Source organism: Piliocolobus tephrosceles, chromosome X (assembly GCF_002776525.5).
Source record: "Piliocolobus tephrosceles isolate RC106 chromosome X, ASM277652v3, whole genome shotgun sequence".
NCBI classification, from domain to species: domain Eukaryota; kingdom Metazoa; phylum Chordata; class Mammalia; order Primates; family Cercopithecidae; genus Piliocolobus; species Piliocolobus tephrosceles.
In genome coordinates, this window is record NC_045455.1 from 92,658,148 (window position 1) to 92,771,883 (window position 113,736).

The 113,736-nt window shown below is 42.0% G+C and overlaps 1 long non-coding RNA gene across 1 annotated transcript; it reads right to left on the reverse strand.

Annotated features, from left to right (window-relative positions):
• Window positions 1-40,302: 40,302 nt before the first annotated feature.
• Window positions 40,303-105,316, reverse strand: LOC111524982. Its single transcript, XR_002725920.3, has 2 exons — window positions 105,172-105,316; window positions 40,303-42,295 (listed from the first exon to the last, which is right to left on the reverse strand). It is a non-coding gene; the product is annotated as an uncharacterized LOC111524982 (long non-coding RNA).
• Between the last annotated feature and the right edge of the window lie 8,420 nt (window positions 105,317-113,736).

Below are 113,736 nucleotides of genomic sequence, written 5' to 3' on the forward strand. Positions count from 1 at the left end.
AAAAAAAAAAAAAAAAAAAAAAAAGAAACAATGCTAATGACTGGTTTGCTGTTAATAAATATGTGGGTAAATCTCTGCTCGGGGTTCTCAGCTCTGAAGGCTGTGAGACCCCTGATTCCCCACTTCACACCTCTATATTTCTGTGTGTGTGTCTTTAATTCCTCTAGCGCCTCTGGGTTAGGGTCTCCCCAACTGAGCTGGTCTTGGCACGATTACAGTTGTCGATTTTTCTATTTCTGTTGGCAGTTCGATCAATTTTTAGCCTTGCGGGTTTGCACTGTATGCATACAAAGATTCATATTCAGTCAAAGACTAATAGGGATCCCTACACAGATTTCCCTTTCTTCTCTCAGGTGCTCTTCTCCTATGTTCTACGTGCCTTAGCCTCTCCCAACTCCCCATTCTGTCTCCTGTACTCCAGACATCACTGGGCACTCTGGGATGCCCTTCCCAGGGCTGCAGTCTGAAAACTGCTTCCAGGCAGAAAGCATGGCAAATTTTAAATTCTTCCCTTATTTGATGTTCTCCTCAGGGATCATAGCTCTACACTGCCTATAGGCTGATGCCTGAAAATAGTTTTTTATTTCTATACTTCATACAGTTTTCTCATTTTCTTGCTTGTCATAGCAGGAGTTTAGTTACAAGTGGTTGTTACTATCAGTGATCTGAAAAGATTGATCTTTACTGCTTCTATGTAATGCCCATCTCTCTCTCTCTCTCTCTCTCTTCATTTATTTGAGGTGGAGTCTGTCTCTGTCGCCCAGGCTGAAGTGCACTGGCGCAATCTCAGCTCACTACAACCTCCACCTCCCGAGTTCAAGTGATTCTCCTGTCTCAGTCTCCTGCATAGCTGGGATTACAGGCACGCGCCAACACGCTTGGCTAATTTTTTATAATTTTAGTAGAGACAGGATTTCACCATGTTGGCCAGGCTGGTCTTGCACTCTTGACCTCAGGTGATGCACCCGCCTCGGCCTCCCAAAGTGTGTCTCTCTCTTTAAACAATGGTGGCTACTCTGAGGTCACCTGGAGGTTGGGGCAACCTTCCTAGTATGATCTATGCTAGTGCATTGCTTCCAATTGTTTGCAAGGAGGCCTCAATATGATGCCCTTGAGAAGAGCTCAGAGCTCAGGGCCAAAATCTTATCTATGGTAAGGAGGCTTTATTATAAAAGGTCAACATCCTGAGCTAATTTCTCGCAGGGAATTTCGCTAAAAATTTTAAGTAGCAACTTATATCTACCAACATGCTTTGATTTTCCAACCAGTTACATGAAACTGAAAGGTATTCTCAATACATTTCATCTCTCCTTCAAGGCGCAATTCTCACCAAATATTTTGCCACAGTAACATGTGTCTTCTCTGCCTGTACCCAACCATTGAGTTAATCGGTTAGCTGTTAAGGCAGTATTCCTCTTCCATTACCAAATGGTGATCAAGTTACTATGACAAAGCCCAAGGTAATAAAAACTGTTAAAAGACAGACACTCCTCCCTCATATAAAGACCAGGACTGATACTGCAGTTCTACACTGTTGGCATTATAGACTCTACCTTGTTGCTCCGGTTTCTGCAATCTAGGATTTCGTCTCACAGTATAAAATTGCTGCTTCACTTGTGACAACTGTGTCCGCATCCTAGCAACTGAGGACAAGATAAGGAAGAAAAGAAGAGCACATTCCCTTACATTTAAAAACACATGCTAAAAGTTCTACGTATTAGAGTAACTCACGTCCCATTCACCAGAATCTATTACATAGTACACCTAGCTGAAATAATAACTGGGAATTTTTGTTTTCAGTTGAGCAACTCTGTAACCAGATAAAATTTCTACAAATGAAGACATTAGAAATAACAGATTCTTGGTGTGGGAGAAAGAGTGGTCAACGAGCTGTCTTGGCATCATATCTTACTTTCTTATTTTGTTGTCTCTAATCCTTGAAGGTATGATTAAAAAAACACCTCAAAGATGGTGTCTAGAGCATGGTGTCTTTTGGAGTGGAGACTTTGATAATTGATTCAATGTTTTAATGGTTATTGATTTTGTAAGGCTTTGTATTTCTTCTTAAGTGTATGTAAGCAAAAATGATTGGAAAAAAAATTCCACTTTCATTCTTTAATTATTATTGTTAAAAGAATATTTATATTTTTCTTCAAAGCACAGATTTTCGCTGTTTTTCTTTATTGCTTTCAACTATGGTTTCTAAAATTTTTCTTATTACTTGTGTCATTTAATCTCTCCTTCACCTTGATCATCATTATTACTTTGCCTTCTCCAGATTTACTCTATTCTCTTTATATTCTTAAGTTCAAAATCTAACTCATTATGTTCATCCTGATATGTAACATCAATTAACTTCAAGTTACAACTTTTCTTCTAAGGAGCACTTGATACCTTTCCTCCCTCTGGCTTGCAGCCTGCAGATTGATCTGAACAGATGACTTCAAACAACTCTTTGCTTTATGGATTCCAGTTGAGCTGGCCAATGTCAGGCTTTGGAGGAGACCAGAGGCAGGGCAGGAAGGAGAGTAAGTTCAGGAGATTTACACCTGGTTCCTTTCTTGCAAGATCCCGTTAGGCTGGTGTGTCTCCCCATTGAACACATGGACCTCCCAAAGCAGTCTTTTCAATGATTTCCTCTCAACAGAGTCTAGCAATTGCTCTCTCTCCTGGTCCCTTGTGTTCTAGGCATGGTGACAAGTTTACTGCTCTTAGCTTGGGGTATGTCCAAGGATCCCTGAAGATTTCACATAAACCCACCCCTTTATAAATAGTGCCTTTGTAAATTGCCATCCTCAGATCATCCAATTGTATTCTGACATTTGTTTTCTGTGAGAACTCGAAGCTATATTCCACTATTTTTAAAAATTTTTGTTCAAACTAAACATATAGAAATAGTCATGATGATTTCTCCATTAAGCATTAGATACACATATCCGTTTTCTGATAGACATGCGATGTGTAGATCTGATAGTTTCTCCTGATAATTCTGTGAACTTTGAATACTAGATGCTTTCTACCAGAATATAAGATCCACAAGGGCAGGGAGCTTTCTCTCTTTTGATTATTTCTATTTTTCTAGCCTAGCACATAGCAGTATATAAATATTTGTTAAACAAGTAATTTTTATAACTTATCAGTGATTTGGGCTTTTCTATTATTAGATATTTTACCTTTCCTTTATTTTCAATCTTTATGGTTTTTTTTTTCTTTATTGTAAGACTGTCTCTTATAAACAGCATATACCTGTATTTTATTTTCTTCAATTGTATAATCTTATTCATTTTACTCATATCGGTGTTTTTGATATAATTTATACTATTATTTTTTCTCGGCCAGTTTATAGTAGTCTTCTTCTATTTTTCTCCTTTACTGGCTTTTTATTCCATTATAATTTCTTATCATTTAGATGATAAATTTTGCCCTTTAAAAATCACAGTAAATAATGTATCTTATAGAAAATAGTTGACTATAATCTCTTGTTTACCATAGGTTTCATTTGGACCTTCTTCCTGCTGAAGTAGTCCTTCATATCTTAAAATATAAAAGTTTTTCTCACTACAGAATGAGTTGTTTTATTCATTCTAATTTGCAGTTTAGCCTCTGTACTTTTCAATTTGATTTTTACTGAAACATCTGTTATTTACCCGATTATTTTTTCTTTGTAAATAACATCTATTTTCTGATAACTATTAAGCATTTTCCCAGAATGTTGATATTCTGGGAGTTCACTGTGATGAAACTATATATTGCGGTATCTTTATCTATTCTACTTGTGAATTAGCATGGGCTTTTGATCTGAGCATTCTTTCTTTCCTCATTTCTGCAAAATACTGAGTATTAATCATTCGAATTTTAAATATTTTTCAGTCTTCATTCACATTTTTTCATCACATGGCTTCCAGGGATTTTTTCGGCAACGTTAACAATGTCTTCTTCATAATCACTATTATGATCACCTTGGACTCAGATTTCAGCTGTTTCACCATTTGTTCATGAGTGAACATACAGAATTTCTATTTGGTTATAAAAGAATGTTTTAATCCATTCCCTTTGTCTACTACTGTTTCTTTAAAAAAAAAAAAAAAAATGCTTGTGTTGTTTTCCTGTGCTGAATTTGAGTGAAATACTTCACAATCTCTTTCAGTTCATTAACTCTGTTTTCTAAAGTATAGATAAAGTATAGCTTGGGATCAGAAATGTCTCAGATTTTAGATTTGTTTGGGTTTTGGAATATTTGCATAGACATAATGAGGTATCTTGAGGATAGGACTCGTCTAAACATAAAATTATTTATGTGTTATATACATGTTATCCATATAGCCTGAAGGAACTTTTGTCTGACATTTTTAATGTGGGTTTTCACCTTTTGTTGAAGTCTGAAGATGAAGCATTATTGGAGAGTGTGTTGAGGACAGCGTGGGTATGACAGACAGGAAATTCAGGGGAAAAATGTAATCTTGGGGTGGCCTTGAGAGCCTTTCACATTTATCAGCAGTTCTGGAGGAAACCTACAACAACAGTTTACCATTGCATTGATTTTAGTTGTACCACAGGCACAATAAACTCCTCCAAATGTGGATAACTTCTAGGAAAAACGTGTCCAATCTGCACCCTGGGAAGGCTTTGAATGCGGCCCAACATAAATTCATAAACTTTCTTAAAACATTGTGAGTTTCTTTCTGATTTTTTTTAGCTCTTTGGCTATCATTACTGTTAGTGTATTTTATGTGTGGCCCAAGACAATTTTTTTTCTTCCAATGTGGCCCAGGGAAGCCACAGGATTGGACACCCCTGTCCTAAAACTCACGTTCAGCCAAGAATTTTAAAAGGGTTTCATGCATTTTTTATTTTATTTTATTTTATTTTTTTGACAGAGTTTCACTCTTGTTGCCCAGGTTGGAGTGCAGTGGTGCAATCTTGGCTCACTGCAACCTCTGCCTCCCGGGTTCAAGCAATTCTCCTGCCTCAGCCTCCCAAGCAGCTGGGATTACAGGTGCTCGCCACCACGCCCAGCTAATTTTTTGTTTTTAGTAGAGACGGGGTTTCAACATGTTGGCCAGGCTGGTCTTGAACTCCTGACCTCAAGTGATCCACCTGCCTCGGCCTCCCAAAGTGTTGGGATTACAGGCATGAGCCACCGCACCCAGCCGAGTTTCATACTTCTTAATGAACCAATTATGAAATATATATGGCAGGTCTCTCAAGTCTTATATTAAGGAACCATAATAACTTGCACTATAAAATGTTCCTGTACAGGAAAGAAACAATTATTTTTGAAAGTTTTAATGACATTATGAGGAACATAGTTTAATTCATATCAAATTACATTTTCCTGTAACACCTTTCTGGAAAAAGACATGGTAGAAAGATATTTTAAGTATTATTAATTTAATCATTCTAAAAACAGTTGGAGGTAGAGAATTTGTCACCAACTGGCTTCTAACTTTGGTTATAAAACACCTCAGTGAATACCTTGAATCTCAGGAGCTCATCTACTAAACACTGGATAACATAGAGGAAAAGTAAAGCCGGTCTGATCTTCAATGAAGGCATCAAAAAAAGTCATCTTTGCTCTGCATCAAGGAGTCTGAGTGGGCAGACGTGCAGATGTTACTGATTTAGAGTCCAGTGGTCTAGACTTCTGCTCCTCCATTCCCACAGGCTGGAGGAGGCCTGCCCTCCGGAGAGTCAGGGCGAGTTTTGCGTTTCTGACAAGGGCCACTCACATGTAAGACTGAGGAAGCAGAAGCCCTGCCTTACACAGCCTGGTGTGAAGCCATCTAGAACACTTTTGGCAGTTCTAATCCCCACTGGATAAAACGGATATGGGAAAATCTAAAAAATAGTCAAGTAGAATTTTAAAAAGTGACATAGAGCTTAGAATATTAGAGCTATAAGATGGTTAATATGGAAATTAATAGCATATTGGTAGGGGAACAAATTCTAAAAAGTGTTTTCAGGCTCCTGTGCCTTCAAATGGAAAGCAAATGGTGCAAGAAAAGGTAAAGTACCTCCAAAACAGCTGGCCTTGAAAATGTCCCACTTTTAGCCCTGAAGCAGTAGCAGATGGTAGTATCTGCTTGTTGTTGCTGGTATTGTTTTTATCATTATCATGCGTTAATAATCAAATGCTGACAGCACACTTGGAGCTGCTCAAACTTCAAAAGCAAAGCAGCTTCAAATCCCTTGGGCTTATCACCTAAATGAAACAAAACTTTAAAATAATCAAGGAAAGGGAAAGAAATCATGTAAATCAAAGATGATTGCCTATTCTGATTGCATATTTCCTTCAAGTTTTCTTCTCATCCTCCTGACCAGGCGCCCTCAGATTGAGAAGCAAGCTGTCATAGCTAGTCTACTTGCTGCTGAAGAAAGCTGCTAGAATAAAGCAATTAGAAAGACAGAAGAAGGCTAGTTTGGAGGCTTACCAGGAGAAAAGTAACTTCAAGCAAAATGGAAAAATAGTCACAAAGGAAGAGTAGAGGATTGGGGCAGATAAAGACCCTGAGGCTAGACCCATCACAACAGAGCATGGTTGTAGCTGCCTAGTAAGGGGAGGTAGAGGAAGAGCCAACCAGGTGAGGAGGAGGCCTCTGTGAGTGTGAGTCAAATATAAGCAGAAGAATGTTTGTATTACTGCAACTAAAACAGCCATTGGATTGAGGCACAGTATTTGCAATTCTCTGGAAAGGTAGCATGACACATGGGTCATCAGGATAAGGCAGGGATTATGCTAGAAGGGTTCTAGATGTGGAACTTATGCAAAAATTGGATCTTTGACTAGGGACAGGTGAACCATAATGTAATTGTTCCCTAATCTGGCTATCAAAGTATCGCTGGGGTATGAATCATCCTTATTCCATAATTCTACATGGAGTAGCAGAAACAATTAAGGGTGGTTACTTCAGTCCAACCTGAGTCTGGCTCACTCAAAAGCTGACTGACTCAGACTGAGCAATTAGACTTGCTGAACTACGTAGCTCTTAAGAACTTCATTTTCCTCCTCAACAAATTCGGTGATACTACTTTGTAAGAGTAAACATTTAATGAAGACATGTGTTAGGCAACTGTGCTAAGACTATAGTCTCTCATTTATTCTTTCCAAATATACAGTAAGGCAGATTGAGGCCAAGAAAATAGAAAGTTTTGTAGACTAGTAGACTTTAGACTTTTTTTCAAGGAACAATAAAGAGCCATTGAAAGTTACTGGTCAATAAATTTTTTTAGGTAAGGAAATATTGTGTTATTGTGCTAGATATATTAAGAAAGAAATAATAAGCAGAAATAAGTAGTTAGGAGATTATTATAATAGCCCAGGCATCAGATATAAAAGAGATACCACTTGGTATAAAAGAGATACCACTTGACACTAGGAAGGCTATAATTGAGAAAATAGGAGAATAATAAGTGTTGGCAAGGATGTGAAGTTGGAACCCTGTACATTGCTGGTGGGAATTGAAAATGCTGCAGCTGCTATGTTGCTTTTTTGCCTGTCAAAAATACTAAGTGAAGAATATTATATTACCCAGCAATTCCACTCCCAGGTATATATCCAAAGGAACTGAAAGTAGGGACTTGAACAGACACTGGACACCATGTTCATTGGAGCATTATTCACAATCACCAAGAGATGGAAACAATCCAAGCTATCCTTCAACAGATAAAGGAATAAACAAAATGTGGTATATGCATACAATGGAATACTCAGCCATAAAAAGGAATAACATTCTGATACATTCTACAATATGACTGAACCTTGAAAATATGCTACATGAAATAAAGTAGACAACAAGGACAAACATTACATGATTCCACTTACATGGGCGTACCTAGAATAGGTAAGATCATAGAAAGTAGATTATAGGTCACCAGTGTCTGGTGAGAGTGGGAAAAGGGGAAGTTATTGCTTAATAGCCACAGAGTGTCTGTTTGCGATGGTAAAAATCCTGAAAATACACGGCTACAATGGTTGCATGACATAATCAACGTAGCTAATGTCACTGAATCACATCCTTAAAGTGATCAAAACGGCACATTTTATGTTAAATGCATTTTGCCACACTTGTGAAAATTAATAATGTGATACACTAAAAACCATTAAACTGTAACACTTTAAATGGGTGAACTATATGGTATGTGAAGTATATCTCAATAAAGCTGTTTAAAAAATGAGATGGAAAGATGCTGGGTATGGGCAGTGGGAAAATAAAAGAAATACTAAATACTTTCCCAGACTATGAGTTGATGACTACTAAAATTTTGGAATAAAATGAATTTACAGATGCTTCCACCCCATACTTCCAGAGCAGAGGAGTTAGGAGAAGACACTGGCATGTCTGGAGAAATAAAGATGACAGTTTAGGACCCACTGCATTAAGCAGGATGCAGACTCTAGGGAGAGAGGAATGCACGTTTATGAGAGAAGAGGGGGAAGACAAGTGGTAGAGAGCTGAGGTCGTTTAGAGAGGTCCTTGCTAAAAGAGAGGAGGATGCAAGTGTGGACACCAAGGGCCCAAATGCAAACCTGTAGTGAACTCATCTTAATTGGAATGTGGGAGAGGTAAGAGGACTCAGAGATGAAGACAAATAATTGATGTCAGAGTCCAAGAGAGGAAAAGTGAGACAGAACTAGGAGTATGTCAAGAAGATAAGGCTTAATCATGCGGATGCTGTGGTGAGAACCCAGAAGAACTGAAAGGACCTGCTCAACAGTACAAGAAGGAGGCCTTTTATGACTTTGGTGGGGATGATTTCAATTGTGCCATAAAGCAGAAGCTAAATTCAAAGAAAGAAAAAAAAAAACAGAACAGTAAACTAATTGGAGTCAATAAGAGCCAATTGCTTTGAGAATGTTGGCTGTGCATTGAAAAGGTAAAATGTGACAATACTAAGGAGAAATGTTGCACAAAAAAATGACCTTTTCTAAGAGTCGTATTTTGTTTGATTTTGGAATTCGTTTGCAAGTTTTGTTTTAGAATTTGGAAAACTTTGACAAGCTTATAGTAAAAATCATTTGAAAGGGAAAATGAAAGATTTTATAGTGGTGATGGGCAAAAGATATTTTTTTCTGAAAAAAATCGGAAAAACCAAAACGGGTTTTCCAAATGGAAGTTAGGTATGGCAAAGACAATTAGTACTTCTCCAGAGCACGGCAAAGGAGAGAGAGGAGGTGCTGCTTTCGGGAAGTGGGCTAATGAAGAAGTTTCTTCCTGGGTGTGTGCTGAAATTCGAGAAGGAACTTGAGAGCAAAATCGTTTCCAGCCATGGAAGAGCCCACAAGAACTCATGAGAAATGGACAAAAGTATTACTGAGCAATCCAGCTGTGACTAGATATTGGAATAGGAGTCCAATCACGACACAGTGCGTATCTACAATACAGAGAGCTACGGTAGTCACAAGCAATCCCAGAGCTCTAGCCACGTTTGCTCAAAGAACAGGACTCTTAGTCCACCCAAGATAGAGCCAGGGACAAAAAAGTGACCAAACTTCACCATCTTTTAAAACCTGACTTTTCCAAATGATTTCCTGCCATTGCCCACCATGAAGACTGTGCTGTGATGGAGCCAGAGTCCTCATTTTACTCCCAATATGATATCCCTTGCAGGCTCTATTCCCTAGGGCTGGTGTGTTCTTCATTCTCCTTCATAACCAACCGTATTATACTCATATGCAAGATTCAGTTTCAGGAGCTCTTTGTGACACAAACAGACCTTTACTCAAGCTATCTGCTCCTCTCCCCTAAATTCTTTTCACATGCATTGTTTTATCATTTTTCCTCTGACCAATCTCCTTGTCTCCCCAACAGTACTGTAAATATTCTGAACGCCACCTTCTCTTTATTGCAGACCACATGTTAGGAGGAGTAATTCTGCATGTTCAGAAGAGGACACAGATGTTCACACCTGGAGCGCCTGGCATGGTGCTGTCCACCCTATAGATCCCCAGGACATATCCTCATATTTGAACTGAACTGCCTTGTTCCACACATGACAGTTTCCATTCCTTGCAGGAGAGGTAGAATCTCTTTTAATATTTTCTAAAAGAATATTAATCAGATGGCCAAATAGGAACAGCTCTGGTCTACACCTCCCAGTGAGAACAACGCAGGATGCTAGTGATTTCTGCATTTCCAACTGAGGCACATGGCTCATCTCATTGGGACTGGGAAGACAGTGGGTGCAGCCCATGGAGGGTGAACTGAAGCAGGGTGGGGCATCACCTTACCCAGGAAGTGCAAGGGGTCGGGAAACTCCCTCCTCTAGCCACAGGAAGCTGTGAGGGACTGTGCCATGAGCAACAGTGCATTCTGGCCAAGACACTGTGCTTTTCCCACAGTCTTCACAACCTACAGACTCGGAGATTACCTTGGATACTACACCATCAGGGCCCTGGGTTTCAAGCACAAAATTGGGTGGCTGTTTGGGCGGACACCAAGCTAGCTGCAGGAGTTTTTTTCATACCCCAGTGGCGCCTGGAATGCCAGCGAGGGGGCTGAAGCCAGGGAGCCAAGTGGCCTAGCTCAGCAGATCCCACCCCCATGGAGCCCAGCAAGCGAAGATCCACTGGCTTACAATTCTCACTGCCAGCACAACAGGCTGAAGTCAACCTGGGACACTGGAGCTGAGTGGAGGGAGGGGCATCCGCCATAACTGAGGCTTGAGTAGGTGGTTTTCCCCTTACGGTGCAAACAAAGCCGTTGGGAAGTTCGAACTGGATGGAGCCCACTGCAACCCGCAAAGCCACTGTAGCCAGACTGCCTCTCTAGATTCCTGGTCTCCTGGCAGGGCATCTCTGAGAGAAAGGCAGCAGCCCCAGTGAGGGGTCTATAGACAGGATTCCCATCTCCCTGGGACAGAGCACCTGGGGGAAAGGGCGGCTGTGGGTACAGCGACAGCAGACTTAAACATTCCTGACTGCCAGCTCTGAAGAGAGCAGATCTCTCAGCACAACACTCAAGCTCTGTTAAGAAACAGACTGCCTCGCCACTTGGGTTTGAGACACCTCCCAGTAGGGGTCAAGAGACACATCATATAGGAGAGCTCTGGCTGGCATCTGGTGGGTGCCCCTCTGGGATGAAGCTTCCAGAGGAAGGAACAGGCAGCAATCTTTGCTGTTCTGCAGTCTCTGCTGGTGATACCCAGGCAAACAGGGTCTGGGGTGGACTTCCAGGAAACTCCAGCAGACCTGCAGCAGAGGGGCCTGACTGTTAGAAGGAAAACTAACAAACAGAAAGGAATAGCATCGATAGTAACACAAAGGACATCCACACAAAAACCCCATCTGAAGGTCACCAACATCAAAGGCCAAAGGTAGATAAATCCATGAAGATGAGGAAAAATCAGAGCAAAAAGGTTGAAAATTCCAAAACCCAGAATGCTTCTTCTCCTCCAAAGGACAACTTCTCACCAGCAAGGAAACAAAACTGGACAGAGAATGAGTTTGACAAATCGGCAGAAGTAGGCTTCAGAAGGTGGGTAAAAACAAACACCTCCGAGCTAAAGGAGCCTGTTCTAGCCCAACGCAAGGAAGCTAAGAACCTTGACAACAGTTTACACGGATTGCTAACTAGAATAACCAGTTTAGAGGACAGCACAAATGACCTGATGGAGCTGAAAACCACAGCACGAGAACTCTGTGAAGCATACACAAGTATCAACGGGGGAACCGATCAAGTGAAAAAGGAGGCTTTCAGAGATTTCAGATCAACTTAATGAACTAAGGCATGAAGACAAGATTAGAGAAAAAAGAGGGAAAAGGAATGAACAAAACCTCCAAAACATATGGGACTGTGTGAAAAGACCAAACCTACATTTGATTGGTGTCCCTGAAAGTGACGGGGACAATGGAACCAAGTTGGAAAACACTCTTCAGGAAATTATTTAGGAGAACCTCCCCAACCTAACAAGACAGGTCATTATTCAAATTCAGGAAATACAGAGACCACCACAAAGATACTCCTCAAGAAGAGCAATCCCAAGTCACATAATCATCAGATTCACCAAGGTTGAAATGAAGAAAAAAAAAAAATGTGAAGGGCAGCCAGAGAGAAAGGTCGGGTTACCCACAAAGGGAAGCCCATCAGACTAACAGTGGATCTCTGCAGAAACCCTGTAAGCCAGAAGACAGCAGGGGCCAATATTAACATTCTTAAAGAATTTTCAACCCAGAATTACATATCCAGCCGAACTAAGCTTCATAAGCGAAGGAGATATAAAATCCTCTATGGACAAGCAAATGCTGAGAGATTTTGTCACCACCAGGCCTGCCTTACAAGAGCTCCTGAAGCAAGCACTAAATATGGAAAGAAAAATCCAGTACCAGCCACTGCAAAAACATAACAAATTGTACAGAACATCGACACTATGAAGAAACTGCATCAACTAACAGGCAAAATACCAGCTGGGATCATAATGACAGGATCAAATTCACACATAACATATTAATCTTAAATGCAGATGGGCTAAATGCCCCAATTAAAAGACATACACTGGCAAATCTGATAAAGACTCAAGACCCATCGGTGTGCTGTATTCAGGAGACGCATCTCATGTACAAAGACACATACAGGCCCAAAATAAACAGATGGAACAATTTTTACCAAACAAATGGAAAGCAAAAAAAAACGCAGTGGTTGCCTCCTAGTCTCTGATAAAACAGACTTTAAACCAACAAAGATCAAAAAAGACAAAGAAGGGCATTACAAAATGGTAAAGGGATGAACGCAACAAGAGCTAACAATCCTAAATATATATGCCCCCAATACAGGAGCATCCAGATTCATAAAGCAAGTTCTTAGACACCTACAAAGAGTTTTAGACTCCCACACAATAACAGTGGGAGACTTTAACATCCCACTGTCAATATTAGACAGATCAATGACACCGAAAATTAACAAGGATATTCAGGACTTGAACTCAGCTCTGGACCCAGCGGACCTAATAGACATTTACAGAACTCTCCACCACAAATCAACAGAATATACATTCTTCTCAGCACCACATGACACTTGTTCTAAAACTGACCACATAATTAGAAGTAAAACACTCTTCTGGGAGAAAATTTTTGCAATCTATCCACCTGACAAATGTCTAATGTCCAGAATCTACAAGGAACTTAAACAAATTTATAAGAAAAAAAACCCATCAAAAAGTGGGGAAAAGATATGAACAGACACCTCTTAAAATAAGACATTTATGCAGCCAAGAAACATATGGAAAAAAGCTCATCATCACTGGTCATTAGAGAAATGCAAATCAAAACCACAATGAGATACCATCTCATGCCAGTTAGAATGGCAATAATTAAAAAGTCAGGAAACAACGGATGCTAGAGAGGATGTGGAGAAACAGGAACGTTTTTACACTGCTGGTGGGAGTGTAAATTAGTTCAACCATTGTGGAAGACAGTGTGGCAATTCCTCAAGGGTCTAGAACCAGAAATACCATTTGACCCAGCCATCCCATTATTGGGTATATACCCAAAGGATTATAAATCATTCTACTATAAAGACACATGCACATGTATGTTTATTGCAGCACTATTCACAGTAGCAAAGACCTAGAAACAACCCAAATGCCCATCAATGATAGGCTGGATAAAGCAAATGTGGCACATATACATCAGGGAATACTATGCAGCCATAAAAAAGGATGAGTTCATGTCCTTTGCAGGGACATGGATGAAGCTACAAACCATCATTCTCAGCACACTAACAGAGGAACAGAAAACCAAACACCACATGTTCTCACTCATAAATGTGAGCTGAACAATGAGAACACATGGACACAGGGAGGGGACCATCATATACCAGGGCCTGACTGCGGGTGGGAGCCTAGGGGAGGGATAGCATTAGGAGAAATACCTAATGTATCTTAACTCTATGTCCTCCTAATCCCTCTCCCCAACCCCACTTCAGAGCCATCACTGACTGACTCATGGAAAAAGGAGGAGAAACAGAATATGGAGAAAACAGAAATAAAGAGGGAGAAAGGAAAGAAGGGAGGGAAGGAGAGAGAGACGAAAGCAAGGAAGCAGGAGGGGAAAGAAAAAGGGAAGGAACAGAACAGAGGAAGAGGAGGAGAGAGGAAGGAAGAGGAATAAAAAGGGAGAGAGAGAAAAGAGAGTCAGGGAGCAAGAGAAAAAGAAAGGGAGAGAGAAAAAGCAAGAGAAAGAAAAAAGAGAAAGAAGAATCATGAAAGAAAAAAGAAAGGAAAGGTAAGAAAGAAAGAGAGAAGAGAAGAGAAAACAAAACGAGAGAAAAAGAAGTGAAAATATTGACTCACTTGGATAAAACACCAGAGGTTTGATGAGCAGCATGAGGCATCCCCAGAAACATCAATTACTCATGGAACCAAGACCAAAGAGCAAGCGTGGATTGGTTACACCCACCAACCTGTAACACACATGCAAGCCTCACAAACAGATGGAAAAACGATTTGTTCACACCGCAGTGAGCTACACTATGCCAGTGCATGGTTTGTTCCAAAGATGATGTTTTTCTCTGGTCTTCCTGCCAAGAAAGTGGAGCAGCATAAGACAGGCCCCTCCCAGTGCCAGCTGAGGCTCAGCCCCAGCCAGAAGCATGTGGGGACACACATGGTTCCGGTCCTGCAGTGCACGGCATGCTGCGAGGTGTGGAGGGGGGATGTGCTGAGTGTCAGGCTGCCAACTCCAGTACTGTCTCCACCAGGTGAGGGCTCAACAAAGCCAAGACATCTACAGATTTTCCTGCCTTATCTCCAGCTGTTTCTCATGTTTCTCATACTGGCTGGAGCTGAAGCACTGGCCTCATAGTAAGTTTAGTGTTCAGTCTGATAATGGGTCCATAACAAACCTCCTGGGTCCCATATTTCATCTCCTCCACCCATAACAGAATTCACGTGAGTGTGGGATTCCCCTGGCAATTTCAGTCCAACAAATGATAGAGGAAAAATAACTGAGAAGTCTGGACATTTTCTGAAACTTTTAAATGAAAAAGAACATTCTTTTTCTCACCATCTTCCAGGAGACTGTCTCTCCATATTGCTGTTGGGGAAGGCGTTGTTTCCCATAGCTGTACCTGACCTGCAATGTGGCAGACCGGCAACGCCTGAGTCTTTGCTCCTCTGGCTTCCTGGGATCTCCCTAGAATTTAACACAGGATGGACTAGAGTCTTGAAATAAGCTGGGGTCTTAGATTTCCAAGTGTTTGCTTCCTAGGGTTTCTGTAACAAACTAGAACTAATTTGGCAGCTTAGAACAACAGAATTTTATTATCTCACAGTTCTAGAGGCCAAGTCCTAAATCCAGGTGCCAGCAGGGCCACGCTCCTTCTGCAGGCTAGGGAAGAATCCTGCCTTGTCTCTTCCAGCTTCTGGTTGTTCCCAGGCCTTGCTGAGCTTGTAGACACATCACTCCATGCTCTGCCTCCATCGCCACATGACTTTCTCCTCTGTGTCTTCTCCTTTTCTGTCTCTTAGAAAGACACTCACCATTGATTTTAGGGACCATCCTAATCCAGAATGATCTCATCTTAGGATCTTTACCTTAATTATGTTTGCAAAGAAAAAAGAAATGTATTGTTGTAAAATTCTCGTATATCAAGTGGTTAATAGTATTTGAAGGTAGACTGTTATAACTCAAAGATGAACATTCTTAGGGAAATGACCAAAATACTTGAGGACACTACTATAGCTAATAAGCCAGTAAACATAATAAAAATAGGATACTAAAAATACTCAATTCAAAAAAGAAAAAGAAGAGGGAAATAGACAAAACACACATGGGACAGAGAACAAATAGTAGGATGATATCCTTAAAATATATAAATATATAAATAATTACATTAAATGTCAAGTAAACAATCCAATCAAAAGGCAAAGATTATGAGTCTGGATTACAAAATAAATAAGACCTCACTGTATGCTGTCTGCAAAAATCACACTTTAAATATAAATACATAGGTTAAAAGTTAAGAAAGGAAAATGATATGCATTAATTTTATAAAACATAGAATTGATATATTAACTTTAAAAAAGTAGATTTCAACACTCTGTGTAATACCTGAGATAGTATATTTCTTAATGAAAAAAAAGAGTCAGTTCATCAATTAAAAACACAACAAAATGGCACACACCCATCCTTCTTATTCTTCATTCTCTTATGTTATTCTTCTTCATATGGATTTATCACCACCACAGCTATATAAACTGTTTGTTGATAGTCTCTATTAGAATGTAAGCTATCCAAAACTAGAAACTTGTACTACTTTGCCTATCATTGTGTCCTCACCACCTAAACAGTGCATGGATTATAGAATAATTCAATAAGTATTTGTTGAATAATTGAAAAAATATCCCATTTAACCTGAAATAGGTTAAGGTTATTAGGTGTTTGGAATCAAACCACAGTTACATAATAGATTTTTCTAATATCAAAAGAACAAATTTCAATACTTTAAAAGTCTTTAAATATAGATTGTTGGGCATGAGACAATAATTGTTTTTACTCCCTTTTGAATCAAGTTGCTTTTATTGTTTTAAATAGTGTAGATATTTACTGGAAACACTTATAGGATTAAACAAAAGTTCTAAGCACTTGGCTATTGACTTCGTAAAACTTGGGATGGATGGGTAAAAAGATGACATAAAATAATAGAACTCAGCTACTGGATTTGACTCCTATATAATCTAGAGCTGTTTAACTGAACTTTCTAGGATTATGGAAAATTCTCTATTTGTGTTTTTCAATATGATAGCCATCATCCATATGGATCTATTAAACACATGAAAATGACTAGGGAAAATGAGGAAATGAATGTTTAATTTCATTCCATTTGAATTAATTTAGATATAAACTTAAATAGCCACATGTGGCTAGTAGCTCCCATTTTCGCATGGCCAGTCCAGATATTCACATTCTCCTCACTGCACCCTTGCTTTCTTTCATGCAGGCTTGGTCATCCTTTTTTTGTCACATCTGTCATGACAGAAATAAATTGACATCTCTATTTCCTACCACTGAATAGGGCCAGCCCACAGCTTTTACCCATAGCATGATTCTATAATCTGTGCCTGGTTTACAGAAATTGCCCAAAAGCCCAAAAAATATTTGTCGTATGAATGAATCAACAAAAGTATATTTCACTGCCATTTCTATGGCAGGAAAGATGACCCTGTTAGTTATGTATGTTTATTTCAATGTCATAGGTGGCTGAGTAAAAACTAAACATGGCCCAAATTTTCCCCATCTGTGTAATAAAAATGCTGAGTTCAGATAAGAGTTTCCAAATGTTGAGGAGCCTTTGGAGAACCTAATAAGAGAGGTCCTCCAAAAACAACCTTCTTCTTTTGTTCAGACTTCATTTGAAAATAAGGAGAGTCAAATGGAAGCCAAGTTAGGCCTTGTATTTCTATGTATGAGACCAAGGGGTGTCATGTTAACTGAATTCCAGATTAGACAGAATTACTCACTCATTCGCTGGCAATTCTACACCGAGCCAGTTCTTTCACACAGGTGGGCGGCTCCCTAAGTAAGACTTAAGAGGTAGACTTAGAGTGGCTTGTATTCCCTGAAGGTAAGTTCCTTTTCACGTAGAACAAGATGAAAGCTAAGCAGAAAATGCCCAGCTTTTATCTCCAATTAAAGTAGCCAGTTTGTATATAATTGAGCTAAATAAGTGTTCTCTTACTGATGTGCGTTTATCTGACCACAAACAATTGTTAAAATAAATTGCAAACGAGATTATGCAATAACTAGATCTCTCTCAGTGAGTGGGCCATCTTTCCCAGAGGTTTAACATTTTTCCCTCAATATCTCTGTCATACACAAAATAAAATGATTTCGTAATTTCATGATCGGGTTGGCCATTTTATTGAATACAATATTTTATATTTAAGGTGCTATTGAAAACAGGAAAAAATGTACAATCAAATAAAAATTATGGCAAAGGGAAGGGGTACGTGTCACTAGGGCCTTGAAGTGAAAGTTGAATAAGATGAGTGAGATGAAGTTGGTATTTGATAACAGAAATTCAGAGGTTACTCAGAGCGGGAAAAATTGAAAGAAAAGATTTGTTCAAGAGAGTCTCCGCAGAACTCAGCAGTTCTTTGGAAAACGGAATGACATCTACAGCCCCCATCTACCCTCTGATGCCGGCAAGAGAACCCCTCTTTGCTTCTGCCAGCTCTCTAAACGAAGACAGGGGGTGCTAGAGGATTCTTTTTAATTGCTTCTTGATTGGAGTAAACCTGTCCAGAGAAGATAGGTATAAAAACCGTGAATGACGAGGGAGGAAATATATCAAGGTTACCCAGAACTCTAAGACACAAATGAATTATTCTTTAGACTAGGGAACAACTGAAGTGCCTCCTCTAGGCAAGGAGTAGCTCCAGAATGCAAATGGGCTCTGGCCAAGAGACAGGATGAAAAAGAGAGAAAAGAAGAATCAAAATGGAAGGAGTAAGGAGTAGTATGCCTGTTGCCGTGGAGTGAGCCAACTGGGAAAATGATAGGCATGACAGCCAAGGTCTACAGCCAAAAGACAGTGCCTCAAACTTGTGCAAGAAATCTATTTGAGTTTTTTTTAAAATAATAGTTTTAAAAAACGAAATCAGAATTTCAGTTCTCCTTGCCAAAATTCATTTACCATTAAAAAACAATTGCACATTTCAGGCCAGGCACGGTGGCTCACGCCTGTAATTCCAGCACTTTAGGAGGCCAAGGCGGGTAGATCACGAGGTCAGGTGATCAAGACCATCCTGGCTAACACGGTGAAACCCCGTTTCTACTAAAAATATGAAAAAAAAAAAATAGCCCAATGATGTGGCGGGCACCTATAGTTCTAGCTACCTGGGAAGCTAAGGCTGGAGAATGGTGTGAACCCGAGAGGCGGAGCTTGCAGTGAGGCAAGATCACACCACTGCACTCCAGCCTGGGCAACAGAACGAGACTCTGTCTCGAAAAAAAAAAAAGAAAAAAAAAATTGCACAATTCAGAATGCATCTAAAAATAATTTTCTGTTCCTGAATTTATGTGCTTCAAATTAAAAACTGTCTAACATACAACAGTAAAAGTCCCTTCAACCTGACTTAAAGAAACTTAGTTTTTAGATCCATTTTTTTCCCCCTCATTCTTGCCCATCTTATTTTTCTTTTCATTCCTTGTTTCAAAGCATTCTGTATACAACCTCTGCCAATAAATGTGTGTTCAATAAATGGTAGTCGTGCATGTAAATGTAACTAATGTCATGCACGTTAAGTGTAACTAATGTAGAGGTATATGGTACTTACCAACTTTTTAGGACAAGCAGTTTTACAAGTAAATTACATATCCTCCTCTCTACCATGGTAGTGAAAGTAATAAAAAATGTGGAGTCAAAGGGATATATTTAAAGAGGACTTTTATTTTACTAAGTTTTGCTTTCTGGTGGACACTTTATCATTGATTACACGGCCCAAAGAAAGAGAAAGATGATAATAAAAATAAACGTGAGAATCAGAGACCTCAGGATCTGAAAGAAATACTGATTTTGCTACTGCTTTGCCTTTGCTTAGTACTTTACTTGAATGAGCTCAGATGCATGTCAGTGTCTCTCCCGTGCTATCACGGTGCTGGGAGAGAGAACTCATGCGCTTCTCACGGGCCGATCACGCCTTGTGAAGCTCTCTCAGGACACAGCGTGCTTCCCTTTGTCAGATGTACTCAAGCACGTGCTGCACGACCTTCTTCCAAAAAGAGAAGATGAGAAAGAGAGAATTCATAGGCAAATGTTCAGGGCTTTGGAATCAAAGCACTATCACCATTGAATGTATTACAAGTTTGAAAGCACATTCACATAATGTGAAAGTTAGTCTACAAATTTCTCAGGAGCAGAGGATGTTACTTTTCCATTTCAGTATCTTTTATGTCTGGCAGGAACAACAGTTTCTCAATAAATGTTTTTTGAACTAAACAACTGAGCTGCCCTAATTTGTGGGTGCCCTAATCTTCTTAAAACCCGCTGACTTTAATTAATATGAATCTATGAGGTCAATAAAAAGATGAAAAACACTTGTCTTTTAAGGCACAATAAGAACAAGGCTACACAACATTTCCTTGCAGTTAATTTGGACATTCAGAGTGGCAGACAATTACAAATGATAGGGGAGGATGGCACATAATGTTCCTGTTACCATGGATGAGGAGAATTACTGTCCTAAAACTCTGCTTCCCTCATCTGATTCAGTGTGTCTGAGCCGACTATGAGAGCTGTGTTACTCCAGGCTGGCTCACTATGATCTATTACTTCTTGAGTTCACAGTGTTATTTGGTCATCTGAGAAGAGGGATTTCCATCATGCAGTGAAGTGACTACCAGAAGCTCACAGCCCTTTGAGGCACCTTCAGTCTTTGAACAGTCTAGGTCACACCGATCCTCATTATATCTATCCCTTTGCTATCATCATCATATCCACTGAATCACTGTCCTTTCATTTAATCTATGTGCAAAACCCAAATCAGAAAAACGAGGGCTAACTTAGCTCTTCCCATACAAGGACTACTAAATCCTGCTGTTTAAACAACTACAAAGCTTGGGGGATTTGTGCTACTGACAATTCATAGTCTTCGGTACTGCCCAACAATCTCTAAAGATCAATACTCAGTTATCTCTACTAATCATTGTCAAATTACACTTTTAACCCACTGTGTCGCCATCAGTTTTCCTTCTTATTCTTGGTAGATGATTTCTTCCTAGCTCGTTAATAGAACAAGATTCCTCTAGGCAAGGCTTCACTAAGTTTCCTCCTTCAGAACCTGCACACCTACATGGTTATCCTCCCATCCACCTACACACACCAGTTGGATCCCATCTCCGCTGTTTCCTATTAAACTTTATTCCAAAAACCACCCCTTTCTTACCATGGAAGTATGTTTCCATCACTGTTTCAGAAACCAAATTTCCGTCACTATTTCAGAAATGAAGAACGCTGGAGTCAGATAGATCTGGGTTTGAATTAAGACTTTCCACATCCTAGTTATGTGTCTTCCAACAAACTACATTTATACACCCATTCAACAAATATTTTCTGCTCCTCTACTTTGTCAGCTACCAAGTCAGGCATTGTAACACAGTCCTTGCCCAGTAGGAGATAGAGAAAATAATCCCATCGTTATGTGCGACAAGAAAAATATATCAATTTATAAACACTTATTATCCTTCTCCTCATTGTCTCCAGACACCCACCCTTTTATAGTGCTGGCCTGGAATGGGAAAATTCATGGGTATTTTGATGCAAGCTGTGATATCAATGCTTGTCCAGAAAACCATAAGGGAACTGTATAGCAGGAAGCACAGAACCAATGCAGTGTGGCCCAGAGGGCTGGAGAAGGGGAAGAAAGGAAAGACCGCACACCACTGTGACTGTGAGAAGAAAGAGACTTTCATAAAAGGGGGACGAAGAGAGACAAATGAAGGAGTGAACTTAAAGCCGAGGGAATTTGGGATCAAAGGAACATGTGTAAAGGTGATATTTAGTGAGTTTGCAGAGCAACGAGCAGGTTATCCGCCTTCTCGATCTCATGGATAACAATCCGTTAGGTCTCAGTTCTTTCATAGTCAGAAATCTGCTTTGAATATTATAACCTTTAAGTGTAAGAGAGGCCAGCATCAGCCCATATGGGTTGTGAAAGTATTTAATTATAATTGTGATAAATGGTTTATAGAAAAAGTCAGAGGCACTTAAAATACCAATAATAGGAAACCAAAGTCAAAGATGTGATCCCTGAGGTTTGGGCATTTAACCTGGAAAAGAAAAGAGCTGGACTTCAGGAGCAAACTCTCTAAGCCTAACCTGTAAAATGTGTGTCCTACTCTGTTTTCTGCTGCTTTAACAGAATACCACCAACTGGGTAATTAATGAAGAAAGGAGCCTTATTTGGCTCATGGTTCTGGAGGCTTGGAAGTCCAAGATTGAGGGGCTGAATCTGGTGACGGCTTCTTGCTGCAAAACATGGCAGAAGGCATCACATGGTGAGGAAGTGCACACTGGGAGCAAAAAAAGAAATGGGGGCCGAAGTCCTCAGATAACTGACTCCAGAGATCATTATGGTAATCCATTCACGATGCTACTATACATCTATTAGAACGGCCAAAATCCAGAACACTGACAATATCACATGCTGGCGAGGACAAGGAGCAACAGAAACGGTCATTCATCACTGGTAGGAATTTGAGATGATACCACCTCTTTTGAAGACAATTTAGCAGTTTCTTACAAAAGTAAATATACCCTTACCATGTAATTCAGCATTTCTGCTCCTTGGTACCTACCCGTAATTGAAAATGTATGTCCACATAAAACCCTGCATATGGATGTTTATGGCAGCTTTATTCATAATTGCCACATTGGTTTGGAAGCAATCAAAATAGCAGATGAATGAATAAACTTAGTACAAATGAGCTTATCAAGCCATGAAGAGAAACAGAAGAAACTGAAGTACATATTACTAAGTAAAAGAAGCCAGTGTGAAAAGGTGACACTGTGATTCCACCTTGATGATATTCTGGAAAAGGTACATCTATGGAGAGAATAAAATTATTAGTGGCTGCCAGAGGTCGAGGAGAGGGAGAGGCGAGTAGGCAGGGCACAGCGGATCTTCAGGGTGCTGAAACTACTCTGTATGATGCTGCAGTGGTATAGACGTGCCATTAGATATTTGTCAAAACACACAGACTCCAACACCAAGAGGGAACACTGACGTACACTATACACTTTGGGTGTCACTCTAGGTTCATCAGTAACGACAAATTTACCACTCTATGGTGGCTATTAAAAGAATGTGATAGCGGGGAGAGCTGTTGAGGGAGGAAGAGAATATATGGGAACTCTGTACTTTTCACTCCTTTTTTCTGTAAACCTAAAGCTGATCTAAAACCTGAAAAGTTTATTAACAAAAAATTCTGTGATCAAAAACGGAGTAAGAAATGCACTTAAGTTGACAGAGAATCAGATTTTAGAGTACTGTGGTATCAACATTCTAATATTCATACTATAGCTGAGCATCTGAAATTAGAATCCCATTGCATTAAAAAACATGTAATGAATGTTTGGTACAAAACATATACCATTAATTATTTGTAAGAAAGATGACAAATGAATTAAAATAATTCCATTAAAGTATGTTTTACTTAAAATCATAGATTTTAAATGATGTTGAAGATACTGAAGAAAACACAGCATAGAAAAATCCAGAGAGAGGAATGCCACACACTGCAGCCAGTCAGAAGGTGGAGGATGGCAGGAGGGAGAAGTTCAGGAAGAGTAACTAATGGGCACATGGCTTTATACCTGGGTGACAAAATAATCTGTACTACAAATCCCTGTGACATGAGTTTACACATGTAGGAAACCTGCACTTATACCTCCAAACTTAATAAGTTTAAGAAAAGGAGGTAATACGTGAAAAGTAAAAGAAAGAAAAAAAAGCAAATATTCACTTGATGCAAAAAATATAAAGGAAGAATGGAGGAACAAAGAAGGAAAGACATGGTATCTACAGAAAACAAAAAGCAAAAGGCAAGCATGAATACAATGGTGTTAACACTAAAATAAATGTGAATGGATTAAACAATCCAATCAAAAAAAAAAGAGAAAAGGTGTTCATTTAGTTTTCTTTTACAGAAGGAACTGAAAGTCTAAAAATGTTCTAATTTATTGACTTTGACAATACAAAAGTTATCAATTAACAGTATTTTGAAATGTGGAAAGATAACTATTACTATAAATAGCACATTATGTACTTTGTACATAACTACAGAAGACACTAGTAAACAAAATGTATTTTATATATAAAGACAGAAATTAAAGGTAAAAGTAAGAAAGTTAATAAAACAGGAAGTAATGGCATGCTAAAACAGTCACAATATATTTTAAATTAAAAGTGAGATACCAACTATACATACAGCACGAATGTAATTTTGTAACATATACGTATATGAAATGCATAATTATATATGTAGAAAAAGGCTGGAATGGAAATTTTAAAGGGTTAATGCTGTTATCTCTGAGTAATGGTTGATTCTAATTTTTCAATCATAATTTATTTGTATGTTTTCTACACCTCCTTTAATGTTTTTATGTAATATACATAAACAGAAAAATGTAAACATAAAAACTCCAATTCAAATATGAATTGAATATGGGTCACAATAATTTAATATTATTTGGCCATCACTCTTAAGCCATGAGAGCAAATAAGGGGATTAATAACAACCTAAAATCACTACCTCAGCCAAACCTGTACAAAGCAGGAGACATTGAACTAATGGGAGCCAGGAATTGATAATGCCAAGATAGAACATTAAAAAGTTATTAAAAGCATTTCTGCCAAGTTGAAAGCCATAAATACAATACAATAACTGCAGCATGAGTCATAGAAAATATCAATTCTCCCCTATATAGAATGAGCCCAGGAAATTGCTTTCAAATCATCACGGCTTCACTGAATGCAGTCTCTTGTGTACACATCCAGGAATTTGGTGTTGCACACAGCACTGTGGGATACTACAACTAGTTTGGTAATTAAATCTTTCTCCTTGGTTCCTCTAGTAGGTTTCAGCAAAGGAGATCAAATTCCTTTACTTTCACAGCAAACATGCATTGTACAGTCACCTTTTGATGAATAAGTGAAGTTGGCAGCTTCCTCTTGAATACAGTGACTCTACTTTGTTAAGCATCCTTTTTCCGGGTGGGCTTGAAGAGGACATATGGCCACCCCCTCTTTTGTCTGCTAGTCACAACATAGACTAAGTTGGATAGGCAAGCCTGCTTGTAACTGAATTCGCTTCAACACCCTACTCCTAACTAAATTCTCTAATGTTAAAACAGGTGAGATGCAAGTAAATGTGCTTGAATGAAGTGTAGTACTGGTTAGGAAAACCCTAATGATTGATTAAGTAACATTGAAATGACATACTCAGAAAAACCACTCTTTTTTTTACCTCCTGTCTATCTTTTGGCTTCAGAAAGCATCATTTGCCCGAAATTAGGCCCAAAGACTATGGCAGCCCAGCCTTCTGGTTTTCCACAGTCAAAGATGGACTCAAAGGCTCCCTTCTAAGACCGTACTTTCCCCTGCAAAATACAAAGCCTCAACCATTAATCGGAGAAAAAGATTGTCTCCAAATACCATACACGGGGAAAAAATTCTTCTAAAATGTGACTAAGTACTTTGCCATAAGAACTAATCTAGGATATATTTTTTCTTTTTCTTTAGTCTGGACTCCATATGGCATTCCTGGCTAGTTAAACCATCCAGTACACACGTTTATTTTGTTCTTAAAATAATAGTAACTAAAATAGATGCAAAAATTATGTGTAAAAAATAATAGCTAACTCAAATTTTCCCAGAACTTCAGCTACATTCAGGACGATAGTTTCCAAAGACAGTAACCCATATAAAAATGCATAATATATGAGACATGAATGAGAATTCTGTGGCTTTTAGTACATTAATAATGTTGTTTAATCATATCATTATCTAGTTTCGAAATGTTTTCCTTGCTCCAAAATAAAACGCTGTATCTATTAAGCAATTACTTCCCATTACCCAAGCTCCAAGCTCCTGGCAATGACCAATTTGTTTTCTGTGTTTATATATTTACCTATTTTTGTTGTTGTTGTTGTTGTTGTTGAGACGGAGTCTCGCTCTGTCGCCCAGGCTGGAGTGCAGTGGCCGGATCTCAGCTCACTGCAAGCTCCGCCTCCCGGGTTCCCGCCATTCTCCTGCCTCAGCCTCCGAAGTAGCTGGGACCACAGGCGCCGCCACCACGCCCGGCTAGTTTTTTGCAATTTTTTTTTTTTTTTTAGTAGAGACGGGGTTTCACTGTGTTAGCCAGGATGGTCTCGATCTCCTGACCTCGTGATCCGCCCGTCTCGGCCTCCCAAAGTGCTGGGATTACAGGCTTGAGCCACCGCGCCCAGCCCTATTTTTTGATATTTAATTAAAAATTGTACAATATGTAATCTTTTCGTCTGGCTTCTTAATCTTTTTCAGCTTCATGCTACAGCGTGCATCAGTACTTTTTGTGTGTATTTTGTTTTTTGACTTTTTTTGAGACAGAGTTTCACTCTGTCGCCCAGGCTGGAGTGCAGTGGCATGATCTAGGCTCACTGCAAGCTCCGCCTCCCGGGGTCACGCCTTTCTCCCGCCTCAGCCTCCCAAGCAGGCGGGACTACAGGCGCCGCCACCAGGCCCAGCTAATTTTGTTTTTGTATTTGTAGTAGAGACGGGGTTTCACCATGTTATCCAGGATGGCCTCCATCTCCTGACCTCGTGATCTGCCCACCTCGACCCCCCAAAGTGCTGGGATTACAGGCGTGAGTCACCACGCCCAGGCAGTATTTCATTTTTTCATAACTGAAGAATATTCCATTGTATGGATATCCAACAGTTTGCTTATTCATTCATCTGTCGATGGATATTTGAGGTGTTTCCATCTTTCGGCTATTGTCAGTAGTGCTGCTATTAATATTCATGCACAATTATTTGTCTGAAAGTCTGTTTTCAATTCTCCGGGGATTATACCTGGGAGCGGAATTAGTGGGTCATATGGTCAATTTCTTTACTTTTTGAAGGAACCACCAAACTCTTCCCCACAGTGGCTTACCCATTTTACCTTTCCACCAGCAACGCGCAAGGGTCCAGTTTCTCCTCATGCTAATCAACATTTGCTGTTTTCTATTTTCTTCTTCACTTCTTCTTTTTAAACTTGTAGCCATATTCCTAGGTGTAAAATGTTCTCACTGTGGTTTTTAATATGTGTCTCTCTAATAAGAGATAACGTTGAGCATCTTTTCATGTGCTTATTTCTAAGCCATTTGTGCATCTTCTGTGGAGAAATATCTGTTGCAGTCTTTTTCCCATTTCTTAATTCTTTTTTTTTGGTTTTTGTTGTTGGTGTTGAGTTGTAAGACATCTTTATTTACTCTGGACATGATACTTTTCATACGAATGATTTTCAAGTTTTCTCCCATTCTGAAAATTGCCTTTTCACTTTCCTGATAATGTTCTTTGATGTACAAAAGTTTGGAATGCAGGGGTGTTTCAACATAAGAAAATCAATCAATGTAATAAATTATATTATGAAGGGGAGAAATTGCATGATTATCTCATTGAGAGAAACACACACAAAAAAGTATTTCACAAAATCAAGCATTCTTTCACGATAAAGACACACAGTAATAGAAGGGAACTTCCTCACCATGGTAAGAAGCACTTGTGACAAATGCACAGCTCATATCATACTCAATGCTGAAGACTGGCAGCTTCCCCTCTAAAATCAGGAATAAGAAAAAGATCCCTGCTTTCAGCATTGCTATTCCATTTTACTGGAAGTTCTAGCCAGAGCAATTTGGCAAGAAAAAAGGTATTCAAATTGAAAGGAAAGATGTAAAATTATCTTTATTCATGGATGGCATGATCCTATATATAGAAAATCTCAAAAATTCCACACAAAAACTAAAGCTAATAAACAATTTAGCAACTTCAGGGTATCAGATCACCACATAAAACATTAGTGTCTTTATAAACTGGTAATTAACAACCCAGAAAGGAAATTATGAAGACAATTCTACTTGCATTTTCATTCAAAAAACAGAATGCCTAGGAATACATTTAACCAAGTAGGTGAAAGATTTGCGCATTGAAAACTATGAAACATTACTGAAAAAAATTAAAGAAGCTCTAAATAAATGGTAAAAAAAAAAACAAAAAAACAAAAAAACCCACGTTTATGGATTAGAAGAGTTAACATCATTAGAACAGCAATACTGCCCAAAACAAACCCTAGTAAAAATTTAATGCAATCCCTATCAAAATCCCAGGTTTTTTTGTTTTTTTCCAGAAATGATAAATCAGTTTTTCAAATTCACATGGAATTATAAGGAGTCTCAAATAACCAAAACAATCTTGAGAAAAAACAAAGTTGGAAGACTCACGCTTTCCAATTTGAAAACTTGCTACAAAGCTACAGTGTTAGAAGAGTATAGTAGTATTGGCTTAAGGATAGACCAACAGACCAAAGGAATAAATTTCAAAGTCCAGAAATCAACCCATACCTCGATGACTAACCGATTTTTGATGAGGGCGCCAAGACCAATCAATGGGGAAAAAACAGTCTCTTCAATCTCTTCAACTAGTGGTGCTGGGACAACTAAATGGCCATTTTGTTTTACTTAAATGACTGTGATAAAAATGTCATTGTACACCTAAAGCAATATGCAGAGGAATCAGAATAATTAGCAACGACTTTCACTTCAAAATTACCTTGAGGAGACACAGTCAGTGCTCTGCTCACACTCCTGGCACAGACTTTGACTGCCATTGCGGCTGGCTGCTGGGCGTCTTTCTGCCTGGCTCTGCATCTCTCTGCCTGAGGGCACTCAGTTCCTGAGCCAAGACAGGCCACTCTGGTCACAGAAAGGCAGGCTGGAAATGATAGAATGAACACCGCGGGAGCAGCCTTTAATTCATTTTTCAGAGGTCGGTGTTTAAATAGAGCAGCGCCATTGTTTCTTGGGTGGGAAAATTCTGAGACATGTGTTCTGCAATATGCCCCAGAGTTGCTCTGTGTGATTACACTCCCACATTAGGCTACTGTGGAAGTAGACGGAATACTGCACGTTCTATTGGCTTCCTTCTCTTCTTTTATATCACTTCCTCTCTCCTCTTATCATGACCCTGAACCCTCCAAAAATGCATTTAAATCTCTGTCTTAGGATCAAATTCTGTTGGAACCTAAGTCACAGTCTAAACAATAGCAACAACAACTTTTCATTGAGTCTCGTCTAATACAAGGTTTCATACTAAATATTAGGAATTCAGTAATGAATGAGATACTGATATCATTTGGCTGTGTCCCCACCCAAATCTCTCCTTGAATTGAAATAATCCCCACGTACGAAGGGCGGGGCCGGGTGGAGATAACTGAATCACGGAGGCAGTTTCTCCCTTACTGTTCTCATGGTAGTAAATAAGTCTCACGAGATCTGATGGTTTTATACACGGGAGTTCCCCTGCACAAGCTCTCTTGCCTGCCACTATGTAAGACATGCCTTTGCTCTTCCTTCGCTTTTCACCATGTTTGTGAGGCCATGTGGAACTGTGAGTCCATTAAACCTCTTTCCTTTATAAATCACCCAGTCTCAGGTATGTCTTTATTAGCCACATGAGAACAGACTAATACAGATACTCACTGATCTTGAGCTCACAGTGTCATTTAGTATTACTGCAGTCGTTGACGTTATTAAAACGCTAAAATTTTAGACATGAATGGATCATGTAACATTCCTGTAAGAGTGTTACATGCTGACCTCAAGCATCTGAACTTACAGATGTTAGGTAACCAATAGTGTCACATAGAAACCTAGTGTTCAGAAAACGATGTGAATCTCGCATCTTATTCCTTGTTCTAGATTCGCTGGAGAAAACACCAGCCTGAAACAAACCAACTTAAGATATATGAATGAGAAGCAAGGTTTTATGTAATGGAAGAGTGAGCGCAACAGCTGTGTGGCTTAGAGAAAAGTGAGTGCGCGGTTTATGTTTTCTTTGTCATGACACATTGAATTATATCACATGCCCAGAAACACAGCAGCAAGATGACAACACAGGCCAATAACTGGAGTTGTAGGCATGTAAGGAGAAGTAGTCATTTGACAGAGTTAAGTCCTCAAAACTGCCTGAATCTGGAGATCCAGCACTCTAGCTGCATTTTCAAGGGTCCAAGGTCAAACACAGGTGCATGGTTCCACACCACCGCCTGTCACGCCTGCTCAAAAACAATTCTCAAAACCTCCAACTGCTTCCTTTTTTACAACAGTCCGAAGATGCAGAAGAAGGGGACGCGGGGAATCATAAAACACTATGGAAAATTCCAGGAGCCTCCATTCCTGACCAGTCTGGAAAACCAGGTTCCTGCCCCGCCCCTTGCCTTCACCATTTGACAATCCCTTTCTCCTTTGAAGCACTCAGGAAGCAAAGACACTTGTGCTTGTTTAAGGCAAGAACTGAGCAACAAAGGAAACGATACAATATGAACAGAAGTCTAACCAAAATCTCAATTACTCTGATTTAATCAGTACACATTGTACGCATGTGTCGAAGTATCGCCTGCACTCCAACAATATGTACAGTTTTAGGTATCAACTTGAAAAAAGAAGAAGAAAAGTTAAATTTTAGCAAAAAAAAAAAAAAAAAAAGGTGCAAAACTCTCCAAGGCTGGGGAGGAATTCAGACGATTCCTTCAAAACTGTCGTCCTTATTTCCTTTATTCACAGAACCAGTTTCACAAGAAACAAGTTCTTTATCATCTCCCTTTACTCAACAAAACCTGTATTTTTCTTTCCCTTATAAAAGTTTGATCGGTTACACAGACAGAATCACCATAAAAAGACAATAAAGTGTTTAAATATTTCTTTGGTTTCAAACTCTGACAAAAAGAAGTAGTCCCAGAAAGTGTACATAATCGTCTTCATATGAATTCTCAGGGTATAAGAAAGCTCTGGGTTGGAGCCAAAATATGAAGTGTTGAGCTACCCAAAACTGACTTGGCTAGTCAGGAGGGTAAGAAAGTCTGGGATTAAAGCGGTTTTCATAAAGTGTTCATTGGCTCAGTTAGAATAGTTGCCTTCCTGTTGGCAAAGAAATCACACAGGAAACAACATGCGAAGACCCTGCTGTTTCTCCCACCCATGACGGGTTTTCTTTTGATTCGTTTCTTATGTAAGAACAGCCGGACTCTCCAGATGGGAATAAGGGACAGAGTCTAGACATCATTTATTGGCCACTGAATAGTGGAAACAAGTCTGCAACATCGACTATTTTTCCCCTTTTGGTCTCCTCCCCCCACCCCAATTTACCACTTGGTTTACATTGCACACTCTGAAAAGTTAAATGATCCTGACACTTAGAATTACTCAAAAGCCAGAAAGATATTCCCAATGGTGTCAGGAACGGCTGCTCCCTTTTCCTGAGACAGCTACGCGGGCCAGTTGCTCCATCAGAAAGGCCTGCGATTGCTATCATGTCGGTGGTGTGTTTTCCTGCTACTCCTAGAAGGTTGCTTGCAAATGAGTAGTAAAGGAAGCAGCGGTTGATCACAGTACACCCAAGAGCAGCTTTCCCCCCCACCGGCAATGTTACTGAAAGACTCCTCCAGTCTTCAACTTCTTTCACTTCCTCTATTGCATAAAACTTGACCGAATGTTCACTCAGCACCAGGTGACAAGGTAAGCCAGACAAATGGAGTCAACAATACAAAGCCACTTCAATGAATCTACATTCAGGTTAGTAGGACAGATAGAGAAGCGATCTGTTTCAGCTCGCTTCTGTGTGACCTGGCCACTGCTTACTGCTCTGTCCTCGTATCTCAGCACTTGTTTCTCACGTCTGTCCCACCACACCGGGCTCCCCCAGTCCCTCCGACGCCCACGCCGCTTCACGCTGCCAGCCAGGGACACAGGCTGCTCTCCATGTCTGCGCTGGTCTTCCTTGGCTCTTCATTGGGCAAATCTCTATGAACCTTTCAGGTCTTGGCTTAGAGGACACCTTACCAGGAAGCCTTCCCAGAGCCCAAGACCAGGCTCAGCGCTGCTCCAACACGCTCTCCCATAGAGGACGGTGTTTCTCACACCATGTCATAGACACTGAGGCTCAGCGATATAGGGACTGTGCCAATCACTGTGTCTCGGAGACATGACGTCATGTCTGGTACAGGGGAGATGTCCAAGAGCTATGAAGGAATCATTTTCCAATGTCTGTTTACCGTAAATCCTTACCTAAGTAGTTTCATGGAATTGTGTAGCGCTCCTCTGGTGTTAGAAATTATTTTACGGATTTGTGTGACTATTTCCAAAATGGTAGTTGGTAATGGGGTAATAAAACAAGAAGCTTCTGCGGTTAAAAACATTTGTGAAACTCTGGAGTAAACAAAATGAAATAGATTTCTTTATTGCAGAAAAGTCTCAGAAGTTTCAAAATACTCAGATGAAATGTAAGTCTACAAAAGGGTGCTGTGTGAAGCATTGTCTAAGCTTTCTTGGGCCAAAGAACCCTTTCAGAACATACATACCCTGCCAACACTTCTCATGGGGTCCCTGTCATCAAACAAACTGGCTGTCCACTCAGGACAGACAGACAACATACAGTCAAACACACACATAATCAAATGATCAAATACAAAGAGGAGTTTAAAAATCCTTTCATCAGTGCTGCTAAGAGGATAAAATAATTAGTGAAATCACGATTGGAAGAGTTGGAAGACTGATTAGGGAAGAGTGATCAGGGAAGGTCCATGCAACAGATACATAAAGGTGAGAAGAAGCTGGTCTCAGTACCTCACGCCTGTAATCCCAACACTCTGAGAGGCTGAGGGGGAAGGATCACTTGAAGCCAGGAGTGCCAGACCAGCCTGTGCAGCATATAGCTAAACTCCATCTCTATACAATTTTTTTTAAAATCATCTGGGCACGGTGGCATACACCTGTAGTCCCAGTTACTTGGGAGGCTGGGACAGGAAGACTGCTTAAGCCCAGGAGTTCAATGTTGTGGGGAACTATGATCACATCACTGTACTTCAGCCTCGTTGACAGGCTGATACGTTATGTGGAGTGAGATCCTGTCTCTAAAAAAGAAAAGAAAAAAAATTATGAGACAGAGTCCTTAATGCAAAGATCTGAACAAAAAGTGTCCCAGGAACAGGGAGGAGCAGGTGTAAGGGCCTTGAGGTAGAGCAAGCTCAGTGTATCCCAGAACAGAAAGGAAGTTCAGAGGGGGGTGAAGCCTGAGGAACAAAAGGAAATTATGGTGGGAGAGTCAAGGCAGGCCAGCTAATACAGGGCCATGTGGTTCCAATTCAATATTGATTAAAACAGGAAGCCATTAAAGAATCTGGGAGCGGGGGGAACGGGGGTGATCTTTTTAAAAGATCATTCTGTTACCTCCTTTTGTCATCTTAAAATTTATAGTTAAAGGATGAAGAGAAATTTCAATTAATGAAATACAAGCAAAAGTGGCAATGAAATCAACAGATACTATTCTGACATCAAGAAGCAAATTGTAGCAGTGGCAATCATAAAAATCCAGATTATACAAAAGCTGTAACTCATTTAGAGGAAGAAACAAATTGTAAAAAGAAATAATAAATAACTTTTGGGACTGTACCAACGACTAAAGAGAGTAAATTGCATGAACACATTGAGAAAAGATCTAAGTTTCTCCCTGACTTTCACAAATATAGTGAAAACTCAAAATACACCACTTCCATGAGTGAATGGATATTGTGAGTTCAAAAAGTATGTAAGATTAGTCATGGACCAAGAACGCTTGAAATGACTTGAACTCTTACAACTCATATATGAAAGAGACTCAGTAGAGGATTATCCGCATGTGACAACAATCCTAAAAATCTACATGTTACCAGAGATGCGTTGTGAAGCTGACAGTAACTTTTCCAGATTATTTTAACCAACAATGCCAGAAAAAAGGCTGAATTATTTTTTTCTATTTTCCCTACAGAAACTAGTTTTACAAAATTTTTGTTATATGTCAAGGCAAAATACAAGTAGCTCCCCGAACCCCTACAAAAATAGGAGGAAAAAATGTTACGAAGTTGTGTGAGGACATGAAAGAATCTTATTTTTCTGGATTTTATGTTTATACCTTTTGTAAGCTTTTTAAAATGTATAATTTGTTATGTTGTTTCTGTCCCTCTAAACAAATATTTCCTTTGGTACTAATTATATATTTCTAAGTTTATACTATGTTTCTTAAAGAGGACATTGCCAACCTGGGTCTGTGCTTGCATGGAGGTGTGAGACAGTCAAGGAACATGAAGAATTGGATGTGCATGGAAGATGAGAGACTAGAGATGAATATTAGACACAGGGAAACAGAAAGGATGAAACAGAAAGTCCAAACTATTAAAATTGCTGGGCAGGGTGGTGCAAGCCTGTAATCCTGGCTACTTAGGAGGCTGAGGCAGGAGGATCCCAGACCAGCCCGGGCAACGTAGTGAGGCTCCATCTCAAAAAATAATAATAATAAAATAAAAATAAATTGAAATATCCTTTTCAAGATTTAAAAGTTATGTCCAAACCAAGAAACAGGTCAGAGAAGACAACACAGCTTTGGAGGGCTGAGCAGGCTCTTTGAAAACAGCCACATTTCCCCATGAGGCAGAAACTTTAACTTTTCTAGACATTGCGATATTAACTTTCCTTTATAGACTCCACATAATGTTTCATGAGAATAGTACCATCGTATCAATTAAAAGAACATATTATACTCTAAAAGCATTTACTAAAATTTAACTAACAGCATTTAGTAAATTTAATTTAGCGTAATAAAACCTGGTAATGTAGAAAGTTATTGCCTGGGTTTTTAAAATTTTTATGTCATTTTCCCTGAAAAAAACATTGAAGAGCAAAGTAACGCCTACATACGCATCGCAGAATTAAAAGTTTCTAACAGAAGAACTTACAAAGCATCTCTGAGGATTCCAATGTGGAGACTATGATCATATTTTAAAATTTGTATTTACTTATTTTTGAGTAAACAATAATATATTTATATGTTTCATAAATCAAGGAGAACAAAACTTTTTACAATGACACTCTCTGTCCTGTCCTTATCTCCCAGTTGCCAGTTCTCCTTTCCAGAGGAAATAAGTGTTACGATTTTTTGTTTACAAACCATCCCAAAGATAGTCTCTTCATTCTAAAAATGTATATACATTTTACACCTGCTTTTGCACAACTGCTCAAAGTGTTCTGCACCTTGCTTTTCTCATTGAACAACACAGAATAATTTTAGATCAGTACCTGAAAATCCAATATTTGTAATGGATGCAGACTTGTACATGACATTCATAAAACCAGCTTCCTATTCAGAGACATTTAGGCAGAAGTAGATTTACTAAATATTAAAACATATTATAAAGCTATCATGATTAAAACTGGTACAAGAGTTGTTAAAGAGATCAATGGAACAGAATAAGAAAGTCCAGAAATATAACCTTACTGTTTTTAGCACATTTCTCATTAAATTTATTCCAAGGTACTTTATCATGTGTATGGGATTATAAACAGGATTTTCTCTTGCTGTATAGATTCTGTATATACTCTACAGATCATTTTGCGTGCCCCTAATTTACGGAAGAGTTTTTCAGTTAATTGTCCAGACTATTTGAAGATATGCTACTATACAATTTGCCAATAAATAAAATTGTACCCTTCCTTTTTTCAATTTTCAGTTTTTTTACTTTATTCTCTTGTCAAATTGCGTTGACTTATAGCTCCAGAAAAGTGCTAAATACCAGAGACAGCAAACATCCTGGTCCTCTTATTTTATTGGAATGTTTCTAATATTTTTTCTTGCTAGTCATAATACTATCTTTAGCATTATTGTAAATATATTTTATCGGGTCGATGAAGAATTCATCTACACTTGTTTTATAACATATTTTCTTTTTATTACAATTGGCTATTACTTATTCCTTTGTAATATCTGGGAAGATTAACATATAAATTTTTATGCTTAAATTCATTAATGTAGATGAGAATTAATAGATTTATAAATATGAAATAGGCTTGCATTCCTGAAATAAACACATTGATCATGGTGTATTTTTTTAATGTTATGGAATCCTATATGTTAACATTGTATTTGTTTTCAAATTATTATTTGTAAATCATATTGGACTCACCCATTTTTAATCGATATTGGTTTTGTGGTCAGTGTGAAGAGGACTCCCTGGCAGGGCGCTTGGCCTCCCCACTGCACCCAAGTGTCCCCAGATGGAAGAAGAGAGTCCCTTCACACCTGCAGAAACAGGATCACTGCCCTGGCCCTGGCCCTAGGTGTCAGCCCTTGGCATAACTCTTGTTCAATCCTTGACAGCTGGTGCTCCAACCCACCTGGTGTTTTCAGTAGCATTTCCACTGGATCCAAGGAGAAATGGGCCTATCTGGGCTGCCTTCTTTCAGGCCTGGGGTTCCCTTTCTTGTTAGATTAGATGCCTGGTTAAGACACAGGACACCGGTTCTGTGTTGTCCCTAACCCATAGGATCCCTCATCAGTCCACCTTCCTCTTCCTTTTTCTGGTATCCTCCTTCGGTTGTCTCTTGGGTTATTTCCAGAGTTGAAAGTTGTGTTTAGCAGGGAGGCGCAGCAAGAGAGGACTCGTTCAGACCTCAAGCTCGCAGTTAACTGAATAGATATTAGATGAAATCACAGCATTCATAATAGTGATGTCATTAATATCAATCTCAGTGACTGCAGATTTCAGAAAAAAAACAAAACAACTTCTTCGCCTAACCCTTCAGTCCATGTGTTTTTGAAGTGGGCCTCCATTTTGTAAAGCTGGCATCAGCAGAATGATCAGAGACGTGTACACCTTCCACATGTTTCCGAACATTAGTGAATTTGGCTGCTTCCTATTTTTTTCCCTAACATCTCTGTGTCACCGCAGTGAACACATTTGGCTTTTTTCTTTTCTAATAAACAACAAAAGATTTTCCACCCCCTATTTCTTTTTCCCGTATCCTTTTCTGCTAACATGATATCCCATAATAATTTTGATAATATGATGTCGCAATGGCCTCCTCATCTCATCGAGGCTCTAAAAACTCCGTTAACCTTATATTCCTACAAACTCCAGATCCTTTGTAACAAGCTCTAAGATGTAGGCTTCAGCATCACACAAATGCTTTGATACCTCATAATACTTAGAATAATTGAGCCACCAATTATTCTGGAAATCTGGGCATATTTTGGTACAATTTTTGAGCCCTGTAGAAGGTTCACAACTGTATACATTAGGGTGAGATGTGTGAAGACAAGTGGAGTTTCCTTGTTTCTTGGGGCTGATTCAATGTCTCAGTTTGTCAAACTTAGCCTGATCCAATAATTCGAATATTTCCTTAGGGAAATTCTCAGTGTTCCATAACTTTTGCTCTTCTCCAAGGTAACTTCTAGGCCTTTTAGGTGAGCCTGCTGCAGTCTGGCTGTGGCATGAGTGCCAGAGAACAGGGCCCTACAAATGCATAGCATTCTGCGATCTCCCCTGTGCTCTAGGTGAGCTGCTCCTCTCCCTGAGCCCACAGCACTGTGGTGTGCCTAACTCCATAGCCATCCAGGCATCGTGATGGCACCTCTTTCCAAAATCCTTGGTCTCAGCCACCTGCCTCATCCCTGAAGATTTTACAAACTGCAGCCTTGGTCTCAAGCCTAGGATTTTTGCCTCCTTCATCATTTTCTGCAGGGACTTTAAAAACCTCCTGCACGCCACCCACAGGCTGTGGGACCAGGAGCCTGCCTCAGTCCTGTCTGTTTTGCCTCCTCCTTCGGCAAACCGCACATCATGCTGGATGCCACCTGAGCCCAGCTTCTCCCGGGAGAAACAGCTTTCCAGCTACAGCACTTCTCCTGGAATGTCCTTGGGTTTTTGCCCTACTCTATCTCCAAACTCCCCCACTCCCAACCCCACACTGGGGTTCTATCCATGAAAGGAGAGATCAGGATGCACACTGACTTTTCTACCTTAACACTTTCTTTTTTATTTCTTCCATCAGCAGTTTCTCAGCCAGGAAAGTGGGGGACTCTTACTTCTCCTTGTGTCTCCTCAATCTCATACTCCCTCCCTTCTTCATACGGAATCCATTCTCTGGGACCCTTATTCTCTGGGACTCCTTCTTGTGTCAGGAGAAGTCCCCCATCAATAAAGGACTACAAATCAGTGATTTTCAAAGTATAACACCTGTGATACACAAAGACACTTAGTGACACTTGTCCTCTCTGTTTGAAGCACATTCTTCATCACATCTTGCTCACTAGAGAATATTACATGAGCAAAAGTCTTCCACTCATGTAATATTGATTGGGGTGGATGAAGGTGTGTGTGTGCATTTCAACTTTAAGACCAGTGAAAATTAATAACCAGATAAAATTAGCAACATCGAGCCTAGTAATAATACATAGCACATTGTCATTTCCTGCCAGAGGAACACTAGAGGCATGTTCAGACATTTATCACTATTTAGTATCCAGTTTTCATGAAGTATTCTACTGTCATCCCTAATTAGTTCTACCTTTCAACAAGAAGCTCTGGATTGGCTGCTATTGTTATTCTACTCTTGTATGTCAGGGAACTGAAGCAGAGGTTAATTAAATGACTTACTCTTATACCCGTAGGCTACGTTGGCAAGGCTGTGTCTTAACAGGGTTGCTGGCACAGATGGCCCAAAAGATGGAAATTTAAGTAACCCTTTTCCAGCAGGGGGCACCAGCTACATTACAAATTTGGGTACACCCTAGTATTCTGCTGGTTCAAAATCGTACAAGATGGTATACCCAAGAGAAAAATAGACTCCAAGTGTTGCGAAGAGGACACCGTTCCCTAGTATCCCTCACACCGAATATAGTTCTTGGAATACAGACAGACTTTAACAAATCAGCAGTCACCTCCCTAGCATGTTTTAAAGAGTTCAAGACAGGAGCTCTTACTCCCAAAGTTCAACCCGTGATGATTTCTAGAATCTTATAATCACAGTCATACTTTCATTCCTTTTGGTCTTAAGAATTTGAAGGCCTCATTTTTAAAACCCTGTAATAAAAATCTCTGAGAAAGGCAACTCCATTAATGGAAATGCTCCAGTCAATGCTTAGGGAATTGGAGAAAGCATAAGAAGAGTGTGTGGTTACAGGATGGGCAACACGGTCTCCAAGAAGGTGATGCAGGGACACCACCAACCAACTAACTTCCTGCATCACGGTCTTATTTACAGTTATGTCTTCTAGATTTAGTGAGTTCTAAACTTGCCTCTTTATATCCCTTAGGTGATAGTTTAAAGAAACGCGTGTAGGCAGAATTTAGTTCTAATTTTGGGTCCATTGTGAGCCACAGGAAGCACTTTCAAATTTTCATTGAAAATAAGGTGTATTCAAACAGTCAGAAAAGTTCCCTTTAATTTTTCATATCTGTTTGCCTAAACAGATACAATGAACTCATCCAGCATCAAAAGCCCATGCCTGGTCAGTAATACGAGTGAAAATTATTTGAAGATCTTATGAAAATGCAGATTCTGGTTTTGTAGGCCTAGGGAGGGTCTGAGAGTCCTCATTTCTCACCAGCTCCCAGGTGTGACCACTGCTGCTGGTCCCTACGGAACATGCACTGACTAGCTAGAAGCTAGATGACAAAACAGGATCCATCTTCCTCAGCTTTCAGAAACGGATTGTGCCGAAAGCAGTCTAGAATTCATCAAGATACCCGCTCCCTCTCCCCATCAAAAAGGCCATTTTAAAAAAGGGTGTCATAGAAGCAAAATGCTTTAAACTCCAAGTGAAAGACGATGTCTGATGAAGGAGTCACTCCTGGTTCTTCTAGGAGATGAGGGAAGCATAAAAGTGCCTAGAGACATAAAGAGACCCTACCTTTTAAACGTTCTATATTCTTTGCAGTAAGATCAAGATGTAAAAGTTGGGACCTCTACTTCTTTAGGGGGATTCTTTTTAACCTAGAAAACAACACAGCAGTTGCTCAGCATTTTGTTTTAAAGATGTCCTACTAGAAACAGCCCCCAAGTATTGCATTGCACCAAATTGATGCAAGATCTACACTGAAATTTTTATGTTGACTAATTCCTTATAAAACCAGAATTGATATATTGTTGGTCTAGAGGCAGGTGAGGGGGAAGAGGGTAGGAAAATGCTCTGGATAAGGAAGAGGAAGAAAACACTTATTAAGTGATACATACAGTGTGTTAGACGATGTATTAAACTTGGTGTTCCTAATAGTCCGATCAGTAAATAACACTAGCTTCACTTTACAAGTAAAGAAACTGAAATTTAAGGAACTTAATCATCTAGTTCAAGTTTCTGCAACTATTAGGAGCAGTAAAGCCTGCTCCAGCGTCAGCCTCACCCTGTTAAAACATAGATGGCTAGCCCCCCTTCCCCCTACTGGAGTTTCTGATTGAGTGGGTCTTGGGTAAAGCCCAAGAACCTGACTTTTAAAGGAGCTCCCAGTGATGCAGAGGCTGCCAGTCTGGGGACCACAGTGAGAGCCACAGTTGATTGTAGGCCAAGTGTTTCCACGAATGAGATCAAGCTTTGTGGATCTCAGGAAACAAGAATGCACTTAGAAGAACAATATAAACACCTGGATCTAAAGAGAGTGGTCCAAGAAGAACCCAACTTAAGCCACCATGCATGGTCTTGTGTTTAAAGACACTAATATTTATAATACACTGTAATAGAAAACAAGGAAGGAAAAATCAGAAATTCTCTTTGGCATCATTTTCTATATTTTTACTGTTGATTAATGAAGAAAGAAAAAATAAATGCTGTATGACACACACATACACACACATGTCTATCTTCAGAAAAGAAACATACATATATTTGGAAGGAGTTGTAGTTTTTCATTTTTCATGTGAAAAATTGAGGATATTCTTTTCCAGCTTGATTGTTAACCATCAACTAATTTCCTACTACCCTCGTACAGTACAAAAATAATGTGGAGAATTTTTATGAGGCATAATTTATACCAAAAACTCCCTTCCATCCCTCCTCCATGTTGTGAATGAGACCCTACAGCGATGAAGACTCCTTTTCTATGTTTCTATATTCCTGAGGCATATTTCAGAATTTGGAATCCGTCTATTTGACAAGTAGAGGCACCTCTCTACCACGGGGTCCCCATCCGTGGGCGTGCACGTGTTTCAGCCACGGGAGTGACGGAGCCAGGACACGTGGCTAGACTCTCGCCAAGTCCATCAGACCGTTGTTAAGAGGGCTGGAAGAGCCAAACCACAGCACCATCAATGCTGTGATTTACGCTTTGAAGACACTCCAAGTGGAGCGAGCACACATTTATCAATACTAATGCAGGAACTGCCTCTGTGAGAAAAGTAAGAAAAACAGACAAACAAAAGGGGTAGTAATGGTTACACTCTGTAAAGGAAGGGTGTCCCGTGGTTTAATAACCTTTTCTATCCCAACTAAATCCTATCTCATCATATCTTTTTAAAAAGTGGAGCCTTCTCCTGAGCAATAAACAATCTAGACCAAAATCTCCTTGATGTTAAGAGGCTGTTTCTGATATACTTCGGATTTCCTCCTTCCTGAACTGGCTCAGATGCACTTACAGGTTGCAGAGACAGTGCAGAAGTCAAGCACAACCTTGGATGTGTCGTCACTTCCGGCTCTGCGGGCCCTCTCCGGACGAGTGCTTCCTGCTGTCCTTCCTTCTGTGCCTACTTGCAGTCCCTCTGCTGGGAACTGACTCATCCAGAGCCTTTGGATTTGCGCTTGATGCCTGGGTCTGGACTCTGCTTTTGTTCCTAGGCATTGTCTCCAGTTCTCTCCCTTCCTTTCCAAATGCTATGGCCGGCTCTGCCCACTGGGGATCCATGCACGGCTCCTGGAACCCTGGTACTGGTGCACTCACTGGCCGGCCTAGTGGCCCAAATGGAAAAGTGGGTGAGGGGAGACTACAGATGCTCACACAGCACCTAGTAACTGCACAACGAGCGTTTCATAAGGGATGATGGAGGAAAGAGGAAGGAAGGAAGGAAGGAAGGGAAGGAGGGAGGACGGGAGCACAGGCTGCTATGAGAAAGGGGACTCCAGCCTGCCTGGGCAGGTCACCAGCAAATGTCTATAGAAAGTCCAGAAACAAGTGGCGCCACAGGCCTCAGAGCTGATATCCACGTGATTCCTTTATTCTCTTTTCACCACTGATCTCGAATTATAGTTTCTGTGCAGACATTTAATACACTTCTAGAAGTATGTTAATAAAATCTTCATACCCTCATACTCCCTAATACGCCTTTCATTCCATTCTATCTCAAGAAAGCCACTATGTTTTAGTAATTTTACTCAGATAGGTCTTAATGAAGATACACATTTTTCTTAATGGAAGATGTTTTTAAAAGCTTTTCTTCTCTTCTACCTCTGTTCACAGTCACTTTACAACCAAAAAAAGAAAAGCTAAGTTGAGGAATCCTCCCAGTTCTCCTATTTGCTCTTGAATGGCGAAAGCTCCCCAGTCCTTATCAGAATAGCTCATCCGTTCACTTATTAATGACAGGAGGACCACTGAACATCCAGATTGCTGCGGGCCTATGACACAGAAGATCCTTCTGTGAAAAAACATAAACGAACAATTTTGACTCATCATCCATTCTATAGGAAACAGCACAAACAAAAAGTGTGTGTGTCCATTATGGAGAAATCCATAATTTTATTCTCAGCAATCCAACTCTGTTGAATTCTGTGGTGTATACGGAAAAAAGACAGGATCATTGGAAATGCTACAAAGAGTTCTGGAAATGAAATTTTAGCTCAGGCTTTGACACTCACCACACATGTACTTTTAAAAAGCTGCATGACATGATGTTACAATTAAAAAGAAAACATCACAACATGTTGTCACATGCAAATGTAAAACAATGGGCCATGTCTTAGAGCATCTGCTTCAAGTTAACTGCAGATGTGAAATGTTGATAGAAATTATTATCATTGGTGGGTGTTTTGTACTTTACATTATATCACAATTTACTTAATTGGTTCAGACATATTTTAATAAATTTGATCTTAATCCAATCAGGCAGAAGTGTTCTGAAAAATTTACGTAATTGTTATTATAATACCTGAATGCTCTCAAGTAAAGTGCTTTCAACAGTGTCTAGGTATTTAGGAATTTGGAGTTTGGTTTTCAGAGTCTATGAAAATCCCATAGACATTACAATATGAGGTTCTTTTTCCATTTGAAGAAATTTTTACTCCTTTAATGGAAAATCTCAGAGAGAATTTTGGGAAAAGACAAAAAAGGGAGACAGAAGGCCTTTGATTAACGTACTTTACATCAAGTCACATGTATTGTTCTCTTGGCTCTGCACCTAGGACTTGTCCCCATTGGATGGTGACAGAGGCAGATCACAGCAAGGCAGCCTCGCTACTGAAGGCATGTGGCTGAGAGAATCCTGGTGTTCCAGGTGGAAGTTTCAAGAAACTGCATCTTCAGGTCACACTGGGGTCAAAGATAGTTTTCTGTGAGGCTTAGTGGCCAATTGGAGTTCAGAAATAAATAAAAACAACAGAAACAGATAAGCATCCGTGTTGATGAATATCGCACTGTACCTGGCACATAATAAACACTCAGTAAAATGAAATAAAACAAAGAAAGATTAAACACCAAGAGAACATCGTGAGTTCTAACTGAAAGGAACAATAAATTTAAAATAAAGCCCACATTATCACTCGGTTATCTAGACTGAACTGTTCGATATAGTAGCCACATGTGACTATTTAAATTTTAACTACTTAAAATGTCATGAAATTCAAAAGTTAGTTCCTCCATTGCACTAGACACATTTCAGGTGACTAATAGGCACTTAGGACTGTATGTACACTGTAGCAGACACAAAGATATAGAATATTTTCATCATCAAACGAGGTTCTATTTAAATGTAGTGCTGCTCTAAACAATTGCCTGGAAGACATTTGAAGGAATAAAACACGGCTCTGAAATTTTTGATGGAGGAAATACATAGAAAGGACAGAGCAAATGGTGCTTCACAGAAAAGCTAATTCATGTGATATCCAAAATGAGGAGAAAAAAGGTCAGGCGTGGTGGCTCACACCTGTAATCCTAGCACTTTAGAAGGCCAAGGTGGGCTGATCACCTGAGATCAGGAGTTCGAGACCAGCCTAGCCAACAAGGTGAAACCACGACTCTACAAACAATACAAAAATTAACCAGGCATGGTGGCACATGCCTGTAACCCAAGCTACTTGGGCGGCTGAGGCAAGAGAATAGCTTGAACCCTGGAGGCAGAGGTTGCAGTGAGTGACACCGTGACACTGCATTCCAGCCTGTGCGGCAGAATGAGACTCCATCTCAAAAAAAAAAGGAGAAAAATATATTTTTATGGGGACATACAGAATATCTGGAGATTCATTTTGCAGGTAAAATCCCAGGGGAAAAAACCACTCAATCATCTAAATCCATCTGCTTAGTTTTTGTGCTGTAAAATATAAAGAGGGAAAAATCATTGTTTTAAATCAGGTTAATAAGACACTATTTGATGTTATTTTTAGTGTTCAATGTAGACTTACAGTCAACACATCAAAGAATGAAATGATCTGTGATACTTGGTGACAGGCAAAAGTACATGGAAATAAAAATTTATGGTACAAGGCATTATTTTAAATCTGGTTTTTCATATTTTTCTTTCAGTGGGAAGATAGCAAGTCTCATCACTGACGGCTTTTTTGTATGACTTATGATGACAACCCACCTCAGTGGTTCAATGCACCATTAAATTTTATCTTCAGTATATTCCCGACATGAAACCTAAATCTCTATTAAGCCTCAGCAATATAATGCAGTAAATTTCTCCAGAGTAAGGATAACCATTACATCTCTGTAAAAAAACATCAGTTTTTCCACATATGAAAATGGTTAAACTAAAAATTTAATGACTGAATCTAGAAAAGCTCCTTTAGGACATAGAAAATGAGTTTAATCTGTGAATGTGATTTATGGCTGTCAGGGCACCAAACTTCATCATGCAGCCATAGCACACAATAAAATATGCTGCGATACTTGCCCTTCCTAATGATGCTGGTCTTTGTCCTATGCATGTGTTTAGTACCTTGGTGATTCTCTCTGAGCTATAAGAACATCTATATCCACCCCACTAGATGAGGCAAATGTAACACCAGCTATCAAGATTACTGACTTCTGACTGAAATATTGCTCAGAAGTAATGTTTTTCTATCCTTAGAACTACAGCATTCTATTTCATCCTGGAAGTAATTTGAAATGTAGAGGGGGAGGGTTAAAGTATTAAGATAATGAATTAAACAAGACAGCTACTTAAATTAAGTCACATCCACCCAATTAGCCAATGTATTGGGAACTACAGCCACTTACCATGTAGTTGTGTATGTAAAATTATAACACAAATTTTCACTGAATGAACCAACACTGCATATTCTCAAGGAATCTGGGGCATTTTTATTACACAGGAAATGCTAATCAAGGTAAGTTCAAGGGACAGCGCTTTGATCAATTACAGCTTTCTGTCAAATAACTGAGGTTTAATTTAGCCACATACTCTCATTACTTTATAATTAATCAACATTTATGTAATTTCTTAGCCATTTAAATATGCACTTATAATTTTCATACAGTTTATTATGCCAAGAATGAATAAACATGTTGAAGAAAAATATTGTTGGTACACCAAATGCTGACAAAAGTTAAAATATGCTATTTTGACATATTTTATATGAAGTTATTCAAATATTATCACTATGAATTTCCCTCATTAATATTCACACATTTCAAAGGTAAAAATTCATAAATTTTAGCATAATATCTTGCCATTGTCTTATTCCCTGTATTATTTATTTGCTGTGTAACAAATTAGTACTCCAAAACTTATGCCCTAAAATAACACATATTTATTGTTTAATACTCCTGTGGTTCAGAAATCTGGGCACAGCTTAGCTGGGTATTCTGCTGCAGGATTTCTGACAAGGCTGTGATCCAGCTGACATTTAAGACCATAGCCATCTCGGGGCTCGAGAGAGCTAGAATCAGCTTCGCAGCTCTCTCGGTGGCTGCAGGCAGAATCCCGACCCTCAAAGACTGTTGGACTTAGGGCTTCAGCCCCTTGCTGGCTTAGCGCCATACCATCTGGCATTGTCCATTACAGCAAGCTCGGCGTAGACTGAAGAAGAGTATACCAGTGAGATGGAAATCACAGTCTTCTATACCCTACTCCTATATCACAGAGGTGATATACCCTATACAGAAGATAAATCACACTGCTATACCCTTCTATACCTACCTCTCTATATCACAGAGGTGATATCTCCCTACTTTTATTTACTCTGTGTGTTAGAAACAAGTCACTGGGTCCAGTGTACACTCAAGAGAACGTGAACATGAACACTCAAGAAGACCGATCGACTCCAACTCCCTAGGGAAGTGAGTAACGTTCTAAAGAGCGGAGTTACCAACCTATGTAGGAAGTAAAGATGAAAGGATAGGTTTGAGGGAGGAGGAGATCATGAATTCAGTTCTGTTTAGTTTAGAAGTCTCTATGGGATGGTCAGGTGGAGGATGTCCCGTAGGTACCTGATACAGGGTCTGTGAGAGGTCAAGCTGACCACATAGATAAGAAAGCCATTAACACACGAGAGGTAGGTTTGGGAGCAGGGGTAGAGATACAAAATATGAGGACAAGGACAGAACACTAAGGAGCTCAAACATGCAGGACCAGGCAGAGAAACAGGATCCAGAAAGCGAACTGAGAAGGAATGGTCACAAAGATAGAGCTGTCATCATAATAATATTACAGAAAAGACAAAAGCAGAAGTGAAGAAATAAGAAAATAAGAAAGAAAAAGCTTCTGTTTCATTGTTAAAGTAATACAAAGAGATAAAGTAAGACAAGGAATTAAATACGTCCATGGGATCTGATAATTCAGAAGTCATTAGAGACCATTAACAAGCACATTTTCATTTGCTTAATGGTGAGGAAGACAAATTGTAATAGGTTTAGAAGTGACTAAAAGGTGATGAAGTGATGGCAACCCATACAGGCTACACTTCAAAGTTAGTCAAGATAAGATTTTTCTTTCTCCTGTCAATTTGGTAAATTTTTGCAAAGTATGTTGACAATGGTGTAAAAATATGGTACTACCATTCATTTCTGGTAGAAATAATTACAAATTGAAATATTCTTTCCGAAAGGCAACGAATATTGACAGCCTCTCATAACCCCCACATTTCACACTAGGAATGTATTCCAAAGAAATAAGCAGGGACGAGGTCGGGCAGAGTGGCTTGGCTCATGCCTGTAATCCCAGTACTGTGGGAGGCTGAGGCACGTGGATCATCTGAAGTCAAGAGTTAGAGACCAGACTGACCAGCGTGGTGAAATCCCGTCTTTACTAAAAATACAAAAAATTAGCTGGACATGGTGGTGCATGCTTGTAATCCCAACTACTCGGGGGCTGAGGCAGGAGAATTGCTTAAACCCAGGAGGTGGAGGTTGCAGTGAGCCGAGATTGCGCCACTGTGCTCCAGTCTAGGTGACAGAGTGAGACTCGAAAAGAAAAGAAAAAGAAAAGAAGAGAAGAGAAGAGACGAGAAGAGAAGAGAAGAGAGAAGAGAGAAGAGAAAAGAGAAAAGAAAAGAGAGGGGAGGGGAGGGGAGGGGAGAGAAAAGAAAAGAAAAGGCAAGAAAACAAAAGAAAAGAAAAGAAAAAAGGAGGGAGGGAATTGATCCAAAACTTCACAGGTTAATATTATTGTCACAGTGGAAACCTAAAAACATCTGAAATGCCTAACCATAGAAGATATTTCAAATAAATTAAGGAACACTTTATATGTTGGTAAAGGTAAAATTTTTTATTACCATAGCAGATAAGCCCTAAATTCTCAGTGGCTTAACAAAATATATCTTTATTTCTCCAACCAGTTGCTAAGGGATCTGGTCTGACACAAGTCCCACCCTATTAAACAGGCAGAGCCTAAAGTCATCTTGAATATATCTAGTCAGAAGATGGAGGAGGAGAGAAAGGAGAAGGCATATGCACTTCTTAACCAGATGGAAGTAAAATAAATTCCTTCCATCCCCCTCAGATGCAAGGGGAAGTGAAAAATGTCCTTAAATACGCAGTTACTCCCAACAAGCATTTTCTAGTATGGAAGGGGAACAGGATCTCTCTGCATAGCTAGCCTTCTCTGCCACAGTCCTCTTCTCTGGTCAAAACGTATCCATGCGCATCCCCATTCCTACATACAGGATCTATTCCCCACACCCCAGTAGACTTCGAAGCCCCATGTTGAATGTGTTAGATACCCTGGTCAGTCTGGCTCCCCATGTGACCGAACGCAGCAGCATTCTGCTTTTCCAACAAACGCCAAACACGTGTATTATTTCTCTTCTCTCTCAACTTTTGCCTACAAACAGAAAAATTTTGCCTGAGGCCATGTAATTTTCCAATGTCCATTTTGTGAGTTGAGTGGTGGAATTCCACAATTGAATTGAATTTGGAAAAGCTGTATTGAAGACCTAATCCCTGATACTTGTGTGTGTGACCTTATTTGGAATTAAGATCTTTGCAGATATAATCAAATTAAGATAAGGTTATACTGGATTAGGGTGGGCCCTACCTCCAAGGATTGGTAACTTTATAAGGAGAGAGAGATTTAGAGACACACACATACACACACACACACACACACACACACACACACACACACAGCGATGGACGTGTGAAGATGGATGAAGATACAGGCAGAAATTAAAACGATGCAGCTCCAAGCCAAGGAGTGTGAAGGAGCGTGAACCGCTACTACCCGCAGCCAAGAGACGCAGAGGGATTATTTCCCAGAGCTTTTAAGGAGAAGCGCCCTGCTGACAACTTGATTTTGGACTTCTAGGCTTCAGAACGATGAGGGAATGAATTTCTGTTGCTTCACGGGCCCCGTTTGTGGTAGCCCTGAGAAACTAATCTAGTCTGCATTCAACCAACACATCCTACAAAGATTCTATTTTCACTTTCTGCAGTGACGGCTACAGGCAAATTGGTGATCTTTAAACTTATTTTTGGAGACAGTTTAACCAAATGTTTTGTTACCCCATACCCTGGGCCTCTGTCTTCCCATGCTTCAGCGCAAAGTCTTTTACTGTTCCCGGCCTGGCATCTCAAGCAATGTCACATGTTTTAGGATATTTATTATACTAGCACTCACTTTAAGATACTAGTTCCTATATTAAAGTAACACTAATCAATATAACAGATAAACTCCATATTTCAGTGGCTTAATCCCATGACATTTTGTTTCTCACTCTGTAAATCCAGCCGGCAGTTGGGAGGAGAGGGGGGCCCGGGCTGTGGAAGTGTTCTACTCTGTGGGGTCATTCATGACCCTACTTTGATATGGGCTCTGCCAATCCTCAACACATGGCTTCCAAGGTGACCCTGGCCATTGTGACCCAGTGAACAGATGAAAGAAGTCACAGAGCTTGGAGAATACCCACTTCTTCACTATTTTGGCCCATCAGCAACACACACCACTTTCAATAAGCGCTTGGTCACATGGCCCTACTGTGGTGAAGGTGTCCTGGAAGGACAGCCAGACCCCAGAAACAACTTTACAGAAGGGAAAAAGAGCATTGCAATGGGCTGAATGTTTGTGTTCCCATAAAATTCGTACGTGAAATCCTAACCCCCAATGTGATAGCATTAGGAGGCAGGGTCTTTGGGAGATAATTAGAGTGTGAGCATGGAGCCCTCATGAACAGGGTGAGTGTCCTTAGAGAAGGGACAGGCCTCTCTGTCATGTAAGGATACAATGAGAAGTTGGGTCTGCAACCCAGGACCATTAACTAGCACAAATTTGCATTCCAACACTATTCAAGAGTGTGAGAAACATCTCATTAAAATACTTACAATAATTACAATTACAAACTTAAAATAATTTACATTGTAAGGCATATTTCGTATTTTTACTCTACCTGTATCTAAAATATATCATTACCAATAGGCAGCAGTACACATGCGCATATGTGGTTGGTTGGTTATATATTGATATTATCAGTGTTTGGCATGTGAGTAGGATTATTTGTAATTTTTATTTATTTTTTATACATTTCTATGTTTTCCCAATTTATATTTCTAATTTAATACATATATGCTTTTTGAGTCTGAAAAAGAATAAGTCTTATATTGATCACAGAATTAAAGAAGTTTAGCATTGTACCTGGCACATAATAGCTGCTCAACAAACTTTTATTGGACTAATGAAAGACATTGGATGAGAAAGAAAAGAGAATGGATACTAATTAGAGAGCATTTCAGGATCACAAGAGAGTTTCTGTAAGGATAGGCTATTTGAGCATGTGTATAGGTTGAGGAAAAGAACTTAGTAAAGAAGGAATAAATCTAAGATACACTATTGGAACAGAAGAAACTGAGATCAAAGGCCTGCGGGCAGACTGATTTTGGGCAGAAACAGAGACTAAAGAGGAGAGAAGCTTTGCTGAGCAGACAGGCAAATAATAAGGAAGGGAAGGAATTGTTTCATAGTTTATGTATGTAACTTTATCTCTGTTCATGTTTGATGTATATAACTTTATATACTGTTACCAATATGGCAGAGTTGGTGTTACTCAACCTGAAAAGCCTGTACTCTGACTTCCACAGCCTCTACACCTCTAAAATGTTCATGTAAAACAGAAAAGGTTTTCCAGAGAGAGTGAAAGACTAGGCGCTAACTAGAAGGCTCCAATGGAGTTTTGGGAGGACAGCGCAGTAATGAATAGTCATTGTGTTTAAACTAGGGAGCAATGGAAGATTGAATTACTAAGTGTTCTGTAATGCAGTATTTTAGAAACTTTGTCTCAAGTTATATGCTACTTTCTGTAATTATAGCAATCTAATGTTATTTTATCTAATTTTGATCTGGACACAGATGGTGTCAACATCTTGGCTCTAGAATCAATAACATGTGTTCAGGTTTTATGACTGGTGATACACCCCCTTGGAAACCATTCTCCTGCATCGTTCAGGCCACCACAACAGCAGGTGAATCTTCATGATGTTTTTGTTAGTCTCTGATGGAGGAGAGACTAGTAGTACGGTTTGGTACATGGACTGAAAATACATAAGATATAGTTCGCAAAGCCGACATTTAGAAAAGTTCTGCCTTCGTTAAAAACAAAAATTTATCTCAATAACTTCAAATAATTTCACACAATTTCTTATGCCCTAGTGAGTCTCGGTCTTAGGTATGCATATATGACTTACCTACTTTTTTCCTGCTACTGGCCAAGATCTGCATACCCCCCCACCCATGTCAGCTACACTCAAATTTGCTAGTTTCCATACTGAGTTCCACCTACTCCTTTTACACTCAGGGGAAGGAACAAGTACTCCTTGTACTTTCCGCTTTAAATATACAGCACCTGCCAATGCACTTAGCACATAAAGCTTCTGCTCAACAAGTGTTAGATACTAACACACGGAACATAGTGGTCTTTCCACACTGCTAAGAATTACCAGTAGTCCAACAATACACTTCCTAGCTCGCTAATGAATGTGAGTTAAAGAAAGGGCTCAAACCAATCGAGGGAGAAATTTCTTACGTTAAAGCATTAGACAAGGAGTGAATTCATTTTTCAACAATAAATGTTCTGCTGGTTATTAATCCAAGTCCTGGGGATGGTATTTAGAGCTACCAAACCAGCTAACTTCCCTCAGTCATCTACTGCTATAACAGAGTTGGTGCAAGCAGAGTTATAAAGACCATAAGAAGAAAGAAATCCAAGCTGTGCCAAGGCTACCTGGAAGAGAATTATGATGGAAGTGTTTACTAAGATTCCTGATAAATAAAATACCATGCATGGGATGGCTTATTGGTGAATTTGAGCTGTTTCAGGCCAATTTTCTTATAATCCCACATGTGCTCACCAGCTGACCCGCGTCTTCGTATCATCTGCTGGACATTACTGAGATGGTAAGAACCTTCTCCTGGGATGGGAGGACGGATACAAATCAGTTTTCTCAAAGTAACGTCAGTATGTGTGAAATTTACCATAACCAGGGGATTGTCAAATATATATCATTAGATAATCACTGGCTAATCTTATTTTTACAGTAAGCATGGGATAAAAAAGTCAGTGTATTCGTAACTACTATAAAAAACATTAAAATTATCTAAAAATATCATTACTAATGCTTAAATGTAAAGTTAGCACAGCAGTGAACACGAACATTTTAGAGTTGTAGAGGCTCTAGAAGTCAGAGTCCAGAATTTTCAGGCTGACAAACACCAACTCTGCCTAATTGGAAACAGTAGCGATTAAAGTAGAGGACTATTAAGTCCTATCAATATCTCTTTCAACCAATCATGATGCAATTTTTACTGTCAACTTTGTAATCTCTATTAAAGAATAATATTTTCTTTCTTTATTGTGTTATAAGTGATGTCCTGTAGGTCACGTCAAAATTTAAAAAAAAAAAATAAAATGAGAAATCAATTTTGTAGATAATTTAGTTCTTATTCATATCTACCAAGATTTTTCACTTGTAATATTCAGATAAAGATAAGTTAGGGGACTTGAATCATACAGAGAAGCTTCAGTGTTTTACTTTATTGTGTTTGGATGAACACAGACATATTAAAGAAAAGACAGACATAATTTCCTGCCATTCATCTAAGGACAATTCAGACTTAATACATGGAAACAACATTTCTTTAAACAATCATTTAAAAAGCTAAGTGCTCCTTGAAAAACATTATTGACCTTTTTTAATCACCAGGGCTTGTATTCTCATCCTTATTTGCACTATTTGTACTGTGTACATCATCAGCCTTAGCTCATCTCCATCCTTGATGCCTGTTTGTGAACAAAAACAGAGTTAAGCAGTACCTAGTAAATCCTTCATGTGCGTGGCCCTAAGCATTCTGGCTACTAAAGGCAGCTGGATTTGAAACCCAGTAGGACCCAACTTGCAAAGATAAGGAAACTAATACAGGGTATGGCCATAAGCATTGATCCACCTTTCTAGGTCAACAGCTGCTCGTCCGTCGGTATCTCTAATGAAATCAGGGGAGCATGACGAAATGGCCGTGAACGTATCATGCATCACTCTTTCCACCATCCCCACCCACAACACCACACCTTGATTTTTAAAGGAATAAACTGCAGCACCCAGAGGATTGTTTAATTTTACCGAGAAAGTCCAAACTTGTAACAGCAATAAAAGTCAGAGTTTTATGGTAAAGAATCAGTTTGGATTGTTCATGAAACATCTTTTATTCAAATGCCTCCAACCTGCTAAAATAAAGGATAGGAATCCATATATTTTATAATAATCAAGAAAAGTATCATACTGCATAGTGTTTCCTAAGGGAAAGCTCTGATGGAATCACAACATGCCATCATTAATGAAGTAACATTTCATCGCATTCATTTGACGATGTTAACCCAGCTCAGTGGGATACCCCCCTTCATTTGGCCAGCTGACAGCTTCTGGTGGCTTCTAAAATGTGAAAGATGTATGAAGTTCATACCTACTGAGGACATGGCCAAATCATTCCTGATACTGTGCAGTTTCACTTGATAAATCCAGAGAATGTGTCAGCAAGCTGAGTGTAGTCATCTGTGAAAAATACTCTACTTTCAAATAGAAAAATAAAACTTGTTACACTTCTCTTTGCGTCTTTAAAACTTACAGGCTTACACGTGAATATATAATTCTCCATTTCCATACCTATAAAATACATATCCCACTAGAAAATGTATTCTTGTTAGATCCTTGAATCACTAGATTCTGGTTGCTTGAGAGAAATTTCTTAAAAAGCATTCTGGCTCAGCTTGGTATTCTCCATGGTTGTCTTTTACTGACAGACAAGGCACTTTGTGTTATTTTAACATCTTATATCCATTCACTCCACTAAATATCTGCTTTCTTCACAGTCCATAGACATGGCTGTAAGAAAGTCTAGCCACAGAAGGAAATTTTAATTTTTAAGCAGCTGATGAGATGGCAATCTGTCTTGGTTGCTGCCATAATCTTCCATTTACAGCTGACATGTTTATTCTTGGGCATTTAAACTGTGGCCCAGAAAGCCATGAAGGGAGGCCAGTTATAAATGTTAGATTTGATTGGAAATGACATTCCAAAATAAACATGCCAAAGTGCAGCAGAGTATTTTCCTATGCATCCACGCTGCAGCACACTCAGCACACAAACCCACAGACACACAAACACACACAGAGCATTCGCCTTTGCAACGCCACTACACTCAGGCGTGCAAACACACAGAGACATGTGCATGATTTCTATCTGATTCAATAAGAGGGAAGAAAATGAAGCAGGCACTGGTCAAAACAAATGTCATTCTACTCAGCAGCAAAGCATGTAAGGCAGGCATTAAGCCTCATTTTCCAACACCACAGAAGAATATTTTTAAAGACACAGAAGGAAGTATTCCTCCTGAAAGATCAGCTGGGAGGTCCCCTTTCCACATCACCCAATTCTCTAATGAGAAAATAAATGAATGAGAATAATAAAGAAAGGCATCACTTTGAAAAGATATAGATGCACAATAAGTATCAACCAGACTGGGCCTTCTGCCCAGAAAATCAAGCGAACGAAGGCAAAATCTGGAGGAACGAAGGCAAAAAAAAACTTGTTTTTTTTTTTTTAAAGAGAATACTTGAAAGGCATATTTAGCAAACTATGGGGGGAAAAAAGGAAGCAAGAAAAACAGCGTGAACAAGTGTGTTTACACAATGGGAAGGCCTGGGAAATGAAAGAACAGAAGGCAGAAGCAAGGAAAACACTGAAACACGAAGCCCACCTTTCTCCTCAAGGCTCTGCCTTCAGGAGCCAGCATATTCTGTCAAATGTCCTGCAACAGGAGGAAACTGTGGTGGAAACCCTTCATTAGAAATCTTTAAACTTCTGGCCTGTTCTTGTTTTTTTTTTTTACTGTGCCTGGGTGCCAGAAGGACACATATTAATTTTCATCCCATTTCTCCAATTTGCCTTTATTTTTGGACTGGGAACCCCCTAAAAACAAAACAAAACAAAAACAAAAACAAACAAAAAAACACCATTAGCCTGTATCTGCTAGAATTATCCCCAGGATGGTGAGAAGGAGATAATATTAGACGATAACAAATTGCCAAATGGTCAATTCAGTCGATGTGGCTGTAGGCATGGAATGATGAACTGGTGAAATTTTAAGCTGCTAAAATTTCTAGTAATGTTACACAGGCACAATCATAAAGTTCATGCTTCTGAAGGGTAAAGAAATTTGTTTCTGCCTGGACTCAAATGTTAACTTACTCTTCCTGCCTAAAGAAACAATGTATAAATCCCACTTATCTAAGTGTGGGTTGGGCTCCTCGGAGCACTCAGAAAGCAAGAGTGGACCTTGTACCACTGTGAAAACTGTGAAGGATCAGGTATTTTACCCTACCTGCAAGCTACAAGTTAGCCTGCCACCATTTCATGGTTGCCCCTGAAGATAGGACACTCCTGGGCTAGAGACAAAAGATTTTATTACCCCCACCAAAGCTGTAGTCAGTGACTGTGTAATTGCATCAATTTTCCAAGCCCCAAGTCCCACAAGGGCTTAAACAGACAAATGACATCTACGTTGACCATGGGCGGCTTTTACAAAAGAGAGACTCTGAGTTTGGGGTATTCATTGCTTTTAGTTAGTGAAAGCCAGATTTCTTGTTTCTGCAGGGCGATAGTACCTCACGCCTGGAAGTTGCTCTTACTGCAAAGAAAATCCTAAGTCCAGGTAAGGATCGGTCGGGGACTTGCATTTCGGGGACATCGTAAGATATAAATCAGCACAAGACTCCCAGTGACGAGTGCATGTGCCAACAGGCACCACACACATCACGAAAGCACTGTTAGAATGACCATTATTGGTGGCAGGCGTTCTGAAGAAATCGAGGCCCTTTCAGAAATACAGCTAGTGGTGAAGATTGTGCTTCAAGTTTGAACTCCAGGAACTGCAAATTAAAATAATTAGTAAGAGTTCTCTGAAATGTTCACTAAATTCTCTGAAATTCAGGAAAGCGACCACGTCCGCCTTAGCTAAAGCCCAGCTAAAAGACCTTGGTGAAATTAATCTCTCTGTGCATTAGTTCCTCATCTGCATTAAGGAAGTAATAATGATAACTAATTATTATATCATCATGAATATTAAATGACTATACTTCTAAATATAATACCATACAGATGTCAGCCACTACTATCACTGCTACTATAATCATAATAGTATACTGGATGGGAATAATATGGAATGCACATTTAATAGGACCAAGATAGTGAAAAAAGATAATACGTGTTAGAATTAGAAAAAAGTTTTCTTAAGCATTTCACTAAGTCGTGGCCAGGTTCAATTAGATGTTAATATTAGACTTCCACTTCCAAAGAGATGAAATAGAAGTACTTTTTCTCATTCCTTCTGCTAAGTACCATTTAAAACCCTGCACGTTGTGTATAAAACAAACATAAAAAGCCTCGGAAAGACAAAGGAGAAAGCTCACTGGCTAGAGATGGTAGGATACAAGGAACAACACCATGGTGACTTCCTGGGGGGGTTTAGTTTGGGTTTTAGCGGGAGTAGCTGACAAGTCCAAATGTCAACAGGAGCAGATAAAAGCAAGCCCCCAGTAGAAAGACCTGCTATCCTTAACCAAAGAACCAGAAAGGAGCAGCTTAGCAAGACAGAAAACTTTCAGAGCATAACTGCTCTGCTCCAGCCAAAGAAAAGACAGTGGCTGCATATTCATGCCAGCAAAGATAGTGAGAAGCCTAGACTTCCACTTACTCCAGGGTGAGCAGAAACACCTCAGCCTCCCTATTGGGGTCATGTTAGAGAAGGCAGAGAAGGGAACTGGGACGTTCATCCTTGCCACATGGTAATGAGGCTGCCTCACTGCAGGGTCAGTGGAGACTTTGTGGGAAACCTGGACTTCCACCCCAACCAGGAGTAATGAGATGCCCCTCCCTCTCCTTGATATGTTGGTGTCACATAGGTCTTTCACCATCACTCAGTAGTCATAAGATCATTCTCCATGCTGTCAGTGGGACCATATAAGGGAGCATTCATGATGTACTTCTTCCTCTCCTTCCCAAGAGAATAAACTGGGGCCCAGGGACTGGAAGATCCAGAACTCCCATCACTTTCCAGCAGTAACAGGAAACTCTCCATTTCAGGTATCAGTGAGTGCCAGGGGATGGGATTTCTTCCCCTAACTGGCAATAAAGAGGCAACTCACTCCCCACTTTTCTGTCAGAGGATGTCAGAGGAAGCCAACTGATACATGTTTAAATAAAACCCAGAGAGTCTCGTAACATAATACCTAAAATGTCCTCATTTCAATAAAAAAAATCACTCATCACAAGAATGAGAAAAATCTCAGTTTGAATGAAAAGACAATCAATAGAGGCTAACACGAAGATGACAAAGATGTTGCAATTATCTGATAAATAGTTTAAAGCAGCCACAATAAAAATACTTCAGGGAGCTATTCTGAACATACGTGAAGCAACTGAAAAACAGAATCTCTCAGCAAATAAATAGAAGATATAAAAAATCAAATGGAAATTGTAGAACTGAAAAACACAGTAACAGAATTTTTTTTAAAAACTTAGTGTATGCGTTCAACAGTGGAATGGAAGAGGCAAAAAGAAGAATTAGTGAAGCTAAAACACAGAACAACATACAACCCAATATTGACAATGGAGAGTAAACAAACTGGAAAACAAATAAATAAACAAGGCCTCTGGGACCTATGGGACTACAACATGAGATCTCAAATTCTTACCACTGAGACCTCCGAAGGAGGGGGGAAATAGAGTGAAGCTGACAAGTACTCAAAGAAATAATGGCTGAAATGGCCCAAATTTGGCAAAAGACCTAAACCTACATATTTAAGAATCTAAGAGAAATCCAAACAGAAAAACTCTGGACTCTGGTTGCCCAGGCTGGAGTACAATGGCACGATCACAGCTCAGTGTAACCCCCACCTCCTGGGTTCAAGCGATTCTCCCGCTTCTGCCTCCTGAGTAGCTGAGATTACAGCATGCACCACCACGCCTGGCTAATTTTGTATTTTTACTAGAGACGGAGTTTCTCCATGTTGGTCAGACATATCTCGAACTCTCGATCGCAGGTGATCCGCCCACCTCAGCCTCCCAGACTGCACCAGGCTATGGTTTTTAAATGGGAGTTCCTCCACACAAGCTCTCTCTGCCTGCTGCCATCATTGTAAGATGCCATGTGCTCCTCCTTGCCTTCCACCATGACTATGAGGCCTCCCCAGCCATGTGGAACTGTAAGTCAGTAAAACTCTTTCTTTTGTAAATTGCCCAGTCTGGGATATGTCGTTATCAGCAGTTTGAAAATAGACGAATACAGCTCATAAGCATGTAAATGATAGAAAAAAAAAAAAACTCTTAAGAAGTCCACCCCAAGACATAGCATAGTCAAATTTCTGAACACTGAAGACAAAGAAAAAGTCCTGAAAAAAGCAAGACAGAAATAAGCAATTCTCTATATTGAAAAAAATAATTTAAATGGTGGCATATTTTTCATTGGAAATCATGGCGTCCATAAGGAAGTAATCTACTTTTCAAGTGCTGAAAGGAAACTGTCAAGGGAAGAATCTACATCCAGTGAAAAATAATCCTTCAGTAACGAACAAGAAACCAAGACATTTTCTGAGGAAGAAAAAGTAATAGAATTTGCTGCCAACAGATCTATCTTTAAAAAAATGTTGCTAATAAAAATTCTCTAAAAAGAAATCATAACAGAAAGAATCTTGGAACATTGCAAAAGAGAAAAGAACAAAGGAAAGAGTTAAGTATAAGCAAATACGTTTTCCTCTTCCCCTTAAGTTTCTAAATTATGTTTGAGGGTTTAAAAAATATAATATTCTCTAATGTAGTTCTAAATATATGGAGAGAAAATATTTACCATTTTGTTATGAATGGGAGAAGGTAAAGAAATGTAAAGAGATGTAAGGATTCCATACTTCACTTGAACTGGTAAAATATCAAGACCAGTCGGCTATAATAAATTATGTACCTATAATGTACTATCTAGAAAAACTACTAAAATTGCTATACAAAGAGATACTTAAAAACACTACAGACAAATCAAAACATGTTCAAGTGACCCACAGGAAGGTATGAAAACAGAGAAGTCAAAACAAGACAGAACGAATGGAAAACAAAAATAAAATATCAGACTTAAGCCTTAACATATCAGTAATCATATTAAATGTAAATGGTCCAAATACATCAATTCAGCAACAGAGATTGGCAGAGTGAATTTGAAAACATGACCAAACTACACATTGTATATAAGAAACTGAAGTCAAATATAATGATAGGAGTAGGCTAAAAGTAAAAAGATGGGGAAAATATATTATGCAGCCATTAATCTAAAGAAATTAAGAATAGCTATATTAACATCAAACAAAGTAGACTGTGGAGAAAAGAAAATTAGCAGACAGAGAAGAGTATTACCTAATAATAAAAGGGTAAATCCACCAAAACATACAAATTCTAAACGTGTATAAATGAAACAACAAAACTGCAAAACATGTGAGGCAAAAACAGAACTAAAAGGAGAAAGAGACAAACTCACAATTAAAGTTGGGAACTTCAACATCCCTCTCTCAACAATGATAAAACAACTGAAGAGAAATCAGCCAGGATCTGTAAGAACTGAAAACACATCACCCAGTGGAGTCTAACCAACATTCATACTTCAATCAGAAACATTTTTTACACTTACAGAACCTTAACCCATGAGAGACCATCTCCTGGGCCATTAAACAAACCTCAACACATTTAAAAGAACTGAAGTCATACAGAGTGTGTTTTATGACCCCAGTGGAATCAAACTAGAAATCAATAATGGAACGATAACAGAAAAACCTCCAGACATTTGGAAGTTAAACTATATATCTTTAGATATATATAAACTATATATATATATATATTTAGAGATATATAAACTATATATCTCTAAAGATATATATCGATATATATATCTGTCTATATAGATATATATAGTGACCATGGGTCACAGAGGAAGCCTCAAGCAAAATTATATATATATATATATATATATATATATAGAGAGAGAGAGAGAGAGAGAGAGAGAGAGAGAGACTTGAAGAGAAATAAAAACACAACATGTCAAAATTTATAACACACACTTAAAGCAGTGCTGAGGGAAAACCTTAGGAAATTACATGTCTATAATAGTAAAGAGAAAAAATTCAAATACATAATCTAATCTCCTCCTTCAAGGACCTAGAAAAAGAAGAACAAGAGAAACCTGAAGTAAGCAGAAGGAGAAAAATAATAAAGTTAAGAGCAGAAATCAAAGATATTTAAAACAGAAAAAAAATCAGGACCAAATGTTAAGTGATCTAGCTCCTAGAGCTGACGTGGATTCAGTGGCCATGAAGAGCACTATCCAGTTATGATCCTTCTTCTACTTTGTAATATGAAAGATAAACAGAAGCCAAAGGAGGCCACGGTGTGCATTTCTAAGTCACACTTTGATGTGAGCTAGGATTTTAGCGCTCCATATAGACAGAAGTTTCCATCTACTACCACATGGAAAAAAGATACATATAAATTTATTTATTACTCTAGTGGATCTTTGAATTACTTGCATCCTCTCTCAGGGTATCGTATCTGTGCATGAGCTATTGGACGAAAATAAAAAAAGAAAGTCTGAAAATTAAAAGAAAAAGAAAAAAATAGAAGAACGAAGTCTGAAAACATCTTCCATCATGGAAGAATACTGTGGTACCATGTGATGAAATACACATGTGATTCCCTTCCCCAAAGTATATCAGAAATTGCTAGTGTTTTGATGCTTTTGGTTGGTACCATGAGGTTGCATATTCAAGTGAAGGGACAGAATTCCAAGGAAAATGAGGCATATGTAGTTGGAATAAAATTTTGTAAACTTTGCAGCATGAGGAACACCCCCTTGTGGCTGCCAATCCGCCGTGCTGCCCCGGCTGCCAAGTTCTCTCTTATTAATGTACTGATTTTAATGATGACAGCAAAGAGAATAACAGAGAGACTTGTTTCGTTTTGATTTTGCTGTGTCAGCATTTTTAAAATATTATTTTCACCATTCAGCTATAATATCACATTCTCCAAATTGTTCCAAAACTAATAAAATTAAAGATAGCATCATTCATGCAGCTGGTAAAAAAGGGAGCTTTTTTATGTCTGAGTGGATCAGTATTTACACATCTAAATTGTAGCATAAAGTTTTCAAGTTCTAATCTGATATCAGTTAGATGGGATAATTTAGACACGCCAACTGTTAATACTACATAAAATTATGTCATTTAATGAATGCTAAATTTAGACATATTAGAAGCATGGACAAATAAAGTTGTAACCTAAAATGAGGAAGTGAAATCACCTTTTATTTCTAAATATCATGGTAGTTGAGGTTGGAAGTTTTTAAGATGTATATATGATATACATCATATATAGAGATACTATTTTAAAAAATTACCCACATAATGTAAGCAGCTACACAGACAGAAACCAGTGTATTATAGCCACAAAACTCAAACAGGTTCAGCTCCAACTCAGGCTATCAGTGAATCAAGAAGAAACACACATGGTGTCACAAAATCAGTTGTGCATGAATGATTTCATAATTCTAATTATCCCACTGATCCGTTTTGCCACATTGATCATGGACTGACTACACAGTCACGTCTCTCCATCTTTAAAACACCACTCCGCTGTTTTCTTTATTCCTCACCCTTCCATTCCTGTTGTCTCAGACTAAGAATATTATGATGGATTCCACACAGACCCTGTTTCAAGCGCTGCCTCACGTCCGCCATGATATTCTACCATTGCTTAAATTTCCTAAATTGCAACCTCATCATTTTACCCTCTACCTGAAATATTCCAGTTGTTCCTCACCCTTTTCAGGATAGACTCTGTAATCCTTATATAATATATTAGGCCGGGTGCAGTGGTTCATGGCTGTAATTCTAACACTTTGGAAGGCCGAGGTGGGTGATCACTCAAGGTCAGGAGTTCGAGATCAGCCTGGCCAATAAGGTGAAACCCCATCTCTACCAAAAATACAAAAATTAGCCGGGCATGGTGGTGCATGCTCATAATCTCAGCTACTGGCTACTCAGGGAGAGTGAGGCAGGATAACCACTTGAACCCAGGAGGCAGAGTTTGCATTGAGCCGAAATGGTGCCACTGCACTCCAGCCTGGGCAACGGTGTGGGACAAACCAAAAAAAAAATCAATTCCCATATAATCTGACCTCTGCCTTTCCATGTTTCTTTCCTCAGCCCACTCCCCACGTTTGCCTACACACCAATGGTGCAGCCACCTCGAGCCACCTAGTTATGACATTCTTGCTTTTTCTTTTTTTTCTTTTTTCTTTTTTTTTGACATTCTTGCTTTTTCACAAACTATTCCTCTGCTTCCTGGGCCTGGGAGGACGACTAAAGCTGCACCAGGGAAGGGCCCGTCCCACCAACTGAGAAGGGGCGGGGCTCCCACTTGCACCCTGGCTGTGGCAGGCTCTCTGTAGAGCATGCAGCCCTGGGGGGCCTCCAAGATTGGAGCAGGCACCAGCAGCAATAGCAGGGAAGAGCCACGCGGCTGGGGCAGGCAATTCTGAGCCTGCAGGGGTTGGTGGCGGGGAGGAGCCTTCCTGGCCCCCCAAGATCACAGAGATGATGGTGTCTGGAGCCTTGGCAGGGCGGCTGCAGCGTCACCCGGAGCGGGAGGCCTGGCCCAGAGGGGCAGGGCTGCTGCCTGCGCCATGGAGCATTGTAGCCCCAGCCACGCCTCCCCCCTGCAGCCTGTGTCTTGGTAGCCATGGTTCTACATGGGCGGCTGCTGCCATCACTAGGATTCAAAAAGCAAAAAGAAGCAAAATAATAGTAGTAAAACAAAGAAAAGGGCCTCTGAGCCCAGCACTTTGGGAGGCTGAGGCAGGCGCGTCACGAGGTCAGGAGATCGAGACCATCCTGGCGAACACGGTGAAACCCCGTCTCTACTAAAAATACAAAAAACTAGCCGGGCGAGGTGGCGGCGCCTGTAGTCCCAGCTACTCGGGAGGCTGAGGCAGGAGAATGGCGGGAACCCGGGAGGCGGAGCTTGCAGTGAGCTGAGATCCGGCCACTGCACTCCAGCCCGGGCGACAGAGCAAGACTCCGTCTCAAAAAATAAAAAAAATAAAAAGTTCATATATCAAAGTAAGTTACTATGGTTAGTAAAGATAATAAGCACTATGAAGTGGGGCGTGAGGCTGCTCAGTAAATTACGTGCACCTCTTGCACCTACCTATTGATCTTACCAGATAAGACATAAGCATTAGCAGTTGGAGATCAAATTTGCCTGCCTTGCTTAACAAACTGCTACTTGAGAAAGTAAGATGGTGGCAACAGTGGACTTCTTCACAGTGAACCGCAGAACTGTACTCATTCACGGCGGCAAGCGCTGCTCCCCATGTAAATACACACAGGAGCAGCCGGCTCCCACTGAGACAGGAGGAGGGAAGAAACTGCTTTCCGTGCTCACTTCCCCTCCAGAGCTCATCCGTGAGGAGAGCGTTGCCCCCCACCTGGGGTGGACGGATAAAGGGGTGAAGACAGGCCAAAGGTGTGACAAGTCTATGTGCCTGCCCTCGAAGAAAACATCAGGAATGCCCATTATGTATTTCACCCTGCAAATGACTAAGTTAAAGGCATTTGTTAAAAGAATAGGAATACTAGACAGCAATATTAAGATATGAGGACTTTAAGTTGCATTACATTAAAAATTCAAAGGTAACTACTAAAAGAACACAAAGGGAACGTCTATACCAATATAGATAAAAAGAGGAGTGAGTAATCCACTTATCCAATAAAGAATGTTAAAGAATAAAACAAAAATCAAAGAAAAGGTTTGGTATATAAAAACAGATACACAGAAGTCTGGATGTATTAGTAATCATAACAAATGGTATTGCAGACAAAAAGCTGAATATAATCATAAGGAAATTTAAGAGAATTCCAATTTAGAGACACCTGATGAAACGAGTGACCTATGTGCTTAAAAAAATGCAAACATAATAAAAGACAACAAATAACCAAGGAATATTCCAGATAAAGCAGATAAAGAGATATGATGATTGAATCTGGTGCATAATCTTGGGCTACACCGAGTCTTAGCAAAAGCTGTTATAGGAGAAACTGTTGGGACAAATGATAAAATTGGTATAGAAACGGTAGATTAGATAAAATATATCAATATTAAATTTTAAAATTTGATAAGACACTTGTATATTACAAAATAAACACTGAGGTCAAGGGACATAATGTATATAATCTATTCTCAAAAGGTTCAAAAAATTGCATATGGGGGATGGATATGTGCGTATGAGTGTATATCAAAGGAAATGATAAATTCATGTGGCAAAATATTAAAAATCAGTGAATCTAGATTAACTGTATAACAGAATTAATTACACTATTCATGTAACTTTCTTAAAAATTTTAAATTATTAACAAATAAAATGTCTAAAACTGTTAAAAGAGAGTTGACAATAGAGTTTGTGATCATTTTAAAAACAAAAATAGCACTGTAGTACTGTGTGTGGACACACTGGAATGTAAGATGAGTATAAGTTCATGAGTGAGAAGGATACTACTAACTTCAGAATGCAGTTGTCCCCCCTCATCAGTGGGGGACATGTTCCAAGACCCCCAGTGGATGCCTGAAATCATGGGTAGTGCTGAAGTAGGAAACTTACCTGACGTCTTCACAGGCAGGATCTGGAGTGCACAGGCACCAGCAGGGGCAAACCCCACTCACTCGCTGCTTCACCTCTCACAGGAGGGGGAGCACAGGAGAGCAGGTGCAGAAGCTGGGGTGGGCACTTTTGGATGCCAGCAAGAATGAACTCCATGCCAGCCCTGCAGCAGCAGCTTGGGGAGGATGCCCGTGACCCTTGAAGCCCCAGAGAAAGTGTTACACTGCCCTTGTAGCTTTGCCATCTGCAGATGTTTTATGTGTTAACAGCTCAGGGGAGGGTCAGTGTGACAGCCTTTTGCACCTGCACCTGAGTTCTTGTCCCATATCCAGGAGGAACGAGGTTGTACAAACAACCTGAAGACAGTAAATGTGGGGGGTTTTATTGTGATGAAAGTGGCTCTCAGTGGGAAGGGGAGCTGAAAAGGGGATGAAAGTGGAAAGTAATCTTCCCTGAAGTCGGGCCATCTGCAGCCAGACTTCCCTTTAAAGATACGCTGTCAAGCCATCCCTCTGAAGTCAAGCCACTTTTCTCCAATGTCTAACCATAGTCTCTGACATCCAGCTGCATCTCCTCTCTCTGCCGGTTCAGCCTGGGGTTTTATGGGCACAGGAAAGGGGGGTGGGGCGGGCCATGTGTGGTTCTGGAAAAGGCAACATTTGAACAGGAAAACAGGGATGTACGTTCTCACTTTGGGCCACAGTTCCAGGCTGGAGGGTGGGGCTCTCACTGGGGACCTACCCTCTTCTGCCCAGAATTTCCCTGCCTCCTGTCCCTATCGCTACTGAACCCTATATACAACACTATGTGTTTTTCTATGCATACATACGTGTGTTAAACTTTGATTTATAGATTAGGCACAGTAAGAGATCAACAACAATAACTTATAATAAAATAGAACAATCATGATGATATGGCAGCATCACTACTCTTGAGCTTGTCGCCATTGAGCCTGAGCCCTGTGGTACTGAAACAGTTGATCTGATGACCAAGACAGCTAGTAACGGACTGGGTCTGCTGGGCAAAGGAATGATTAACAACCATGTGGCACAAGATTATATCACCCTACTCAGAAATGTAAGTGAATTAATACTTATGAATTATTTATTTCTAGAATTTTTATTTAATATTTTCAGGCTGAGGTTTACTGCAGGTTGCTGAAATTCTTTATTATTAAAGATAGATTTTCAAAAAGTATGTATCAAATATCACACTGCAAACAAAGAGATTAATAAAATAAAAAAAGACTAATAATCCCATAATGATATGGACAGCTTTCAAATATAGATGTACAACGTTAAATGCAAATGGGTGCAGATAAGTAAGTGTATGTAGTGTAATTTCATTGGAATCGGTATTTTTTAAAGATGCACATGAAAGAAGAGGTTCAATTCAATTTGAATCAATATTTTTTAAAGATGCAGATCATAATGTCTAATGTCGGATGCACCATATTTGCCAATACTGCTCCCAAATGCCACTTACACCAATGAAAATCTACTGAGCAATCTTAACACAAAAAGCATGTTCTAAGTACTATGGAGAATACGAAGATGCGTTTACAATCTCTCCATTCACGGAGTTTACACTCCAGTAAAAGGCTTTGATGAAATACTAACAAGAATTGATCAAAATCTTTGGAGACTTTGGTAGCAAATGTGCAGAAATCATAGCAGTGGAGAAGGTTCTAAAACTCCCTCTTCACACATTTTAAAGTGTGAGTAACTGTAGAGTAAGGAGGACTAATTTGGTCATAAAGCTGGCTCAGAGGGCAACAGACAATGGCCAGGATGCCGAAAGGGAAATGATGATAGGAGATCTGATTTTGGTGAGATCAACATCCAGGATGTCAGGGGTAAGAAGAAGCAAAAGGAAACAGCAGATTGTTACCAGTCGTGACTCCAGAACAAAACAGACAGTCCCACGCTCAAAGGCGAGACTGAGGAACTTTAGAAAAGTCCTGTTTGTAGTTGTAAAGGAAGCAGCAAGGGATGGTGAGAGATCTAGGGACAATGGCAGTAGAAAGCCACTGCCACCTGGGACTGGGAAGGGAAGAAGGCAATGTTGCAAGTCTTGCAAGAGCTGTAGCCCTGGGAAAGGGGCTGCCCCGTAGAAACTGTGGTGACAGCTTGAGAAGACACATTGCTACCAAAACGACAGCCTGGCAAAAGTGCAGCAGAAGTGAACACCCCAAACTCTCATCTGTTCCCCATTTACCTGCCAGTGCTTCTGTTTGACCAAATCCAGCCAGCAACTGAACACCAGAGGAGCACAGGGATGCAGTCTGACAGGCCAGCCTCTCGGTCATGAAAGACAAGGTCTAAGGATATCAGGAGAGACCAATGGAAGGTGACCAGCATAGAGGTGACTCTGAAAGTATGACTCAACACAGAGATTACAGGTGATCAGTTAAGTGGCCATTCTTGGACATTAGCGTGAGGCAGGGAGCTAAGGGTGAGCTGTGAGTGCTGTCATGGGCTAACAGGTGCCTTTGTTGGAAAACAGATGTTCCAAAATCTATAGTCTCTACTCCATGAGGGTGACACATGCCAAAAAACAGGGCTATTATTGATGTCAGTACAGATTGTGCAACGAACCACCACCAGAGGGACTGTTTGCAATTGGTATCTATGTGATGGTGCTCCCTGGATTGGGGCAACCATGACCTGTATGGATGCACATGGCAGCCTTGCTAACTCATTTAAACTGCGAGAGCTTATAAGGTCACGAGGAAAAGGTGACGAGTATTTCATTATTTGGAGAGGTGTGCTGATTTGTAATCCTCACCTGTAATTTTAAGAAACAAGTAGTCTTAAACATTGCCCTCACCATCACTAATAATCCTAGAAGGAAGTATAACAGAATAGTCTCAGAACCTCAGTGTAAGAATTCTAGCTAAACTAGAATCCTGCTGGAATATGCCACATGAGATATTATTATTCCATGAAAGAGGGACTTCAGGAATATTCTCTTTGTGCAGAAATCTCTCTAATTCACTGTCCTGGCCTTCTAAGCGGATCAAGACTCGGCTTATTCTCCTAAACCAAGACTGTCTAGAAGGCAAGGATGATTTCCTACCCACACCACACACACCAGCAGTAAAGCGTGCCTCCTTCTTTTATGCAAGTGTAACATGACACTGTGAACCCTAGGGACTGAAGAGTAAACTAAGAAAGGACTTCTGGGGTACTTTGTTCATCTACCTAGACAAGAACAGGAAGCCACTTCGAACGGCCTCAGTCCCTACAAAATAGTTATGTACCATCCAGGACTTGGACTCTAGATCACATTGATTCAACTTAATATGGCTTTCACTAGTGAAAGTTCCCACTCATCTTGGCTCGAGGGCTGACTGCGGAATATCTCAGAGTTATCGATGCCTTCTACTAAACTGATGATTCTGGGAATAACACTTGTGAGTTGAGTTTTCATTATATGGCATTTTAGATGAAACAGGGATCCCTGGTATCATGGATTGAGTATTTGTGTTCCCCCCAAATTCATGTGTTGAAATCCTAACCCTCCAATATGTGGTATTAAGAGGCGGGTCCCATCATGAATAGGATCCTTGCCCTCAGGAAGGAGGCTCGGGAGAGCTCTCTCTCTTCTGGCCACTTGGGGACAGAATGTGAAGATGGCAGCCTGCAATCTGGAAGAGGGTCCTCACCAGAACTCGGCCATGTTGGCACTCACATCTCATCGATTTCTAGCCTCCAGGACTAAGACAAATAAATGTTTGCTGTGTAAGCCACTCAGTCTATCATCCTTTGTGACGGCAGCCTGAGCTGACTCAGACACCGAGGAGCTGAGGTCTGTAAGCAGAAAAGGGTTACATTCTGGTACATTTCGACTCCCTTATATAAATCCTGGTACATTTAGACTCCTTCAATAAAAACATTCTTTCACAAATTCTCTTTGAACACGTACTAATTGCTAGGCCCCCCGCTAGGAGCTGGGGATATAACCTACCTTTAAGGACTCTGCTTGGAGAATTGACAGGGAGGGATGGCAGAGACGCCAGTCCACACTGCCTGTGCTCTGCCGGGGCGTGCAGAGCAGGGTGGCAGCAGGGGGCTGGTGGGAGGAGAGGGAAGGCTGCTCCGCCTAAACTGGGGCAGGGATCCTGCATCTCTCACAATGATAGGAACCACTAAAAGAGTCCAGTGACGAAGTGAGAATGCCTCACTCACATGCTGTCCCCACATCAATCACTGTTCCCTCTCGCCCAATAAATAGGTCTTGCCAAAGTTACTACCACACTGTGAAATATGATGTACCAGCAGCGCCTACAGATCTGTCTCACACACAAATTCTACGAGGGCACTGTGAGGCCCTGAGGCTGACTTTTTAACAATGCCGTTATTATTTGATCAACAGCTATTTGTAAAGAGGGAGATAGATTAGATACATACATACATAGATACGTAGATACATACATACACGGATACACAGATACATACATAGATACATAGATACATACATAGATACATAGATACATAGATAGATACATACAGGTTCATGACAGAAGGCAGATAGATAGATAGATAGATACACACACAGACAGATAGAGATAGACAGTGTGTATGTATTCACTGTTCCCTGAGTCTGTTTACATTTCAAAAGGCAGAATTCGAAATACCAAGTAACAAAACTCATAAATGAATTCTCATTTTAAGCGTATCCAAAGTTTTACAGGGTGAAGAGATTTTCTCTTTCAGTTTCCCAAAGCAATGTGGTCTCAGAATTTAGTGCTGGCTTGTAAGAGATTTTGGGGCCTCACTCCATATGTATTGAATTTGGCCCCTACATTTGTATTTTAATGTAAGAATACTAAACTTGAGAATCTGCTCTGAAGCCTGAAAAGCCTTTGACAAGGGCTAGGAGATGGGCTCAAGTCCCCCGAGGCCTGAAATACCGAAGGAACCACTGACCACACCCTGTGCCCCCACTCCTCCAAAGACACCAGGGAACGGCAGCCCGGGGCCTGGCTTTGACTGTGAACTGGCAGGAAGGTCTACAGATAGTCTTTCTGATTTCCTCAGACTCTAAGGCACTCAGTTTTTTTCTGTTTGTTTTAAAGTATTTTAAAGCCCTCACTCATAGTTGCAGTTGGAGTTCATCGAGAACCACATAAGTATTAATATAAGGAAACTGGACTGATAGATGTATGAAACCAGAAGCAATAACACACACACACACTTTTTTTCTTGAACTCTTGCCTGAGGAATACTGAAAACCCACAAAATCACCATTTCACCTTTTGAAATGTATTACGTTTCTTGTATTCAGCCTCAGTTATCACAACTCAAGCTCCATGTCTGTTAAAAACCCGAAGAGATTAAGGCTAGCTAATCTACCACCAGTGATTATTTAAAACTTAGTTAAATGCCTAAATTGAGGAACTTGCAATAAAGCCACCTCTCAGTGCAATCAAAATGTACCTTCAAGAAAAAGCAGTAAACAGGGTATTGGGAGAGATTTTAAGGCCTTAGAGTGAAGAGCAACACCAAGACAAGTGTCAAAAGACAAAACGACAGCAGATTTAGTTTGATGATCTCATTGGCTTGGATTTGTGATTGTGGAATCCAGCAACACCTCATTCTGTAAAACAGAATGGGTGTTCCAACGAACGAAGCAGAGGAGTTCAGCTTCATAAGCAGAAAAGAGCTGAGGAAAGCAGAGAGAACGAAAAGCGACTGGTCATTTATTTCAGAGTTAACCTCCTTAGGGCTAAAGGTTGACTGGAATCTTCTGGGCTGGGGGAAACTGGCCCATTTCAAAGTTCCCTTTGATGAGCGCCACTTAGCACCAGCAACCCCATTCCAGTTTGGTTTGATCTGCTGGATCCCAGGCCAGCAGCTTAGTCCCATAAACTCTGGTCAACGTAAGTAAAATGAAAAGCAGAGTATTCTACCGCTCAAAACCACTTCAACCCAGAAAGGAGCTTCTGTGAGAATCACAAGGCTTGGAAATCCAGGTTGGAGGGTGGGATTTGGGGGTGAGGGATGAAGAGTGGAACAGAGACAAGAAGCCGGAGACAAGAATGAATACGGCGAGATGGTCTCCCCCGTGTGGCTCCTCACAGCTGGGTCTGGCTGGGCCCACTGTCCCCCAGCTGGATCCCTTCTACCCTATGAAGGGCTGACGAGGGAGAGGAAACGGGCGAAAAGATGAGAGGAAGGTAAACGCAGCAGCGCTGAGTTCAGAGGGACCCTGAGAGGTGGAAGCCCACCCAGCCCTTCTCAGATCCCCTTTTGAAACCTGTTCACAACCTCAGCAGCAACATCCCCTCAGGGGAAAGCCGTGTTAAAACTGGAGGTGTAAGAGGAAGACAGCAGCCTAATGAAGCAGATCGCAATCTGCTCCTGCCTGGGGTCACCAGTAGGCCACTTCTAACCCTTCTGTTCAATGAGTCTGAGGCTCTGGGGAGGAGGGGCAGGAAGGCAGGAACTAAACACTTCAGATAACCCATGGCCACTCTAGTTCTCCACTCACACGTTAATTAGGAAACCACTGGAATTATAGCTTTGCCGGCTCTTAAATCAGTTTCCATACTTAAAAGTTCCTGAAATTCTGACACCAGCGCCCTAAGATGGAAGGCCGCTTAGCCAGGCTGGCCCACGGGTGTTCAAATGGGGACCCGTCAAGCAGCTCAGATTTATACAAATGAGGGCATTGTGTGTTCAAAAGGAGATTGGTATGTTTGATCTTGGCTGTTATTGATTTACCTTTTCCACTTGATAACATTCATTAAGTCAGATAAGTAAATGTTGATGTGTTCCCTTTCAATTGTCAACAGCTAAAACATAGAGCAACCATCACACGGGGTGTCACTTCCATCCATTATCAGTGGGCTGAGACCAAAACCGTTTTCCTACCTCACCATTACCTGAGATGACTTATGACTCCCCAAGCACGAAACCGCTCTTATTTCTCTTGACTTTCTGTGTGCAGGGGTTTGCACTGCAGCTCAAAGGAACAAAAGCAACAGAGAAAGGAAGCTTCACCATGACAGTTTCTCAAGATGTTTAACGCTGGACTCTACCAGCTAATTCAAATCTACACTGACCCACAGGGAAGTTTCTTTTCAGTGAGCCCTTATTTATTTAAAGCCCTAAAACTGCAGACCCTCAATAATTTGGAAAACCAATAACGCTTTATAACAACCCCATGCCTAAAGTAACTTCATGGTAACTGAATAGTGTTGATGATTCAGTCAGTTGAATTTCTATCTAGTAATTTTTTAAAATCAGGCTGAGATGTTTTAATGATGTTTAAAGTCACTGCTGTATTTTTTCCATTAAGTACACAAGTACTAACGGCTGATTAAATTAGGGCATCCATTTTTTGACACAACTACAAGGTAGCATCAGGTAGGACCTGCTATGCAGGGCTAACTGGTCTACCTTCTGACTGCAGGCTCTGGAAGGAGACTGGAGATGACTTGGCTCTCCCATGAACTCTCACTCTATAGATACTGTAGAACCTTATACAAATGGGTAGACTCCTTCATTATTCACTAACACTATTTATTTTAGAAATGAGAAAACTGTTAATCAGATAGATTAGAGATTATCCAAATTAGTCTCTTTTAAAGAGCCTTCCCTCAATAGCTGTGTCGAGCTCTCTATTGGACTCCTACAGCTTTGGAATTGGCCTTTGCATTGCACTTACCACCATCACATTGATATTATCTTTTCTGAATCAGTCCCCCCAGAGAATGTCCATTCCTTGAGATAAGGTATCTTGTATTATTCATGTTTGTATCTTCAGCACCTGAATTAGTACCTGTTACCAATATTTGCTGAAGTGAACTGGGAGCTAGAACAAAAACAACAAAAAGAGAACAGATCCTCTGATGATACGGAACCTAAAAAGAAGGGTTCCTCTAGCGGAGAACAATAAAACTTTCCCTGATTCCATCTCCAGTCAGATATATGCAGACCACAAATTAATGTGATCATGTAAAGCAAGCCAGTGATGCCCATCTTTCCAGCAGAGACCAAAACTAGCAGAGGGGAAAAGGGCTTCAGGCAAAGGGTCTGAGAGTAAGTGGAGAAGAGCAGGTAGATTGCTCAACTCTCTTTATTCTACTTCATCTCCACAAATTGCAACTCGCAATCTAGAAATACACATGCACTTCTTCGTAGTCCCTGTCTTTGTGAGGTAAGCTAAAGAATAATTAAGAGAATAAAACTGAATTGCAAGATTTAGGTTCTATATTAGCTTCTGCCACAAATTTGCTGTGTGACTTCTGGAAAGTTACTTCATTCCCTAAGGCCTCAATGTCCTTAAGTGAATAAGGAAGACTTTTGATCATGCCCTTCAATGCACACCTACTGGGCTCCTCCATGCTCCAGGCCCTGTTGAGATCCGAGGATATAGAAGTGACCAAAACAAACAAAGCCCCTGCCTTCAGGGAGGTCACCTTCTAGGGAAAACACAATATGAAGTAAATAGCTAAGATTTGGGATGTAACGAGTACTATAAGGATAAATAAAGGAGAGCACGGGCAACATTAAAAACAAAGTAAACTTCCTCGGCTAATCCATGAATCAAGTGATTCTGGTTAATCCATGAATCAAGTGATTCTGTGAAAAGAAATATTATATGTAGAATCACAAAAAGGTAAACATGGAAAGTACCTTATTAGCTGGTTCCACACCTGAGGTTGGTAAGTAGGTGAGTGGATGGGTGGGTGGGTGGGTGGATGGAGGATACATGCATACATAATGGATGGATGCTGGATAGTGAGTAGATAGATAGATAGAAAGAATGGGTTGAAGTCATACTATGTATACAAGCTTATATCCAAATTTTCCCTCTTCACAATGGCACATGAGCATTTCCTATCACTCTCACATGGTCAACAGTGGAGTCCTGAGCTTGCACCTGTGCATTGCAGCTGATCTTTAGTCCTTCCTCCCAGCTTCACAATCAGTGGACTAGTGACTTCATGTTGGTTACTTAAAAATCAGCCATTGTAGGGTATTTACACCATAAACATTTCCAAATGCTACACACCAGGCCTTTTTCCTTTCTTTAATTATTATTATTATTTTTTTGGAGATTCGGTGGTTTAATATTTAACAGCATTCCACTGATGGTAAGGCCGCTTCTAACTCTACGCTGCTGGGATTGGGCGTCATTCAATCTATGAAGAGAGTTAGTATCTCCTCCAAGAACTATCATAATTGTAATGACTGAGGGGCAACTAGGAAAAAAAAAAAAAAAAATGAAAGAAAAACTCTCATCCTTAAAGGGATGCTGAAAAAGGCTGCTTGTTTTAGTCTTCAGCTAAAGTGAGGGTTTGTCCACTTCAACAAAAGCTTCCTTCGGTCTCTAGAACTTGTCTAGTAGTTAGTGTGAGAATCCTTTTTTTAGTTTCATTTAATTGCCTCCAGCTGTAGGAATCCCTCTTGCCTCTGATCTATTGAAACCAGCCTTTTGGTTAACCGCCCTGTTTATTTAAACTCCAAACCCACAGACTGTTTTCCTTCTTTTGTTTTATCTTCTGTTTCAGAAACCAGGAAGGTGGGATGGAGGAGGTAGCCCAGTGGCTGTGGGGGCAGCCCTGGGAGCTCAGGGGGCCACTGGGCAAGTGCCAGGGCTCATTCTGCTGCCGGGAGGGGGGTGTGAAAAATTTTGAGGTTCAACTTTTAGGGGAGATGGCTGCTCCAACAGCTCCAGCGAAATGGGGAAGCCCAGAAATGGAAGGCCATAGTCCTACTGGCATTTTGATGCTGCATGACTTTGAATAACTCACCTGCCCCATTATTAAGCTTGGATTTCTCTTATTGATATAGAAGTGCTGGGAAGGGAAACGTGGTCCCTTTAAATGTTTCAGAAGTCGGGGAGTGCCGGGTAGAGGAGGGCATGGTCCCTGGCTAGGGCTCCACCCCCATGGACCTAGGCGAGGACAGGCATTTCCCGCCCATATGTTGCATTTTCCAAGACCACCCTGGGCTGCCACACCCCCATCCAGCCTATAAAACCCCCCACGACCCTAGCAGGCAGACAAACAGGTGGCTGAACATCTAGAAGAGCACATCAGCAGAGGAATACACAGCTGGCTGGACGTCAAGAGGAACGCACTGACAGGCAGCAGCAGCCCGCAGCCCACTGACCGACACTGACCAAAGCAGAAGTAGCGGAGTTTGGCCTGAGTCAGAAGAGAGGCCAGACAGCTGAGTGGCCCAACTCCAGGAGAAAACCTTCCCACTCTGCCCACTTCCGACGTCCCCCAAGCTACCTCCACTCAATAAAATCTTGCACTCATTCTCCAAGCCCAAGTGGGATCTGATTCTTCTGATGCACCAAGGCAAGAACCTGGGATACAGAAAGCCCTCTGTCCTTGTGACAAGGTAGATGGTCTAATTGAGCTGGTTAACACAAGCTGTCTACGGAGAGTTAACTAAAAGAGCACCCTGTATCACAGGCTCACTGGGGTTCCGGAGCTGTAAACGTTCACCCCTGGTTCACCTCTAGATACTGTTATGGGGTCACAGCCCCACAGCCTGCCCTTCTGTATGCTCCTCTAGAGGTCTGAGCAGCAGCGGAGCCACCCCCCATCGCACAGGCTGCTAGGGGGACAAGGGAACTTTTCCTGTTACAACCAGGGACCTTGCCCGCGATCCTGGGAGGTGAATGTGAATGAATGCACAACTGTCAGGCCTGCCTCTCTTCCAAAACCCTGCCACTTCTCTTTCCTGCAGGTTAAGAGGCTCTATTTCCCTTCACGGAGTTTTTAAAACTCCGCCCCAACTGGGCTGGTCAAGACCCCCAGATTTTGGGGGACAAGGGAACTTTTCCCATTTCATTATAGTGGGGATGGAATTAGATAAAATGGGCTCATTTGGCTCTAAATTTTATGCTTCTCAAGACGGCAACACAACTTTTGTAATTCAAGGCTCTGTTTATTCAGTGAGGGACGGCCACCAATCCCACTACAGTCCTGTGAGCCCCAGGAAGCAGTGAATTCACACAATCATGTTACCATTACATGAAAGCCATTGCTGTAGATACACCAGAACCTAAGGTGGATGCTGTTTCTTTTTTTTTTTTTTTGAGACGGAGTCTCGCTCTGTCGCCCAGGCTGGAGTGCGGTGGCGCTATCTCAGCTCACTGCAAGCTCCGCCTCCCGGGTTCCCGCCATTCTCCTGCCTCAGCCTCCCGAGTAGCTGGGACTACAGGCGCCCGCCACCTCGCCCGGCTAGTTTTTTGTATTTTTAGTAGAGACGGGGTTTCACCGTGTTAGCCAGGATGGTCTCGATCTCCTGACCTCGTGATCCGCCCGTCTCGGCCTCCCAAAGTGCTGGGGATGGTGTTTCTTAATAAGAGAAACAGACACAGCAGAACCAAGTCCGTAAGTGATGTGCGGTCTCTCCAGCCCTCTTTCCAAGTGCATATCCTTCACATTACCTCCAAATGCCAATGCAGTTACATGTGTTCTCAGATCTCACGGATGGAAACAGAACATTATAAGGACTCTACGTTGCTGTCGTCAGGCGCAATAAGACATGCAGAAATCAAAAGAGATAGTTAGAGTTTGACCATGTGAACAGAGGGAAAAAGATGAGTAAAAAATTGGCTCATAAAGTCAAATCCGGGGCCATTTAGTTTAGGGAACAAGAGTCCTCTCAACCTGATTGTATCACAGTGCAATCGATTTTAATAACGCGTAGTTCAGAGATAGCTTAAAATGATCCACGTACATTTAATAGGGAATTTTGTTTTTTTAAAAACTTATAGCTATATCTCAATATGATAAAAGTGTTAGTATTTAAATGAGTAAGTTTTACCTAAATGGCTAAAAAATAAAGCCTCTTATATGGAGAATCTTCTCCAATAGGGCTCTTTTCCATCCCAGCCTCTGCGACCTCACTGACAGCCCCTTCCCTCCATCACGAGGCTTCCACTCATCTTCAGCTCTCGTTAGCTAACTTGTCTGTGGCACTCGCTGCGTTAGACCAAGGACTTTATATATTAACTCATTTAATTCAGAAAACGACTCTATGAATCCGTTACTGTCATTATCCCCATTTTGTAGATGAGGAAACTGAGGCGCAAAGACATTAAGGAAATTACTCAAGATCACACAGCAAGTAAGTGGCAGCATTCAGATGAATGCCACACTATGCCATGAGGTGAAGGGAGGCGGGCATACGCCAGAAAGCAGCCGCCACAGTAGCACTATGACCGACCCCAACCACACACTCTCATACACACTCTCACACTCGCAGTCTCACACTCACACACATGCACTGACACACAAACTCATTTTCACATACACACAGTCACACGTGCACACACTAACTCATTCATACACACAGTCACAACTCACTCTCATGCATACTCACACACACACACACACACACACACACACAGTGGTCCTTTTTCCCAGCACCATGATGGCTCGACACCGTTTGTTTACGCCTTCAGTTGCCTGTCAGTTGCCTTTCTTTCCTCCTGGAATGTAAACTCCACGAAGACAGCGCCCAGGAAGTCTTGTTCAGGATCCTGTCCTGTGTATTGATCAGGTCCAGCTGAGGGGCATGCCCTGTCCCTGGGCAGCTGCCATGAAGCCTGAAATCAGTCAACTACCTGATTTCCCTGCCTGTAGAGAGCACCTACTCGTGGAAGATAAAATGTCTACTTTTTAAAGGGATCTAATTTTGCTGAGAAAAAACAAAAGCCAGACTAAAAGATAAGACCAGAAGTTGATCTGTCTCCACAGGTGTACAAAGACTGACAACTGCACCTCATGAGGGAAGGTTCCATAGATTTGGTTTGCATCTGAGAGGAGTAAGTGAGATGCTGCAAGTTTAATTAGCTTCCTGAATTGTAGACGTAGCTCCATTTATCGACGTAACCAGGCGATAAACAGAGGGACTCGCTACCCAGTTATGTTGCCATGATTCCATATGGTGCTAAATTGATCTCAGCTCTCAGTTTGTGGATTGAAGAAAAGAGAGTGAAAGAATGTACTTACTGCTCTTCCAGATATTACCAAGAAAAGCTCATGCTTTTCTAAAGGGTGGCCAACATTTAGATGAAAAACATACACATAATATTTTAGGCATTAATTCTCAGCCTGGTGGCATAGTATAGCAAGAGACACACCAGCCTGGGAAACCTGCAAGCCTGTATTTGAATGCTGGCTTTAGCACTTGCCAGCTCTGAAATTCATTCCCGTCATCTGTATCATGGGAATGAGGATACTGACTTGACAGTGTTGTTGGGATGATTAAGTTGAGTAAAATACTGCTTGGGACATTCCTGGGACACCATGGGATTTTTTTGGTAAATGTGGGTCTACCTTCTTCCAGCCACAGTAAATTTTGTAGCTAAGGATAAATCTTTCCCAAAAAAACCCCACTTGCAAGTAGATACACTTTTTGATCCATAAGTAAGTTTAAAAGTTGAGGATATTTTACAAGTTACTTTAAATCTAAATGCCCATGATCTTATTCCTGGAGAAGACAGGAGTTTGCATTTATACACATGAGTGACTTCTATTTGGAGAGCTGCCGGGTGACCTCAAGGCCTGGGGCACGCTGGCTGTCTGAGAGACCCTTACAGGGACAGGGCCCTGTGTGCAGGCCAGGGGTACGCTACTGGAGGGAGCTCCGGCTGCTTCCGCCTCTCTGGAGAGAATGCATCAGCTCCGTTCCACTTGACTCAGGGTATTCGAGCGCTTCAGGGAAAGCACACTTCCCCACCTGAATGGTAGACAGGGACTTCACGTGCTAGCCATTACCCCGGAAATTCTTCCTGGGCTCTGAGGCCTAATATCCAAGGCCAGCCCTTGAGGAAGCCAGTAAGTAAGTGGTTAAGTGGCATATTTCTTCCAGATCTCTCATTTATTTAGCTCTTACATCATTTACTGCAGCGTGCAGCCCCTTTTTTTTTGCTCAGAACCTTTATACCAGGCTCGCACCTCTCTGCTTACAAAATTATACTTATTTTTACTCCAGTAAGCTGACATTTTTAGCTTGATATTATAAAGTTTTTCATTAGGCTAATTGATTCTAAGATATCTGTGGCTTCTAGCCATTTAAAAGCAATGTCTGCCTGTTAAGAGAGAACCTTGTTATCTGTAAAATTCAATCATTAATGATAGAAATTCTGGTAGCAGAAAGTGAAGTTAAGAATTTTTGCACAATCTGGAATGGACTGTTTCGCAAGGAGACGTGTTGGAACCTCTTAACATACCCCACATGGCGGGGCCACCTACTCCTCTGCTGGCCATGGTTTTGGCACTGCATCTCCTCTGGACTCCCCACGTTCGCCTTCCGTCCCCCACTAAGAGCATACACAGAGAATCACCTGCACACAGGCATACACATGTGGGCACACACACGCCATCTGTGGTGTCACATGGTCAGCAGGTGCCCCCAGCAAATGGGTTTACCTATTACCTATTATGTGATGAGAGATAACGTGCGGTGTCACTCTGCTCTCCTTTGGATTTTGCTTCTGACGCAAAATATAAAATATTTCATCTCCTTACACCAACTGACCTTCAGAGAAAGCATGAGTTCAGTTTCCTGGCTCTGTGTAGGAGACGCTCTACTCCTGCAGACGGGAGGCTTAGCTGAATCCCCCTCCGCAGGGGTGCTGGAATTTTTGCCTGGCCTCCTACCACATATCTTCTCTGTATTCTCTCAAGATCAAAACAAAAGAATCCTTACTGAAAACACTTTGGTGTTTTAGGTATTTTGGCCCATTTTCCCTCTTCTGCACTTCTCTCAGCCAGGCCCGTGGTTTGAGATGAGGGCAGGGGGTGGGAGCTGTTCGTCCCTGTGTCACTGGCAGGGTCCTGTCTACCTATGTGGAACTCAGTGGCATCGGTGACGAGGAACCCCACGTCCTCTATCACACTGCAGTGACATCCTGCCTACAGAACTCCCTGCAAACTGCTTCCCAGCCACCCACTCCCAGACCCACGCAGTCAGCCCTCACAAGGGCCTACAGCGTCAGCGCCTTTCTGGGGAAAGGAAGCCCCCAGCATTTGGAGAAGCTTGGGCTTAGGAAGCTATCACCCAAGTCAGTAAAAAAAAAAGAAAAAAAAAAATGAAAGCATCTGTTGTTGGTAGTTTTCTTTCTTTCTTTCTTTCTTTTTTTTAAAGTAAGGGAAGGAGGAGAAAGAGCTCAGTAATGTGATCCCTTCCTAAACCCCACCCTGCTCTGGTGCAATCAGGTAATATCCATTACACAAAGAATTTCAAAGGTTCCTTTTCTGAGACTGTCAGCCACAATGCTGCCCATTGTTTACACTTTAATTAACTTCTGTTTTACTGATTTATTTTTTAAAAAAAGACGAATTAGCCTTATGCTTGGAGTTGAATTATTGCAATTTGAAACTCCTCATACCTTTCCTGAGAACTTCAAAGAACAGCAAAGGTTGTTTATGCTCAGGAAATCAAATTAGCAAAACTATTACAGTGGCTTAATGGCTTAGGGTGGTCAGGTTGATGAGAAACAGTAATTGGAAAACCCTCCTCCACATCCCCCAGCCACAATCCGTCTGTTTTAAAGGATCATCAACTGTAAGTAGGTTTGTTGGCTTCTGACTGAGTCATTGCTCTCCTGTTTGCCCATGTAAAATTTCATCGATTTCACATGGAAATGTTCAAACGAGAGAGAAGAAAAAATAGAGGTAGAGTTGGGGAGAGAGAATAAAAAAAAAAAGTGTCATGAATGAAGAGAGTCAAGTGAAAACAAGAAACATATTTGAATGTGTAATGAAAAATAAATTGCACAGTGCAACCAAAACAAACGCTGGTCCATTCAGAAATAAAACACCACAGCCTGTGGAATAGGCACTGGAAAGCTAAAGAAGGCTGGCTGACCACATTTTAGGCAGCCCGGGAGAGGAATAATTATATTCTAGTGTCAGCACATCCTCTTTCCACAATGGCCATACACATAGAAAAGAAAAGCAATAGTTATTTTGGACTGTTTTACAGCTGTGGGAAAACTTGGGCGTTGAAGACTTAGAAATGTCCCGGAGGATACCGTATCACTGATGAACGGCCTTTTTCAAGTGTGTGTGAATAAGAATTTAACAAGAGGATATATTTATCTGAGCCATAATGATACCCAGTAAGAATTCTAAAGTTATCTAATAAGAATAATTAAATATTCAAAAGCCTGTCGCTCTTTATGACCAGAAAATAACTGCATTAACTCTGATGTGAATGATGTACTCGCTCCGGTGGATGGCAATGTCAGTACAGTAGTAAGTGCCAAACCAAACCTTCAAAAGCATCCGCACAGCACTCCCAAACACTCAGGTGGCTAGCTGTAAAAGGGAGTACACCAGAACAGAAAATAAACTTTCTAAGCACCAAAGCATAAATTACCACGCTCTAATCCTTAGTTGTTAAAATGAACAGATCCTCCGGAACAAACCTTTTCCTGTAACACTAAAATACGTAATTCAGTGTCTTAGACTTCTATAAAGAGTGGCCAAAACTCAAGCCTTAATAGAAGCGGTCAGACAGCAGTATTTCAGAATCTGATACAGACCTTAAAAAGATTAAGCTATAATAATATTACAGGTTGGTCTCTGTATAATTTAGAATAACTTAACATGTGCCTAGACATCAGACTGAACCTGAAGAATTCTGTGTAATGGGCGATAGAAAAATTTCATAAGCTGTTTCTCTTTGTGGCTCTAATAAAAGGACTGTTAGAACTGAATGTAGGCATTTGAGTTCCAGTCCTGGCTTCCCTCCACTTAGTTGTGTGACCTTGAATAATTTTATACAAACCTCACTATCTTCATCTAAAAAGTAGGTATAAAAAACACATCTGCCTTCTTCTTAGGGCAGTTGTAAAGACCAAGTGAAAGGACATTGTATGTTTATATGGAATTTGGGTCGGTAAAGTTGCTTTTAAATTGTTCTGCTATTCACGTTGCATTTTGAAGATTAATTATACAGGGGATTAAGAAAAACATATTTTTTTGGAGCAGAAAATCTTTTGGCAGGGCCAAAATCCAGGGGCCTATCTTACAGTTATGTTAATGAGTAAACTTTTAAATATTGATATTTAAATAATGTGCAGGCATCAAAAGTGTATGGAAGAAAGTGGCAGCTTGTATCAAGGAGGTTTGATGATTCACTGTTGCTTTTTCTGTATGTTTGAACCTGAGTAAGGTCATACTTTTTCAGATAATTTTAGGAAGAACAAATTTAGAGACTCGGATAGTATTTTATAATTGACCACTTCGTTGTGAAAAAAACTTAAACTCATTCAAAATAAAATAGCAAGTATAGGTTTTAAAATAAAGTATTAATCTAGAAAACATACTTAGTAAAATAAACTACTTTCAAAATTTAGCATGCAGGTTATGGCTAATTCTAGACAAAAATTTAATTGCGTGCTTTAACAAATAATAAAATTAAGAGTGAATTCACATTGTTAAAGAGGATCAAAGTGTTTCTCAGTCAAAGAGCACCTTATTAAAAAGTAGAAAGTGGTGTCATCTTCATTTACCATATGAATAACACAGGTCTGGCAAATCTGAGAAATTTGCCCTGAGTTACATGGTTAGTGTAGCTTTGACTCCAAAGTTGTTTCTTGTTTTGTTTTTAACTTGTGCTGCCTTTTCAGCTATTAATTTTCAAATGGAAGAAAACGAGGCCATTTTTTATTTTCTCATATAGTTCAGTAAGAGAGCATTTTGAAAAATATCTCAAACCAGAATGAAATCACCATATGTAAAACACCTGAAATTAGGGTCCAGGTCTCATGATAGGTAGCAAAGGTGAACATGTACCCCTCCATTAAAGACTACATGAGAGTTTAATTCATATCATGAGAGAGGCAGAGAAAGAGAGAGACGAGTCTCACTCTGTCACCAGGCTGAGTTGAAGTGCAGTGGTGTGATCCTGGCTCACTGCAACCTCTGCTTCCTGGGCTCAAGCAATCCCCACACCTCAGCCTCCCCAGTAGCTGGGACCACAGGTGTGCATCACCACACTCGGCTAATTTTTGTGTTTCTCATAGAGACAGAGTTTCATTATGTTGTCCAGGCTGGTCTCAAATTCCTGGTCTCAAGTGATCCGCCCACCTCTGCCTCCCAAAGTGCTGGGATTACAGGCATGAGCCACGGCCACATCTCTTTTAAAGCCCAGAAGATTTGGGCCCACAGGGGAAAATGTCTAGGCAATAGAGAGACAACTAAGAAGAATTTTCAGCTGGGAGCCAAGCAGTGTGGACCAGTAACTACGGAAGGATGGCAACAGGCACAGGCTGGCCTGAACCCAGAAACCAGCTGAGCTAGATGAAGCACATTTCCTGCAGCAAAGTGAAGGACCTAGGCCAAAAACAGGTCGGTAGTACTCAGGAGGTTGGACGTGTAGCACTAAGAGAGCTTTACAAGACAGCTCTTAAGTGAACTAATTAGCTGTTACACTGAGTAAAGTGGACATAGAGAACAGAGTCAGAAACAACAACTCTCATTATCTCCACGCTCTCGTTATCGTTAAAGGCTATTTGACAATGTTGCACAGGAGGTGCCCTAGTATCAGTGTTTGTATCCAACAGAGGATCCCTCTTCAATTTACAGCTGATTCAGGAAGGGACCCATCTGATCAGAAAGCAGATGAGAAAAGGGAAAAATACAATCCTTCTCATGCTTCTCAGAACGGCAAAGACATCAAAAGCAAAATGCTGTTGGGCCAAGCTTGCATACACCAGACACAGAACACTGACAGGGAGGCCAGCTGAGACCCCACCACAGGGGGTAACACACATGGCCTCGGTGTTGACCAGCACATGCTACAGGGAAAAGCCATTTCCAAAGGTGCATAACATCAAGATTTGAAATTCAAGTGAACTTAGAGAAATAAAAGATCATCCACAAAACACAATGAGGGCTTTGAAACTAGAAAGTGACATCCCAGTGGGAGAAAAACAATTTGAGCAGAAATTAGGCCATCCACAAAGCATAGCCTTGACCAAATCAAAAGGAAATCTATCTCTTACCCAAACGTGGCTAAAAGTTTTCACAGTCTGTTTGGTGAGACTAAACAAATCAATATTTATTTATCCCTAACTATACCTAGGTTACCAGTATAGTTATGCTATGGTGTTTTCTTGGCTTACCCTTCGTTTATCTGGACAGGTCTTACAGTACCTCGTTAAAAGACCCATCCAATTTTCGTTGTAGATATTTAAACTACGTCATTCAAGGTCTGGCAAAACCAGATCAGCAATACCTGAGGCTATACAAAGCCCAACTCTTAGGCACGGTGGCTCACGCCTGTAATCCCAGCACTTTGGGAGGCCGAGGCTGGCAGATCACGAGGTCAGGAGATCGAGACCATCCTGGCTAACACTGTGAAACCCCGTCTCTACTAAAAATACAAAAAATTCTCCGGGCACAGTGGCGGGCGCCTGTAGTCCCAGCTACTCAGGAGTCTGAGGCAGGAGAATGGCGGGAACCCGGGAGGCAGAGCTTGCAGTCAGCCGAGATCCGGCCACTGCACTCCAGCCTGGGCAACAGAGACAGACTCCGTCTCACAAAAAAAATTAAAACAATAAAAATAAATAAATAAATAAAATAAAATAAGTAAAACAAACAAAGCCCAACTCTCTTCTTTTTTTTTTTTTTTTTTCTAGGTCGTAGGTTTGTAAGGGACTCTCGCCTTTTCACCCAGGTTGGAGTGCATTGGCCGGATCTCAGCTCACTGCAAGCTCCGCCTCCTGGGTTCACGCCATTCTCCTGCCTCAGCCTCCCGAGTAGCTGGGACTACAGGCGCCCGCCAACACGCCCGGCTAATTTTTTGTATTTTAGTAGAGATGGGGTTTCACCGTGTTAGCCAGGACCAACTCTCTTCTATTCTATGAACTTCTTCATACAGATGGATGGACAGACAGACGGATGGATGGACGGATAAGTGGATGAATGAGTGGGTGGGTGGGTGGATGGATGGGTAAGTGAGCGAATAGGTGGATGGTGAGTGAGTGGATGGATGGATGAATGAACATATAGATGGATGAATGGCTGGGTGAAGGGAGAGAGAGAAGGGCAGTTAGATGAATAGTAGAATTAGATGACAGAATGGGAGAGAAGATGGACAGGGAAGATATGCACCATTTTTGTCTGCACTTCAAGCATTGACTTATTTTCCAGTTTTTATTTACCCCATGTTCATATGCTGAATGTATCTGTGATTGATTCTGCTTCCTTCACATCGCTTTCAAACGATAAACTCACAGGTGGCAGGGCCAGGTCTCTATGAGTTGTCTCCATAAAGGAAACTCTAGTACAAAACCACACACAGGGAACAGATTTGTTTTAAATTTGGGGATTGATGGGATGATACATCTAATACCAATTAAGTCACTGAGAGACAATTTGGCACCAGGTTTTATCACAAAGGCAGAGATGTAAATTCTAAAGTAAAAGTTCAATGTAAAATTACTACCAGAAGGCAAGTTTATGGAAGCAAGAAATATCAGTAAGAACTAGAGACATAAATAATCCCAAAAAACTCAAGCAGAATATGGTGACAAGAGCTTACCTCCATGTTCCCTCGAACAGCCCCTCTTGAAATGAAACCATGTCAAATAAGAAATTCAGCACAACCAAAATAATAACAGATGTACTTTAAGTGTTCCCAGACCTAAACACCTTGGAAAGCTGAGGTCACATTCATTAAAAATGATTCCTCTCTTAAACAACTTTGACACATCATCTTGGCTTTAGCAGTGAGCAAAGGAGGTCTTTGAAGAAATCTATACCAGGCCAGCTCAGCTCTATCATACATGGTTTTTCTGACCTTTTATTTTTATATCACTGTTCCAATTTTGTCAAGATCATGGAGGTTTTCAAGTGATGGTTCATTGTAATGACATTTTAAAGCAAAGCAGGTCTGTGTGGGAGCCCGTACTTTAGAAAGACAACATTGCGGGTTTCAGTTAGCCCCACTGCTTACCGGGAATTCCTCTTGGGGTGGTGCGTGGTTTAGAGTGCTCGCACATGGATTCTCAGTAGAAACCCTCTGTCCACCCCCAAGAGCACTGCAGTTTACTTCATTAACATCAAAAGGTCAATTCTACCTGTTACCACATCCCGAGATGGTGAGTGCTCCATACACATTATTTACTGATCTTTACGCACCTGACGGCTTAGGAAATGTCTTGAAATCCACTTTAGAATGCTGCTGAAATGATTTCAGTGCCGGGGGAGGAGCAACGGGGAGACCTGTGGGTAATCAAAGGCCTGGGATCGAAAGCCACACCTGGGCAGTGTGGTCCCAAGGTGACAAGGGATTCCAGCCAAGCAGGAACGGGCGTGTGCAGAGGGCTGCCTTTGTCTAGGAATTCTGTCTTAGGCTCCTTAGTAACACTCTTGCTGCCTGTCATCATGTGACCTGACAGAGGTGGAATCTCCCACATCTGGGGACAGCATCCTCCAACATGAGTTCACAGGAAGCCTGTCCCGCAAAGCAGACAGTGCACACCTGCCTGAAAACAGTGACTGCCAATATTTTGGCAAGAAATGGAATTCTTGTGTTTTTTTTGTTTGTCTGGTTGGCTTTTTTTCTCCTGAAAGTCCCTATAGGAATAATTAAACCAAAAGCTATTTAATCAATCAAGCATTTAATTACTCAAAGATACCATACGTATTTTTTTCTAATAGACTGGATATTCATAGGTTGAACTGCCAAGTGCTCAACAGCCTTGTAAACTGCTAGGCTCTTTAGGCACAGACACTATCCTTCTAGAAGCCGGCCCTGTTCTAGGACTGTGGGGCCCACCTGCACAGGTGCATACTGTGTACACAATCACAGAGCTCAACCAACAGCCATGGAGCTTTGCAACAGTTGACCTGGGGCACCTGTGTGTGTGTCCGTGCTCCCAAAAGAGTAATGGCAGCACATCCAGGAGACAATTAGAAGGTACCTCATCCATTAGTTTAAGCTGCACTGAGAAATCAGCACTCTCAAAAGGCCACACTGCAGGCAGTTACAATGAGTGTCAGTACGAAAGTCCTTACCTTGCACCACCAAGTTGCTCAATAAATTCTTACAAGTGTTGACGTTGTGCTCTGATATATAGAAGCTCAAACAGAGGAAGAGCACAGTGGTTCATGCCTGTAATCCCAACACTTTAGGAGGCCGAGGCTGGGGGATTAATTGATGCTGCGAATTTAAGACCAGCCTGCACAGCATGGCGAAAACATTTTCTTAAAAAATTAGCCAGGTATGGTGGCATGCACCTGTAGTCCTCACTACTCGGGAGGCAGAGGCAGGAGGATCACTTGAGCCCAGGAGTTCAAGGCTGCAATGAGCTATGATTGCACCACTGCACTTCAGCCTGGCAACAGAGCAATACCTCATCTCTACTAACACAACAAACAAACAAACAAACAAAAGAACTCAGACAGAGACTGTGTCTTCTGCTTCAGTTCCAGGCTGGTTGGAGGTCCAGCAGCATCAGCGTCACCTGCAGAACTGCTAGAAACGCAGAGTCAGGGCTCCACCTCGGGACTGACGAACCAGGCTCCACCTCAGGACTGACGAACCAGGCTCCACCTCAGGACTGAAGAACCAGGCTCCACCTCGGGACTGACGAACCAGGCTCCACCTCGGGACTGATGAAACAGGCTCCACCTCGGGACTGCTGAACCAGGCTCCACCTCAGGACTGACGAACCAGGGTCCACCTTGGGACTGCTGAACCAGGCTCCACCTCAGGACTGACAAACCAGGGTCCACCTCAGGACTGCTGAACCAGGCTCCACCTCGGGACTGCTGAAACAGGGTCCACCTCAGGACTGACAAACCAGGGTCCACCTCGGGACTGATGAACCAGGGTCCGTATTTTCACAAGATCCTCAGGGATATGTGGGGATGCTGAAATTTGAGCCTCACTGTTCTAAAGTAGACAACAGGAATTTGGGAGCCACCTGGCAAATCCCGGAGACACGACTCCACCTGGCATCGCTGGAGCCAAGAACCAGCGGAAGTTATGGAGTGCTCACGGCAGCTTCCTCACCCACTCCTTTGCTAGTCCCAGTTTTCACAGGGCAGATAGATGCTCCCTGGGTTGCCAACAGGTTCCAGGGCTCAGACTGGAGAGAAAGTAGAATGAGAGGTGGCTCTCATAAGGTTTGCAAAGTCTTCTCAGGCTCAGCAATGAAGTGTGCCTTCTTCCTGTATCTTCCACAAACCCACATAGAGTTAAGACGTTGAAGAAAAAAAGAGGAACAAGGGACAGTTGAAGCAAGCCTACTGAAGTGTCCAATGAGATATATTTTTAGGTTTCTGGATAGAGGCTCAGGTCAAAAGGAGTCTGATGAACCTGAACATTGCTGATTACATCATTCACTCATTCACTTGATATTAATCAAGTAGCTACCCTATGAGAGGCCATGTTTCAGGTGCTGTTGCGCCAGCACCATCCCTGATACAAGGCTGGGCTTCCCCAACGTGAAAACAGGGTCCCCAGAGCCACCTCCTGCCACATAGAGTTTCCCTCCAAGTCGGAATCCCCTCAGGATAGACTGGGCCAGGTACAATAGGCTGTTTCTCCCAACAAGGTCAAGGAGTCATCGGGGTGACTGGTTTTCAAAGCGGAGCCTGATCCACCCCTGGGGAAATGCCCTTGTTGTCTACTGCTATCTGGTTAAAAGGTGGCTCCTTAAAGGGTTAACATCATCTTCGATGCTACTCTCAGATCCTACGCAGAAAGAATATTTAAAGCACATCTCCTCCACTGCTATTTACCCACACGCATTCCCCACCCCAGCCTCATCACATCCCTACTTCAGTCTATTACTAAGGTTGGTGTAACAAATGGCTATTTGAAGTCCTTCGGGAGCAGACGCCTCTTCGCCCTACAGACTCCTTGAAAGCAGGCACCTGTCTGAGCCCCTCCGGTCTGCCTGCCAGTTTGTCTTGTTCATTATTTCTTAGCTCAGGGAATTACCTTATTTCATGAAGCAAGAAAAATTCCTGGCACTCTCTCTCATTATGAAGAATGATTGCTTTTTATCTTTAATCCCAATGCCCAAACACTCAGTTGCCCATGGCAGGAGCTAATGCGTGTGCATACCTGAGATAAGGGCCAGTCCTCTTGGCCTTTTTATTAGGACATTATGTTAGATGCCTCTCCTCTCTTCAGTGCTTTGATGTAATTTCATTCCATGTGAATGGGGGTGGTTCTCCAGAAAACCCAGCCCTAGTGAGACACACATTCAGCTTTTATGAGGTGGATACTGAATTTGGCTCATTCCCACCAGTACAGGTACTCAAGGGCAGCCTTTCAGAGCACATGGATTTCTCTTTATGTCGCAGAGGTTACGATGCAGACTGCATGGACCACAGTCTTCAGAGCAGGATTTTCCTCCAATCTGAATAGGCGTATTTGCAATCATTTCCAAACGACACTGCAGAAATTAAATATTTATCAAATAATCCTGTTTGGTTGGTCGTACCTATTTGTACATCCTGAAATCGTTTCTATAACAACATGGAAAAGGGAAGGCTCCTCTTTGGACTATGAGAACTAGGAATTCACTTCTATTCTATTAAGACTTTCCAAACTAAAATTCTTTTTCTTTCCTATATCAAATAAAGTGATTTTTTGTGATCATTTTCATGTAAACAATTTGCATAACAAGAGCCAACATTTGAACACTGTGTCTGTGCAGTTGTCTCCTGGCATAGACTGAGAATGTATGAACTCAAGATGTTTTGCCTCTCTGTCATTCTACGATGTGAGTGGACAAGGTTGGGATGGAGACTGGAAGTAGAATTTTCCAGAAGGTGTTGCATATAAATGTGGAAGTATATATACATCCTCATTATAATGGGTGAATTTTATAGCTATGTCTACATGTGCAAATTAGTCTATTTTAAAGTGCTATACTATTACCAACATAAGGCAGTCGCAGCAGAGATGAGTCCCAAGATTAATTAAAAGGAACTGGCTATTTAGGAAAGTATAAGTTGGAGAAAGACGAGTTTGGAAGCAGACAAACGAGTGAACCAAGAGAGAGATGGCTGCTGGCTCTCTGCCTACAAGTCTTTAGAGGATGTGAGTGCCACTGAGGAAAAAGGGGACTGCTGTTTCTCATGGCACCCAGAGGCTGCGACTGGAAAAAAGAATGAGATTAAAACTTTAAAAGCAAAGATAAACCTTCAGCTCCAGAAGAACGTTTCCTAGAGATAGATCTAAGCTAAAGAAAATTATCCCAAGGAAGGATACTCATGGGATTGTAAAGGGAAAGTCTTAGAAAACCTAAACTCATATGTCTCATGCAAAGGACTTGATGTCCCAGTAAGATGTACATTGCCCTGAATTTCCACTTTCTGCCTAATGTGAGGCTCCTGGACATGGGAGAGAATCATGTGCTGTCACACCTCTATCCCAATATGCTATCACATGGCCCAAATGCCGCCCAGTGTCTCCCATCTGTGCAGCTCAGAGCTGCAGTGGGGCTGTGTGTGAGCGCTGGCACTGACCCAGCAGGCTCCAGCCTTGAGGGATGTTTCTCAGGATGTGTAGCCACCAAAAAGGCCCCAGGAGAGGATGATTCCCTATACTCCTGAGTACCTTCGCCCTAGAGAGCCCTGCTGTCCCATCCGTCTGTGGGGGAAACGAATGCTCCCTACCTCAGTACCTTGCCTGGGGAGCGACCTGTGATGGGCTCTGCAACAGACAGCAGAAACACCACTCTGATCATCAGACAGCCTCCTCGGTGGTTCTCACTGGAGCTGTGATGGGCTCTGTGACAGCAGAAACACCACTCTGATCATCAGACAGCCTCCTCGGTGGTTCTCACTGGAGCTAAAAACACAGCCACTGCTTGCTAAGGACTGAAGGTACCACAAGCAACGCAGATTTCACTGCACAGTAGCTGCCTCTGACCAGTTTTCTCAAGGTCACTGTGCCAAGAACACAGGGGGACCCTATTCACCCTAAATTCATGCATTTTTACAGCTGCTTCTCCCACCTGGTCTTTGCAAAAGAAGCAAAGGACCAGCGAGAAGCACCCAACGCATAATCCTTCTCTAGTGACCCATGAGGAAGCAGGAGCCGCGGGGCTTACAGACTCACCATACTAGGCCAGGAATTGGTCGCGGCTTGCAGAGCTCATGTCAGATCCACATCCGTTCCTATGCCCAAGAAGTCCCACATGCATCTACCTGAATCCTGTGCTGCATCCCTCAGAAGCTTTAAAGCTCATGATGAGCTTTTTTTTTTGTTTTGAGACGGAGTCTCGCTCTGTCGCCCAGGCTGGAGTGCAGTGGCCGGATCTCAGCTCACTGCAAGCTCCGCCTCCCGGGTTCACACCATTCTCCTGCCTCAGCCTCCCGAGTAGCTGGGACGACAGGCGCCGCCAACACGCCCGGCTAATTTTTTGTATTTTTAGTAGAGACGGAGATTCACAGTGTTAGCCAGGATGGTCTCGATCTCCTGACCTCATGATCTGCCCGCCTCAGCCTCCCAAAGTGTTGGGATTACAGGCGTGAGCCACCGCGCCCGACCTCATCATGAGCCTTAAAACCAACTCCCAGACGCCACCCCTAGAGACACGGGATTCAATGAGTATCCCCAGCTGGAATGTGCAGACAGCTCAGAGCCACCAGGGCAGCTTATGACCATCAGAGGCTTATATGCCAGAAGGTCTAGAGATGGCAGCCCAATCCTGACTAGTCCCTTTGTCAAAGGATCCCAGGTACCAATTTTCATAGAGAAACTGCCACAGAGGATGCCACATACTCTGCCTACTTGATCTCTATTTGGAGGGCAGCCCTTTGTAATGAAAATCATGTTGGGCCTGAATCGCCAGGTGTCGCTTTAGTCGCCGGATACTCCTAAGCCTGCTTCTTTACCTATGAAATGGACTAATACTTACCTAAAAGGTTCACTCTGAGAGTTAAATAATAGACAGTATGTACAAATGCTTGGTAGCCAATAGGTTAGTCGGATGTTGGTCAACTGAATACATATTGAGTAAAAGACAGGTGTCACATACTTAGAAGGTTCAGTTTTTACACTTGTGGTTTCGTTTGGTTCCATTTATTGCCCCTGTGTGAGGTCAAGGTCAAGCTGACGGGTTCCTGGTTCCACTGCCCCTGGCTGGAATGTCAGTCTCACCAGGGCAACAGCTATGTCTGTTTTGTTCAAGTGCCTAGAACAATGCCTAGAACATTTAGAGACACTCGATAAATATTTTTTGAATAAATTAATGTGAGGGTAGACAGGTGACTTTGCCTCCCTGCATCTCAGAGCCTGGTCACTGGTCAGAGGAATCTGAGCAGTGTCTTTGCATCGTGCCTGGAGGACACTGACCATGGAGATGCCTGTGATGAGGGGACACAGCCCCGCATGCGGAAGATCCTACAGAGGTGGCCCAGAAGCACCTCCCAGGTGCCAGGCAGTGCTTTAGGGCTTCTGGAAACATCTGATGCCATTATTTAGGGGGAGATTATGAAACAAAACACTCTTAATTTTCTTCTATTGCTCTTCTTTGGGGCTAACGTAGAGCAAAGTGAGTTCAAATATTTTTAAGCGGCTCTCATCACATAGGAGTAAATGCCTTCAGATCCTCTATGATCCCGCAGGGAAGTTGTTTTATGGCTCTGTCATTTTCTGAGAAAAATTACTTGCCAAGGTGCCTCTTACAGTGTGTGGCCTGGTATTATCCGGTCTGAGCAGAGCAGTAACAACATCTGCCCTTGGACGGTGCCAGGCCCACCTGAAAACGCTTTCTACAAAATCCCTCATCGAATTATCTGAGCCACCTACAGCGGGGTAGGTGCTGCCCTTATCTACTCGTCCTCTCACTTCAGAGAACGAAGAACTGAGGCACAGAGGTTTGTTTGTTGTTTTTCATGCTTTTGATTGAGGCCACACAGCACCTCAGTGGCAGAGCTGCAATAGGACTGTTAAAAGAAAAACCTTAGCCAAATTAAATTTAAGAGTTTAACTGAGCAAAGAACAATTCACGAATTGGGCAGCCTCTTGAACCAGAAGAGGCTCAGAGAGACTCCAGCACAGCCACGTGGTGGAAGGTGATTTATAGACAAAAAGGGAAGTGACGTGCAGCAAACAGAAGGGAAGCAGACGAACAGCCGGACTGGTTACAGCCCAGCGTTTGCCTTACTGGAGTAAGGTTTGAACAACTGGATGCCTGTGTTGGCCAGAATTCAGTGATTGGCACAAGCGTAAGTTACAGTTTGTTTAAACCTCCATTTACGTTAGAATTCACTACATACAGAGGAATCTTTAGGCTGAACTTTAAATATGTAAAGGGTAGCTTTAGGCTAAACTTGCTTTAACAGAACCCAGGCCATCTGGTGCCATGATCAGGCACTTATTAGTGAAACCCACCTTCGCCCCACACAACAGGACTGCTGCCTCCCCTCCTCTGAGTACTGCATGCCTAGCCGTGAAGCTACATCACAACTTGGAAAGACAGAATGGCTTGGTTCAAAACACAAGAGAGGGACTTTAAGAAATAGCACATTTCCTCTCCTTTGCCGTCTGTAGTACCTTGGCTGAGGGACTTAACTTCTCTGAGCCTCAGTCACCTCATCTGTAAAATGAAGCTGGCATCCACCCCGCAAGGGGCACCTGCACAGTGAACAGGAGAAAATGCTCACGCTGTGTGTGGTGCTCAGCCGTGGGCAGAATGGGCAGAAATGAGGAAACCTGAGTAGAGCACCCAGCTCAGCTGCTGGGCCCTGACAGCAGCTGCTTAATTCAGGTTCACCCTCTCTCCTCTTTCACTCTTGACTCATTTACCCTACAGGCCTTGTTTTTTTGTTTTTTTTGTTTTTTTTGAGACAGAGTCTTGCTCTGTTGCTCAGGCTGGAGTGCACTGGTGCAGTATCAGTTCACTGCAATCTCCGCCTCCTGGGTTCAAGCAATGCTCCTGCCTCAGCCTCCAAAGCAGCTGAGATTAAAGGTGCCTGCCACCACCACACCCGGCTAAGTTTTTGTGTATCTAGTTTCACCATGTTTTCCAGGCTGGTCTCAAACTCCAGGTGATCACCAAGGTGATCCGCCCACCTCGGCCTCCCAGAGTGCTGGGATTACAGGTGTGAGCCACCACATCCAGCCCCAACAGGCTTTGTTAAGTAGTCTGCCGAAAAATATTTGCCCCATTAGGCAATTAAGCATTTACATTTTAAGACCTAAGTCTGGTTCTTTATTTTTGTTTTCATTAGATTTTGCTGTGTGAGAATCACCATTCCAACTTGTCCTACTATTCTTAGGTTCTTATTCATGGATCCAGCATAAAACTATACCTGGAACTTCATGCCATCTGCAGATTTGAGAATTCCACTGCTCATAGCTTCATTTATTCTACAAATTATTTTAAAACCTTCAAAAATACATTGCTCATTGCTATACCAGTCTACAGCATTTTCTCCATTTCCAATGAATATAAAGCTGGCCATTATAAATTACTGGTTATGTTTTGGGGGTCAAGTGTCTGGTTCCCCAATTGGATTACACACTTGCTAGAGCCAAAGAGAAGTCTGTATGCATTCTTTGGTTTCACAGAGTAGGTAATCAATACATTTTTATGGAACCAAGTATACATTTGCCAACTGAGTTGCCATTGAGATATCATCATTTGCTAACAACACTGGCCCTTACTTTAATCCAATGACTTTGCCTCTCTCGCCTGCATTTCTGTAAGAATATTGTTTTTAACTTTACCCTGAACTCCCAGACCCCACAAAACAGGGAAACAGTGATTGGTACCAGCCAGGAATGTCAGTCTCATCTGCCAAGATACTTGTCTTAGGTACCCATCAGCTAATATGCAATCACTCTACCTAGTCTTTCCAGAACAATCTACCATAGGACATCCTTGGAAAGGCAAGCTATTATTTTCACAAAATGTTGATCAAATCTAAACTTTGCAACACTTGCTTTCCAGGATAGTTTCAAAATCTAGTTCTTTTTCGAAGGACGACATCAGAAGATTGGGAATTCATAAGCAAACAATTATTATTCAATAATTCTCACTTCTGCCATGACCGTAGGTGGTAAAACTATTTTGGATAAGCTTGCAATACTAATTACTCAGTTTCTCGCCTATAAAACAAATGTGTTCCGTGGTTCTTGTTTCACGGCTACACCTTGCTAATAGACAGTATGTTCTGTTCCACTTCCTAGAATTCAAAAATCCTTTGTATTTTCTGTTCTGATAAGGTGCAGTTTCAACACAATTTGGATGTTTTTCAATGAGTCATTACCTGTTGAAATTCGAGGGTGAAAAATGGAAACCTTCACACAATCTCAATTTTGTCAACTCAGATCACACTGCTCTAATTTTTGACGTCAAACTTCTTCAGATGCAGTGGTGACAAGAGTGTTTCTTCACAAGCTGGGTCCCAACAATTACTGCTGATGCCAGGTGAACCCAGAGAGGGAGCGCAGGAGGTTCTGAAGGCGCCCCTTCTCATGCATCTTTGGATTGGAAGTGGCCACACGATCCCTCAGCCCGCTTGGTAGTCCCCTACCAGTTCTCCTTTTAATTAATAGACTTGTGAATAACCACAACTGCCTTGTGGGACATGCCAAACACTAAACAGATGACTAAGTTGCAGTGAGCGATCTGCTTAACACGGGGTGCCTTAATTTAAGCCATACGTGGTGAAAAACGAAGGCGCGGCAAACATGCGGCTCAGTGTATAGCTTTTGGTCTGTTTCAAGTTAAATAAGTCCCTGGTGTGCAGAAAGTAACATCCATAAAAGCGAAAGCAATGGCTCTGATTTATTGCCACCTGTTAGCATGACTCTGACCTGCTTGAATGGGGCAGGCATAACAGTCCAGAAGGAGAACAGGGCTCAGGTCTGGGCAGGAGCCGAGGCCGGTGAAGGTGCAGTCAAGTCTGCTGGGCAGGAGCCGCAGAGAAGACTTCCTGCTGCGTGCCAATGAGCAGGTAACTGCAGATGCCTGTCGCGGGGTGGGCAACGCTCAATGTGCCGCCACTGTCATCTGGCCCAGTTTATGGACAAAATCCATCTCTGGGGGCTGCAGGGAGGGGCTGGGGTGGCGGGCCGTTCATTAGAACCTGGCCGGAGGCAGCTCAGATCTGTAAAGGACAGCTGTCTAATTGGATTTGCTTGTGTGGACTGTCTTAGCTTTTACAATGGGAATAGGCTACCCGGCCTTTCTAATTAGATTGTTAAACATAATAGCTGAATGGCACAGCAGTGAAGAATTTGCCCTTCTCTTTGTAAGCGCAAACTAGGGCTCAGAACAGATTCAGGGTTTTTCCAGCCCATTTCCCCCATCATTGTATCTGATGGTAATGAGACGAAGTTTATTTCTTTTTAAAAGCTCCCAAAGGAGCACAGGCCAGGTTGAAGTTCAAACTAAATGTCAAAACACACACAGGCAATACAGTAGCAAACTTCTGTTTTCCTTGGGCCTCTTGTTTCCCCTAATTGGTGCCTTGTTGGTAGTCTCTACCGAGAGACTGAGAATGAAATGGGATTGGAAATTGAATTACCCTGTCATCCCTCAAGGTGGTCTTCAGACCTGGGTTGAGAAAAATGAGTAGAACAGGGTGGGAAAGACTCACTTGCTGAAGCTCTGGGTCCAGTCTCCTGAGTCTCCTAGGAAGCAGCAGGAAGTGGAAAGAAAACCAGGGAACAAAAGAGAGGAGCGAGGAGAAAGACAAGAAGGCAAGGGAAAGAGAGTGGCGCTGGAATGATGTCACCGCCCAACCCTGCGGGTCCTGTGGCTTGAAAGCCATTTTCATCCTCATCTTCCCATCGGAAGTGACATTTTCTCTTTAAGGTCTGTGGTTCTCCAAGATTCCATCCTGCACCTCATTTCCCAATTGTCATCCTACAATTGTCATCCTTCCCTGACGTTCATCTTCTAGGGAACACTGATCAGACACACAATTCAGGTTTGATATCAAGAGGACCTGCACATCAGTTTTTGTTTCTTTTTTTTACTGTAAAAGGAAATGTATTTCTCTGTGTCTTCTATGCTCTTTAGAATGTAAAGCACCAGCACGATGCAACATTATCTACTACAGGGTTCATAAAGGTCACTCATCTGATGTCTGAAAAGCCCTCACAGCTTCAGCCACTCACTGAAGCTGCCCTTCTCCCTAGAAAGTGCAGAGTAAGAAGATTTTCCTTCTTCCCAGGCAGCCACATCAACTCTGTATCCCCAGAGTCCCACCACCCAACAGACACCAAGTCTCTGCAGCAAGGAAATAATTTTCTTCTTAAATGCATTCAGGAAGGCAAGGAATGACCCCAGCAGGGCAAAGGACAGATCACCAATGTTTACCATTTTTATTCTGTTCTGACATCATCCCAGAGATGATGACTGCCTTATGAATAATGGAAGCAGGCAACATATGACTCAAAACCAGCAACAATTTTTAAAAAGAAAGAACAAATGAGTGGATAAATGACCAATTGTCCACCTTCCTGAAGCATGTGAGCTGTTATTTTCCTCCTCCTCTTGCTCGTTGGAGGCCTTCCCTCTCTGATTGTGATCTTGAGATCTCTTTGCCCAGATTCAGCAGTGACTCCAGAACTCAGCTCTATTTCTAGCCCTTTGTTCGCTACACAGAGTTCAAACATTCTGTCTGTGCATGTGGGTGGTTCGACTGTGGGGACACACCCCGCCCCCCACGAACACTTGGTTCATGGGTTACAAATCACAGCCCACAGGTGCATTTTTGTCTGGCCTGCACATTTATTATTTAAAAATTGGATCCAAATCCCTGGAGCCATGACAAATGTTCTCTGGCTTGCCAAGCCTCACTGCCACCTCTGTATTAGGTCTGGCTACTTCCCATCGCCAGTTTATCTGCCCAGGTGGGGAAAGCCTTGAAGCAGTTAGGACTCCTTTTTGTCTCAGCCACTTCGTCCTACTGTCTGGACAAACCTTACGACAAATGTATCTGCACATTCACGAGTGTACCCTCAAAACTCGGTAAATCCTCCCGTGTAGTGATTCCCAGGAAACGTTTCTTTTGTCAATCTTCGTAGTTGTTTTTTAACTCTCCTGAAAACTCACTTCTTTGAGATGTTGCTAGGCTTTTGTTTCCCACACACTCTATATTGAGAAGGAGGGTCAATGGAGAAATGTGAATCAAAGAATTCACTAAAACGGAGACAAACACAATTCTATCCCAGCAGGCTGAGCCATACTGTGCCTCCCTATATGTTGCTGTGTCTTATTCAGATGATGGGTGCATGGACTGGGTGAGACTGGACCCACTTACCCAGTTCTATGTGATGCCCACCTAGAACAAATGATTACTATGAAGCACATTTTTCTAAAGTGATGAGAATAAATAACATTGTATGGAAATTATGTAAAGAAATTCGATTTATCCCTTCCTTATATAAGTTTTAAAAAATTGATCCATAAAATCAGCACAGACCCTGACCCCCACTCTAAACCTTTAAATAAAAGAACCATGTGCCTGCAGCGAAGACACTTGTGCAGAAGTACAGTTGTGCAGTCATGGCAAACCCAAATACCGGTTTTGTTTTGAAATGAGAGATCCCTCTGCATTCTGCTGCCGTGTGATGTTTCTCATTCCATTCTTTATTCTGCACACATGGGTGACTTTAAGTCAGTATTCATGGAAACAGCTTTAAAAGGTCCTGAAACTGAGAAGTGGATTATGTCAAGGACTAAAATTACTTCAGCACTGTTTGATCATGCAGATTCTGGAGTATGATCAATTTGACACATGTGTCCATGACATGAGTGTGTGTGCGTTCTGTACTCCCACAGCAAACATGAGATGTGAGCATAAGTTGCTCCATGCGCTCTATATAATGTTTTATTTAGTTTGGGACAGGTGTTGCAAATAGTGTCTCAAATATTACTAGAAATGATCCATCACACTCACATTCCTAGCAATCCTTTCCTTTCCTTCGAAAAGCTTATTGACAGCTGATTTTGCTCCTTGAATTTCTAAGAAAATAACTTTCCATCTATATGTGAATGCATCGTTCTTATTTTTCAGGCGTAAGTATCAGATAATGTGGCCCTGTGTGACAAATGGGAGTTGGAACAGAGGACTTGGCAAAAAATTGGGGAAAAAAATGCAGGTAAATCTTTCCTTAGACTTACTCTATTTTTTTGTCCAATTCTGGAATGAGTTCTGGCAAAATATTCCTGAAATTGAAACGTCATGGGACGAAGTTGGTCTGAGATGACTCAATGTCATATTTTCCCTCTATCTCCTTTCATTTCAAAAGTAATTTTATAAAAATAAAAAAGAATTAGAGTATAAAATCCCAAGGATTGGTTTCTTATCAATTCTTGCAGGCATGAAGTCCAGACTTTTACCTAATTAATGATAAAGGCATGAGAATATGTGATGGCTTGATTAACTCATTCAGAGTAAAAAAAAAAAAAATGCTGTTATGGGAAGGGCAAAAAGAACCTCTTTCACCCTTTCCCTTTATGTTATTGGTACAAATAGGACAGCTGAGACTCCACACACAGACTAGAGAAGACCTGTAGCCCCTGTAAGTGTGCGGCGAACACTGTGGCATTACAGTCCAGGGAACCTCTTGGCTTCCACTGCCCGATCCTTCTCCTCTCCAATCACTCCCACGGAGCTGCTCAATGGCATAGACGCCATAGCATAATTTGTTCCAATCCCAAAGCATCTCTTCTCCATAGCCAAACTGACAGGCACAACAGTCATGATAAAATCTTATACAGAAAATAGGATGCTGGAGGAAATATGCCTTCTGCAGAGACGACTCTGGGACTTTGAAGTTCCAGCTCCCGGCCTGTTAAAGGCTGCGCAGTCTCAGAGGGCAACACAACCAAAGGTAGAATGCTCAAGTTAAGAATGGCCTTAAGAACCACTGACAGGGTCGGGCACAGTGGCTCACACCTATAATCTCAGCACTTTGGGAGGCCGAGGCAGGCAGATTACAAGGTCAGGAGTTTGAGACCAGCCTGGCCAATATGGTGAAACCCCATCTCTACTAAAAATACAAAAATTAGCCATGGCGTGCCCCTGTAATCCCAGCTACTCTGGAGGCTGAAGCAGGAGAATCGCTTTAACCCAGGAGGTGGAGGCTGCTTTCAGCCAAGATTGCGCCACTGCACTCCAGCCTGGATGACACAGCCAGACTCCGTCTCAAAAACCAAAAACAAACAAACAGGAACCAGCGACAGGGCCAGGCACGGTGGCTCATGCCTGTAATCCCAGCACTTTGGGAGGCCAAGGTAGGCAGATCACAAGGTCAGGAGTTCGAGACCAGCCTGGCCAGCACGGTGAAACCCCTTCTCTCCTAAAAATACAAAAATCAGCAGGGCATGGTGGCGTACGCCTGTAGTCCCAACTACTCGGGAAGCTGAGGCAGGAGAATCGCTTGAACCTGGGAGCCGGAGCTTGCAGTGAGCCAAGATCGCGCCACTGCACTCCAGCCTGGGCGAGAGTGAGACTCTGTTTCAAAACAAACAAGAAAACAAACAGAAAAACCCACTAACAACTTGTTGGAAGTCAATGGAAAAGAAGTTTATGGTGAACAACAATGCTGTCCTTCACGACAATGCTGTCCTTGCATGCAAAAGGCTTCCTCAGCAGGGGTGCTGTCTTCGTCCTGCTCCATCTCACTACAGTCTTCTCATGGGTCCCCCAAAGTACAATAAGTAGATGTTGCCGCTGCCTTGCATGGGCAGCCAACTACAGTCCACAAGCTAAGAATGGTTTTTACATTTTTAAATGATCAGCGGAGGAAATCAAAAGCTCAATAATATTTCATGACATGGAAAAATCACAAGAAATTCGAATTTCAGATTTACTAGAACACACCATGGCCATTTTGCATTGTCTAGATCTGTTTTGGTGCTATAACCGCCAAGTTGAGCCACTGTGACAGAGACCTACAAGGTCGCAAGGCTGACATGTTACTAGCTTGATCCTTGCAGAAAAGTTTGCAACCTGTGATGTATTCCATTTCCAGGCTGCTGATGAGAATTCCCACACAGTCTCAATTCCCTAACTCTAACCCTCACCCTCACCCTAACCCTAACCCTCTACCCAAGAAATATTAAACAAAATACATAGGCAGCCTGTTACCCTGGCAAACAATTCTGCCAGGAAATAGCAGTAGGTTAAGAGCTGAGATAAATCCTTCTAGCATATGTGGTGGATATTGGTGCCCCAGGCGAAACAGTTTGGCGTGCCTCTGTCAGTGACAGAACACTGGGCTGTACTGTTCAGACCCAGGAGGAAAATCTTTATGTGGTATATTCTTTTTGCCATAATTAAGAAGAGATGCAGAGAGAGCACAGCGCAAGATGCCCCAAAAAGAAACGATGCAGATTTTCCTGAGACTTTCACAGACATGCCTCAGTAGGTACACATATGGCATTAGCAAAGTCCCCAAAGCCAAACGTCATTTACTATTCACTCACTGATTGATGAAATTAATTTACTCATCTGCTCATTCATTCATTCACATAGCAATTATTTTTTAAGCACAGGTGATTCATAAATGACATAGTAAGGGCCCTACCAACAAGCAGCTTAGAAATCATTGAAGAAAACAGACATGGGAACTAAATAAAATAAAATGTAAATATTCCTAAATAGAAGAGCGCAAGTGTAACACACCAGATTCAATTCCTTGTTTCTTTGTCTAACAATGAGTTCCCACTCCCTGCCTTCCCTAGGCTAGAAAAAATTGTCAGACAGTGTCAGCCTAAAAACAGTACATTTGAGAATTGAACAACTCCAGGGGTGATTCAGAACAAACCAGAAAAGTCTCAGGAGAAGACGTCTAGAGTGGACAGGCTGGAGGGATGTTCACACACACACACCACCCCCATCCCCTAGTTCCCCTTCAACAGATTACAGGAAAACAATCTTTTTTTTTTTTTCTTTGCCTTAGCTGCTGTGCACATAAAGAATATGCAGCCTGAACCAGGCCTCAGGAGAAAAGTCGTGCTAGATCTTTATTCATGGTATGTGGTTAAACATGTTTTCATGTTGTCAAAGATTAAATAATTAGGAGAACATGGTCAAGATCAAAAGGCAGTGCCATGTCACAAGCAATTAGGAGGCTCATACAGCTGTGACAGCTAGGGACCCCCGCTGGTACGGTACCTGCTTCAGCAAGCCATGTGGGCACAATATGAAGTCTAGATTGGGCACTTCAGGACTTTTCATTTAAATCTCATTAAGAGGGTTGCAATCCAATAAATACAAAAATAACAGCTAAAACGGGTTTTAAGTTCAGCACAATGTAAGGGGGAGAAAAAGAAAAGGCAAGTCAATGGCCTGTAAATTAAAAATCTCTTCTGGAAAAATTCTAAATCGAAATGTGTCACACATCGTAAAACAGATCTCCAATCCAAGTTACGTGCAAAATGACTTTTTCAGCATCTGTACATTCTCATGAAGGAAGACATGTGCTGATGATTCAAGTGAGTTTACAAAGGGGCATGTACATCGTCATAGCAATATTAAGTGGGTTTTTTGTAGTGATCCTATCTGTTGCTTAATTTTATGGATTAGAATGTCAAAGCGTGAACCAGAGAATCTCACCTGAGAATCCCCTTTACAGTAAAATCCTTATGAAAGTGAAATTCGGCAACAGGGAAACAGCACGAGTAAGTCTAAAATAAAACATTAAAATGGTCTGATTTTCAAACGTGAAAGGCAAAATCGAGGTTTAAACATCCCTATGGTCTGACCTGGGCACCAAACAGTTTTTATCCCCAAGTCTTCCATTGTCCGGGCTGGGGCTCCCACGCAGGAGAGCCCCACACGCTGAGAGGAAGAACTCAACAGAACTGCTAATACCCCAGATGTGGCCCAGTCCACACAACCCAAACACGCGGGTCTACCCTGGACCCAGCTCCTTTCAGGAAGTCACAGAATTAAATGGTGATTTTACTCTGTGATTTCTCACCATAAAGCCTCTATTAAAACAATGTTACATGGTTAGTTTAAAACATTTCTGTCGATAAAAAAAAACCTTGTAACCCCCAGGCCAGATTATCTGTGGATACCACTAAGGTCCCATGTACAGCCCAAATGGCTCTTATCTGCCCTTGGCAGGACCTTATCTGGCCCCATTCTGAGGTCCTCTCATTCCTCTAACATCCTCCCGGAGGTCACAGAGAAGCCTCTCATCTGCCTTGATATCTGCATGGCCTGTGACCTGCACTTGGGTGGGGCTTTGTTCCAGGCATGAACTGCTCTCCTTTCAGACCATACTTTCTAAGAAAACAACCAGGTAAAGAAGGACTGCCCTCGTCCCAAGCCACGTGGCCTGTGGCCCTCGGATCACACAGCTGCTACTGCCCACGTGTATGTGCCTGATGGGGCCACTCAGTCCCTGCACTCAACTCAAGGCTGCCGCCTGCTCTGTGTCTCTGCACTGCTCCAGAATTCTCTCCAAGTCCACTCTGCCTCTTTAGACAGCAGCCCTGGCCCCATCGCTCCCCACTCCCTGACACCTGCGTCTGTCTTCCCCTCCACTCGGCTTGCCGGACACACCACTGGCCGGGGCCCCCAGTTGCTGTGCTCTGTGTACCTCCTTTTCCACCACAAGGATGCTTGAGCCCCTCATGGAGGAGCTTTTAGAGTTTTGCTTTTTGGTTTTTTGAGACAGTCTTGCTCTGTCTCCCAGGCTGGAGTGAAGTGGTGCGATCTCGGGTCACTGCAGCCTCCACCTCCTAGGTTCAAGTGATTTTCCTGCCTCAGCCTCCTGAGTAGCTGGGATACAGGCGGGCGCCAGCACGCCCAGCTAATTTTTGTATTTTTAGTAGAGACGGGGTTTTGCCATGTTGCCCAGGCTGGTCTCAAACTTCTGACCTCAGATGATCCACCCGCCTCGGTCTCCCAAAGTGCTGGGATTACAGGCGTGAGGCACTGCGCCCAGCTGAAGCTTTTAGTTTTTGCAAAACTCTGTCATCCCGAGAGTGTGCACGCACCTAAAGGGGCCCTGGCTCTGAAGGGACTCTCGCAGCAGGTGCGGCTCCCTCATCCCGCAGGCCCTGCTGTCAGACAGCCGCTTTCCCTGCTGGCCCCTCTCCTGCGGTCCCATATGGTGACTGCCTTAATGTCCCCGGACGCCCCCACAAAGACACAATGGAAAGGTCTCCCCAACTCTGGTTCTAACTGACTCAGTCGATGAGTTTGAGATATTGGAGCAGAGGTGACCACCAAGTTAACGTAAGCTGACAGCGTGATGTAACCACTGAAAACGCGATTGCTGCCCTACGCTGAAAACCCTCATGTATGGCACCCGGATGGAGAGAAGGAAAATTCCCATGCAGTGCGCTGCCCCGCTGGGCTCCGGGAAACACACTGTCCAAGGACAACTTGACTATGATTCGTCTAGAAGGAGGTAACTGAAATGGTGAGGAGCTAAAAGCAAGCCTGTTTCATGAGGGACTGAAGGAACTTGGGGTGTTGAGAATGTGGAAATGAAGAGGAAGCATGATTCGGCTCTCAAAGAGGAGAGGGTGCCAAGCCTGTGAAAGATCGCCTGGTTCTGTGTGGCTCAAAGGGGAAACCGGGCCAAATATCTAGACGTCACCAGAAAGTTGAAATTCAACATATTAGCAATGTTTTCTGTTCCCTCTCCATCCTTCTCATCTTTACCTAACCCCACTGTTTTTCATTCTTTTTCTTTCTAGCAATAAAGCTGCCCAACAAGGGACTCTGTGGCCTGCAAGGCGGTGACCTCCCTCTAACTAGGACTGTTCAGGCAGGGCTGGACAGCATTCTGGAAGGGCATTCAGGAAAATACCAGCTTAAATGAGGCAGGATCCTGGACTGGAAAACCTGTAACATTTGCTCAAGAGCCCAGATTCCAGGACCTGCAGTGTGACTCAGAGCAGCGTCCCCAGGCTGGTGTGCAACGACACATTTCAGCATATGTCCTTTCCATGGTCTATACGTATGTTCCTCACAGAAAAATTAGAGACACAGGAAAGAAAACGAACCACTATTAAATGTATTAGGAATGAATACAGTTAGCGGGACACATACAGTGTATACGTGTATTTTCTCTTCATTTTTCATTTACTGTAAATTTTATTAATACAGTCTTCTGACCACCCCACCACCCGGGAGTTTCCTTTTGAACTTGTATCTACTGAAATGTATTGTGTTGAGTATTTTCTTCCAATGCAAGTATTCCTAGGACATTTCAAAGCAGAGACTGAGTACCCCACAGGCAGGAAGGCAGCACGGGGAATTTCCAAATAAACATGAGTGTGAGAGGCGTCCTTCCACCAGGAGGTCTTGCATAGGAGACCAAGCAGGGAAGGGAGCCACAGACACCAGCAGTACGACTTTGCCCATCACCTGGTACTTGTGGCTCACCTTTAGTGGGTGACAGTAAATGAAATAGCTATTTTTCCATAAATCCAAAATCTTGAGCTGAAGATGGTGCAGGTTGGGGGTGCCGATCCACACGGACAGGAGAGAAAGGTGAGTTAGCTCTGAAGCGGTCACACGGCCTGACAGGCTGGACAGGGTGGACACTGAGCTGTCCTTCCAGGCACATGCGTAGTCCTTGGGGCTAGAATGGGAAGCCCTGCTGGTGTCTGCTCCCATCTCCTGGGCACGGGGGTGCGAACAGAGAGAAACAAAGGTGCACAAAGCTCTATGTGGGCGGGCGTCAAAGAGAGAGGCCCACACCTCAACCCTCCCCCAATGCCTGCTCCCTCCACAGGAACTCAGAAGGCCCTGTCAGCCACTGGGGTTCCCGAGGAAAAAGGATATGCAGAAACTCACTCTGAGGCCTTCGCTAAATCCTCAGACACAAAGAAAGCTAAACGAGAGACAACGTTTGGCGGGAGGATCAGAGAAGCCCGGGCTCCGTGGCAGGTTTTCTCTTTCAGGCGATAGGCAGGCCCCGGGCCGGGCCCGCCCAGTCCCTGTGGAATGTTCTGGGGGCTCTCTCTGGCACTGGCTTTCAACTCTGCTTCTGAAGTTAGTCTGAACAATGGAAACAATTCCTTTCCATGATTAAAATCTTCCACCCTCTAAAATTAGTCCCAGGAAATTAGAACACCAGTAATTGTAGGAGGCTACACAATCCTAGCAATTTAAAGTGGAGTCATTTACGGAAATCACCCAAGTCCTTAGAAGATACTTCCTCGGTAGTTTTTGTCCTATAACTTGAGGCCACTAAAGGGTCATCAAAGCTCAATGGCTCTCAGTCTCCCAGTTATTAAATCCATTCCAGTTAAGAGATAACATGGAATTGTTAGCAAAGGGAAATTGTGACATAGTAGCCTTTCCTCATACAAAGGGAGGTGGATTAATGTGTACCTTGTGTGTACGTGTGTGTGATTAGAGACTTAAGAATTCGAGATTTTGCCCTTTAAGTTTTCTTTGTCAATATTTTTTATTACACATAGAAAAACTGGGATCAGATTTTCCCCTTTTCATACTGTCTTTGTTCAAAACCTAATCACAGGAGCACTTCATACAGCAACACACAAGCATAGGATCAATTCTCCTGAAAGACCCATAATGCAGCCTTGCAAGGGAGCCTTGGCTTCACCAGCTCAGTAAACAATGGATCTGCGTTTGGCTTGTATGCATTTTTCTCAAATGTGCTGTATTTTCTTATGTGTATCTTTTCTGACTTACAAAAAAAAAAGAGGGCCCGTAGAAAATTACTGACAAGGGGCAGACGAATGAATCCTGAAACTATGTTTGCCATCACTAGAACTGGGAGCACTTTCACACTGTTTGTGGAGTTGAGGCCAGCAAAAAAGGTGACACATATTTGTAAGGGGTTCAACCTCAATTCCTTCCACAGAATTGCAGAAACACACTTCAGAACACCCTTCCGTCTCTCCAGCGCCCTGCCACCTCTTCCTCATTCCCCTGTTTCCACCCTCACCGATGGTCTCACCTTCTCTTTAGAAGATGGTTGTTTCCAAAATGGCAGCTGCAGGACTGGAACCTACACAAGGTTACCTCACCCAGCCCCAGCCTACCTTTCCAGGGCATCTCCTTTCACGCCCCGGTGGGGACCACATTGTTCAGTGACTCTAAAACACCCTCTGTGTCCTAAATGTATGCGTTCATCTATCCAACAAATATTACTGAACTTTTTCTTTCTTTTCCTTTTTTTTTCTTGAGACGGAGTCTCGCTCTGTTGCCCAGGCTGGAGTGCAGTGATGTGACCTCAGCTCACTGCAACCACCGCCTCCCAGATTCAAGTGATTCTCCTGCCTCAGCCTCCTGAGTAGCTGGGATTACAGGCATGCGCCACTATGCCCAGCTAAAAAACAATTTTTTTTTTTTGTATCTTTAGTAGACAGAGGGTTTCACCATGTTGGCCAAGCTGGTCTCGAATTCCTGACCTCGTGATCTGCCCGCATTGGCCTCCCAAAGTGCTGGGATTACAGGCATGAGCCAAGTCTTTGCCCTCCGAGAGCTAATGACCTAGAGGAAGGGACACGACCAGCCATCATATTACACACACAAGTATAAAATTACAAATGGTTCCTGGTACCAAAAGGAGAGTGACAAAATGCTGTGACAATCCATATAACTGAGTGCTTTTCCTCAGTTTGAGTGGGCAGGGAGCACACATCTCAGGGATGTGTGGGCAGCTAAGAAAGGCAGGCAAGCCAACAGTACCCAGGCAGAGAGGGCGGCTGCGGAGCCTCCCAGGACGTCCTTCCCAGGTACCGCGCCCGGAGAGCCCTGCTTCCCGCTCCCCCTGATGCACCATTTGAATGACACCCTTCAGGAAGCCTTCCTGGATTCTCTCAACCACCCCCTTCTTTCCTCCAGCCAATCACTCAGTAAGTGTCTGCGAAGCACCTGTTATGTGTCAAGCACTGTGAGGACACCCGGTGCCGTGGGGAAGAAGACAAAGCCCTCGCCTGTTTGACAGTGGAGGCTGCAGTCTTACTCAGGTATGATGAGGCCAACTGCTCAGGAGACACCACCATTTGAGAGTGTGTTCCTCAGCTCCCAAGAGAAGAGGGCACTCCAAACCACACAGGGCACACGGGAACCACCGGCATCGGGAGCAGAGGACGTGGTGGGGAGGCGGCATTACTGTGGTTTCCATAGGAAGGAACAGGTAGAGCAGGGTGGACAGGCTCAGGACCAGTGGTTTGAATCATTTCAGCAGGCCCCGGCATAGGGCTGCTCCTAGTTGTCTGGCCCCTAACCTCGGGGTGATCAGGGGAATTCCAGTGGCCCAGAGGACGGCAGTCTGATGGAGGAGGTGCGGGGTGTGGGCTCTGCATTGGTTGGTTCGCATAAGAGGGTGTCCTTGCAGGCAAATGTTTTAACCCTACAGACCCTGACTCACCCTGGGAGGGGCAGCCTCTCCAGGGTCCACAGGACCCAGATGTCAAAGCATCAGAAAAAAAAAGACACAGTTAATGCATTGCCCTTGAGGTTTAGCTGTTTACCGGGGGAGATGAGCATGAGCTGACCATGCAACACAGCTAAACACACAGCTGGGGCCCCGAGCCAGCCTCTGGAGGGATGGACTTCTCTGCGGAAGCTTCTCTCGAACCCTGAGGGGGTGGACAGGAGTCAGTCAGGCAAACAGGACATCTCGATGGAGGAAGCACAAAAAAGAGAGACAGAGGAGGAGGGGAACAATTCAGAAAATGAAAGTAGCTCAAAATTGCTAGGAAGCCCAAGCTTGCGGGAAAAAAGCACCAGTAAGAGAGAGGATGTCAGGACCAGATCGTGGAGGGTGGGGTTTGACCCAGAAGCTGGCTTTATCAAGAAGGCAAGAGGAGCCACAGAAGGGTTTGATGGAGGTAAGGGATGTACCTGGCTTTACATTTTGGATTGTTTGGAAGGGAATATGAGAATGCCAAAAACACATGTAACTCGCAAGGCCACTGCAACCATCCAGGGGAAGAGATAGTCGTGGTGGCAGAGATAGGGAATGAACAGATGTAAAGGATATGAGCAAAAAAAAAATCTCGGGATTTGCGAGGTCAGGTGAAGGGGCAGGGATGACCCCACCTCCCTGCGGGACTAGCCAGCAGAGCGTTCACTACCACGAGAGATGCCAAGGCAGCCTGGCCCAGCGGACAGCAGGCAGACTTTTAACTCAGATCCCAGAATGAGGGACTCATCCCTTATGGATTGAATTATTTTAGAAAATTTATGTTATACCATGAGTGTCCACGGCACTAGGATACTGTTTACCTCAGAATATCATTATAAGGACTGATTGAGATAATGGCTCTGAAAGTGCCAGCTCTGGAAAACACTGCTCATGTGTTTTCTCACTTTCTTGCTACCATTATTATCGTGCAGCCCAGGCCTCTCTCTGCCCAGAGCCAGGGCATCCACAGTTGCCCCATCTTAATGTCCTTCAGAGCAGCCATGGTACACTTATGATACGTGAAGGAACCAGCAGTCCTTGTGACCACAAACATCTCTTCTCCATCTCTTCCTTAGGAGCATTGCACAGCATTCGACAGAATTTATTCTGGACAGTATTTCACCCTACTAAAACATCATACTCTTCAGAATCCCAGGAATCTAGGTATAAATTCTGGCCAGAGAGATTTAAGTGCAAATGGATGGAACTTCCAGAAATGTTCCTTGAAAGGACAGGGTATGACATTTTTCACTACTTTATTCACACTTCTGATCAGAACTCAGATGAGATGGCTGGACTTCTTGCAGCCACTTTGGACTATGAGGAGGTTTTTCACCAAGGCATCAGTTTGTATTCCACATGGCGATGGAGGCACTTCCAAGTCCTGGACTCCTTCACTCTGAGCACACTTACCTGAGGAATAAACGTCTTCCTATCCTGTTTAACCTACTGTTTTTCAGGCCTTTGTAACTCACAGATAAATCTAATGTGAAGTGATACATCTGACATCCTAGCAAGCCATCAGCAGTTTTACCCTAATACAAAGAGTGTGAAGGTAAAATGGGTTATGTATTCATAAAGAATGTGATCATACAAGGTCAGGAGATTGAGACCATCCTGGCTCACACAGTGAAACTTCGTCTCTACTAAAAACACAAAAAATTAGCCGGGCGTGGTGATGGGCACCTGTGGTCCCAGCTACTCGGGAGGCTGAGGCAGGAGAATGGCGTGAACCCGGGAGGCGGAGCTTGCAGTGAGCCGAGATCGCGCCACTCACTCCAGCCTGGGCGAAAAAGAAAGAGTCCGTCTAAAAAAAAAAAAAAAAAAAAAAATTTGATGATAGTATCTATAAAGTTTAAATGAGGGGAAAAATACCTGTCAAACCTTTAAACAATGCATTTCATTTACTTTGTCAGACCCTTCTAAGATTAAATGTAACATTTTCTCAGAAAACTCATACTGAAACGATCTCACTTTTGGTGTAAAAAAAAATCAATATCCACTTTTTTAAGCCTATCTTTACTACATGACTGGTTGTTGTAAAAAAAAAAAAATAATAATTCAGCTCCTATTAAAAGCATTTTAGAGCAAAGCTGCTCCAGAGAATTCACACAGAAACAGGAAAAACACTATCATTTCTCTGGATCTACTTGAAAGAGAAGTGGGTGACTTTCACTTGCCCTTTCTTCTCAAAACAAATTTTTGGACTAAGACAAAGTATGGAAAATTTCTATGAAGTATTTGATACTTCAGCGAACAAGAAAGAAAGCTACAGATGTAGTGCAAAGTGTACATTCAGACTTCAGGGATATAAGAGGTAATAAAAGTTTTTTTGTTGTTTTCTGTTTTTAAAGGCAAGCGCGCACTTGGAACATTTAAATAAAACTTTAAAGACAGTAAGACATTGCCATTTTCTAACGAGAAATATTCGTCTTCATCTACCTGTTATGAACCGAATTGCATCCTTCAAAATTCAAATGTTGAAGCCTTAACACCCAGTATATCAGAACAGAACTACTGTGTCAGGAGACAGGGCCTTCGAAGAGGTGATCAAGGTTAAATGTGGTCCTTAGGACGGGCCCTAATCCAACGTGACTGCTGTCCTTGTAAGAAGAGATTAGGGCACAGACACACACAGGATGACCACGTGAGGACACAGGGAGAAGACAGCCATCTACAAGCCAAGGAGAGGACACAGAAGAAATCAACCCCACAGAGGCCTTGATCTCAGACTCCAGCCTCCAGAACCAAGAGAAATAAATATTTCTTGCTTCAGCCTTCCAAGCGGTGGTCCTTTGCTAGGCAGCTCCAGCAAACTAAGACACTGCCTCATGCTGTTTCCCATCCTAGCTACAGTGGCAAAGCAACAATTTTTAACTCCATGCAGACAAGATTCTGAAGCAGAGATGAGAACAGCTGCTGTCTTCGGCAGATGTTCTGCCATGACACTGTTCACTATGATTGGATGGTTCAGTTCTTCTCCCCTCTCCTCCAGCAATAGTCACCTGAGTCCTGCTTCACACAGAAAACTTGGAGTCATCGAACGGGAATTCCCACTGTCTCCACGCTGACAATTCCACTTAATCTGTCCCCCTTTCCAAGGCCTGTGCCTTGGAGTCTGGAACTTTTTCTCTTCATTGACTCTTCTGTGTCTTCCATGCTCACCCCATGGCTATCAAATGGCTCCTGGTTCCTCCTGCTCTTTAACACCCACGCTTCTTTACGGATCTTGGGAGCTGCCATTTTTGTTTCCTAGTTCCTTCTCACTTCTCAGCCTGCTCCAGCTTAGGCCCTGCCCCCATTGCCTAACTTCACAACTCTTGCAGAGGTCACAACTCTTGCAGAGGTCGCTGAACCCAAGAGACTTGCCAGTCCCTTCCCAGCGGCATCCAATGCGCTTCACATCCAATGCTCTCTCCCCTTATTTTCTGGTTTCCCCATTCTCCCTGACCTTTCCTTTTCTGAGTCATTTGCAAAGACATCGTCTTCCACCTGGACATTTAATTCCGAAGTTCCTCAAAGGTGAACTCTCTACCTGGGCCCAAATTTCTAACTATGCCACGATAAGTATAAATTGAGACCTGCAGCTCAACCCTTCCTCTGTCATTCGTCAGGGAACCACACAGTAACCTCACAGGCTGAACCCGATTCCTCCTCTGGTCTCCAGCAACAACCCGGGTCCTCTCCCAGGCTTATCCGTCGTCTGAGGCAGTGCCATTTTTTTTTATTATTCATTTATTTATTTATTTATTTATTTGTTTGTTTGTTTGTTTGTTTGTTATTCAGACAGAAAGCCAGGAGTTAGCCTCGGAACCTTCTTCCCCCTCAGTCTTACCTCCAAACTATCACTAAGTCCATTTTTCCTCCTAAAAGTCTATTGATACCATTTAGTTTCTTTCAATGCCACAGGGGTCTTTCTCCTGGAACTCCCCGCTTCTCTAACACAGGCTATTATTCCAGCTCCCTCATCCTGCTCTCTCCTCAAGAAAGAAATGTTTGAACTACAGCTGCAATGTCACCTTCTCTTCCATCCATCCCCAACACCCTCCCTTCACAATCTGCTCTCTGCTCCAGGAGTGAAGTCAAAATGCCTGGACTCACCCCAACAGCTGCCTCCCCAATAGCCCCAGCTCATCCCGACTCTTCCCATGGATGCTGGCAACTTGGGCCCAAAACATGGGAACTTTATTTCACTCTCACAACTCGAGTTACATTTTATCGATTTTAAAGAGCTCTTTATGTAGCAACGGTATTAATTTTCTGTTACAGATTTTGCAAATATTTCCCCGGATTTGGGCTTTTAGGACTGAAATCGCCATGTTCTCTATGCTCTTGCAGACGATAGCAAATAATACGTCAGCAGTTACTTCTGATGCTGCGGCCATCTCAGCAGATGGAAGCACCTGGCCCGCCTCACCTGGCAAATCCACCTGGAACGGACCATGCCTTGGAGAAAAGGGGAGAAGCTGCAGAATGACCCTCAAAGCCAGCAGCCTGATAAACTACATTTCAGAAACAACCAGTCTTCAGAGACAGGGAATAGCAGACACTCTTTGTGATGAACGCACTGAAATTTCAGGGAAGCCGCACTACAGGGTTTCTTAATTGAACTTTTGTGAATTTTATTCAAAGCAGAGACCATAACAATATGGTTCTCGATTGCCGTTATTTCTCTGCCTCGTGAGGAAGGTGGGCCTGGTGGAACTGGCTATTGTTCTGCGTATCATATGCTTCCCCATTATTTCCCTTTCCACGTCCACACTGAAATTTGGTCCCAGCGAGCGGGCAGGTAAAGGGGACCCAATTTTCGAAGAAAATTAATGAAGGGAGAATGGATGGGCGAGTGGCTGCCCTTTCATCCCTGACGGCAGAGCAGGCTCAGGTACAGGTGGGTGGGCTGCCAGGCATTGCGTTTAAATTCCTTTATCATCTCAGCCTTTTCTCCGAAGGCCTTCAAAGAGCTGAGCCCAGCTGCTCCCATCCCCTCGCCTGTGCCTCCTCCACTGATGACAGGACACAGAAAGCATCCCCAAACCTCGAGCCACAGAGGCAGACTGGGGCAGGTGCTGATGTCCTTACAGCAAGGGAAATACTGTACTTATATTCAAAGACAGCCATCTTCACACCGGGTGCCTGGGATGATAGTCACACCAAACACTGCAGCTATCTTACATCACTCCATCTTTTCTGCTCAGCCAGTGTACTCACGGCTCCTTGTTCAAGACACTCCCAAGTCAAACCAGCAAGCTGAATTTCACTGCTCTGAATTTAAAATGTATTAACTGCTGTCATGGTCTAATAGTAAGTATTACATCTGCGGTAAGATCTCCCAGCAGGGGATAAGGGAAGCATACATGGAGCTGGAACTTCATGGATTCTGCTCTCCAAGAAACATGAGGCCTGAGGAAGGGCCATGGAGCTCTCGGGATGGCGTCTGCAGTTAATGAGCCTGACATTCTTTGCCTTCCACGACAGGACAGAGGTTCCCTTAACAGTAAGGCCAGGCAGTGTTGTCTCACGGCCATGCAGCAGCCTGAAAATCAACCAGAACTTCGAAGTGAACACACACTCTGCCTCTTAATAGAGCAGTGACACTTTGTTACTCTGAGCCTCCTTTCCCTCTCTGTAAAATGAGAATAATTCTCACTTTTCCTGAGATTGTATAGAAACTAGAAGCAGCAAAGCATGAAAAAGCAACTGGCATCCTGCAGACCAAACAGTAAGTTAAATTATGCTGTTAAGGAAATTGAAGATAAAATTCTAAACTTAGGTACCTTAAAGATATGATTTCACCAGAGTGAAATTTACTTTAGGGTTCCTAGAAACATTCATTCTTAAATTCATTTCCAAGTATTTTTGGAGCACTCACTATATGCCAAGTGCTGTTCTGGTACCTGGGGTATCCTAAGTGGAGCGTACCTGGGGTATCCTAAATGGAGCGCACCTGGGGTACCCTAAGTGGAGCGCACCTGGGG